At 42.8% G+C, this 132,366-nt stretch overlaps 9 protein-coding genes across 15 annotated transcripts; 4 read left to right on the plus strand and 5 right to left on the minus strand.

The window, feature by feature from the left end:
* Positions 1 to 3,889: 3,889 nt before the first annotated feature.
* Positions 3,890 to 8,348, minus strand: vmo1b (vitelline membrane outer layer 1 homolog b). The gene is made up of 4 exons (XM_038977476.1): positions 8,068 to 8,348; positions 7,664 to 7,776; positions 4,194 to 4,500; positions 3,890 to 4,040 (listed from the first exon to the last, which is right to left on the minus strand). The coding sequence occupies exons 1-4, from the start codon at positions 8,314 to 8,316 to the stop codon at positions 4,038 to 4,040; spliced, it is 672 nt and encodes a 223-aa protein (XP_038833404.1). The 5' UTR covers positions 8,317 to 8,348; the 3' UTR covers positions 3,890 to 4,037.
* Positions 8,349 to 23,173: 14,825 nt separating this feature from the next.
* Positions 23,174 to 32,560, minus strand: LOC120031017 (bromodomain-containing protein 2-like). 4 transcript variants are annotated; one of them, XM_038976535.1, is made up of 12 exons: positions 32,448 to 32,560; positions 29,939 to 30,227; positions 29,595 to 29,732; positions 29,279 to 29,429; positions 28,915 to 29,066; positions 28,249 to 28,758; positions 27,901 to 28,029; positions 27,401 to 27,631; positions 26,463 to 26,734; positions 25,602 to 25,927; positions 25,193 to 25,318; positions 23,174 to 25,087 (listed from the first exon to the last, which is right to left on the minus strand). In XM_038976535.1, exons 1-12 carry the CDS (start codon positions 32,477 to 32,479, stop codon positions 24,960 to 24,962), a joined length of 2,484 nt encoding a protein of 827 aa, XP_038832463.1. In that variant the 5' UTR covers positions 32,480 to 32,560; the 3' UTR covers positions 23,174 to 24,959. The 4 variants fall into 4 exon arrangements, with proteins under 4 accessions (XP_038832463.1, XP_038832461.1, XP_038832462.1 ...); XM_038976533.1 differs by having other exon boundaries at positions 27,389 to 27,631; XM_038976534.1 differs by having other exon boundaries at positions 29,939 to 30,230; positions 32,448 to 32,554.
* Positions 32,561 to 40,229: 7,669 nt separating this feature from the next.
* On the minus strand, positions 40,230 to 46,051 carry LOC120031373 (antigen peptide transporter 1-like). The gene is made up of 11 exons (XM_038977093.1): positions 45,734 to 46,051; positions 45,257 to 45,561; positions 44,937 to 45,067; positions 43,922 to 44,127; positions 43,417 to 43,614; positions 43,007 to 43,135; positions 42,572 to 42,760; positions 42,315 to 42,484; positions 41,057 to 41,224; positions 40,693 to 40,828; positions 40,230 to 40,457 (listed from the first exon to the last, which is right to left on the minus strand). Exons 1-11 carry the CDS (start codon positions 46,049 to 46,051, stop codon positions 40,230 to 40,232), a joined length of 2,178 nt encoding a protein of 725 aa, XP_038833021.1.
* Positions 46,052 to 47,793: 1,742 nt separating this feature from the next.
* Positions 47,794 to 54,609, plus strand: LOC120030858 (neurogenic locus notch homolog protein 1-like). 2 transcript variants are annotated; one of them, XM_038976341.1, is made up of 11 exons: positions 47,794 to 48,128; positions 48,982 to 49,135; positions 49,460 to 49,792; positions 49,891 to 50,117; positions 50,332 to 50,662; positions 50,930 to 51,078; positions 51,220 to 51,293; positions 51,407 to 51,536; positions 52,283 to 52,380; positions 52,569 to 52,900; positions 53,016 to 54,609. In XM_038976341.1, the coding sequence occupies exons 1-11, from the start codon at positions 48,074 to 48,076 to the stop codon at positions 53,536 to 53,538; spliced, it is 2,406 nt and encodes an 801-aa protein (XP_038832269.1). In that variant the 5' UTR covers positions 47,794 to 48,073; the 3' UTR covers positions 53,539 to 54,609. The 2 variants fall into 2 exon arrangements, with proteins under 2 accessions (XP_038832269.1, XP_038832271.1); XM_038976343.1 differs by having other exon boundaries at positions 48,985 to 49,135.
* LOC120030859 (pre-B-cell leukemia transcription factor 1-like) lies at positions 53,804 to 60,235 on the minus strand. The gene is made up of 8 exons (XM_038976344.1): positions 59,958 to 60,235; positions 59,100 to 59,173; positions 57,230 to 57,474; positions 56,620 to 56,810; positions 56,318 to 56,453; positions 56,055 to 56,196; positions 54,634 to 54,722; positions 53,804 to 54,454 (listed from the first exon to the last, which is right to left on the minus strand). Exons 1-8 carry the CDS (start codon positions 60,194 to 60,196, stop codon positions 54,374 to 54,376), a joined length of 1,197 nt encoding a protein of 398 aa, XP_038832272.1. The 5' UTR covers positions 60,197 to 60,235; the 3' UTR covers positions 53,804 to 54,373.
* Positions 60,236 to 61,588: 1,353 nt separating this feature from the next.
* On the plus strand, positions 61,589 to 64,833 carry LOC120031178 (G-protein-signaling modulator 1-like). The gene is made up of 5 exons (XM_038976798.1): positions 61,589 to 61,780; positions 62,121 to 62,652; positions 62,910 to 63,069; positions 63,413 to 63,639; positions 64,215 to 64,833. Exons 2-5 carry the CDS (start codon positions 62,143 to 62,145, stop codon positions 64,353 to 64,355), a joined length of 1,038 nt encoding a protein of 345 aa, XP_038832726.1. The 5' UTR covers positions 61,589 to 61,780; positions 62,121 to 62,142; the 3' UTR covers positions 64,356 to 64,833.
* Positions 64,834 to 66,329: 1,496 nt separating this feature from the next.
* Positions 66,330 to 71,709, plus strand: LOC120031287 (deoxyribonuclease-2-alpha-like). Its single transcript, XM_038976970.1, has 7 exons — positions 66,330 to 66,434; positions 66,989 to 67,086; positions 67,388 to 67,556; positions 68,173 to 68,272; positions 68,464 to 68,628; positions 70,385 to 70,609; positions 70,771 to 71,709. Exons 2-7 carry the CDS (start codon positions 66,989 to 66,991, stop codon positions 71,187 to 71,189), a joined length of 1,176 nt encoding a protein of 391 aa, XP_038832898.1. The 5' UTR covers positions 66,330 to 66,434; the 3' UTR covers positions 71,190 to 71,709.
* Positions 71,710 to 71,777: 68 nt separating this feature from the next.
* Positions 71,778 to 92,878, minus strand: LOC120031286 (ral guanine nucleotide dissociation stimulator-like 2). 3 transcript variants are annotated; one of them, XM_038976967.1, is made up of 20 exons: positions 92,638 to 92,878; positions 90,980 to 91,149; positions 82,496 to 82,543; positions 82,291 to 82,374; positions 81,857 to 82,020; positions 81,587 to 81,643; positions 81,193 to 81,386; positions 80,764 to 80,870; positions 79,841 to 80,056; positions 79,019 to 79,122; positions 78,183 to 78,267; positions 77,237 to 77,296; positions 76,834 to 76,920; positions 76,657 to 76,689; positions 76,233 to 76,354; positions 76,049 to 76,138; positions 74,843 to 74,936; positions 74,324 to 74,548; positions 73,991 to 74,105; positions 71,778 to 73,895 (listed from the first exon to the last, which is right to left on the minus strand). In XM_038976967.1, the coding sequence occupies exons 2-20, from the start codon at positions 91,136 to 91,138 to the stop codon at positions 73,723 to 73,725; spliced, it is 2,217 nt and encodes a 738-aa protein (XP_038832895.1). In that variant the 5' UTR covers positions 91,139 to 91,149; positions 92,638 to 92,878; the 3' UTR covers positions 71,778 to 73,722. The 3 variants fall into 3 exon arrangements, with proteins under 3 accessions (XP_038832895.1, XP_038832896.1, XP_038832897.1); XM_038976968.1 differs by lacking the exon at positions 82,496 to 82,543; XM_038976969.1 differs by lacking the exons at positions 82,496 to 82,543; positions 90,980 to 91,149; positions 92,638 to 92,878 and adding an exon at positions 83,952 to 84,174.
* A 4,374-nt stretch (positions 92,879 to 97,252) lies between these two features.
* LOC120031615 (PHD finger protein 1-like) lies at positions 97,253 to 110,623 on the plus strand. Its single transcript, XM_038977420.1, has 15 exons — positions 97,253 to 97,607; positions 98,172 to 98,250; positions 98,388 to 98,469; positions 99,143 to 99,229; positions 99,744 to 99,838; positions 100,365 to 100,513; positions 101,971 to 102,066; positions 102,558 to 102,626; positions 102,850 to 102,973; positions 103,358 to 103,425; positions 103,692 to 103,823; positions 105,452 to 105,530; positions 109,690 to 109,805; positions 110,088 to 110,171; positions 110,308 to 110,623. Exons 2-15 carry the CDS (start codon positions 98,173 to 98,175, stop codon positions 110,621 to 110,623), a joined length of 1,575 nt encoding a protein of 524 aa, XP_038833348.1. The 5' UTR covers positions 97,253 to 97,607; position 98,172.
* Positions 110,624 to 132,366: the final 21,743 nt, after the last annotated feature.

Genomic DNA, 132,366 nt, shown 5'->3' on the forward strand with positions numbered 1-132,366 from the left:
CACAGGGATGCTGGCCCATGACTCCAATTCTTCCCACAGTTGTGTCAAGTTGGCTGGATGTCTTTTTGGTGGTGGACCGTTCTTGATACACACGGGAAACATTTGAGCGTGAAAAACCCAGCAGTGTTGCAGTTCTTGACACACTCAAACCGATGCGCCTGGCACTTACTACCATACCGCGTTCAAAGGCACTTAAATCTTTTTTGTCTTGCCCATTCACCCTCTGAATGGCACACATACACAATCCATGTCTCGATGGTCTCAAGGCTTAAAAATCCTTCTTTAACCTGCCTCCTCCCCTTCATCAACACTGATTTTAGTGGATCTAACAAATGATATCAATAAGGGATCATAGCCTTCACCTGGTCAGTTTGTCATGGAAAGAGCAGGTGTTCCTAATGTTTTGTACATTCAGTGTATATTGAGAGGATTAGTTCAGAATGGGGATTAATGAAAGAACCCTCTTAATACACACATTTATCTCCTTTCCGCCACCAGTTGGTTGATTTTAAAATACTCTGATCTTGTATATTATTTAGGGTCATTTATATTTACAATCCCCTTATCCAAACGTCTTACTCATTTACCTAGCTCTTATCAATTTGTAAATGACAGTGCATGGAGAATGGTGTTATTTCTACCGGGGGAAAAGAAAGTAGATGTTGTTCCACTCGGAACAGACAGGTTGCTTGACCTTATTCATCGTTTCATCATGTGTAAAAGTGGTGTAATTATGAGGGAATTAAGTCAAGGTCAGAATAGGGCATTTCTGTAGACACACCTCCACCATACCTTAATTTCTGTAGACACACCTCCACTACACCTTCATTTCTGTAGACACACCTCCACCACACCTTCATTTCTGTAGACACACCTCCACCACACCTTCATTTCTTTCATCTTCACCCAAAACGAATAGCGGTTGAATAACATGCTATTCTCAAGTTCAAGGTCAGAATACCCGTAGAGCTAAAGGTGCATAAAAAGGGAATTACATTTTATTTACACACGCTTAACTCGGGTCGGAATCGGCCCCCAAGTGAAGGGCTCTTGTAGGTTGGCCTTGGAGTGCTGAAAGAATGTAAAGAGGTAAATACAGAAAACGGCAGTCCCTCAGTCTACAGTATAAGGACTCCATTGTTGGATCAGGCTGGACCTGAGTGCTGTAGCTATGTGCTTACGGAAAATGTCATTTTCTTAGGGGGCACAAGGGGTAAAAAACATAACTATTGTTTAAAATCTGTCGTATCTGCTTATTACATTTTCATTACAGTTGATCAAATGTATAGGCATTATGCTGGTGTATTGAAATACATTACGTGGGCCCCATGTGTTCACAAATCATGGTAATGGTGCTTGTGAAAGCAAGCGTATTTACGTAGAGTTTCATGGTCAGGGGTGATCTATACATCATGAGAGCTAGGAGCCCTGGGGAGGACAGGGTCATTATAATGAGGGCTATGAAACAACAACCACATCATTTCCATGTTGTCCACTACAGGAAACGTTAATAGATCTTAAATGACCAAGCGGACGAGGTGGACCACTAGAGCATGTCAAAAATGCTCATTTCCAGCCTGCAGATATAGTATTGAACAAATGTACTTTCGGCCTAAAGCGCTGTGGCCCATGGGGTTTACCACTAAGACCTGAACTGATGTTGGGGTTGGGATAAAACTGCTGAATGTGGCATACTGAATGTCTGGAGAATTTTGAGAATCTTGTATTAAGATGGGAATTTATCAGACTAAATCTTTATATTTGTAAAATGATACGCCAAGGTTAATTTAAGGACTATCATTCTGTGCCCAGAGGGCCATAAAGGTTAATTGATTTACTGCAAACTGTAAGAGGATACCCAAACTGTCTACGCAACCAGATCACTTAATCATTTCTGTTCATCTACATTGTGTATACTGTTATTTGTACTGGTTTTCATCTAGTTGGTTCTGTCATACCCCTCAAACTCAACTCTGGACCTCGCAGCCAGCACCATTGCTTTCCCCCCCCCCCATTATTCCCCTCTAACCAGGAACTGATTTAGACCTGGTACACCAGGTGGATGCAATTAATTATCCGGTAGAACAGAAAGCCAGCAGGCGCTGGACCTCATAGGGTAAGAGTTGAATACCCCTGTCATAATATCCATCCACTGAAACATGTCAATTCACCTCTAAGATAACACTGCCATCTAGTGGTCATGCCAGTCACCTGTTCATCTGGTTGGATGTACCTACCTCTGATGCTGCTCATGACTCAGCAAAGAAATGCATATTTTGTCTGCATTAAAACACTTCATCTTATAAGGACCCTTTCAAAGTATCAACATACATAAACTCAGCCCAAAAAAAAAAGTCCTCTCACTGTCAACTGTGTTTTATTTTCAGCAAACTTGTGTAAATATTTGTATGAACATTAGATTCAACAACTGAGACAAACTGAACAAGTTCCACAGACATGTGACTAACAGAATGGAATAATGTGTCTCTGAACAAAGGGGGGGTCGAAATCAAAAGTAACAGTCGATATCTGGTGTGGCCACCAGCTGCATTAAGTACTGGAGTGCATCTCCTTTTTATTTTACGGTGGGTTCGTGCCCATAGGCAACGTTGTTGCCGGTGATGTCTGGTGAGGACCTGCCTTACAACAGGCCTACAAGCCCTCAGTCCACCCTCTCTCAGCCTATTGCGAACAGTCTGTGCACTGATGGAGGGATTGTGCGTTCCTGGTGTAACTCGGGCAGTTGTTGTTGCGCAGGTGTGATGTTCGGATTTACTGATCCTGTGCAGGTGTTGTTACATGTAGTCTGCCACTGTGAGGATGATCAGCTGTCCGTCCTGTCTCCCTGTAGCGCTGTCTTAGGCGTCTCACAATGCGGACATTGCAATTTATTGCCCTGGCCACATCTTCAGTCCTCATGCCTCCTTGCAGCATGCCTACGGCACGTTCACGCAGATAAGCAGGGACCCTGGGCATCTTTCTTTTGGTGTTTATCAGAGTCAGTAGAAAGACCTCCTTAGTGTCCTAAGTTTTCATAACTGTGACCTTAATTGCCTATCGCCTGAAAGCTGTTAGTGTCTTGACGACCGTTCCACAGGTGCATGTTCATTAATTGTTTGTGGTTCATTTAACAAGCATGGGAAACTGTTTAAACCCTTTACAATGAAGATCTGTGAAGTTATTTGGATTTTTACAAATTATCTTTGAAAGACAGGGTCCTGAAAAAGGGACTTTTTTTTGCTGAGTTTATATAGATGACCTATGTCATCACTCTTTACTATCACTCCAATCTAACCCACACTAAATTAAAGTATTGCGTACCAAGAGGCGAATGAGTTTGAACTTAACTTGAGTTCACCAGAAGTTCACTCATTAGCATGAAAGAGAAACTCCAGAGCAGTGAATTATGGGTCATTATCAGTATGCCTCCATTGCCTCATGTTTGAGTAGCTGGTGATAACCATTGCTGCGCTGCTTGATAAAGTCACACGGTCCTTTTTCTCCACTTACACTGCGTTTGCAGATTACCCACTCACACATTAAACACAATTACCTCTGTGTATGCCAATCACCGTCTTATCGGACGCCGTCAGGCCTTTAAACTGTAAATTAATTAATAACCCTTGTCATTTCTTAATTAGCTCCCTTTCCAGGAGGAGAAATGCATGTGTCAGCACCTCCATTTTGTGCACACTTGTTATGACTTTGCTTTGAGTTTATTGGTTCATTAGAGACGCTCTATGAAAACATGCTGTTCTCATGCTGATGAGGATTTCAGTGCATATTGTGGAGTGATCTAGAGGGGTTCTTCAGCTCTGATGAGTGGGTTATGTTCAGTCGGAGCTAATGTAGTTTGTTTCAGCCTCACTGAACAAAGGAGCCATAAACAGACAGTTGAATGATTTATTAGGTTTTAACCAGTGGTAGATTCAGATATTGGGTGTAGATTGGATTGAATGGACCATGGGTCAGAGCCTGTGTGTTGACAGGTCTGGGCTGGTTGAGATTGGTCCAGAGGAGGTATCTCCCTCAGATGATTACTGTGAGGATAAGACAAAAAAAACACCAGAGGGTTAGAAAATTAGTGATATACTGTAGTGTTCCATAGATGCCATGATATCAATATCATACACAAGACCAACTCATTCAGCCCCTCTATGATAAATGATCCGGTGTCACAACCATCTTCTCACCTGCTGGAGTTTGGCGCAGCAGTGGAAGCGCACGTCATTGAGAGATGAGTCATCCAGACCGTACTGGTATTCCTCCATCTTGGTCTCGATGCCACAGATTCCTCCATCGCCACAATCCTGGCTCCAGAGGCTGTACTCGCCGTAGTCCAGGCCGGCGCCTGTGAGGGTGGGGTTGCTGCTGCAGCGGAACCTAATGTTGTTGGCGGCTGTGTCGTCACCGAACAGACCCTGGTGGGGCTCCACACGCAGCTGGAAGGAAGTCAGCACACCCCTGGGGCAATACTGAGGGTCCGACCAGTCACCAAAGCTGGGAGAGGAAGAGAGAGAGGCATACAGAGGGAAGACGTGACATGGAATATTATTTCACCATCACAGCAGTCTGGAATGAGGTTTGACCATAGCTGTGAGACAGAGAAAAGAGGCACATTATGTAGAGAGTAGAAACGGGACATGGAATAACATATCACTGCAGTTTGAAGATGCCAGGTTTAACTGATAAGTCCATTTGTGTCTACTTTGAGTCATGAAATAGGACTGTTTTATGTGCTGTTTGTTCTATACAAGACCAAGGTAATGTTACTTAGGCATCACTCGGTAGCATGCATACAGTGCAGAGTAAGTAATGGTTAACTTGCCTCGCTAGTACTATATAGTATCATACTCAGATACAAATAACAGCAGCGCCATCTATTGGCTTGGCAACATCTCGTAACAAGGACGATAAGAAGCATGTTGTTCAAGATGACATCAGGATGCATTACAGCTATGATTTTGTTCAACAGGTAAGCAACATTTCCTCCTTTATACTGATTAAGGACATAGATGGATAGATAGATATACACAACAAAAAAACAATATATATGGGAGGCAGGCAAATACCTTTCACTGAAATGTGTTAAGACAGATTGACAGGGCTGAGACAATTAATTGTAATTTATCTTAATGTTCTTTTGTTGTTTGCAGGTGCACTATCCTTCTGACTATGCAGCCAGGTCCCATCTACTTTTTAACTCCTCGCAAGAGTGGCTTGTTTGGTGTCTGCTGTGAAGGAATACCACAAGTCAACTACTTGATTGATGAAGGCATGTCATCCAGCAAAGGCAGCAGCGCAGTCATCAACTACAATCACCATTTCTTCACCAACTACGGAGTTGGGGAAACACATGTGGACCTGAATTGTGATAACTGCAGTGGCCAAAACAAGAACAAGTTTGTGCTCTGGTATTGTGCCAGGCACAAGCTCCACCTCAGTCTGGCCCCAGACTGGTGCTTTGGCCTCATTAAGCAACGCTTCAAAAAGACCAGAATGAACACTGTCTGAGATTGCTGGTGTTGTGAAGGACAGCACTGTGACGGGTCAACATCCCACAGCTGGTTGGACTGGAGGATGGTACGGTGCTGGTGGAAAGCTATGGCTGGCAACAACACCTGACTCAGATCAAGCAGTACCAGCACTTCAGGTGAATATAATTTTCATTGCATTGTATAAGGTTATTCTTATTATCTAAACTTGCGAGGGGAATTGATGTTGTGCAAGGTTGTAATGTATTTTTTGTGATTTCCTGTTTTACAGCTTTGATGCTCTGGAGCCTGGTGTTGTCGCCAAGGAGAGTTCAGACTGTCTGGACCAGGTTTCAGCTGCTGCGCAACGCTGACATCCTTCCTCCCATAGATGGTCTGCCTGTACAAGCAGCACCTGGACTGGACACAGCTAGACAAACGTATGTTTTTGAGAAGATCAGGGAGTTTTGCGATGAAGAGGCTATGGACATCACATGCCCTGCACTAAAGTCAAGGGCAGGACAGAAACAGACTCTCCGAATATAGATTCCCTTGTTCATGTGTGGTTCGCACGGACCAGTCATCAGCACTATCTGCAGTGCCTCTATTCAAATGACTCTCTCCTAACACACACGCCATACGTTGCTGCTACTATTTTTTTATTATCCTGCTGCTCAGCCACTTTACCCCATCTATCACTTTCGTTATTGATATGGTTCGTGTACATACTGTATATTTTATTTATATTGACACTATCCATTTCTGATATTGCTACTATGCAAGTAACCATTTGGCTGTACCGTTTACACCTTCTGTAGAGACCCATCCACTTAGCAAAATATTGATATATATGTCGTAACATGATTTTGTGACATACCACACCAATATCATGTGGCCGTATCATGTGTCCACCACACAAATATATGGAGCATGCATCTGTTTATGTACTGTACATGTGCAGCTCACTCAGGTTGCATGGCCTTAACTTATGTATGGAATACTATGTGATAAGTGCGTGTGTAACAGTATATAAAGTATGCTAATGTACTGGTGTTAAGGCATTTTGGCAGTGGTGTAAAGTACTTAAGTAGTATTTTTTGGGGGTATCTGTACATTACTTTTTCAGAAACTTTTACTTCACTACATTCCTAAAGAAAATAATGTACTTTTTACTCCATACATTTTTCCTCATTACAAGTACTCATTACATTTTGACAGGAAAATTGTCCAATTCACACACTTATCAAGAGAACATCCCTAGTCATCCCTACTGCATTTGATCTGGCAGACTCACTAAACACAAATGCTTCGTTTGTAAATTGTCTGAGTGTGCCCCTGGCTATCCGTCAAAAATAAATTACAAATTGGGCCATCTGGTTTAATATAAGGAATTTGATACTTAAGTACATTTTAGCATTTCATTTACTTTTGACACTTAAGTATTTTTAAAACCAAATACTTTTAGACTTTTGCTCAAGTAATATTTTACTGGGTGACTTACCTTAATAGAAAATGACTGAAGTAAAAGTATGTTTACATTTACTCAAGTATGACTATTTTGTACTTTTATCACCACTGGATGTGGCTGGGGGTTATAGAATTTATTTCACATGACCCATCAATTTAGACAAGTGTGATCTAACATTTATAAAATATTTTTATCTGGACACTTTGTTTACATGGAATTTTTCCTTCTTGTAGGCTACTACTTTTACCACTTTTAGTCTTAATCTTTACTACACTGCTCACTGTTTAGCACATGACCTCACATGTGAATCCTTAAAGAGATGGGTGGGGCTGGTTTAAGAGGGTGTGAACAATGCAGAATGGGTGTAGAGAAAGGAGAGCTCTCCAGTAGGCACCAAAACATTTATAGGCCCTTTTCTCAAAAGTGAGTTTATCAACTATCAAAGCAGAATTACTTTCCCATTGTTCCTCAAAAATGCAGTGTATGATATACCATTTTCTAGCTCTGAGTCTCTACTTTTTACCCATGTAAAAAAAAAAAATTCAAATGTTGCTACATAAGATCGAATCTAGGTGTTGAGTCACATGTCATCACTATAGTTTGAAATGCGCTTTTACAGTTAAACCTGTATCTTAAAAGGAAATATGATTATTTCCAATTGTGTCTACATTGAGCAATGTGATAGGCCGATATGAGGCATGTTGTTCTAGTCTGTACATACAATCCAGTGTGAGACTCAATGGTGTACAAGAAGCTCCTATCTTCGTCCTTAGCGCAGATCAAGCGAATGCCATTCAGGGCAGTGTCGTCCAGACCGTACTGTTCGGACTCCACCTGAGAGAAGGTTAATGGACATATGCTAGCATTAGCTCAAACAGAAGAATGGTCTCGTAATACACAAATGTGTTGATCATGTTTGGTAACGGATCAACACCACAAATACATTTTGATTACATCAAATTTAGGATTTGAATTGTGTAGAATAAAAAAATAAAAAATGGGCTATTTGAAAATAGGCTTTTTGACCACAGGGGACTGGAATTTAATCCCTGAATTGACTAATGGAAAGAAATGCTATCCAAACTGGTAGATGTGTTTGAAATGTATGAAGGAGGCCTTGCTTACCCGGAGCATGAACCCAACGGCGAAGAACTTGTCGGGACACATCTCGGGCCAGGTCCAGTTCCCAAACTGCTCTCCATTGGGCACGGTGAGGAGGGAGTTGTAAGGCCTAGCGCTATATTGGATACCAGCACGCTCCACATAGGGCTGCTCCTCTGGCAAGATAGCTAGACATGACCCAAGGGCCAGCATAGCCAGGAAGGACAGAGCAGTGAACAGAGGGGTAGTCATGTTGACAGAAGTCAGTCTCATCCACAGAAGGGATGGAACAAAGGCAGTGAACTCTTATAGCCTTCCTCACTCACACCTCCAAAATGGTGCCTATATGGTGTCTCCATACTGTTATCAGTATTAATCATTTACAACACTGTGGTCTGACCATGGGAAGAGACAGGTGGTACTAGGACTTAAAGTTAAAAATAACAATACTGTCTTTGACTTCAAAAGCAGCTGGTATAGTCTCAATGAACTGTCAATAATTTGTCATACCAAGTATGACCCATGTTGTATATTAGTAATTTGACTGTTTATATGGTATGACGTAAAGAAAACATTCTAATTGTCAGAAACCAGGGCCAAAGCTGATTTCTTTTTGGCCCAACAAGAGTGAACAAAAAATAGGAACATATGTTAATTGTGGTCTTTATTATCAAAATAGATCAGTTAATTTACATTGATTTCAAATGTTAATTTTCTTACACCTCACATAAAGAGCCTTTCTGTTATCGCTGTGCATGTGCAGTCCCAAGGCAACTGAAGTAATTGCTTTCATTCGACAGGACTTGCATAATGAGTAGCTTTTTCTCCTGTCTGGTATAACAGAAAGCTGTGATATTTTATGATTTTTCGCTATAGATGACGTTCAAACAATTCTATGCATGTTAATGAGTCTATATTTACAATTAAATAAAGACAGAAAAAATGACCTTGTTGTATAACCTCTTGTATCCCCTGTATCTAGCATTATCGTCTAAATGCACATCAATTACCTGCACATATGTTAACATTTCATACAGTCAGGTCCATAGTATTATTAGCAAAAAATCTATTATACAAAAACACAAATATTTAAAAAACGAATTATACTAATACAAGAGCATAAAGAAAGAGATTGTTTAACAAGTAATACAAATCTAAAAAATATACTTTTTGTACTCCTGTTTTCAGTACTCCAGCACCCTGTCCTTGCAAGGATAACAGTATTTTTCTCAAATATTCTATGAGTTGGAGAACACATTGGGAGGGATCTTAGACCATTCCTCCATACAGAATCCTTCCAGATCATTGATATCCTTTGTCTGCTCTTATAGACTGCCCTCTTCAATTCAAACCAATTGGGTTCAAGTCTGGAGACAGCCATTGCAAAATGTTGATTTTGTAGTCAATAAACCATTTCTTGGGGGATTTTGATGTGTGCTTGGGGTTATTGCCTTGCTGGAAGATCCACTTGTGGCCAAGTGTCAGCCTCCTGGCAGAGGCAACAAGGTTTTTGGGTCAAATGTCCTGGGACTGGTTATGAGGTTCATGATGCAGTTGACCTTAACAAGGATCAAGGATGCACCACCATATTTTACCATAGGTATGAGGTACTTTTCTGCATACTGTCAACGCCAAACCCACCACTGGTGTGCGTGGCCAAAAAGTTTAATTTTCATGTCATCGGCCCAACACTGCCTGGAGGTTGATAAACTGCATCAGGACTTGGAACCAGAGCTATGGACAGATGACATGAAAATAGATCTCTTTTATAGACTTTATTGCTCATCTTTATCAAGGGTGCCAATAATTATGGACCTGACTGTAGTGTTTGAAAATATAAGCTAGGAAAGTCCCACACAAGCAAATAACGAATGGTAAGCAAACTGATTCCATCACATGGACACAATTTGAATAGTATGGTAAAGAGCGAAAATATTACTTCTGCTTTGTTAACCAGTGGCATTTTGGGCAAAGAAAGAGTTCTCTCTTATGCCATGCACATGGAAGGAGACAATTGACCTGCTGAAAAGAAAAACAATTATGAAAATGTGATATTTGGGTGCACAAAGACTGTCTATGCAATTCTCTGTTTTGATGTATGGAATGTAAAGATTCCAGCAGTATATATCAGACATGTTAGACAATATTGTGCAGCCGTATTCATCGACCTGGCCAAGGCTTTCGAATCTGTCAATCACCACATTCTTATCGGCAGACTCAACAGCCTTGGTTTCTCAAATGGTTCACCAACTACTTCTTAGACAGAGTTCAGTGTGTCAAATCGGAGGGCCTGTTGTCCGGACCTCTGACAGTCTCTATGGGGGTGACACAGGGTTCAAATCTCAGGCCAACTCTTTTCTCTGTATACATCAATGATGTCGCTCTTGCTGCTGGTGATTCTCTGATCCACATCTACGCAGACGACACCATTCTGTATATTTCTGGCCCTTCTTTGGACTGTGTTAACTGACCTCCAGACGAGCTTCAATGCCATACAACTCTCCTTCCGTGGCCTCCAACTGCTCTTAAATCCAAGTAAAACTAAATGCATGCTCTTCAACCGATCGCTGCCCGCACCTGCCGCCCGTCCAGCATCACTACTCTGGACGGTTCCGATCTAGAATATGTGGACAACTATAAATACCTACGTGTCTGGTTAGACTGTAAACTCTCCTTCCAGACTCACATTAAGCATCTCCAATCCAAAATTAAATCTAGAATCGGCTTCCTATTTCGCAACAAAGCATCCTTCACTCATGCTGCCAAACATACCCTCGTAAAACTGACTATCCTACCGATCCTTGACTTCGGCGATGTCATTTACAAAATAGCCCCCAACACTCTACTCAGCAAATTGGATGCAGTCTATCACAATGCCATCCGTTTTGTCACCAAAGCCCCATATACTACCCACCACTGCGACCTGTATGCTCTCGCTGGCTGGCCCTCGCTTCATATTCGTCACCAAACCCACTGGCTCCAGGTCATCTATAAGTCTTTGCTAGGTAAAGCCCCGCCTTATCTCAGCTCACTGGTCACCATAGCAGCACCCACCCGTAGCACGCGCTCCAGCAGTTATATTTCACTGGTCACCCCCAAAGCCAATGCCTCCTTTGGCCGCCTTTCCTTCCAGTTCTCTGCTGCCAATGACTGGAACGAATTGCAAAAATCACTGAATCTGGAGACTCATATCTCCCTCACTAACTTTAAGCATCAGCTGTCAGAACAGCTCACAGATCATGGCACCTGTACATGCCCATCTGTAAATAGCCCATCCAACTACCTCATCCCCATATTGTTATTTATTTTTTTGCTCCTTTGCACCCAATATCTCTACTTGCACATTCATCTTCTGCACATCTATCACTCCAGTGTTCAATTGCTAAATTGTAATTACTTCGTCACTACGGCCTATTTATTGCCTTACCTCCCTAATCTTACCTCATTTGCACACACTGTATAAAAATGTTTATTTTTTTGCAAAATATGTCAAACACAATATAGAAAAATGCCTTACCTTATCTATGCACACGCCTAAAGCCTGACCTGAAACAGTAAAATATGTCTACATTATGAAACTTCTTGAAATCGAAAATACAATAGATTTCTAGTTTACATAAAATCTCTGTCCATTGTGTGATAATGTTGTGACTTACCTGTTCTTCCACCAGTAGTAAACTCCTCCTCCAATAGCCATGGCTACACCAATGAAAAGGGAACACACCCCTATTGCCATTTTAAACCATTTAGCATCCAGGCCTGAGGTATCTGGGAATGGAATTATGTAAAACAAGACATCACACTCTACCACATGGCTGCTACCAATCCAGTAACTTCAAATCTATTGACATTTTCATGAAAACACTGATATAAGCAGAATGTTCTTCCCTCTTTCTGTACCCCTCTCCCCTACATTTCCATTCCAACTGTCCTCCCCTCCCTCCTCTTTTCTCCAGCTCTCACTCCAGACCACAACAACACTCCCTCTCTTCCCCAGGTCTCTCACCCCAGACCACCTCCAGTGGTTCATCTAGGCTGGGGTGCTCAACCATGCAGCTTACACTCTCCCCTCTCTGAGGCCTGAACTCTAGGTAGGAGTGGAGCTGGTAGCTCCAGTCCCCGTTAGCCGGTGTGTCTGTGGAGGTCACGGCTGTGGTGGTCTCCAGCCCGTCTCTCAGCCAGCTCACCCTCACCTCCTGAGGGTAGAAGCCTAGAACGCTGCACTCCAGCATGGACAGCTCCCCGTAGCGAGAGGGCTTGGTCAGGCGGACTTTGACAGTGGGAGGCACTGGGACATAGGATGACATAGAAATTAAGTTGTCTGTCTGATGAAAGTCCCCGGCCCGAAACAATTTTTTTTATCAAACTTAACTTACATTTTTTTTTACAGTATGTGCAAATTACTAAGAAAGGAAAGAAACAAAAATGACTTACCTATTCTTTCCAAAGTGCTCAGTTTGAAGAATCTTGCACTGTATCGGCAAATAGTCTCCACTTCTGCTTTCCTTATAGCCATTTTCCAAGCTTGGCTGTTGTAGCGATCTGCATTGCGTATGCCAAACTCCCCAAAACCCACATACTTCTCAACCCTAGAGTCATAGATGGTGGTCAATTTTTGGTTGAATATGTTTTTCACAAAGTAGATCATATTGTCAGTGGTATCATCATATTCACAGTCAACTATCCCCTGGAACTGGTACCCACCTGAAACAAAAAAATATATATTAATTTGGACTGTTGTATCCCTTTCCATGTAATTGTGCAATGAGGTCGTTATACTGTATTGTTACAAAAGACCTGTCAACGTCATTTGATACATTCTTTATAATATACAGTATGTTAGACACATCATGCATTTCATCAGAAAATAGACTGACTCACCTGCTGGTGTTGCCCAGGTCTGAATGACAGAGAGTCCAGCCACCCAATAGACCCAGCAGAGAGCCATGGTGTATTTTTTATTTTACCTTTATTTAACTAGGCAAGTCAGTTAAGAACAAATTCTTATTTTCAATGACGGCCTAGGAACAGCGGGTTAACTGCCTGTTCAGGGGCAGAACGACAGATTTGTACCTTGTCAGCTCAGGGATTTGAACTTGCAACCTTTCAGTTACTAGTCCAACGCTCTAACCACTAGGCTACCCTGCCGCCCCGAGCTACCCTGCCGCTCCAGTCACCCAGACAGAGACAAATAACTACACTGAAGTCTACCAGTTGAAGCAGCTATCATTGACAGGTACATCCCACTGTGTGACCAACAAGATTAAGCTCCACCTTGCTGTACTGCTGTAAACTGTTTCTGATATTGAGTGAAAATAGTTGTTTTCCCTTGCCACACCTGACAAAACAAATGGCTTTTTTTTAATACGTTTTGTACGGTAAGTGATAATCTGTGGAATGAGTTGAAGTTAATAACAGCCCTCACATGGACAGAATGAGATATTTCTGGTTTGGGTGGTGTGTTGGCAAAATATCATTTTCCTCATATGGTTGCCCTGAGTCACTGCATTATCTTTGTGCAACAGTAACCAACCACTTCCTTTTATACAAAAGTATAATAGCCAGGGCTAACCATGTTGCAGGTTTACAAACTGAGAAGTACACCCAAGGGAAGAAAACACCCACAAAGAATACAGTAACAAGTATTTCTTATTTTCATGTAATACAGAAATGTGACATTGAATAAATGTGTAGTGCCTACATTACCAAAGCAAAAAAATAATATGTCCCAATCTGAAAAACAATTAAGGAGTATTTTATTAAGATTATGAATAAAATGTAGGAAATAGTGAACTGCATTATATAGGTTGCCAGCATAGTTGTAGGTTGCTGAATATGACAATTGTCCTTGGTATTGTTGCATGGAGCCCTTGCTGTATCGCTGATAGCTGATTGTTGCCTATGTTCTTAAGGCCCAACCAGACCTCTTGGCTTTTTTGATAAACCAGACTCCTGTTGCTACTCCCACCACTCCTAGAGTCACACCTCCAACACACACTGCTGTCTCTACAGTCTGGTGGTCCGTGTGCACTTCAACCTCTGTGGACACATATAGTGAAAAAACAATTAATTTGTTAGTGTCCCTAAAACAGTATCAATAACATCCCACCTTTCTCTGCGTCGTACCCTACAGTATAAGGTCACACCAGCAGTGACTCACCCCAGATCCTGGTGAGGGGTTCCTGCAGGCTGACATGACCCACACTACAGGAGTAGATGTCCCCCTCCTGAGGTGTGATGCTCAGGTAGGAGACAATCCTGAAGTCTTCATTGGAGTAGTACTGGGTCTGACTGATGGTCCTCTCTCCCACCGGCTGCTCGTTCCTGGTCCAAGTCACATCCACGGGTGTTGGGTGGAAATCACTGACCCGGCAGATCAGTGTGTTGGGGACCCCCAGCTCCACCTCTCTCTGGGAGTATATGTGGGAGGTGGGCACCTCTGTTGGGGGGGGGGGGGGGGATTCTAATTTGGGCACTCCTTCGTCCTCTCACCTCGGTGACCCGCAAACTGATGATCACTCTACCACTCGAGGAGAGTGTCAATTCGTTATTATGCTGCATGAATTTCAACAAATAACCAATAACCTGCACCCTTTTTTGTCTATTGTTTTGTGCGCTCCCGAGTGCGGATAGAATCAAATCAAAGTTTATTTGTCAGTGTGCCGAATACAACAGGCGTAGTGAAATGCTTACTTAAAAATTGCACTGTTGGTTAGGGCTTTTAAGTAAAAAAAAAAGAAAAGGTATTAGGTAAACAATAGATAAGGGAAAAAAACTGTAGCGAGGCTATATACAGGTGGTACCAGTACAGAGTCAATGTGCCGGGGCACCGGTTAGTCAGGCTAATTGAGGTAATATGTACATGTAGGGATAGTGTTCACACCAGTCCAAACGAACTGAACTAAGGGGCTAAATGCACCAGAGTTCGGAAAAAACGCACCAAACCAATTTGTTATATAAGACACCTTAGTCCACTGCGCCACCAGGATGGAGATAGCATTTTAAGATAGCATTTCAAAGAAAACAAGTACTCATTAAGATCAGGTGTGGCCAATTAATGGGCATGGCCATAACACCTGAACACACTTAACAAGATAGAGGATAGAGCGTTTTATTGACCCTGAGAACAGAATGTATATGTTTCTAAATAACATTATTAGAACGTTAAACATTTTCTTGTGGTTTTTATGGAATGTCTTTTTAACATTCTCTGTACAATGAGAACATCGCAAAATAGAACCATGAGGAAACGTTATGCTGAAGTACTGAAATTCCCACAGAAAAATGTTGTTTCTTAACCTTCTCTGAACTATTTGAGAACATTCCCAATATCAAACCACTTTGTCAAGTTCCTTAAATGTGCTGAGAATGTTCCAAAGCCAAGCAACTACCCTGCATCATTCCCAGAAAGTTGTGGTAAGGTTGTACGCAAAATAACCATAGGACAACCACGCTCTCACCAAGCTCTAAGAAACATTCTCAAAGATGGTTCTCAGATAATGATGTGCTAGCTGGGGTGTGACTTTGCAGAAACAGCACTCACCTATTGCCTCTGGCGGGCTATTTTCTCCCACAATGCAGCGGGGGATGTTGTACTGGCAGGTTCCGAGGGACACGTACACTTCGTGAGGCAGTCCTGGGTCAGGGGTCCACTGCTGGGCGAACTCTGACAGACGCCGCTCTACCCGGTAGGTCATGGGGTCAACGTAGAAGAGCTCATCTCCATCAAACTCCACGTCATACTCTTCGTCGCTAGGGATGGTTTTTTGCCAGAAGGTCAAAAACCGCAGCAAATGTTTGCCTGTGTTCAATAACAGAAGTTGAGACGGAAAATGACACATCTTGCTGTCTAGTAGCATGCTTTGCCAAAAAGTACGAGAGATGTTGAATGCAATATAATTAATTTGGTTACGCCTTTCAGTAAAATGTTGTTTTAATAACAATGGGAACTGATATAAAGCAGCTGTCTGCATCTATGGGTTTACGGAATAGAATACCGGAACACAGTATGGGTTAGCACTGCTTAAGTGATTCTTGCAAGGAAAATAATTCCCAGTCTGCTTCCTTTCTCTCTTCACATTCCTCTCTCTCTCTCATATGAAAAGAGTGAACGTGTACTTACTTTGGCAGTGTGACAGTAGACAAACACCCAGTATAAAAGCCAGGAACACTCTGCACCCCATCCTAAGTACACTTGTCCAGTGAGGGTTATCAGTAATGTTCCGATTCTTGTGTTGTACTCCAAACAGTGCTGCTGAAGGTGTCAGGTGACTTCCTCAATATCATCAGCCAATCGAATATTTTATCTGGATGACACTGATGTTATTACCATAGCTATGGTTATTACATAGAAAACATTAGGCATTCTGAGCATGCATGGCACACCTTACACACAACTAGGGTGTATCAAAGAGGTGAAACATGCAGAACTTTGCAGATAGAAACTCAATAAATAGCGCTGAGACATGACTCCCTATTCTGCATTCTACACAATACATTTCTATCTGAATGATCAGCATCGCCCTGACATAGCCCACGTCTGACTGCTGCCACCTACTGAGGAGTCATGATCATTACAGTGTCTGCCCTTTATTGTTAGTTAAACTGTACGTCCAACCGGCCTCACAACCGCAGACCACGGGTAACCACGCCAGCCCAGGACCTCCACATCCGGCTTCTTCACCTGCGGGATCGTCTTAGACCAGCTACCCGGACATTGATGGAACTGTGGGTTTGCACAACCAAAGTATTTCTGCACAAACTGTCAGAAACCTTCTCAGGTAAGCTCGTCTGCGTGCTCGTTGTCCTCACCAGGGTCTTGACCTGACTGCAGTTTGGCATCGTCACCGACTTCAGTGGGCAAATGTTCACCTTTGATGGCCACTGGCATGCTGGAGAAGTGTCCTCTTAACGGATTAATCCCAGTTTCAACTGTACCAGGCAGACAGCATGTATGGCGTTGTGTGGGTGAGCGGTTTGTTGTTGTGAAGAGTGCCCCGTGGTGGCAGTGGGGTTATGGTATGGGCAGTCATAAGCTACGGATAACGAACACAATTGCATTTTATCGATAGCAATTTGAATGCACAGCACAGGAGGTTGGTGGCATCTTAATTGGGGAGAACGTGCTCGTGGTAATGACTGGAGCGGAATCGGTGGAACAGTATCGAATACACCAAACACATGGTTTCCAGGTGTTTGATGCCATTTCATTTTTTAAGTTCCGCTAATTATTGTAACGACCATGGGTTTATAAGCGCGGAAATCGACTCTGCCGTTGGAGCATGCTTTTGCGGCACAGTCGATAGCGCGCCGGACCTCGGGCTAGAAGGTGGATGGTTCGAGACCTGCTCCCTGCTGTTTCATTACATTGGTGTCAGAAGTGATCGGACCTTGCATCCACGACAGTGCGTGGGCTTGGCCGGTGAGCGCGTTCCTGTAAGACGTAGAGTCGCAAGCTAGCGTGAGGACGCGCTCTTTGAAAGGAGGGAGTAGTGTAACGACCCTGGGTTTATTAGCGCGGATATCGATTCTGCTGTTCGCGCATGCTTTTGCGGCACAGTCGATAGCGTGCCGGACCTCGGGCTCGAAGGTCGAGGGTTTGAGACCTGCTCCCTGCTGTTTCATTACATTATTATGAGCTGTCTCCCCTCTGCAGCCTCCACTGATAGAGATACCGCGACAAGATCCCGAGGCCCTTTGTCCTTCCATTCATCCAACGCCATCACCTCATGTTTTCAGCATGATAATGCACAGCCCCATGTCGCAAGGTTCTGTACATAATTTCTGGAAGCTGAAAATGTCCTAGTTCTTCCATGGCCTGCATACTGACCAGATGTCACCCATTGAGCATGTTTGGGATGCTCTCAATCGACGTGTACAACAGCGTGTTCCAGTTCCCGCCAATATCCAGGAACTTTGCACAGCCATTGAAGAGGAGTGGGACAACATTCCACAGGCCAAAATCAGCCTGAAAACGCGCGGCATGAGGCAAATTGGTGGATGCACCAGATACGGACTGGTTTTCTGACCCATACCAACATATGCATATCTGTATTCTCAGTGAAATCCATAGGCTAGGGCCTAATTTATTTAAATTCAAATCAAATCAAATTGATTTATATAGCCCTTCGTACATCAGCTGATATCTCAAAGTGCTGTACAGAAACCCAGCCTAAAACCCCAAACAGCAAGCAATGCAGGTGTAGAAGCACGGTGGCTAGGAAAAACTCCCTAGAAAGGCCAAAACCTAGGAAGAAACCTAGAGAGGAACCAGGCTATGAGGGGTGGCCAGTCCTCTTCTGGCTGTGCCAGGTGGAGATTATAACAGAAAATGGCCAAGATGTTCAAATGTTCATAAATGACCAGCATGGTCAAATAATAATAATCACAGTAGTTGTCGAGGGTGCAGCAAAGTCAGCACCTCAGGAGTAAATGTCAGTTGGCTTTTCATAGCCGATCATTAAGAGTATCTCTACCGCTCCTGAGGTCTCTAGAGAGTTGAAAACAGCAGGTCTGGGACAGGTAGCACATCCGGTGAACAGGTCAGGGTTCCATAGCCGCAGGCAGAACAGTTGAAACTGGAGCAGCAGCACGGCCAGGTGGACTGGGGACAGCAAGGAGTCACCAGGCCAGGTAGTCCTGAGGCATGGTCCTAGGGCTCAGGTCCTCCGAGAGAGAGAAAGAAAGAGAGAATTAGAGAGAGCATACTTAAATTCACACAGGACACTGGATAAGACAGGAGAAGTACTCCAGATATAACAAACTGACCCTAGCCCCCCGACACATAAACTACTGCAGCATAAATACTGGAGGCTGAGACAGGAGGGGTCAGGAGACACTGTGGCCCCATCCGATGATACCCCCGGACAGGGCCAAACAGGAAGGATATAACCCCACCCACTTCGCCAAAGCACAGCCCCCACACCACTAGAGGGATATCTTCAACCACCAACTTACCATCCTGAGACAAGGCCGAGTATAGCCCACAAAGATCTCCGCCACGGCACAACCCAAGGGGGGGCGCCAACCCAGACAGGAAGATCACGTCAGTGACTCAACCCACTCAAGTGACGCACCCCTCCTAGGGACGGCATGAAAGAGCACCAGTAAGCCAGTGACTCAGCCCCTGTAATAGGGTTAGAGGCAGATAATCCCAGTGGAGAGAGGGGAACCGGCCAGGCAGAGACAGCAAGGGTGGTTCGTTGCTCCAGAGCCTTTCCATTCACCTTCACACTCCTGGGCCTGACTACACTCAATCATATGACCCACTGAAGAGATGAGTCTTCAGTAAAGACTTAAAAGTTGAGACCGAGTCTGCGTCTCTCACATGGGTAGGCATACCATTCCATAAAAATGGAGATCTATAGGAGAAAGCCCTGCCTCCAGCTGTTTGCTTAGAAATTCTAGGGGCAATTAGGAGGCCTGCGTCTTGTGACCGTAGCGTACGTGTAGGTATGTACGGCAGGACCAAATCGGAAAGATAGGTAGGAGCAATCCCATGTAATGCTTTGTAGGTTAGCAGTAAAACCTTGAAATCAGCCCTTGCCTTAACAGGAAGCCAGTGTAGGGAGGCTAGCACTGGAGTAATATGATCAAATGTTTGGGTTCTAGTCAAGATTCTAGCAGCCGTATTTAGCACTAACTGAAGTTTATTTAGTGCTTTATCCGGGTAGCCGGAAAGTAGAGCATTGCAGTAGTCTAACCTAGAAGTAACAAAAGCATGGATGAATTTTTCTGCATCATTTTTGGACAGAAAGTTTCTGATTTTTGCAATGTTACGTAGAATTGACTGATTTACAATTGACTGTCTCTCCTATATGAACTGTAACTCAGTAAAATCTTTGAATTTGTTGCGTTAAAATTTCTGTTCGGTGTGTATTATATATATATGAGGTCGACCAATTATGATTTTTCAATACCAATACCGATTATTGGAGGACCAAAAAAAGCTGATAACGATTAATCGGTCGATTTAAAAAAAAATGTATTTATTTATTTGTAATAATGACAATTACAACAATACTGAATGAACACTTTTACTTTAACTTAATATAATACATCAATACAATCAATTTAGCCTCAAATAAATAATGAAACATGTTCAATTTGGTTTAAATAATGCAAAAACAAAGTGTTGGAGAAGAAAGTAAAAGTGCAATATGTGCCATGTAAAAAAGCTAGTTAAGTTCCTTGCTCAGAACATATGAAAGCTGGTGGTTCCTTTTAACATGAGTCTTCAATATTCCCAGGTAAGAGGTTTTAGGTTGAGGTTATTATAGGAATTATAGGACTATTTCTCTCTATACCATTTGTATTTCATATACCTTTGACTATTGGATGTTCTTATAGGCACTTTAGTATTGCCAGTGTAACAGTATAGCTTCAGTCCCGCTCCTCGCCCCTACCTGGGCTCGAACCAGGAACACATTGACAACAGCCACCCTCGAAGCGTCGTTACCCATCGCTCCACAAAAGCCGCGGCCCTTGCAGAGCAAGGGGAACAACTACTCCAAGTCTCAGAGCGAGTGATGTTTGAAACGCTATTAGCGCACACCCCGCTAACTAGAAGAAAGGTGTTGATGTTTATGGTTAGGTACACATTGGTGCAATGACAGCAATGAATGCGCTTGTTAAATCACCCGTTTGGCGAATTAGGCTGTGATTCAATGATAAATTAACAGGCGCCGCATCGATTATATGCAACGCAGGACAAGCTAGTTAAACTAGTAATATCATCAACCAAGTGTAGTTAACTAGTGATAATGTTAAGATTGTTTTTTATAAGATACGTTTAATGCTAGCTAGCACCTTACCTTGGCTCCTTGCTGCACTCGCATAACAGGTAGCCTGCCACGCAGTCTCCTCGTGGAGTGCAATGTAATCGGCCATGATCGGTGTCCAAAAATGCAGATTACCGATTGTTATGAAAACTTGAAATCGGCCCTAATTAATCGTCCATTCCGATTAATTGGTCGACCTCCAATATATATATATATTGAATAAATACACACAGTGCCTTTGAAAAGTATTCAGACCCCTTGACTTTTTCCCAATTTTGTTAGGTTACAGCCTTATTCTAAAATATTTTTTTTATATAATCCTCAGCAACCTACACACAATACCTCATAATGACAAAGCGAAAACAGGTTTATACATTTATCAAATTTATTAAATTTTTTTTTTAAACAGAAATACCTTATTTACATAAGTATTCAGACCCTTTGCTATGAGACTCGAAATTGAGCTCAGGTGCATCCTGTTTCCATTGATCATCCTTGAGATGTTTCTACTCCTTGATTTGGAGTCCACCTGTGGTAAATTCAATTGATTGGACATGATTTAGAAAAGTCGAGGCACAGATCTGGGGAAGGGTACCAAAACATTTCTGCAGCATTGAAGGTCCCCAAGAACACAGTGGCTTCCCTCGTTGTTAAATGGAATTACTTTGGAACCACCATGACTCTTCTTAGAGCTGGCCGCCCGGCCAACTGAGCATTCAGGGAAGAAGGGCCTTGGTCAGAACCCGATGGTCACTCTGACAGAGCTCTAGAGTTTGTCTGTGGAGATGGGAGAACCTTCCAGAAGGACAACCATCTCTGCAGCACTCCACCAATCAGGCCTTTATGGTCGAGTGGCCAGACAGAAGCCACTCCTCAATAAAAGGCACATGACAGCCCGTTTGCCAAAAGGCCCTTAACGACTCTGACCATGAGAAACAGTAATACCTTATTTACGTAAGTATTCAGACCCTTTGCTTTGAGACTCGAAATTGAGCTCAGGTGCATCCTGTTTCCATTGATCATCCTTGATGTTTCTACAACTTGATTGGCGTCCACCGGTGGTTAATTCAATTAATTGGACATGATTTGGAAAGGCACACACCTGCCTATATAAGGTCCCACAGTTGACAGTGCATGTCAGAGCAAAAACCAAGCCATGAGGTCGAAGGAATTGTCCGTAGAGCTCAGACAGGATTGTCGAGGCACAGATATGGGGAAGGGTACCAAAAAAATGATGCAGCATTGAAGGTCCACAAGAACAGTGCCCTCCATTATTCTTACATGGAAGACGTTTGGAACCATCAAGGCTCTTCCTAGAGTTGGCCGCCCGGCCAAACTGAACAATCAAGGGGAGAAGAGCCTTGGTCAGGGATGTGACCAAGAACCCAAAGGTCACTCTGACAGAGCTCTAGAGTTCCTCTGTTGAGATGGGAGAACCTTCCAGAAGTATAACCATCTGTGCAGCACTCCCAACAATCAGGCCTTTGTGGTAGTGGCCAGATGGAAGCCACTCCTTAGTAAAAGGCACATGACAGCCCACTTGGAGTTTGCCAAAAGGCACCTAAAGACCCATAAGAAACCAGATTCTCTGGTCTGATGAAACCAATATTGAACTCTTTGGCCTGAATGCCAAGTGTCACATCTGGAGGAAACCTGGCGCCATCCATACGGTTAAGCATGGTGGTGGCAGCATTATGCTGTGGGGATGTTTTTCAGCGGCAGGGAATGGGACACTAGTCAGGATCAAGTCAAAGATGAACAGATCAAAGTACAGAGTTCCTGGATGAAAACCTGTTCCAGAGCACTCTGGACCTCAGACTGAGGCAAAGGTTCACCTTCCAACAGGACAACGACCCTAAGCACACAGCCAAGACAACGCAGGACTGGCTGCAGGACAAGTCTCAATGTCCTTGAGTGGCCCAGAAAGAGACTGGACTTGAGCCCTATCGAACATCTCTGGAGACCTGAAAATAGCTGTGCAGCAACGCTCACCATTCAACCTGACAGAACTTGAGAGGATCTGCAAAGAATAGGGAAAAACTCCAAATACAGGTGTGCTAAGCTTGTAGCGTCATACCCAATAAGACTCGAGGCTGTAGTCATTGCCAAAGGTTCTTCAACAAAGTACTGAGTAAAGGGTCTGAATACTAATCTAAATGTAATATTTTAAAATGACAAATATTTCTAAAAACCTGTTTTTGTAGATTGATTAAAACTGTTTGTTTTCCTCATCAATTTTAGAACAATGCTAACGTAACAAAATGTGCAAAAGGTCAAGGCGTCTGAATACTTTCAAAAGGCACTGTATAAATAGGGGTGTACTGTGTATACATATTACAAATAGAAAAGGCTTTATAGAAGGTCTCATTTTAATATATAGTTTTCAAATGACTGGCATGCTTCTGAGCAGCAATCCAGTCAACCAGGAGGCAAAACAATGTTCAGGACATGTTCTGGAATAATAAAGCATGACTAAGTGGAGGAGGATAAATATAGAGTATAAAAGAAAAGCAAGACAGGAAAATACTCACTGGTAGAAAGAAACATGATCATTTGACCATTGAAATACAGTACTATACATCTATCTATATATATATACACACACACAATTTCCTTAGAGATCTAACAGCCTAGCTTCTATACATCTCATCTGGTGTATCTCTTGGTCCAAACTTCAACGTAGGATGTCTGCTCCTGTATACATGGTGATTTAACAGCTAACCACTGGTTAGCTTACAAAGCGCATCATACTGTGACACTTTCTGTATTTTGAAAGTTCTATGTTGAAAACTTGATGGCTGACATGGAAAACATTGTGGATCTGTATCAACAGTGGACTAACGAAACAAATTACAAATGACTGTTTGAGTGGAATTTTCCTTTAAGCACAAACAGAATGAACGGAATTGCTTAGAACTGCAGACCGGTCAGTTTCTATGACTGCTGTGATTAAGACTGCAGTGTCACCATCAAGAAACCTACTCCGTTCCTGAGAAATGACAGCTGGGCTGTTTCTTAAATGGTAAGTGTCATACATGTATGACAAATCTCACTGTCAAGAAAAAGAGTTTCATTAATTAGATCTCTTAAGAGTAACATAACATAACATGGAAATAAAACTCTCCTGCCTCTGAACTTTATGTCCAGCTGAATGTTGGTCTGTTAGCAGTAAGAACAGATGTAAAATGAAACACAGAACGCAACAACAAAAAGTACTGACTCGTGACTGCAGCTATAAGACTTGACAGAAAAGACATAACTACCAGATCTGAAAATCAACCACTAGACAGCGACGGCCTCGTAGTGAGAGAACAGATAAGTGTAAGCATTACAACACTCACTCCACATAGCTTTCTGTGAGGGCAAGTAGGGTTTCTGCCATACTGCTTATACCCATTCAGTTCTTATCAATCTACGATTGCACATCAAGAAGTGTCCAACATGGGGCTGAGCACATCTCTCCACATCCTTTCACTACTCCTCAGTCTCCCTCTTTGGGGGATCGCCATAAAATTCTTCTTTATAAAAGAAACGTAGATAAATTGTACAAGTATTTACACAGGGAGGAGAGGGATAACAAGGCATTTGTGTTGGGGGTCTTGAGCAGTCAGAGTTGGTCCGATGCGGTTTCTGTCTGAACATTCCGAGAGCACCACTTTCTCCTCCATAGCTGTTGTAAGTTATGATTGACGCTTCTGCGCCGTTTATTTCTGATAGTTTCAAAAGCTATGAAGATGCCAAGTGAAAGCAGATATGCAATTTGTTGCCACCACAACACAGTAAAGACTTGGATATACATTATCCTGAATGGTCATTTCATAGGGAACTGTCAGAGGCGCTCTCGTATTGTTATATTACCAACATTTCGAGAATAAAGGCTCTAACATAGCAGCCGTTCTTAAACCTGGCTGAACTCTCAATAGGTTTCTGGTCTTCAGTATCCTTAGTGACCTTCACGCGTCCTCCACCCTGCACACAAATCCCACCATCATCATTCATCTTGGAGTGTTCGTGCTGGGGTGCCTTTCGAGGGAGGGGCACTCTTTCCCCTCCCTTGACTGTCCCAGGAGACTTCGTCCTGGGGCTGCCGCATGTCCCTGAGCTCGACGGGGGTTCCCTCCCTCTCCCACTGTCTCATCAACCCGAGTCTGATTCACTGGTGTCAGAGGAGGAGGATGACGAGGAGGAGGAAGAGTCTGAGCTGGAGCTGCTGCCGCTGAGGCGGGAGGGCTGGGCGTGAGGCTCCACACCACTGAGCTTCTCCGCTGCAAGAGAGAGACAAAGGGGGTAATAGGATTAGCATTTATCTCAATGCTAAATGCTACATGTGCAACAGCAGTTCCGTGTGTCTGTGTGCATGTGGCTCTCACCCTTGGGTTTCTGGGGTTTCTTGCCAGAGTTGAGCTGTCCGCTGACATCCTGCAGCCTCCTCTCGAGCTCACTCTTCTTCTCCAGGGCCAGTTCCTCTCTGGACTTGCCGGAGCCCCCTTTCTTCACTGTTACACACAGACAGGAAGACCGGTTCAAAGTTACATACTCAGCCCACACACACATATCCAAACATTCCATAGTGAAAGACTGGTACCTTTTGTATGGTATTAGTCAACCAGAGCGCTAGCATGTAGCATTTTATCACCACAGCACCAGCTTGTAGCATCAGTCCTTTGTAGCATAGCAAGGCATTAGCAAGTGTCTGCAGTGACAACATGATGCATTCCCATTCACACCATACTAGCTAACCACAGCTAGCATTAGCTATCGCTATTCGTTCCCCCTCACCATAGGGCTTACGGGGCTTCTTCCTCAGGCACATCATGACGTAGCGCTCCAGCTCGCGCAGCGTCGACGGCTTGAGCGTCTCAAAGTCTATCTCGATCTCCTCGGGGTTGGTGTCGCGCAGCGAGGGCTCACGGGACTGGATGATGTGGACGACGCGGCCCAGCTTTTCGCCGGGCAGCTTGTTGATGTCCAGGCTCAGCTGTCGCTTCTCGTCGTACGACATGGGAGACGTCTCCTCCTCCTCCTCGGAGTCATAGTGGGGCAGCATGGAGAAGGCAGGCGGGGCGTAGTAGGGCATGGTAGCAGCCTGGGACTTCTTGGTGTTTCTAGGGAGAGGGAAGCTGTTAGAGGCCGTGGAGTAGTACTAGAGAAATTGTATGCAAACTTTTCCAGCACGGAGTTTATTTTTTTTCACGCCCGAACTTGTGGGGACCCAATTATACATTTGTTGTAATCATTTCTCGTGACCCCCACCCCAAATAATGACAACCTACATTGACACATTTACATCAAAAAATCACCTTCAACTCATTACATTTTCATATCTTATCAAAATGAACTTGATATACTGCCCCATACAATAATCTGTACTCTGCAACCCCACTGCAGTTTCTAGAGATACAAATGCAGGTGAAGTTGGAAATTGGATTGTGATGAAAGAGAGGAAGTATAAAATGGTGTAAGAAACTTTAAAAAAGCGAAGTGAGGAAACAGAAAAGGTGGAAGAGGAAGCAATGTGAAAGTCTACAAAATGAGAGACGGAAACAAGCAAGGTAGGAGAAATAGAGGACATGGATGACCGATGGAAAAGTTGAGTAAAAGCAAAGAGAAAGGTCATGTTTGAGGTCAGTGTGTGCTTACTTGCTGCCCTTCTTGCCGGGGCCCCTCTTGCCCTGTAAGGAGGCGGGAGCTGAGCTCCTGCTACTGGATTTACTCTTCGGAGTCTTCCCCGGCTTGGCCGTCGGCATCTCCCAGTCCTCACCCCCTACCGCCGCGCTGGGCCGTCCTCGGCTTCGCTTCTCCGGCTTCTTCTTCTTCTTTTTCTCCTTCTTGTCTTTCCTCTCCCTCTTCTTCTTGTTCTTGACAATTGGGCCCTGTGAGAGGGCTGCCAGCTGCTCGTGTACGGCTCGGAGCTGTGACCGGGGGGCAGACCAGAGGTGGAGTGTTCAACTGGACAAATACACTTCACTTATATAGCTAGATCATGAAGGAATACTGTGATATTGTATTTAACTAGGCAAGTCAGTTAAGAACAAATTCTTATTTACAATGACGGCCTACCATAGAGTGTAACAGTGAGAAAATACATGTTTGAACACAGAGAGTACTTGTATAAACATGTACACCAAATGAGTGAAAGTATGCATACTAGCATGGATTTGTCTGAATATTAGAAAAACCTGTGTTGGAGAGAAGTCTAAAACTCTTGATGCAGTCTATGCTTGTGATGTGTAGATGAAAGCTGGCCTGTGTTAGGTGTGTGTGTGGTGCAGTGTGTTAGGTGTGTGTGTGGTGCAGTGTGTTAGGTGTGTGTGTGGTGCAGTGTGTTAGGTGTGTGTGTGGTGCAGTGTGTTAGGTGTGTGTGTGGTGCAGTGTGTTAGGTGTGTGTGTGGTGCAGTGTGTTAGGTGTGTGTGGTGCAGTGTGTTAGGTGTGTGTGGTGCAGTGTGTTAGGTGTGTGTGGTGCAGTGTGTTAGGTGTGTGTGGTGCAGTGTGTTAGGTGTGTGTGGTGCAGTGTGTTAGGTGTGTGTGGTGCAGTGTGTTAGGTGAACGAGGGGGTTGAGTCTACCTGTGTACACACCTGGTCCTGTAACTCGGCCAGGCGGTGTGCTCGCTCCTCCTCGCTGTCCGAGCTGCTCTCGCTCTCGCTGCTGGGCTCGCTCTCTGACGAGGAGGACGACGACGACGAGGACGACGACGAGTCGCCGCCGTGAACGTGAGTGCCCATGCCGCCGCCCATGCCACGGGACTTGGGAGGAGCCTGCTGGAGGGGCTCGTCTGGCATCTTGGCGAAGCGGAACTCAAACACGTCCTGGATGGACAGATGAACAAAACGGAGTGAGAGCTTGTTTTTTTACTCCATTGTGGATCATGTCCCTTTTGTTTTGTTACACAATAATAGCAGTTCTCACAAGAAACAAAGTTGTAGGGACAGAACAGAAATGGAGACCAAAACTATTTATAGATTAGTCATTAAGTAGACTTATCCAGTGACTTGCAGTCATTGCGTTCTGCCAAGGTAGACTACCACATATCAGTCATTGCAAGTAAAACCCCCTGAGCATGCAGAACCGAGCTCACCTGCAGCTTGCGGGCCATGCCCACTACGTCATGGTCAGGGGGGTTGTACTTGTAGCAGTTGGAGAACATGAGTCGGACGTCAGCGGAAAACTGCTGCGAATCCCTGTACTCCCGACTGTCCATCCTCCTCTGAGAGAAAGATAGGAGAGAAAAGACTGTTTTAAACTCCAACAGATAAAGGAGAGGACTCCAGATAGGGATAAGCCTCCTTAGTTTCATACTGTGACAGATATCCACGCAAAACAAATCTGAGAAGATAGGAGGTAATAATCCATGAACTGTGTATTTCAGCCACATTCAGTTATCATTGAGTCAAGGCAGTGTGACATCTCTATCTTGCAAGCTGACCTTGATGTTGCTGAGGTCCATGGGGCACTTGATGATGTCGTGGTAGTCGTGCAGGCCCAGGGCCGAGGCGTCCACGGGCTTGTAGAAGGGCCAGGCGTAGGCCGCGTGTTTCTTGGACAGCAGATCCTTCAGCACGCTGCTACAGTAACGCAGCTGTTGACTCAGCTTGGCCCGCCGTGGCGCCTTGGGCTGCACAGAGTCCGGCAGGTCTTTCTTGGGGGGCTTGATGGGGCGTCCACTGCCACCGCGCCGAGCCAGGGTCTTCCCGCCTCCGGCCATCATGGGCTGGAGCAGAACGGGGCCTCCTGGGCCCATGGGTCCTCTAACCAGGCTGGGAGGGGGGTCCATGTCCCCCAGGGAGGTGAGGGAGAGGGTGGAAGGGTCATGGCTCAGGCCTTGCCCATGGCCTCCTTTCCCCAGGCCCACCATTCGACCCCCTCCTACGGCCAGGGGCATGGTCATCATGGTGGAGGGAGTGGTGGTGTCCGCCTTCCGCTTCACTCCTTTCTTCTGCACAGGGAGAGTGAAGAGTTATAGTATGGTATTCTGTAGACAATATACAGTGTGAAGGCAGCAGCAACAAGTGTGTAGCATCAATACAATGTACAGTACTATAGCACGTTCCTATTCAGGTCTTAGCATCTTCAGTGAAGTGTGGTGAGGTACCTTGGCGGTGGGCAGTGTGGGGGGCAGGCTCAGCAGCTGTGTGGGGGGCAGACTCTTGGGCAGCATGGTCTGGGGGGGGGTGTCTGAGTCACCCGTGTCAGAGGAGGAGTATGCTGACTGGGACACCGCAGGGACCTGGTGAGCTTTCGACGCTGAAAGATGGGCATAGAAAAATCAGGCCCAAAAACACACCCATAGTGATAATACTACCAAGAATATTATGGCCAAAGATGTACAGCGCACTACACGTTAAACAGGTTGTTCCAACTCATCTTTAACCAAACATACACAGTACATACACCAACTCGTCGTTGAACATTGCTCTTGCCTGCTTTTCCCCACCACAATCTCCAGAGTGACTCACCGTTGGACTTGCGGCCTCCTTTGCCAGGCTTGCCCGGTTTGCCCCTGGGGGCAGGAGGGGGCAGCTCAATCTCCTCCTGGGGCATCTGGGCCACCTTCTGCAGGAACACCTTCTCCAGGGACTGGGCCATCAGCACGATGTCATCTGTGGGCTGGGAGAGAAGAGGCCACATGCACTTTATAATCAACATCCAGTTAACACAGATACATCTACAGTTGCTGTGAATATGGAAGGGCCTTGTGATAAATTAAATATATTAGGTCTGTTGTCATTGATGCATTAGCCTGACCTACACATGTAAATATTATGGCCATACCTTGTTGTAGATGTAGCAGTTGGTGAACATGGTGTTGAAGTCCTGCATGCACTCACTGGCGCTGCGGTAGTAGTTGTTCTCCAGCCGCTTCTTGATGGTTCCCATGTCCATGGGCTGCTTGATGATCTTGTGATAATCCTAGAACAAGAAAGAACGGAATAAAGAAAAAGAGTAATGACTGTTGAAAGGTGGTGTGACGAGGATGTAAACTATGTACAAACGCTCATAGGTGTAGGCCTACATGGTGGTGGGTTGTAAAAGCTTGCAACCCCTATGGCTCTCTAGTGCCACTGTTGGTGACCACTAATCTCTACACTTGTTTATAAACAAACAGTGTAACTCACTGGGAGGTTGAGTCTGAAGGCATCCACTGGCTCATGGAAGGGCCAGGCAAAATGGTGCCTCCACAGGGACTTGATCATAGCCTTCTGGAGGAACTGCAGCTGGTTGGTCATGCAGCCCTGCCGGCCGGGGTCCCTGACGGGGGGCTGGATCGGGGGAGGGGGCGGCGCGTGCGGCAGCTGGGGGCTCTCGAAGCCTTCATACAGCAGCGAGGGCTTCCGCATGCGCTTGCCTGGGCCCGAGGCATGGTGCTCCATCCCGCCGCCAGACAGCCCCACCACTCCCAGAGAGCTGCTGACCAGGAGAGAGGAACAGAGGGTGGGAGAGGTTGAAGTAGTGGGATAGACAGGACAGGCGGTGGGAAGACAGAAGGGGATGCATGAGGGGAGAAATACATTTGCAGAAAACAGAAAACTCATTCATATGCTAAAATTATCCCTCAGCTCTGGCATTTAAAAAGTAGTAAGCTACAATGTGCTTGATCTTTGCGATACTTCATCATTGCCCTACAGTCAGTGTCAATACAGTCAACTAATTGTGCATTGTAAGCCAACCTTCATGACGACAAACTTTTAGGTGCAGGCTACACAATTCAAGCAGCAAAGCATTAGGAAGGAACCCTTCGCCAACACAGGCCCTTTGCCATCTGCTCCCTCACCAATGCAATGAGGATTCTATCAATAGGCTGCCACTTTTGGCACAGCTCCGGCAACCCAGATCACTGGATGGGAAATCCCTCGGGCAGCATTGAGGGCAGTTAAACCTGCATTCAGTGATAGAATAGTGACAACATGCAGGTTTCTCCCTCTATTCGCTTCCATCTTTTGCACTGTGTGGACCAGATTGACAATTTTATCCCAGTCGCCTAGGGCTCACACAACACTCACATGCCATCCCACTGACACACAAAGGGAGGCAAAGCTCATGAGCTGATTTTCCATCTCAGGACTTACACACACCCCAACACGGCCTTGTTAAGTTAAACGTTTGAAGAAAAGAGAAAGAGCTACAAAGTATCTGGCAATGCATTAATAATATTATTCTTTAATAACCCGGGCAAAAGACTGATAGTATTGTAACGACCCTGGGTTTATAAGCGAGGATATCGACTCTGCCGCTTGAGCATGCTGTAATGAAACAGGCAGGGAGCAGGTCATGTAATGAAACAGGCAGGGAGCAGATCTTGAACCCTCGACCTTCTAGCGCGCTGGACTTTGGGCTATTGACTGTGCCGCAAAAGCATGCTCAAGCGGCACAGTCGATATCACACTGGACTTCGGGCTAGAAGGTCGAGACCTGCTCCCTGCCTGTTTCATTACATTGGTGTCAGAAGTGGGATCGGACCTTGTATCCACGACAGTGCGAATGCTTGGCAAGTAGAGTCGCAAGCTAGCGCGAGAACGCGCTCTTTGAAAGGAGGGAGTAGTGTAACGACCCTGGGCTTATAAGCAGTCGATAGCGCGCTGGACTTCGGGCTAGAAGGTCGAGGGTTCGAGGCAGGCTCCCTGCCATTTTCATTACAGTATGTTGACCAGTTTACTGCTCTCTCTATGAGTGTTTGTTATACTTAGCCTAATCTCCCAAGTATTTTCGTTGAATTCACTTTGATTTGTGAGTGTTAACCGGTAATAGGCAATAATCAAATGCATTAGCTAGTTAGATTGTGATATGCTTTCATTCTTAACTGTGGCAATCATTTCAGCCGGCAGAGGCGAGGCTTCCGCGCTTATTTATAGTCATTGCGTGGGGTCAGTGTCGCCGCCCCGCCTTTTTTGAGTGTGTGTAAACACACCGACGCCAAAACAGACCCTCAGGATCGTCAGTCAAAACCGTCGAACTCCTGTGACTTAAACCCTTACACAACTATCCAATTAGCTCCTCATGTTACTAGCTTGTTTATGTGAGACAGCATTTGTGGAAACGCTAACTTAGCTGGCTAGCTTGCAACCATCGCATCGTTTGTAAACAACTGAATCCAGCTAGCTACTAAGCTAGTTAGCCAGGACGCTAACGTTTGCTGGCGAACATCAGAAAGTAAACAACCGGGTTAGAGCAACTGAATAAGCTACAAATAAATTGCACATCTGCAGCCCTAGCTCGGTTTATTTCTCGGACATTAAGATTTATAGTAAGATTTATAGCAGGAAAATGGCGGTGGCGCAGTGCCGCTCAATGAAGCGTTTCATCACCACAGCCAATTTTAAACAATCCCCCAGCACTAAGTTATTGAGTAGGCTGACTCACACAAGTCAATATCCAACCTCACGGTATGGTTAACTATCTAAGGGGGTGTTAGGAACAAAAAACATCTCTATATTTACATCTTACTAGCCAACGGAATATTTTCATTGGTTCGTGTCAGAGTTGAGAAAAGAATAGTTAGCGAGCTGGTGCACCGACAGTGAATACTAGCTAACTAGGTTTAGCCATTCAGTCCCGATTCGTGTTAATTTTCAAGCCTGCAAAATCAGTTCCGACCCGAGCCTGAAGGTACAATGTTCCTAAAGGTACCTGTCAAGGGGCGGGTTAACGGCCGTTTCCATCAGGATGGATCCGGATTCTTTTAATGTTCCAATTTTTTTCCACTGTTATGTTTCCACTACATAAACGCCGAACAGTTCTACAATGAAATGGCGCCGAAAAGCTACCGCCTGCCGCTTTATAAACATATCACGTGGCGTTTCCGTGCAATTCCTGTCGGGTTTCTGTTAATACTTGCTTCCGATTGGCTACTCCGCATAGGTGCTAGATTATGTTTGGCTATCCACGCTGTCTGTAATTTAACATGCCACACCCTACAAGAAGAACATCCTGTCCCGTTAGCTTCAGGCGGCTAGTCTAGCTAGTTTGATAAAAACAACACCGATTATTTGTTTATATAACCGTTATCATCTTTACGTTTACGAAACCGAATGCTTATTACGAGCTACTCCGAATTATAAATACAAAACAATTATTACCGGTGGTAGATCTTCCTCATGTTATGACTGGGTAATATTTCCCAATGGTTAGCCCCAAGTAGCTAACGGTAGCTAGCTAAAATAGCCAGAAAATCACCAGCCTTTTAGGCACACTAGCACCTAACGTGAAAAGTTTAAAAGTTAAAGTGAAATTAAAATATTGACCAGTGAACCATCATATTTTTTAATAAAATATATAATAATGAAAGAGAAGGATGGCTGTTTTGAATTTGATCAAGTTAGTGTGGGAGAGGTGGGAAACTATTGTTATCCATCAATAATGATGTGGGGTGGCAGGTAGCCTTGTGGTTAGAGCGTTGGACTAGTAACCGAAAGGTTGCAAGATTGAATCCCTGAGCTGACAAGGTAAAAATCTGTTCTGCCCCTGAACAAGGCATTTAACCCGCTGTTAGTAGGCCGTCATTGAAAATAAGAATTTGTTCTTAACTGACTTGCCTGGTAAAATAAAAGAATAGTGATAAGTCACCCGGTAAAGAAACCCTTGATGGGAAACTATTGAGAATGGTAGCAGACTGTATTGCCACCCCTATTTTCTATATCTTTAGCCAAAGCCTAAAGTAGTGTATCCACAGGTGTAGAAGGAAGCTAAAGTAATTCCACTGCCTAAAAATAGTGGCTCTAAAAATAGCTCTAACAGCCACCCAATCAGTTTTACTGCCTGCTTTTAGTAAACTGATGGAGAGAATTTGACCAAATACAATGCTATTTTTCAGAGAACAAGTTAACTACTGACTTTCAGCATGCATATAGAGAAGGGAACTCAACTTGTACTGCACTGTCTCAGATGACAGATGATTGCTTAAAATAAATGGATAATAAGATAGTTGGAGCTGTATTGTTAGATTTCAGTGCAGCCTTTGATGTTATTGACCATAAATAGTTATTGACTAAACTAATTTGCTTTGGCTTTACATCACCTGCCAGCACATGGTTGGAGAGTTATTTATTCAATAGAACCCAGAGAGTGTTCTTCAATGGAAGCTTCTCTAGCATCAGATATGCACAGTACGGTGTCCCATAAGGCAGTTCCCTTGGGCCGTTACTCTTCTCTATATAAAAAAATTATTTGCCACTGGTCTTCCACATGTATGTCTGTTATAAAAGGATGTTCTGTGTTTTTGACACAAAAATCAACTGTACTAGTTGTTCAGACTCTGGTCTAGTCCCATCTTGATTAGTGTTTGGTAATATGGTCAAGTGCAGCAAAGAAAGACCTAACAAAGCCACAGCTGGCTCAGAACAGAGCAGCACGCCAATTCCAGATTGTCTGCATAGTCAAATAACATTCAGCTCAGACACCCATACATACCTCACAACACATTCCAACAACATGACACCAACAAATTCACGACAATACACAGTGTTATACAGAGCCAGGATTGCATGGAACTCCCTTCCATTCTCCAATTACTCAAGCTAACAGCAAAATTACCTTTAACCCTTCATGGTTTTGTTATTCACCCAATGTTCGCAGGTCTGATGGACCCACAACATTATTGGGTTTTTAAAACAATCCAGCCATAATAATTTACGTAAAAATACTTAATACTTAAAGGTTGACATTTCAATTACAAGCAATATAGACAGCATACATGGTTAATATTTGCCATTTACCTCTGCTAGATCACATTTATCAATAAAAGCATTATTCGTTTAAAAAGATTATGACCAGACATGGGTGGAATAAATCATGTTTATCTTGAACAAATATAAATGAAACAAGGTTTTCATCACTATTGATGTTTATTGCTTTGAACTGAACAAATTGGAAGGACAAATTTTACATACAGTATTTTATGGAAATGATAAATGAGCCCCATTGAACACAAATTATGGCCGGTCTACACACCATATGAGGGACAGAGTTTTACTGTGTGTGTGTTGCAAATGTATTTCTTGAACTTGATGCATGTGTACTGTGTCTTCCTGTCCTTGGGTCCACTCACATCACAGCGCTTCTTGTTGCTACCAGCTGCAATCTAGAATGAGGAAAACACTTAGTTCAGGAATGTTACTAACATCTCACTCACATATATAGTTACAGCAGGCCAAGGTAGGAGAGTCAGACACACACACATGCAACAACATCACTCACACTTCCGGTATTGGAGTTGTTGGTTCAGTGGGTCGGGCGGATGGGGCACCAGCATCCTCCTCCTGAATCCTCATCACGATGGCTGCAGAAGCTGGGGTCCTTGGGATATGTTGCCTTCTCTGGATTTGAGGTCTTACCAATGCCTTACCCAGCTCCTTGAGAAAGAGCCGTCTCCTCTGGAGCTTCCCTCTGTTCCAATCTGGGTTCAACGCCATCCAGATGACAAACGCGTTGTACGCCAAGATGTTGAAGAATATCGCAAGTTGTCAGCGTAGGGTTCTTTTTTTGCAGTTGTAGCCAGTCACTAGCTTGTATAAATTGTCCACCCCTTCTTTTGTGCCATTGTAATCCATTATGACTTCTGTTTTTGGATGTTTCTGGCCACAGATTCTCACATCCCTATGCAGAGTACTCATGTGGCATGAAGGACACTAGGGACGTGTTGGCCGTGAACACAAACTTAGGCTTGTTCCGTGTATTCAACAGCTGAGGTGGGAGCTCTAGCTTGTTTTTTTTTGTACTGTTCCTACCATCGTCAGCTTCCTCTTGAGGACCTCCTGTCCCAGCTTGTGCAAAGTAAAAAAGTTATCGCATGTGATGTTGTGGCTACGGAGTCCCTTTGTCATGTCCAGGACAACTCACATCCCTTGGTTCTTCTCAGGGGCTCCTCCATCTGGCTTCCCCGTATACCCTTGCAAGTTTGATGAAGCAGCATCACAAGCAGCCCAGATCTTTATTCCATATTTGCGGGTTTAGACGGTATGTATTGTCTGAAGGGCATAAGCTGCTCATCAACAGTAACGTTGGGCCCAGGGTTGTAAAACACGGGAAGGTGGTCCACCCACTTGTCCCACACTGACCTGATTGCAGCTAGCTTGTCTGTCTGCCGCTGAGCTGGTCTGGTGTCTCAGTTACACTAACTAGCCTCTCTCTACAAAAATAATTTCTAAGGCCCTCTGAGCAAAGATTTTTTTTGACATACTGATTGATTGTAGTAAGGAGCTACACACACAAAGCTATTTATTTGTTGTGTCCCTCCCCAATTTGCACCTGGCTGGTGTAGAGTGTGGGAAAATACAGAATATTTTACAATGTATTGAAATAATGTATCGTAATAACATTGTGCAGGTTCACACACTACAAAGGGTAAATTGTGTGAGAAAAGCGGGAGACAGGCAGACAGGCAGGGAGACAGACAGGTTCTTGGTGCTATGTTGAAACAGCAGGCCCAGGGAGGAGAAAGACAGAGTGAAGGCACACAGCAAACCTTTTTGTTTCATTTTTACTTGTTTTCACCAACACACTTTTCCACACTTACGCTCGGGTCCAGTGGACCTGAACACCACACAATGTAATATAAATGTGTAGAGGGGTGCACAGTGTGCACTCAATGAAAATGTGTTATTTTACATGTTCATCACAGAAAATGAGCCAAGGCCATTGAGTCTCAGGTTGAAAAAATAATGAATTGTATCATTTATTTTAGTAAACATTGAAAATAGGTCCCACAGACCCAAACACCACACAAGGGTTAAAAATAGATTAAACAACATGTCATGGATCAGCGGGGACTTTGAGGGGACAAGCACATGCAGACAAACATTATTTGTTTTACTTGTATTGTTTATATTATTATTATTTTATTGTTATACATCGTTGGGTTAAAAATGTGTGTGACTATCTATCAATGTACCAGTGTTTTGTACTTGTCATGTTTTGTGTTTTTTTGGACAAGAATAGATAGTTGCTGCCTCAGCAAAAGCTAATGGGGAAACAAATTAAACAAATACTGTTGCTATGGTGTTACGACAGTTGAGCTGTGGTGGACCCACTACCAAATATATTTATATCTAAACCAAGACAGTTCATCTGTGTCATTTACAGTGTGAGCAAATGAAACAAGCAATGTGGGTAAAGCCAAGCATGAGCTAGCGAGATCCTATTGGCGCGTTGTAACATGTATTTGCATATTTCCATGAAAAACGCCTATGTGAAGTGTGTGTGTGCACAAAGTCAATTCGACCGTGCACTCCTAAACAATGGCATATTTTAAACCTTTCGCAAAGCGTCAGGTCTATAAAACTTAGTGCACTGTGTTCGTAACATTCTAGTTTTGGGAACAGCAAAAATTATTGACATCAGATGTTTCATCAATGAGAAAATGTGCAGAATGTCAGCCCAATTTCACCTAGTTCCATCCTTACCTAGTTCCATCCTGAAAAACAGCTTCGATCTCAAGGCAATCAGACTGTTAAACAGCCATCACTAACACAGAGGCTGCTGCCTACATACAAACTTGAAATCATTGGCCACTTTAATAAATGGATCACAAGTCACTTAACACCCCGGCCGTCCTACAACTAATATACACAGGCAGTTAGGAAAGCAAAGGCTAGCTTTTTCAAACAGAAATTTGCATCCTGTAGCACAAACTCCAAAAAGTTCTGGGACACTGTAAAGTTCATTGAGAATAAGAGCACCTCCTCCCAGCTGCCCACTGCACTGAGGCTAGGAAACACCACCGATAAATCCACGATAATTGAGAATTTCAAAAAGCTTTTTTCTACGGCTGGCCATGCCTTCCACCTGGCTATCCCTACCCCGGTCAACAGCCCTGCACCCCCCACAGCAACTTGCCCAAGCCTCCCCCCATTTCTCCTTCACCCAAATCCAGATAGCTGATGTTTTGGAAGAGTTGCAAAGTCTGGACCTCTACAAATCAACTGGGCTAGACAATCTGAACCCTCTCTTTCTAAAATTATCCGCAGAAATTGTTGCAACCCCTATAACTAGCCTGTTCAACCTCTCTTTCGTATCGTCTGAGATACCCAAAGATTGGAGAGCTGCAGCGGTCATGCTCCTCTTCAAAGGGGGAGACACTCTAGACCCAAACTGTTACAGACCTATATCTATCCTACCCTGCCTTTCTAAGGTCTTCGAAAGCCAAGTTAACAAATTATAATAATAATAATGCCACTTTAATAATGTTTACATATCTTGCATTACTCATCTCATATGTATATGTAACAGTATAACTTTAGACCGTCCCCTCGCCCCGACACGGGCGCAAACCAGGGACCCTCTGCACACATCAACAACAGTCACCCACGAAGCGTCGTTACCCATCGCTCCACAAAAGCCACGGCCCTTGCAGAGCAAGGGGAACCACTACTTCAGGGTCTCAAAGCGAGTGACGTAACCGATTGAAACGCTATTAGCGCGGACCACCGCTAACTAGCTAGCCATTTCACATCCGTTACACTCACCCCCCTTTCGACCTCCTCCTTTTCCGCAGCAACCAGTGATCCGGGTCACGGCACCAATGTAACAGTATAACTTTAGACCGTCCCCTCGCCCCGACGCGAACCAGGGACCCTCTGCACACATCAACAACAGTCACCCACGAAGCATCGTTACCCATCGCTCCACAAAAGCCGCGGCCCTTGCAGAGCAAGGGGAAACCCTACTTCAAGGTCTCAGAGCAAGTGACGTAATCGATTGAAAGGCTATTAGCGCGCACCACCGCTAACTAACTAGCTAGCCATTTCACATCCGTTACACTCAACCCCCTTCAACCTCCTCCTTTTCCGCAGCAACCAGTGATCCGGGTCAACAGCATCAATGTAACAGTATAACTTTAGACCGTCCCCTCGCCCCGACACGGGCGCAAACCAGGGACCCTCTGTACACATCAACAACAGTCACTCACGAAGCATCGTTACCCATCGCTCCACAAAAGCCGCGGCCCTTGCAGAGCAAGGGGAACCACTACTTCAGGGTCTCAAAGCGAGTGACGTAACCGATTGAAACGCTATTAGCGCGGACCACCGCTAACTAGCTAGCCATTTCACATCCGTTACATATATACTGTATTTTATACCATCTAGTGCATCTTGCCTATGCTGCTCTGTCATTGCTCATCCATATATTTATATGTATATATTCTTATTCCATTCCTTTACTTAGATTTGTGTGTATTAGGTAGTTGTTGTGGAATTGTTAGATTACATGTTAGTTATTGCTGCATTGTCGGAAACTAGAAGCACAAGCATTTTGCTACACTCGCAATAACATCTGCTAACCATGTGTATGTGATTTTTCCCACGACCCACGACTGGACTTCCTCTCAACAACATATTTGGTGGTGAGAAAACGTTCTAAACGGATGCTTCAGCTTTACAGCCCCTGTGACGTGTGTGGTTACCCCTTGTCTGTGCTGGTTACCCCTTGTCTGTGCTGGTTACCCCTTGTCTGTGCTGGTTACCCCTTGTCTGTGCTGCTACTGCTGCAGTATCTGGCTGCTCCAGCAGTGTGTACGTTTGTGGACCTAAAACTATGCTATTGCAACTGTTATGAAACTGCCTGTGTTAAGCATCGTATTGCCGTCATTGGAAATACCCTCTAAACACTAACAGTATTGCTGGAGGTCAATGTATGCGATTCGGCTTGGCCTTTGGCATCATTATCTAGGCCTGTAGCAAAGGAAAGAATAAGTGAAAGCATGACATTAGGCGTTTCCCACAATAATACAGATCAACTGCAAAACGTACACATCATGCTGTTATTATGTAACCATTCCCCCACATTCAGATACTAAATGAAGAAATTATTTCAGAGAGCAGAATGTTTATTGTCATTAACACAGAACAGGAAAAGACTCCTGTATTGTACAGCCTTGAAGACAATGTACACAGAAAACAAAACATTCTTTGGGATCCCTATTTATATCTGTCGTTCTGCCCCTGAACAAGGCAGTTAACCCACTGTTCCTAGGCCGTCATTGAAAATAAGAATTTGTTCTCAACTGACTTGCCTCGTTAAATAAAGGTAAAATAAAAAATAAATAAATAAAATATAGGCAGAACACAAATGTGGGAGAACAATTTAACAAAAATAAATTTAAAAATAAATACAAAAAGGCATTTGGGGCATAAAGAATACTTAAGATACACTATAGTGCAAATAGAAAGATGAACACAGAAATGTGCTCTTTGTATGAAACCTCTTATATTACAGGACTATTCTTGTAATCAGTACCTCAAAATCAGGGGGGGAATATGATCATTTAACAAATGTTTGATGCTATGATCTCACGAGTATTGCTAAGCATATGCGATGCAGTAGAACTAGTAGGTAATAATGTTGAAAATGTGAGATGGTGGCAGAAGTGGGATTTCAGTTTACATTGAGGAGTGTCATGGGATTGGAGCCTCTGTTTTAGTTGTTTAGCTCCTCCCCTTCTTTACGCTGGAAGCCAGTGTTCTGCTTGTTCGCCAGGTCAGCATAGGTTCCACCTTTCTCCAGCAGCTCAACATGGCTCCCCTCCTCTAGCACCTTTCCCTCCTCGAGAACGACAATGTGATTGGCCTTCGCCACAGTGCTCAGCTTATGAGCAATCAGCAGCACTGAGCAGGGGATTGAATCGTTGAGCAGAGCTTGGTGGACCTAAAGACATGGAGAGAAACATGATGAGTATGTTTGAATTAAAGCCACTGAACTGTCAGAGATTAGCTGAGATTAAAATACACTGTAAATCAATATTTAATGTTAGGGAAGGAAACAGCCTCCATTGGGTTATATTGTGAGTAAATTATCAACAGCAACTGATTATCCCCCCCCCCAAAAAATAGATCTGTCAGTCTGTTGTAGTGAAAGATAACAAGATTCAGAGTTCTCCTACCAAATGCTCGCTCTCTGTGTCCAAGTTACTGGTGGCATCATCCAGCACTAGAATCCGAGGCTGTCTGATCAGAGCTCTGGCGATGGCAATGCGTTGCTTCTGCCCTCCTGAAACCTGGCCTCCCTTCTCCCGGCATCTGTGGAATAAAGAACAACAATTAAGTATGAACAGTAGAGCTGGATAACACACATCCACTACAATCATGTCATCAGTAGGTTAATGAAGGAAAAGCACTAACAGTTCAAAGTCAAAGCTATGCAGAGAAAAGTGTAACTTTCTATCAGTAAGGACTAAACAAAGCCCCAAAGAAACAATATTACCAATCCTATCTGGATGAAGTCACTATGAATGAAGCTTTTGGGACATACCTGTATCATAGCCATTGGGCAGGTCAGAGATGAACTTGTGGGCTTTGGCCAGCTCAGCAGCCCGGTACATCTCCTCATCAGTGGCATCATCTCTGCCATATTTGATGTTCTCCTTGACAGAACGAGCAAACAACACCGACTCCTGACTCACCACACTGATCTGGGAGAAATTATTAATTTAGATAATGCATTTAGTTGGTTAATAACTTCTCGGCAAACATTGTGATCATGTAATTTTCTTTAGAGGCTGGTAGCTAATTATGTTAGGCACTAATATAGCTTAGGGGAAGAGTAACATTGCTTCCATTGCTGTTCGTAATGACCTGGTCATTAGAAGGCGCAGCAGCGCCTCTTCAACCTCAGGAGGCTGAAGAAATTCGGCTTGTCACCAAAAGCACTCACAAACTTCTACAGATGCACAATCGAGAGCATCCTGTCGGGCTGTATCACCGCCTGGTACGGCAACTGCTCCGCCCACAACCGTAAGGCTCTCCAGAGGGTAGTGAGGTCTGCACAACGCATCACCGGGGGCAAACTACCTGCCCTCCAGGACACCTACACCACCCGATGTCACAGGAAGGCCATAAAGATCATCAAGGACAACAACCACCCAAGCCACTGCCTGTTCACCCCGCTATCATCCAGAAGGCGAGGTCAGTACAGGTGCATCAAAGCAGGGACCGAGAGACTGAAAAACAGCTTCTATCTCAAGGCCATCAGACTGTTAAACAGCCACCACTAACATTTAGCGGCCGCTGCCAACATACTGACTCAACTCCAGCCACTTTAATAATGGGAATTGATGTAAATTATGTAAAAATGTACCACTAGCCACTTTAAACAATGCCACTTAATATAATGCTTACATACCCTACATTTCTCATCTCATATGTATATGTATATACTGTACTCTATATCATCTACTGCATCTTGCCATCTCTATGTAATACATGTATCACTAGCCACTTTAAACTATGCCACTTTATGTTTACATACCCTACATTACTCATCTCATATGTATATACTGTACTCTATACCATCTACTGCATCTTGCCTATGCCGTTCTGTACCATCACTCATTCATATATCTTTATGTACATATTCTTTATCCCTTTACACTTGTGGAATTGTTAGGTTAGATTACTTGTTGGTTATTACTGCATTGTCGGAACTAGAAGCACAAGCATTTCGCTACACTCGCATTAACATCTGCTAACCATGTGTATGTGACAAATAAAATTTGATTTGATTTGGTCGTGGAGGTACTGGTTCTTGTAGCTGTGCAGTGGCTGTCCATCCAATAGGATCTCTCCTTCCTGGGGCAGGTAGAACCTCTCCAGCAGGCTCACACAGGTGCTTTTCCCTGCTCCAGAAGCCCCCACAAGGGCAGTGATCTGCCCAGGCCTCAGCTCCAGAGACAGGCCCTGAGAGAAATTGAGATTTAATGTATGTTATTTTAATTCATATCCAGTATATGTGTATACAGTATACTGTAAATATACTGTAGATACCTTGAGCACAGGTGTATCTTCCCTGGTAGGGTAGGTAAATATGACATTCTTGAACTGAACATGTCCCTCAAGTTTCTGTGGGGCAAGGGTGCCTTCTGGAGGAACATGGGGCTGTCGGTCCACATACTCGAATATCTTCTCAGAGCCACCGATTGCCCTCATCACACTTGGGTAACACAACATCACGACCTGTCAGACAGGAGGTGTAAAAGCGGCACCAGTAAGTGACTGTCAAAATGTTGTTACTCAAAACTCTAGTTATGATTAAAATGTTGTGATAATGATGAATCATTTTGACCCCTATTTTGCTGTAGAACAACTTGGCAGTGCCGTGTTAGGGCGTGTACATTTAGGTCTGTTTGGATTTGGCAGTAGGGATCAAGCATAAGATGGCTGCGGGTAGATTGGATGGAGATTGTTCATCTATGGCCTTACCTCCACAGCAGAGGACAACTGGAGATCATAGAGCACAAAGGCCACCAGGTTCCCACTGCTGACAGTCCCCCCTGTCACCAGACTACCGCCATAGTACAGGATACTGACCTTCAGGAACAGGCTTGACATCTGAGAGGGAGACAGATGGGGTGACTATTGATTATGACTAGGGAACAGAGTGTTCCAGATCATGTAACCAGGAAAAACTCTGGGACCTACAGTAGTTATAGTCTATAACAATGGCCCAGAGCTTTCCCTAGTCAGTTCACATGGCCAGGAAAAACTCAGGGCCCTTATTACAGACAAATTCATGCACCCTCGTGAGTCAATGTGCAATCCAAGCTCTTCGGAACTGAATTTGATAAATTGCTCTCACACTGTGGCCGTTTACAATTGAAGCTGAGACTCACGCTGTTGGTCCAGGTTGAGGCTGCGCAGGCTACTGCTTCCTCTTTATTCAGAGAGTAGGTCTTCTCCAGCCTCTTCCTGTAGCGCTCCGTCTCGCCCTCCTCGTTGGCGAAGCTGCGTACTGTCTTCATAGAGGAGAAGGTCTCTGTGGCAATGTCATTGGCCTGGGCTAGTGACTTTTGAACCTTCGCACCGAGCTCCTGGGACAAAAACAATATTCACAGTTACCTTCTGATTGGTCAGGTAACATTCTGTTCTGTCTGCTTTGTAGTGCTATTTTTGGTGACTGTAACTTGTAGAATCAAGATGTACGCAAACACGAAACATCACGGGAGTGTTCAGTAGTTCACAAAACTACCCCCACTATAGCCTGGTCCCAGATCTGTTTATGCTGTCTAGCCAACTCTTATTGACATTGTCACCCCATACATTTTGTCCAAAAGGCGCAAACAGATCTGGGACCAGGCTACTTCAACAATAGGTTAGAAAAGGTCTGATTTCCTGTACCTGGAACCACTTGCCGGATATCTTTGGTATGACCCAGATGATAGGAAGCCCCATAGCGGTGAAGAGTGACAGCTTCCAGGAGAGATTGAGCATGAAGATGAAGAGGAAAGTGACCCGCATGAAGTACCACATCAGCAGACTCAACTTCTTACTCAGAGACTCACTCATGTCGTTGATGTCCGTGGTGATGCGTGACACAAGGTCACCTAGAACAAAGGTCATAGGTTAAGTTAGCCCCTTGGAGGGGACGGCGTGCAAATATATATCACATATATATAGCATAAAGCATAAATATATATATATATACTTTGAAGAAATGAAAGATCTGCACAATACCCTTGACAGGATCACTCATGTTTATTAAGATACTCTCCTTTTCACGTCACTTTGGACATACAGTATGTGTTAATCAGTTAGCTTAATCAATTAGTAAACCAGCAACTGTATAAAAAAATATATTTAGGAAAGGTAAAGTACAGGTAACTGCCAAAATAAAGAAATCACTTTAGCAAATGAGGGATACATAGTATATTGAAAGCAGGTGCTTCCACCCAGGTGTGGTTCCTGAGTTAATTAAGCAATGAACATCCCACCACGCTTAGGGTCATGTATAAATATGTCCAGCTGCCCATTATTTTGGCTACCATGGCTAGAAGAAGAGATCTCAGTGACTTTGAAAGAGGGGTCTCAAAGCAGTATAGGGGGTTAATGGGTGTGTGTGTGTGTGTCTCAGTCACCAGATCTCAACCCAACTGAACAATTATGGGGGATTCTGGAGCGGTGCCTAAGACAGCGTTTTCCACCACCATCAACAAAACAAGAAATGATTCAATTTCTCGTGGAAGAATGGTGTCAATCCCTCCAATAAAGTTTCAGACACTTGTAGAATCTATGTCAGGGAACATTGAAGCTATTCTGGCGGCTAGTGGTGGCCCAACGCCCTATTAAGACACTTTATGTTGGTATTTAATTTATGTAGGCAGTTACCTGTAGATTGCAATGAGATGTGACTCACCTGTCTGAGCTTTGTCAAAGAAAGCGATCTCCTGCTTCAGCACCGACTGGAAGACTAGGCCCTGGATGGAGGTATGGATGCGACTCATGGTGATGTTGTAGATGAGATCACACACAAACTCACACACAGCACTGAATGGTAGAGATGGGAGAAGGAGAACAAATAAACACGTTACTACAGTATCATTACAATAAATGCCCGATGAAAGTGGTTAGGACACTTGAAACCTCAAAATTAAACAGGAATATCAAACACTGAGCATCAATTGGAAGGACTCAAGACTATCACATCACCAATTATTGATATATGCTGTACTATACCTCATGACTGTAATCAGAGACATGACCGTGATGGCGTAAGTGAAGGCTTCAGGCTCGTCTTCATTCATAATCCAGTCTGTCATTCGGCCGGTGTAGTGGGGAATAGCCATCTCACCAAGGGAAGAGATGACGACAAGACTCAGCACGGCTCCAAAGCGTATGATATAAGGCTTCATGTATCCCATCAGTTTCTCTAGAAAGGCCCCAGTCTTCTGTGGTTCCTTGGTGGGCTTGGTAAGAAGAGAAGGGACGTAGCGTGTCCAGTACAACCATGCTACGACTGTTACGCAGTAGCCCTGAAGTAGCTGAAAAACAAGTAATTTTAGTCTGTTTGGTTTATCAATTTTTAAAACAAAAAGGGTATATATATTAATATATAATAGGATATATATATATATATATATATATATATATATATATATATATATATATATATATATATTAACATAATTATAGCAATATAAACTTGTCACCCACCCCCTGCCAGGAGTGCCATCCCCATAGCTGCCCCAGGATGGACTGGCCACATGCCCAGAGAAGGCTGATGTAGATTGGGCAGTGGAAGCAGAGGACACCCATGCTCTGGAGCCCCTCGAAGCTGCTCATCCATAGGGGACTTCCAGGGAACGTGAAGGTGAGAAAGAGGTGGAGGCCGGCACGGAGCAGGCTTCCACCCCACAAGGTGATGAGGGGATGGGGGAGGAGGAGAGGGGAGAGTTGGGCCAAGCGGACTGTCTGCACCACACACACATCCATGCACAGGAAGAGCAGCAGAGAGAAGTTCATTTTCGGCATTCCGAACAGGCTCTAGAACAGGAGGTTGGGAGAGATAGATAATGAGGTTGAGGAACATCAGGGTTATATTGAGGAGGACTAAGTGGGATACCATATGGAAAATGAAATGTTCACATAGATCTGTTTATAGCCTATTATGGAAAAAGTGGACATTTGGGAATTAGTTCACACAAAATCCCAATTAAACCCATGGGACATAGATTATCTGAAAATATTGGAAGCTGTGACCATTTAATGAAAAATAGCTGGCTTCATTTAACTAGGTGAATTTCAGTCGTTTTAGGCTTCAGGATGGATAAGACGAATGGTATTAACACATTACAATGCATTATGTAATATATAATACAATATAACACGCAAATTACTTTTTGAAAAGATAGACTACTCACGTTTGCATGTGGGCTCTTACGAGTGAGGTTGCAATTTCTTCTGAATGTCAAGGAAACGATAGCCTATATCTATTAAGAATAGATCTAGCCTATATTCTATGTTACACCCTCATATCATACAAAGGGCCATCTTAGTATTAATTTAGTTATACTGCAGTCTGCGACTGGACTGGAGGACCCCACGTTCAAGTTGGTGATTGTGCTTCATACCAAAACCCGAAAGTACATAACTGGAAAGTCTCTCATGAACGACCAGCCCCCTCTTGCCATGCCATACTGAGTTTGGCAAATGCCGATTTTAGATTAATTATACTATGCTATGCTTTATGTGAAACGAGTAGGTGATTACTGTGTAAGGGCTTGATATATCTGAAAATGTTGTACAGTAAATTACTTACTGGCTGATTCACCTTTGAATTTGAAAGGAATCTCATGTAGAACAGCGACATCGTGTGGAAAGCTTGATGACCTACACGATGATAATCATAATCGTTATCACTACTCCATCATCGATACATTATTTTCATGATCATCTATTGCATATTCCCCCTTGACAATGCACAGCAGCCTAATGTTTTATATAGGTTTATATAAACTCATCATATAAAAAAATCAAAAAAACGATTCTAGGTTTTTGCTCAAATAACTCAAATGAAGGTAATGAGTAAGTAGTATGCCTTAGCCTGAAATAGACCCTCGCAAAAAAACTTGAAAAGGCACACAGTCGTTGTTGTACCACCTGCTGTGAGGCTGTTTCTTGGCACAATTGATGAGTCCTGAGGTTAAGGATGAAAGTAGAACCCCCTAGTTTCCTGTTCCTGGATCCATCCTTTCATTTGAGACAGGTGACATAAGGTGCTGCAGCTGTATCTGTCTATTTTAAGACCCACCACATTCCTGGAGGTTATTATCTCTTCTTTGAGATTTTGAAATAGTTTTATTTGTCGTTTTCAGTAGATAAGATGATATGTCTTTTTTTTAAATGCAGAGAGCATGCTCCTGCATGGGAGGTAAAAAAGTGACATATGCAGGCCTACTCCTGGGCCTGTATTCATAATGTGACTCAAAGAAGGAGTACTGATTTAGGATCTGTTTAGCCTTTTTTAACGTAATTAAAATGATTGCATGAACAGGGGGGGGGGGGGGGCTAGATCGCTACGCCTATTCTGAGATGCTTTATGAATACAGGGCCTGGTTCATTTGAAAGACTACATCCTGAGACATTGAAATCAGTAGAAAAACTGACTGCAGACTCACACAAAGACCACAAACACACACACACACACACATCCCGCTCCTATTCTTTTCCACACAGTGGCAGGAAGTTGTCCACATATCCGCAGTGCTTCTGAAGAAGAATTAGAGAGAGGGAGGTGGATTGTAGCAGCACTGGAGGATAGAGTGTACACTTTAGACATAAACTGTTCACACGGTCCAATTGCGAACGCGGTCTTCTCCAGAAGATACCCAGAGAGATACCTCACGACACTTTGGCGGAGTACAGACCTGCCGGACCTGCCATAGCCGGATCAAGGCATTGGACCTAGTAACTGCACTGGTAAAGCTCGGAGGATAGTGAGAGAGAGTAGACTACTGCCGTCTCCATCCTCCTCTCTGGGACCTGCTTGGCCCAATGATGCTGGTGCTGTGGACAGCTGTTCTGTTGGGTTTGAGCAGGTGGTGTCAAGGTGAGTCCATCTTCCAGCTATTATCTTGTTGATATGATGTTCGATACCTGTGAGAGTGAGGTAGAGTCTCTACTAGGTAATCGTCTAAAGAGAGGAAGTCCCACATGGTACGTCCCAGCAACGAAACATACTTCTTTTTTACATTGATGTTCTCACTTCTATGTTTTATAGATTTCTGAGGATATATCATTAGGAGAAAATCCTGTGACGTACTTGACATATACTGCTCTCACATTCATTCATCGTCACTTTATAAGATGCTGCATGAATGTGTCCCTGATTTAAAGATGTAACTAACCAAAAAGATTGTACTGGATTTCCTTGAATGTTCACTGCTATACAGTACACTATGTCTAATCCCAACTCTCCTGTGTTATGATTTAATTGTCCCTCACACACCTGCCAAGCCTCTCCATTGTCCCACTCCATTACATTCCTCATCGCCAGGGTGATGACCTCCGACCTTCATCCAGTCCCAGCCCACTCCATTTCCTGTTGCTATTCGCCTCTCCTGGAGACTTCCTGTTTGTGTCAGGCCTCCTATTTCCCGTTTCATGGTTCATGCCAAGGACACACCTTTCATAGCCTGCCTGGCCTGCACGGTACCAAGCATTGTTAACAATGAATGCTTGGTGGTGATAGGTACACATAGGCCTACACAATACACAGCTTGAAAATGTAGGTCAAAGCACAGGTTCTTGCGTGATACAGTAATACAGTAGTGTAATTAATGGATGCTTTTATCCAAAGTGATTCAGTTTAAGTTAGTATATTAGTGTCAAGTGGGAATCCAACCTTTGTGTGTGTGTATGTGTGTGTGTGTGTGTGTGTATGTGTGTGATTCCTCCCCAAGTAGCAGCAGCGTCTCCCGGTGGTGACCCCTGGGCCCAGTGTCCATCCAGACAGTGTAAGGCCAAGTTTGGAGATGGGTCATGTGATAAAGAGTGCACCGAGCCTGAGTGTCTGAGGGACGGGTTCGACTGTCTGAGGGACAAAGGACGCTGCAAGTAAGACACTGTAGCAGCAGGGAGATCTGGGCTGCATTTCATTCCAGGAAGATGTTCCATCAACCCTTCCCTTTGTTCACTCTCCTTCATGGATCAAACAGGACTGGATATGTGAAAGCAACATGGTGACTTACTCTTACCCAGTAGTCTCATATTCATGGTGAGGGGAGTGAATAAGAGCAGAGGGGAGAGAACATCTCACTGGAATGAAACGTACCCTGCTCTTTACTCTTTATCACTCTCACTTTCCTTTTTGTATACATCCAGATGTTTCAGCTGGGGTTCACGCTTTCTCTGCATCCCTCCAACTATCCCACCTCTCAGTTCAGGCCACATCCACTACTGCCGAGACCACTATGCCAACTCTTACTGTGACCAGGGCTGTGAAAGCGCCGCCTGTGGCTGGGACGGGAGTGACTGTCACAGGCACCACAGCCCTCTGTGGGCAAAGGGCACCCTGCTCCTGCAAACCCACGTCCCCCTGCAACACGGCACATTTTCCAACAGTTCCCTCCTCTGGGCCCTCAGCACCCTCCTGCAGACGCCCCTCAAATTGCGCGGCATGGTGCCCCTTGACCCCAGCAAGGACCTCTTCACCTTTAATCCCCAGCAGCTCGAAAACCTGCTGGCTCAAGCTTCCTCGGATGACTCAAATGGGTAACGAGAAAGAGATTATGATCCAAATGTTTTACCTTAACCTAGTCTCTTTTGTTAACATCTCATCAATGTTCTCACTCCCAATCTCTCTGAAACAGCTCTCTCCTATTCCTGCAAGTGGATAACAGGCCGTGCTCCCGTCTTCCTTCTACCTGTTTCCCATACGCCATCGAAGCAGCTAACTTCCTGCGGGCTGCTACGTCGTCGACTCGTGTGTCGGTCCCCTCTCACCCAGAATTAAAGGCCATTATTAGTGTAAGAGGGGTTGGGGAGGAAATAGGAGGGAGAGAGGAGGACCCAGTTGAGGAAAAAGAGGAAACTAATGGTATGTATCCTGTTACATAGTGTGTGTGTGTGTGTGTGTGTGTGTGTGTGTGTGTGTGTGTGTGTGTGTGTGTGTGTGTGTGTGTGTGTGTGTGTGTGTGTGTGTGTGTGTGTGTGTGTGTGTGTGTGTGTGTGTGTGTGTGTGTGTGTGTGTGTGTGTGTGTGTGTGTGTAAATGAGTACCACCTAATACCTCTGCACCCCTTCTCCGCACAGGAGCAACACCTCCATGGCTATGGGCTGTGATCGGCGTGGCAACGGGCCTGGTACTGGCTTTGGTCTTGATGGTTGTCTTGGCGATCAGAAGGGTGAGACGACGACGAGCGGAGAGGGAGGGAGGAGAGAGGGTTAGGCACAGATCCACTGTCACTGAGAATGACAGCGGAGCCAATGCGGCCAAGGCATGGGCACAGCACACACCCCACCGAGAGCAGAGGGGCAGGACAGGGAGAGAGAAAGACAGGAATGGGATAAAGAAGAAGAAAGCAAAGGAGGCTGAGAAGAAAAGACGCAGAGATCCACTGGGGGAGGATGCCCTTCGACTGCAGTGAGTGAAGATGAAGGAGAAGTTAGAGGATGTTCAGTCTAGTAAATCAACAGTGCTGTGATCAGATAACAGTATGCTTCGTTGTAATGGGTTGTTATGGCTTTCAGTTGTTTCCATTAGGGTCATTTTAACCTAACTGAACTTTTAATCTGTCTGTAAGATAAAACTGTTCTGTTGGACTACCTCTATTTTACACAATATTAGTAATACTGTAGTCATATCCCAAGCACAAGTACTGCTATTCAGGACATAAACGTATGATTTCAGTCCCTTGAAAAAGGACCTGGATATTGGAAGTGACACTGACTTTACCCAGAGTTCTATGGAGGACATCAACAGGTCCATCTGTGACCATCGAACGCAAGAGCAGAAGCACTACCGCAGCCCTCCGAGCCACCCACAATCACCCACACAAAGTAAAATCACCTCCTGATCATGGTTAACATACTGCATTAATAGGCTTGTAAAATGATTCATTATTCTCTTACATTAATTTGTCACAGAATAGTTTACGGTTTGCACAACATAACTAAGCATGTAACTAAATTGACTTTCAGCTCCACTTTTAGCCCCCCCAAGAGGATGGGAGAGAAATGCTGTCCCGTCGCCACATCACAGAACACCCAATCAAGTGAGTTCCATAAATATTCTACATAAATGTCAATATGTTTATTTACATTTTAGATAACGCTGGTTATTATTTACAGTATTCTATTTTGACAATACCAAACATTATTTTGACAGTCTGGTTCGGTTCAGTGGTGTGGTCCAGATGGGTCAGTTGTCCTGATTCGTGCGGTCCGGAGTGGGCTTGACCGCGTGGTTCTGGAGCTACTACGAGCTGGGGTGCCGGTCAACAACACCGACCACACTGGTATCACTTTACTCTCCCAATTTCCCAATTATATTATTAACCAAAATGTAGGCTAGACGATAAAATAGGTAAACTGAACTTCCCTGTGGAGTGTCATGGGAGGATTATTGTGCAAATATATTTTAAAAATCAATATTACGTGGAACAAATGTCCATAAATGTTATGTAGCTTCCGTAGGTGTAATAACTAGCTTATAAACACACTGCCTTGCATACATATTACTATATTGTATTACTTTGAGGGGTTGAGTAACCAGTGTAACTGACCCCATCTCTCTCTGGTCCTCCTCATGTCGCGTCCCTTTTTGTGTCCCTTCTCTTCTCTTCTGTTCTGGTAAAACCTCCATGGCTTCCCACTCTTCCTTTCCATTCCTCTCTACAGCACCCCTGCTGCCCCCCTCTCAAACCGATACAGAAGTTAATGTGCCCTAATGCCCAGGCAGTGTGGATGTACCATTCCTTGCTCTTCTCTCTCTCTCTCTCTCTCTCTCTCTCTCTCTCTCTCTCTCTCTCTCTCTCCCACCATCTCTCTCTCTCTTCCTCTCGGGCTGATTCCCTAGGCCCTCACCATCATTTGCATTCTCATTTCCTCCCTTTCAAAATCTCCCTCTTCCCCGTCTTTCACACTTTAGGCTTGACTCTGTTGTATGTTTGTTCACTGGCTGACTTACTCCCTCTCTTTCTGTACTGAACTCCTACCTTCCCTCCCTCACCTTCCTCCACTTGAAATGCACTCTCTCTCCCAGGGAGATCAGCCCTCCACTGGGCATCCTCAGTTAACCACCTTTCCTTGACAAGAACCCTCACTCGCTACGGTGCTGCGGTGGACCTACAGGACAACAAGGTACCAAGGCCAGCAGAAGCCTCTGCTTTTATGATTCTTCACGTACTAGTATGAAGATTTAGGAAGAGGAACTTCGAAGAAACTATATTCAGTTGAATCTGTGTAGAATGGTTCAACTTTAAGGTACTCCCATATTATTGCTTCGACACTCCCCTTCTCTGATATATACCACTCCCATTATCTGATAGGGTGAGACTGCTCTGTTCCTCTCCGCCCTCCACGGTTGCTACGACACCGCCCGGTTCCTGCTCCTGAACGGGGCCAATCAGGATCTGTCTGATCGTAGAGGACGCCGGGCACTGGATGTTGCCCAAGAGGGCATGCATCATCAAGTCCTGGAGCTCCTATTGGCTCACAGGGTTCAGAGAGGGCCTATTCCTATGGAGCAAGCCAATGATATGCTGTGGGATGAGCGTGCCTTGCTGTATAGCCAATGGGTGAATTCCCCTGGGCTCCCTGGGAGAAGTGCCTCCTTCTCTGGTGTCATAGGGCATCGGGATATGTCTTCGCCTCCACCAAGGTAAAGTCTTGTGGCATTTGGCACATCTACTCACAATAACATTTAGCAATTTACTATTCTTGGTAAGGCAAATTCATCACTGCTTACTCATATCATCGTCCTCTTCTTTTGACAGTGATTGGTCAATGGGCAGAATGCAATGCCCTTCCCCTCAGAACTGGCGGCCACAGCTCAACCAATCAGTGACCGCATTGGTCACCCCAAGAATCATGGGGCGTCCCCCACGGCCAATCAGCACTCTGCAGGAAGTTACCTCAGAGGACGAAGATCGTGAAAGGCCCCAGGAAGTCCCGAGAGCAGCGACACCGCATTTCCTGTTACCCCAGCCTGCTCCTCGACAGCGGTCCTTCTCTTGTACCCAGAATGCAATGCAGCGTCACTCCATTTCACAGCAGCCCGAACCGACTTATGTTGCCTTATCAGAGAAAATTGCCAATGAGCCCATAGAAAGAGTGATCGTAGTCCCTCCTACAGATGCTCCCACTAAATCAAATCGTAGATCAATAGTCGATAGTAGCGATAACCCCAACAGGGCGGCGCAAGAGATTGAGACAGCAAGTTTTAAAAAGGCAGACCAGAAAGCCCGAAGTGAGAAGCTAAATAACCACATGCCGGACTCTAAACAAACAGCTTTGTAAAGGAGAGGGCTCTGCTAAAATTACCCCAAATACCATGTCAATCATGTGCTTTTTACATTTTCTGTAACAGGCTCCTTGCCCCTAAATAACAGCAGATTGACAGACGGGATATAAACTCAGTCAATAAATGAGTAACTTCATTTACTCTAAATATCTAAATCAATAAACTATGAAATGATTCATGTGCAATTATTTTTTACATCTGCCATATTAGGCAGTGACCCGTCTCTCTTATGCTGATATCAACCAATCAAGACAGACCAACTGACTGTGAATACAGAGACTTTATTGTAAAAGAGGTAGAGAGAATACAGGTGTTTTTCACTCACTGTACAGAATGACAGCACTGTTGATATACTCATTCAAACCGTTAATATAACCAGCACACACACTTCATTCATGATATAGACACACAGACAAACAAGCCCAGTAGAAAAGAGAAAACAAACACACTAAATCTTTGGATTTTCTATATTGCCCCCACATCCTCTAAATGCAACTATATCTGAGCTTTAAACGAAAATCCTAAAATATTTGTAATAACAGCATTAATAATATAGCCTAATAAAACAATGGTAACGCAATTTCCCAAGCCTCCCTGCCTACATACCACAGTAACATATAAAGTAGTGGAAAACAAAAACCCATGATCCCAATACAAAACATCACACACACATACTCAGCTCATACAAACATAATGAACAGTATCATTGGACAGTAAGAAACTGAAAAGACATACAAAAACTGCAGCCAAGTAAGAGTGATATCATTCTTTCAGTCTTTTTCCGTTGTCAATCTTTCCATCTATGTCATCGACCCAAAGGGGGCGGGGCCATCAGTCAGAGTCCCCCGAGTGGTCCTTTCCCGGGGAAGTGGCAGAGGGGGGTGTGTTTTGCCCTTGCCAGTTCCCATTAGTCTGCAAAAGAGAAAAAGACGTGGTGACTTGTAGTGGCATTAACCTACATTAACCCCTCTCCACTCCAATACAACTCATCCCCAAGGTTGTTGTTGTGAATGAGAATGTGCTCTCAATTAGCTACGAGCTAAAATAAAGATGATATGTAACATGAAGTGAATGAGAGTGAAGTTCCATACTTGTGCTCCCATGTAGACAGGCTGCTCTCCATTCATTGGTGGAACACCCAGGAAAAGGTCTGGTCCAGTGAGTGAGAAGCCCCCCGATCCTGTGGAGGAACAAAAGGGGGGATGTCTTTAATAAGGGCTACTAGGCCTACAATATCAGCCTGGTCCCAGATCTGATCCTGTGGAGGAACAAAAGGGGGGGGGATGTCTTTAATAAGGGCTACTAGGCCTACAATATCAGCCTGGTCCCAGATCTGATCCTGTGGAGGAACAAAAGGGGGGATGTCTTTAATAAGGGCTACTAGGCCTACAATATCAGCCTGGTCCCAGATCTGATCCTGTGGAGGAACAAAAGGGGAGATGTCTTTAATAAGGGCTACTAGGCCTACAATATCAGCCTGGTCCCAGATCTGATTGTGCTGTAAAGCCGACTTCTATTGTTGGGCAAGGAGTTGGCACGACAGCACAAAAGGCCCAATTCCGAATTAGGAAATTACGCCTTTCTTACACAGACCTTTCCTACGCACATCTCAGTAGTTGGTGTTCAGACATATCTTATTCAGTTGCGTAACGGGCTTTGCAGACATTGTTCCCTTGCATGTGCTGATTAAGCGTAATTCAATCGCTCAAAACCCTCCCACTTGCTGGTCAATAGATTTTCTTGTGGAATTTTCATTCAATAGGGTTTTCAGCACATTTATTTTAAGCCATCCCTTTAAATATGGTGTACCTTTTAGTTAGAATTTTGTTCACAGACTCAACAGAATATATCAAGAGAATGGGTTCAGAATATTAGGGATCAATCAAAGAAAGCCATCTAAATATATGCATATTCGTCTCCGTTTCAGCACCAATTGTTAGAATTAGAAATAGAAAGCTGATAGATTGCAGATTATTTAGGGTTAGGAAAGTATTTAGGAAAAAACAGGTTTGGAGAGCCTTTATGCACGAAGGAAAACGGTTGTTTGATTCATTCTGAAAATCACCAAATTCAGTTTTTATCCAATGGTTATGTTGGAAGATCAGTGTACGTAGAATTATAATAGGGAGAATAGTGTACAATAGTAGACTATACCCTCGTCGATTGCCTGCACTAACCATGGAACTGTGTGATGACACAGCCAAGTATTGCGCCATGCGTTGGGTTCAAACTGTTACAGCTTGGTCTGCTCTCCGTTCCATAACGATTTAATTAGCCTAAATGTAGTCATAGGTCTTTGTAGAGGTAGGTTTGGGGAGGGTTAAGAGACCAGAGGTGGCAGAGCGGGTTGGAGTGTAAGGTTGGAGCATAGTCTGAAGGTACGGAGGGGCAGTTCCCCTTGCTGCTCCGTAACACAAAAACACTAACAACCCATCCATTTCTACTACCAATTGAACCATAAATTCAAAACAGTGTGTATCACTAGGCCTGGCTTCCTTTCCTTAGCTCTTACCTGTTGAGTTGGGCGTGTGTGGAGAGTCCTCGTTCTGTGTCGCCACGATGGCTGTCTTCATGGCATAGATGTTGGCCTCCTCTTGGAACTTCCCGATGTTCTTCTTGTAGCGGATTCTCTTGTTGCCAAACCAGTTGCACACCTGTTCAGTTAACGAGCCAGTAAGAGGCTGGTCAATGGAGTCAACTGTATATGGGCGTATCAATGGGTGAGCTAATAGTAAATATATGACGCATATACTTATACTTATGACACGAGGTTACCTGAGAGACAGTGATGCTACACTGTTTGGCTAGTTCTTCTTTGGCCTCTTCACTGGGGTAAGGGTTGGCGAGATGGGAGTAGAAATACTCGTTCAGGACTTCCGTCGCCTGCTTGCTGAAGTTACGTCTCTTACGCCTGACAACACAAAGGTGAGTGTGTTGAGAGTGGGCATACAACCCAGGCAGAAGTGTACATTTCTCAACTACAGTAACAACTGATACCTGTATATGAATTGTCATTCACTATCATGGCAAGTTTTGACAGGTGTTGTGTCACTACAATAACAGTGTTACACGCTGACCTGGCGTCGAGGAAGCGGGACCTCAGGATCATGACGGCCTCGCAGGTGCTCTGCTTGAGTTGTGTCTGGATGGAGCTGAACTTGCGGTGGATGATGGCCACCATGCGTTCGATCTCCCGCGGTGACACGGGTCGTGTACGCGACTGCTCCCTCAGCAGGTTCATCACGTGGGTAGTGAACTCACTACAGGCCTACAGGAGACACGGAGAGAGGGGGGAATGGAGACAGATATGACAGTCAGTTGGGCTCAAAGGATGGAAGTCAACAGCGGGCCGACACTGTTGACGTCGGTCATTTATGTTCACGTTCAACTATCTCACCTACATTATAACATCACCACATTTTAGTTTACTTCGCTAAAGGGTGTCATTTTCAGTGTGTGCAAAGTGTCAAGTCCCTCCACCTCAAATCAAGTACAGCCACTGACCCCAGCACACATATATGTCAGAGTCAATATGAGTTTGAATCCGGCCCACTGCATTTTGACTCACCCTCCCTCTATCTTCCCCGTCTTTCCAACACTTTACTATCTCTTTAATAAAGCAAAAAACAACACAAAAGGATTCGGACTTCCCCACTGCTTTCCCCCAAAAAAGAAGTAGAAAAGTACCTGGTCATATTTCTCCATCTCAGTGTGATAGATGTTGCGAATCTGGCTCAACTTGCTTTTGTAGTCTGAGTGTTCCAGTGAGCTGTCTGGCGACATCCCTCCAGAGCTGGTGGCTGCGGACACCGCTGCTGCCGCCCCGCCACCTTTCTCCGGCCCGGCCACACCCTCCGCCAGCAGCATGTTGTCCAATCGCACCAGCTGTGGGTCCTGTGAATCTTCCTCTTGAGCATTTCGCATTGATAGGCCTGCAACAAGAAAGTTCTGTCAATCTGATTCATGGTAAATAAGAGTTACAATGTCTCCTATTACACTGAACAAAAATATAAATACAGCATGCAACAATTTCAAAGATATTAATGAGTTACTGGACATATAAGGTAATCAGTCAATTGAAATAAATTATTTAGGCCCTAATCTATGGATTTCACATGACTGGGAATACAGATACGCATCTGTTGGTCACAGATACCTTCAAAAAAAAAGTAGGGGCTTGGATCGGAAAACTAGTCAGTATCTGGTGACCACCATTTGCCTCATGCAGAGCGACACATCTTCTCACATTGAGTTGATCAGGCTATTTATTGTGGCCTCTGGAATGTTGTTACACTCATCTTCAATGGCTGTGCGAAGTTGCTGGATATTGGCGGGAACTGGAACACAGTCGTACATGTAGATCCAGAGCATTCCAAACATGCTCAATGGGTGACATTGTGCAGGTCAAGGAAGAACTGGGACATTTTCAGCTTCCAGGAACTGTGTACAGATCCTTGCGACATGGGGCCTTGCATTATCATGCTGAAACATGAGATGATGGCGCGGGATGAATGGCACGACAATTCATTGCATTCAAATTTCCATAGATAAAATATAATTGTGTTCGTTGTCCGTAGCTTATGCCTGCCCATACCATAATCCCACCGCCACCATAGGGCGTGCAGTTCACAACGCTGACATCAGCAAACCACTCGCCCACACGACACCATACACACTGTCTGCCATCTGCCCGAAACCGGGATTCATCTGTGAAGAGCACACTTCTCCAGCGTGCCATATCCATCGAAGGTGAGCATTTGTGGAGAAATTATTCTGTTGTGCATTCCCACAGTTTCATCACCAGTCCGGCTGGCTGTTCTCAGTCGATCCTGCAGAATCCGGATGGTCTGCTTTGTGAGGCTGGTTGGATGTACAGCCTAATTCTCTAAAACAACATTTGAGGTGGCTTATGGTAGCAACAGCTCTGGTGGACATTCCTGCAGTCAGCATATCAATTGCATGCTACCTAAAAAAAGATATCTGTGGCATTGTGTTGTGTGACATAACTGCACATTTTAGAGTGGCCTTTTATTGTCCCCCGCACAAGGTGCACCTGTGTAATGATCATGCTGTTTAATCAGCTTCTTGATATGTCACACCTGTCAGGTGGATTGATTGTCTTGGTAAATGAGAAATGCTCATTAACAGGGATGTAAACAAATTTGTGCACAAAAAAGCATATGGAACATTTCTGGGATATTTTATTTCAGCTTATGAAACATGAGACCAACACTTTACATTTACTTTCAGTGTATATTAAAATATTTTCCCTCTGAGGTACAGACTTGGAGAAGCACTTTGTGGATGAAACAAGTAATGGAAGGCTCATCTTGCGGCAAAATTTGAAAAGTAATCATACACAATACATCTTTGCTGAAAATTGTAAATAGCTAGAGAATTTTCTAACTGTCATCTAACTGCGTGGATCATGCGCAACTCATTATTATTGTGATGGAGCCAACATCTGTTTTCATCACAGATGGTCAGAAACTTTTAAACGAATTAACAACAATTTTTAAATCAAACAATGGGTTTCAATTAGTGAAAATTAACTTACCTGTTTTCTCTTTGATCTCGCATAAGACGCTGAACAAAGCTGGTTTCATTCGATGGCAATTCAATGTGTGTTTTCTGATGGTTGAAAAAAAGATAATTGTTATTATTATTAGCTAGCTAATTACATACTGTAGCTGTCTATCTAGTTTATCTACCCAGCTATTTAGCAACGAGCCATTAGCACCAACAATATATTTGTTAAGTTAGCTAGCTCCCTGCTTTCACGCGCTTGATATAGCTAGCTAACGTTAACTAGATGACATTCATAACAACAAACATCGGCTCTGTTGTTCGTGACCTTTTGACGAGTTCACTGCAGCCTGCTATGCTAGCGTTAGCTACGCAATGCTATAGCTAGCTAGCAGCAGCTACAATATGTAGCTAATATGTTAACATTTTATTCGTCGAACAAATGTAACATGAAATGGATAATTTCAAGATTAACGCCACAGTGCGTTGATAATATATTGCTATTCATATACATGTAAATATAACCGTTAGTAGTAACACAAAGCAATAGAGCGTAGCTAACTGGCTAGTTTTAGCTTAGCAAGAATTCACCCTCTTCATCGAGTTAGCCACAAAAACTATTTCGGTTTTTATAAATTTCACAACAACAGGCGTGTAAATAGGCCAGGGGAAGAAGTGATAATGATTTAATGAGGCGTGCAAATGGCTTTATCATGAAACAAAGCCAGTTAGCTATCTAACAACGTTGTCTACCCGTTAGCTTATTAAAAAACTTCAAAGTTGAAAAAAAATGAAAACTTCTGAAAACTTTAGCTAACTCTTGGCCATTGAGCAACTTTGCAGTAAGGTGTAGCTAAATCTGAATAAGTTAGATACAATTATGACTAACTTTGCTTGTGCTTCGTCCAAACTTTGGTCGGTGATGGTCATGATTTGTTGCAATATGTCACCAATGTCTCTGCGGCTTTCATGTCCATTTTCTGCGCCTTCGTGGCCCGTGTCTCCGTCGGAGCGGTGGTGGGAAGATGGATGAACCGAGTTTAGAGGGTGCATACCGGGGTGAGTGCTCAGGCCAAGGCCCCGGCCGTTAGAGGGCCCGTTGCCAGTGAGAGGCTGCTGCTGCAACATCCTGAGCGGCACACAGTGGCGCGGACGAGTAATCACAGTCACACACCCTTCAAAACTCAAACACTAGAGCAGGCCTGCACTAGAGTCCCCTAGCGATTGACAAAGAAAAAGTATCGAACAAGAATGTTCATGAAATTCGAATTGTCCTCCGGACAGACCCCATAGGCTACTGTACTAGGGATATTCATAGCTATTACTTTTACACTGAGTAAGTCTTCTGAACAATCAGGTAGCTGGATATAACTATAAGGCAACTGTGTGTGTAGGTCAATGTGTATGTGTAAGAGAGAAACAGAAAACGTGAGAAGAGGGGGATCTTTCAATCTGCAAGTAGCCTAATACATTGAGCATTTGCATCCATGATGGGGGAGGGATCATCTTCTGATTTCATGTCAGCTAATTTAATAATGCATCAGCTTCATAATAAGGTCACAGGTCTTTACCAATCAAATCATCAAATATTTATTTTCATCACATTTTATTTGTCACATGCTTCGTGAACAACAGGTGTAGACTAGCAGTGAAATTCTTACTCTCTGGCCCTTCCCAACAATGTAGAGAGAAAAATAGAAAAATAATAAAACAATGAATAGATACACCATGAGTAACGATAACTTGGCTAAATACACTGGGTACCAGTACCGAGTTGACATGCAGGGGTACTAGGAGGTAATTGATGTAGATTTACATATAGGTAGGGGTAAAGGGACTAGGCAAGAGGATAGATAATAAGCAATAGCAGCTGTGTATGTGATGAGTCAAAAGAGTTTGAGGGTCAGCGTGGCGGATGTGTTGTGGCCTACTCTCACCACATGGGACAATACAGACAATACAAGCACTCCATAATATTAACAGATTTGACAAATTAATGCACAGTGAAAGTTTCATACATCAATGGGTGATACACAGCAGAACACTTTTTAGAACTACAGAATAGTTCAGACAAGTCATATATGAACATACACAAATTAACAATTACCCTCCCCTCTGTTCTCTCACTTCACCAAAAATAATCAACATCTCACATCTGACTATATCTCTCTCCCTCTCTCTCACACACTTTGTCTACTTCTCCTTTAGCTGCAAGTCAACAGGAAGTATGCCAAACCACAGTCCCTGTCAGAAAAACAGAGTGCCTGTTTCAACATGTTGCTGTTTCTGACTGTATGCTGTTCTGCTGAAAATGCAACATGAGCAGAGAAAAACTTCATAGTCATTTCCCCCTTTCTGATGTTCATCTCAAATTATGAGTTTTGTCTTTGTTAAAAACAAGGCTATTTGATAACATCGCACCACTTCACTTTTTACAGTAATATTTCATAATGCCATGACGCAGAGAGATAGGGGACAAATACATAGGGGTGGGTTGGGGTAAGAGGAACAGGAAGAGACTAGAGGGCTGACAGGCAGAGAGAGAGAGAGAGAGAGAGCGAGGAAGAGCTCGTCACGGTGATATGTGAACCATAACTGATAGCAATTAGTTGTCATGAAGAAAACTGCCATGTGAATCAGTGATGCCATACCTAATCAATGTGGACACAAGAAGATGATGTTTATCAGAAACTGAACTCCAGGAAAACACAGGTACGATAGACTTATTGAGAGCGTGGGAGGGTAAGGTAATGATTGGCAGGCGGGCAAGTACAATCCAAGATAGGAATTCAGTGCCTAAAGAAGTGAGCAGGAAACCAGTCCTGGTTTTTCATAAACACCCCTCTTGAGATTATACCATATTATGCTTACAGGTACAGTGGCCGTTCAGTCTGTGTCACACTAGAAGTCTTCTACATGTGTTGTTGGGAGTTAACATTTTGATGAACTCTATTAGATTACCTAATACATTTTCTTAGAACCAGTTCCACAATCCTCATAATGTACAATAGAACATCAGTTGATATATTTGTCTTATCTAATTTTTTGTCAGGTTTACACTGAGACAGACGTAAATGGATGTTGTCATGGAATACCCAGAGGTCAAAGTTGAAACAGCTGAAGAGGAGCACTTGGAGGATCTAATCATTATTAAGGAGGGAGATGTTGAGAGAGTTGTTGAGGGAGGGATAGAGCCAATAACAGGCAAGAGCAACGATAAAGACTCCAGTGCGGAAGAGGATGCCACTGCCAGACATGGACAGATTGGAAAAACCAACACTGAAAGTGGAGATGGCGACAAAAGAAAAAAGGATAACCATATAAATCAAGCAAAAGGAGAGACTGGGACAGAGGATGGGGTTGAGCACATTAAAGGGATGGATGAATTAGTAATGGATGGACCGAAAATACATGGCAAGAAAGAGGGGATGGCGATGGTGGATGAAACAGAAAAATACAAAACAGCAGAACAAGATTTGGAGACGGACAAACCATCACAAGGATTACAAGTTGGCACAAATAGACATCTTCCCTTTGACCAGTTGCCCAAAGATACGCTGAGCCCAGAGCATGCCACAAAACAGGTTTATAACATTTGCTTTCACAAAAAAAATACAGCAATTTCCCTTGTGCCCACAATTACAATAATTCCGTTATTGGGTTTTCTTTCACATATAGAAAAAGAACAAACAACATTCCAGGGGTGGAAGAATGAGGGGTTCATTTTGTGGTTACAGAATTTGTAGGTGTGGAAATGCCAGCTTGTTTGAAATGAGTAGTGATACCCCCCATTTTGAAGTCCTTGATAATGACTACTCTTTCTGCCACCTGTCTTTCACAGGCTCAACGGTTAACCCCTTACTTCCCAGACGCGCTGTATGACCTGGTCTTTACTCTGCAAGAAGGAAGACGACTCAATGACCAGCGGTGCTCGTTCAGAGGGAGGAGAAGGTGCCATTCTGAACCCAACACCTACATTCCGGCCCACAGAGCCCACAGAGGTGATAGAATGCGAAAACAACTCCCTGTAATGATAACTAACTAAGTGACTGTGGTAAACATAACAACTGTTGCAATTAGCTTCCCTTGTTTCAACATTGACATGCTGACTCACTTCAAATGACAGAAGGGGAAAAGCTGTAAATAACTGTACGGTACCAACATCCATTGAAGCGCTTCTATCATATAACTGTGGCAGGGACACATATTAGGATGTCTTCTGTACATTAGTAAAATATTGAAATAATATTGCTTGAATAATTAACTAGGACACTAAATGAACTAGGCCACTAAATGTAGCATGTCTCCACTCCATTTTCTTTTCTCCCCTTCCATTTCCAACAGTGCATTTCTCCTCAATGACCTCGCTGCAGAAAGATGAGTTCTTTGACTTGGTGGCTACTTCCCAAGGCCGTCGGCTTGACGACCAGCGGGTGGAACTACATGACACCCCACCCCTTAAGCCGAAAGCCAATAAGAAGAGGAGCAGCGTAAAAGATACAAAGCCTAAAAAGTCTGCTCCAATTGCAGTGCAGAACGAGGACTTGTACAATATGATTCTCATCTCGCAAGTAAGTAACTGTAATCACCCAAGCTGCCAATAGTCAATTTGACCAAAACATTATTTTGTTCTTGTCATAAGCAAAATATCATGTAGGCATCATGTCATATGGTGTTACGTTAATATCATGTTACAGTGCTACATTGGCATAACAGATGAAGGATCTTCATTTTCCTGCGCTCCAGGAAATGCAATGACTTTGTGCTTTACATAAATGAACGGAAAACCCGCACTAACACAGTTATATTAACAGTATTTCCCTTTTCAAGTAGCTTAATTTTGGCCAGTTTATAGCCTAACCACCGATCATGCAACATCATGGACTAAACATTCAAATGCTGTTGCTGCAGGATTATTTTACTGCAACAATACTGATCAAATGAATATCCTACATCTGTATGTCATGTGCTGTAACATGGGCATTGGGTATTATGTTGTAGGGTGTAACAACATATCATGTCATATGGTGTATAAGCATCATGTTATGTGATGTTACGTAGGTGTAATGTTTCGTCTCCGTACCTCAGGTCCAGTGTAAAATAGGCATCAAACCATGTGGTGTTTCTGACTGTCTCTGTACTTCAGTCCCAGGGTAGGCTGGAGGAGCAGCGCAGTGTGGCCCCAGGGCCTATGGATGACGATGACTTCTTTTCGTTACTGCTGAGTGTCCAGGGAGGACGCATGGAGGACCAGAGGACTGAGTTGCCTGGGATTCTGGGAACCTGAGAGATACACATGCTGTAGAGATGGGCTCAAATTGCTCAGAGCATGTGGTGTAGCCCTATAGAGCAATGGCTTTTGCTTCTTATTCACCTGGCCAGACCAGGCATGACCATTTTGTTCTGTTATGGTCTGAGTTAACAGTATCATCTGTATCGATGACTGCATCAGTAATTTAATAAAAAAATAGTATGTGAATAATAGAGGCTTCATTTCAGTTGCATAATGCTGTAGAGACTAATTCCAATGTTTGTTGTATGATATTAAGCTTACAGAGTGGGCAGATTTGGATGTGGACTGCACAATAATTTTGATGATATTCAAAATGCCCCTACGCTTTGGGGTGCTTTAAATGTGTTTATTGCAATTTGAGGAAATAAGTTTTGCTCACCACAGCAGTGAACGAGTATGAATGAGAGTGTTTGTGTTTCCATGTTATATTTGAATTCAGCTCCTCACGAGAATAAAATAAGCGTTAAATGTTTGACCTGCATCAAGAGTGTTTCTAGTTGTTCCCCGAGAAGGCTTACGATAAAGTCCCTCAGCCTTTGTCTACTGGACCCCACAGAGATATTGAGCCAATGCAAGGGCCAACACAGCATCAAAAGCCTTGGGGCCTCCAGGAAGCCTGCAGTCTTGTCAGACTCCAGTCCACTCCAACTGAGACGGCAACTTTCAGAGGAAGTCTTGAACTGTCTAGGCAGGGAAGGTGGTAAGTTATGAGGAAGAATACTTATTATGGCAGTTCCTCAAAGTGTGATTCAACATTCAAAAGGCACTCGCACATTTGAGCTCTCTTTATTGCAGGTTGAATACGATCAGAAAAAATAACAAACCTGCACACTGCTGACGAAGGCATTGAGGCCAATATGTAAAGCTTATTAAAGAGCAGTGATAATAGCAAGAGCAGTGAAAAGTTATCATATCATATGACAACTGGCTGCTCGAAGGTCAAAATGCTAAGTATGCTCTGTGCAACACAAGGAACTTGAAGTGGAATACTTTCTTTAACTTTCTTTAGCCTTCTAGTGTCACGCTCGTCGTAATGAATAGACCAAGGCGCAGCGTGAGTAGAGTTCCACATATTTTTAATAAACCGAAACTCACACACACACACACACACACACACACACACACACACACACACACACACACACACACACACACACACACACACACACACACACACACACACACACGAACGAACGAACGAACGAACGAACGAAACGCTACTGTTGTGCACTCTGGCAACTAAATGTAGACAAGATCCCACGAATAACCATGGGGAAATGGCTACCTAAATATGATCCCCAATCAGAGACAACGATAAACAGCTGCCTCTGATTGGGAACCATATCAGGCCACCATAGACATACAAATTCACCTAGATGACCCACCCAAGTCACTATCACGCCCCAACCAACACAGAGAATAACAGCTTACTATGGTCAGGGCATGACATCTAGACTTTCTTTACAATTGTTAAAAACAAAGTCCCAAAGACAGAGAAACTGTTTTGGTGGGATATGAGGTTGAGGTTCTCAATCCCAGGCAATTTGCCATAACCACTCAATATTCATTACTCAATTGTCAAACGAAAGATATCTGCCTTTACATTACAGTGTTGCAATGCACTAGTGCTGTTTACAGAAATCTGTTTTTCAGAGACAACTAGGCTGTTAGGCTAGCCTATATGTGCTGTGGATTAATTTTCCACAGCACAGTGGAAATGTATCAACTCCATCCCTTAACTGTTCAACCATTGTTGACAACAGCAAGGAAAACACACTTGTTCATTAAATATGTATCATACGTTTGCGGCTTGCTTTATGGTCATATATGCTCTGATTCCATTTAAATTAATAGATTTTCCCCATGTGTAAAAGGCAGAAGGGTCCATCTGGTCCAGGGCGTTAATGCTCCACTTCATTAACTCGTGACCAAAAGCCCGCCCTGTGACATCATACTTCAAAACAAGGATGCATCTCAAATATAGAAATGGAATAGTTCGCCACAATCAAAGATCACGTGGATACGGAAAAGCTGTAGAATCAGCGCCCTTGTCAAATTCTTATCTACTCAAAGGTAGGCTAAGTGTTGATGTAGAAATTAGACTTTTCAATCAACCTTACAGTGGGGCACATTGGGCATAGGCTATAGCAGGGGTATTCAACTCTTTCTTACCCTACGAGGTCCGGAGCCTGCTGGGTTTCTGTTCTAGCTGATCATTATGTGCGCAGACCTGGGTCTGAATCAGTCCCTCCTGATTATAGGGGAACAAAGAAAACGCAGTAGAACTGGCTTCGAGGTCTGATTTTGAGGAGGCTATACATTTCGTTTGCATGGGTTATGCTTCATCCTAATTGATTCTAAAGCAGTTGACAAATCAATTAGATATCAAATCAATGCAAAATCGGATACTTTTTGTTAGTTTAATTCTGATACATTGTTACAACATTGTAACATAATTTTAACATCGACTGTCGGCTATTGTTGCAATTTGTAATGCATCGCTGCGTTCTCTTCTTGTTCTAAAGCCACCCCTTTTCCATTTTAGTCAACACATGTTGAAGTTGTCATTTTGGCAATAGTTTTTCACAGTTCCTAAAAGTATTTTGACCTCGTTGCTTTCCCTTCAGATGTTGTCACTTGTTGTCCTGATGATCCTGTTTCAACCAGAAGAGGGAGGCTCCTCACCTATCTCCTGTTACAATGATCAAGGGGAAGCTGTTGACTGGTGAGAAAACGGTTCTGGGCAGACTGAAGATTGAGCTGATATGACCTCCTTCTTCCCTTAGGTCTGTTAGCTACTTAGTCACAGACAGTGTGCATAGCAAGGTATGGGGTGGCAGGTAGCCTAGTGGTTAGAGCATTGGGCCGCTAACCAAAAGGTTGCTAGATTGAATCCCTGAGCTGACACAGTAAAAATCTTTTGTTCTGCCCCATTGTCAATAAGATTTTGTTCTTAACTGACTTGCCTGGTTAAATAAAAAAAATATGCTAAAACAACACTAAAACAATCAAATACTTTCTCTCAGGTTCTATCTCTACAAACTCCCCCATGTTGATCGTGAATTTCCCAATGATGGACAGAGTTATCTACTGATGGACAAAGGCAGCGAGGGATGGAGGGATGGAAACGTGTTGGTGAATGACAGCACTGGAGCCCTGGGGAGGACAGTGGGCCAGCTGTATGAGCAGGGGAAGGTCTGGTTCCTTCTATTATTAATATCAGACCACATTTGAATGAACTGTGAAACTTAAACTATTTTTTTAAAATGACAAATTATGAGTTGTCTGTTGATACAGGCCCAAAATGTTTTTTCATGATGATGTGGCCGGTGACACTTTGTTTCTTGGAAGTTAAATATCTTGAAACTTGACTGCTGACATGCAAACCATTTTGGGACTGTATCAACAGTGGACTAATTCAAAAAATACCAAAAGATAGTTTTTGAGTGGATTTTCCCTTTAAGTTTCACTTGCAACACATAGCAGTATTTACCACTGCTGAGGATTTATTTTTGGAAGCTGGCCCCTCCCTTTTTTTGTGACAGTGGAATGAGACAGAATGACACAAAAAATCAAAATGTGGATCTATAATTTTTTGGTGGGTTGTTTCTTTCACTGTCTAATTTTCACTATGGTGGAATTGGAGCTTTCTTTTTACCCAGACAGCCATGATAAATAAATACAGCATATGACATGTTATCAAAGAACAAACACTATTGGCGCTATAAACCTTGTTTGTTTCTGAGTTTAGAGTGTGCAATATACATGAAAGTGTATATCTTCTGATAAGTGTGTGTACTTTCTTTTGCAGAATGATGACATTGCATACATCCTGTACAATGACCAGAGACCACCCGAGGAGGGAGAAAAAGGATTTGGTTTCCTTAGTAGCCGAGGTGGCCACACTAAAGGTCAGGACAATATAAACCTCAGCTTTATACTGTATACAGGCATCACATTATAATGTTAATCTCAGCACCCAGGCCTCTGGCCAGCTACTCCATTTGTAGCATGTTAATGTTTTTGTCTGACAAGAGAGTATGTACTGTTGTGAAATGACTCAGCTTTCAATGAGTGTGTTATCTCCCTCTCTCCATCTCAGGTGTTGTCTTATTGGACAAGACACAGGGCTATTGGTTGGTCCACAGCACCCCTCATTTCCCCCCTGTAAAGGAAATAGGGCAATATTCCTACCCAGGTAGTGGTGTACAGAACGGACAGAACTTCATCTGTGTGACCTACCCACTGGAACGCTTTCAGGCCATTGGTGAGACTGTAATCCTGTAAAAGTCATTTGGAATACTATAAGTTTACCTTAGAATTCTGAAAAAGTATCTTGGATTATCCACCCTGTTATAATGCATGAAACTGTGAATTGTTTCATGAAGACACAAATGTGTTCTATTTCATGCGACTGTTTTATGCTGAGACAGACTGTCTGTGCGTACAACCCGAGCCGACAAGGTGGAAAATCTGTTGACGTGCCCTTGAGCAAGGCACTTAACCGTAATTTTCTCCAGGGGTGCCGTACTACTATTGCTGACCCTACAAACTAAGTGCTATGTCATAGTCATTCTCCACAGTAATAGCGGGTCTCTAATGATAAAGTACTGCTGCCCCTATCACTGAAAAACCTGCATGCAATGAACTTAAAAATGACAATTAACTCATTATTACGCAACAGTTAATAAAGCCACATTAATGTTGACAAAACAATTGTGAACCAAAAATAACATTTGCAAAAACAATTTAGGTCATTAGCATTTTAGCATATTGTAGTAGCAAGTGCCACTACAACCTGGCTAGCAAATGGTGCTGTTACCATAGTGACAGATAGGGTTATCCTCTATGGCACTGTAACCATAGAGACCATACTCCTCCCGCTGTGCAATGTTTGCTCTGTAAGTTTCATGTCTCTCGTGGAGTTATACTGAACAAAAATATAAATACAACATGCAACATGTCTGGTGAGTATGCAGGCCATGGAAGAACTGGGACATTTTCAGCTTCCAGGAATTGTTTACAGATCCTTGTGACATGGGGCCGTGCATTATCATGCTGAAACATGAGGTGATGGCGGCGGATGAATGGCATGACAATGGGCCTCAGGATCTCATGGTAGCTCTGTGCATTCAAATTGCCATTGTTGAAATGCAATTGTGTTTGTTGTCCGTAGCTAATGCCTGCCTATACCATAACCCCACCGCCACCATGGGACACTATGTTCACAACGTTGACATCAGCAAACCGCTCGCACACACAACGCCATACATGTGGTTTGCAGTTGTCAGGCCGGTTGGACATACTGCCAAATTCTCTAAAATTACGTTGGATGCAGCTTATGGTAGAGAAATGAACATTCAGTTATCTGGCAACAGCTTTGGTGGACATTCCTGCAGTCAGCATGCCAATTGCACGCACCCTCAAAACTTGAGACATTTATGGCATTGTGTTGTATGACAAAAGAGAGGCATTTTATTGTCCCCAGCACAAGGTGCACCTGTGTAATGACCGTGCTGTTTAATCAGATTCTTAAAATGCCACACCTGTCAGGTGGATGGATTATCTTGGCAAAGGAGAAATGCTCACTAACAGGGATGTAAACAAATTTGTGCACAAAATTTGAGATTGAAAAAGCTTTTTGTGCGTATGGAACATTTCTGGGGTCTTTTATTTCAGCTCATGAAACATGGGACCAACACTTTATGTGTTGCGTATATATTTTTGTTCAGCTTAAGATGAGTGTCATTAATTAAGATAGTACTTGTCTTGGAACTTGGTGCCTATTTTATTTAACCTTTATTTAACTAGGAAAGTCAGTTAAGAACAAATTCTTATTTACAATGACGGCCTACCCCGGCCAAACCCGGACGACGCTATTGAATCACACAGACAGACAGACAGACAGATTGATCAGTCAATTCATCATTATTTGCTTTACTTTTGACAGAATTCATTGATTGAAATGTTTGAAGTGTTCAGTTGAAGTCTTCAGTTGACATGTATTATGTTTTAAATTGCAGGAGAGCAGTTGCAGATCAACCAGCCCAATGTGTATGACTGTGGTGTCCCTGCTTCCTTGGCCTCTCTGGTGCCCGCACTGGCTGATGTCTGTAACAACAGCCAAGGGCAGATGGCCTATAGCAGCTTACCGCACACCCAACCTGCATCCAATCGCAGTGTGCCTCTCACCTCATTGGGTGGAACCGAGTTCATCAGCTTTGCCAAGGGGAGATCATTCAATAATGGTAAGGAACAATTTTGAAACTATTCATTTGTCATTTTTTGTACTGTTGAAGTGTTGTTTCATGGTAAGAATGACTATTCATGTCATTACCGTTTTGTCATTGTGATTGACCCAACATTTAACCACAATATCCCCATTTCCCCTCCTCCTATCTCCCTTTAGATCTGTACCACTACTGGGTGGCTCCCTCCCTCCAGTCAGACCTCCTAGTCCAGTTCTGGATCCGCTCCACTGGCATCCTGCCCTCTGACTGCTCCCTGGGCTGGAAGGTCCTGGACATCCAGCTTATCTCCCCAGGCGGGAGGATCACCTTCAAGGCCTCCAATGACCACTCCAAGTGGGCCGTGAGTACCACCGGGGGTGGGTTGGATGGAGCTGCTGGCTGGGTGTGTGTGGGCGACATCAACCGCAACGAGGCTGAGGAGAAGAGAGGGGGCGGGACAGTGTGTCTGCAGGACGCCACGGTGTGGAAGGCCTATCGGACAGCGGCGCTGGAGTGTGAGATGTGCGGGGGAGGGACCAGCGGGTGTGATGTGGACGTAGAGGATGCAAGGCACTACCAGGGAGATATGAATCCGTAAGCATCAGTGTGGCAGCAGTGTAAAGTTACTAGTATGCACACAGTTCACTGAGCAGCTAGGTTTATTAGCATTATTGAGCTCCGTGAACAAGGTACACCATAGAATGTTGATTAATAAGCATCAAATTCATTTTTTTATGGCAGTTTTGGAGTGTTTCATAAATTGCCATGAATAGAAACATACTTGAAAGGGAAGTGGCACTCCTATAATCATTAAACAATGAGCATTTTGATACATTCTATGTAGTTCTATAAGTTGCTAATGACTGTAGGCAATGTTGATTGTGATCTCAGGTATGTTTTTTGACATTTTATATGAGTCTGTTTTCAATCTTTTTTATGTGACAAATGATTTAAAAAAAATGATTGTTAAAGTATGTGTAATGTTTTTTCTTTAATTCTCTTTTACTTTTTAGTCAAACGTTTGGTGACTTTTTCAGCTTTTAGCTTGAAACAGGCAAAGATACTGACTGTCTTCTGTCCAAATAAAGAAAGTACTGTTGTTGCGGGGTGCACAAATATTTTGCATAATGTTCTTCATTAAACTTCCTCATCCACCAACAAGCTAGATACTAAACCACAGTCTGAATCTTTTATATGTACATCTTTGTACATTTATTTGGTAAGAATAGACACAGCAGAATTACAGCACACATCCGGGGAGTTGCATAGAAATTGCTCATATTACCTTCGCATCAAAATGCATTCATAGAAGAAAAAAAATGTATCACACAAAAACAAATAGGGCATATGTAGTGCATAAACATGCCAGCTTATACAGCACTGTGAATGTACATCATATGTACTGTACATTCCAATGCATACATCACAGAGGCTTCATGTCAAATGGCACCCTATTAAGCGCACTACTTTTGACCAGGGCCCATGGGGCCCATGCTTCAGTCTTAGTAGAGACTTCAACAGCACTGGGTAGTATGGCCAGAGTTCATCAGTTAGGGCCTTCCACAATCCGCTCCCCATGCGCCCTTATGCATACAGGTTTTCCTTCCTACTGGTCTCATCCTCATGGGATAGAAGCAGAGCCTTCTGCAAAACCCTCTACATTCAGTTCCTGGACTAAAGCCATTGCATAATGAAACCTTATAGCTGTCAGATCTCTATCAAACGTCAGAGAAAATATAAATTAAACATCATTCAGTGATTGGTGAGAATACCTCACTAACCTGGCATGGGTCTTTGAGGACTGACTTTGGGAGCACTGGTTGAATTACACTTCAGGCAGACTTCCATTCCAACTACCAACTAAATTCAGAGACCATTGATAAAGATTAGTTTATTCTGTATTGAAAAGTTTAGCATTAAGGTGCAATGGTAGACATCTTTAAAATACGCACAACATAGTCTGGACTGTCATTAGTGTCTTCACATGAATTGTTTAGGTTAAGAGTTTGTGGGTTGATGTTGTTATGCCTAATGGTTAGTACTCAAAATATGACTTCTATATGGGAGTGGCAAGGCTGTATATGTAAATGTGTTGTATTTTACATAAGATACTACCGGAGCTATCATTCAATATGTATGCACAAAACCCAAGTGAAATTATCATGTTTATCTTTGTAACGTCTTGGCCCATTTGAAATGGTTGCAATTTGGGGCAATTTCATACATTTCCTGTTACTTCAAAATGAATAACATGTATTTCTGACACTTGTTGATTGCTCCTTGTGAATGTAAACACAATCCTGACATCATCAACACATAAAAAAACATATGCATACACAAAGTACATAGTTAAAACATTTTGATGAACCCCGTGCTTTGCTATAATGAGAGGTTTCAGTGACTCTGTCTGTCACTTATTCAGATGCATTATGTCATAATGTCAGCCCAGTGCTCTCCCCACCATTCATATTCTTGAAACGCCTTGCATACTTATATATGCGTCATGCTGCTTGTATCTACTCTCTATGGAGAAATGTTAAACTTTGTTGTGGTCATGGTCAATTCAAGGAGGTCATATCGCCCAAATACTTTGATTTAATGAAGTTCTCTACTATCAACTCATCTCTATGATGGAACCTGAGGCACATTCCTCAAATACTCAAGATGATTTGGATTCCTCAGTTGCTCTTGGTTACAAGGCTATTCCATTTGGTTAAATAGGAAATTAGATGCCAATGGTCAGAGAGACTTAAGGAACAGCACCATTCACCATCAGTTAAAGATTTGCATTGGTCTTGTTCTCGGTGTATATTTGCAGTAGTATGCATTGCCAACGAGAGACACATGCACCCTTCTACACTAATGGCCTTCCATTAGTGTACACAAACGGGCAGCATATTTATTGAAATGTCCCAGGTAAGAACACGTTCATCAAACAAGCTCAGACAGGTTTCGGGATACATTTTGCTTGAACAAGCTCGGTCAGAATGTGTTTCCACTTAGGAAAAAGATTAGGAAAGACAAGGCCACATCTCACTGAGATATCTGCCTGCATTCTTATTGTGACCTGTCCTTGAGAAGAACTAGCTACATTATGTCTCAGATGTAGCCTATTTGGGAAAGAGTCATTGTCAAAAAAACAGTCTCCGGCCCTTTGCTTTGATTCGAGGAAATGTGGCACTGGTTTCTGTGCTGATTGGTTGTGAGCGAAAAGGAGTGTTGCCTCCTTGTCTGCGCAGCAGGAAGTCCACACTAGAGGAAGTCATGGCATAGAAGACGTTTCCTGTGGCAGGGATGACCAACTCTACAGGGCAGAACAAGAAAAGTCATCACTACAATCAATATGAACAGAGAACTGTTAAAGTGACTTCGCATGGTTGGGTTGAGAAATGTCTTTACCCTTTCCCTCGGGCAATAGTTGGATGAGCTCATATCTGGATGCCTGTTTGGTGTCCTGACTGTGTTTTTCTAAGGCAGAACTGATCACAGTGGGCGTCTTGTCATTGTTTGTCACCTGAGGAAACAGAGAAGAAGAATGACAATGATACCAGACAGCTTGACTCCTAGTTGTAATATCCTGTGTACAACCTGAGGAAATATTTTGGATAACTATCATCAACAGATATTTGTGGATTAAAGTAAATAGTCATGAGTGCAGGGTGCAGTGCAGTGTATAATTTGATACCAAAAAAGGCAAATATCTCAAAATATGTCATTCTCTCGGCTCAGTACCAGTATGCTTCTGTACATATTCCCATCTTGTAAATCCATCCGTATCCTGACGATCCGCATATCAGGCCCAGACACTTTGTTGTTATTGGTGGGATTGTTGCCACAGGAGACTGATCGACGATGTGATTTGACGGGAGTGGATGGTGTCAATGCAGACGGGATGGGGTCATTGGTGGGATGGGAGGAGTCAACATCCAGACAGGAAACTGAGGGGGATTTCATATGCTGAAATAATAATAGTGAAGAAAATAATTTTTTAAAACACACTTACTGATATGACAAGATAAAAAGTGGCTGTTCCGTGAAGGCCAAAGCAAATAAAAAGACACAGAAGAGAATTAAAAGATCAAAGATCTTCCTCTTTTAAAAGTGTAAACAGCAATACTTACTTTGCAATAACTACGAGTATTTGTACCTGAATAGTAATTACATGCTCTGCAATTTTAGCTGGCAATGCAAATATATTTTTGGGAAAGTACGTAAAATAACTGTAAATATTAGGTCTTATTTTGCAATTACCTTAGTGAATTTGGAAAGAAAGTGACAGACGGGGGAGGGGAAGTCAAAAAGACTATCACTGTCAGCAACAAGGCTGGTCCTGGAGGAATTCAGGCTGTAAGGAGATGAGAGAATCATTTCATGTATGTTCATCATGCACCGTAATCTGCATGACAACAACCTACAAAACATCTTACTCAACCCCTGAGAAATACATAGTAAATGTCTAAGTTTGGCTTTCAGCTCTTTCCAATGTTGTATGTTAATTTACCAGCTCTTGCACTGTGTGAGGATATTTTTAATGGAAAAAAGTACGGAGGACTTACCACCAGACCCTCCCAAGTCAATTTTCCACAACTGATTACTTATGGCCACGTTACTACAAATTTGACAGTCAAATATGTGGACACCCCTTCAAATTAGTGGTTTCGGCTATTTCAGCCACACCCGTTGCTGACAGGTGTATGAAATCGAGCACACTGCCATGCAATCTCCATAGACAAACATTGGCAGTAGAAGGGCCTTACTGAAGAGCTTAGTGACTTTCAATGTGGCACCGTCATAGGATGTCACCTTTACAACAAGTCAGGTCACCAAATTTCTGTCCTGCTACAGCTATACGTACTGTTATTGTGAAGTGGAAACATCTAGGAGCAACAACGGCTCAGCCACGACGAGGTAGGCCACACAAGGTCACAGAACGGGACTGCCTAGTGCTGAAAAAAAGCGAGGTCCATACAGAAATGGTTTGTCGAGATCGGTGTGGAAGAACTTGACTGGCCTACACAGAGCCCTGACCTCAACCTCAACCCCATTCAACACCTTTGGGATGAATTAGAACGCCAACTGCGAGCCAGGCCTAATCGACCAACATCAGTGCCCGACCTTACTAATGCTCTTGTGGCTGAATGGAAGCAAGTCCCTGCAGCAATGTTTCAACATCTAGTGGAAAGCCTTCCCAGAAGAGTGGAGGACATTATAGCAGCAAAGGCGAGACCAACTCCATATTAATGCCTGTGATTTTGGACTGAGATGTTTGACGTGCAGGTGTCCACATACTTTTGGGTCATGTAGTGTAGTATAGTTCACAGAAAATGCTGACTGGCCATTCTTTTACAATAGTACTGAGCCCATATAACCAATGTATTTCACTATACATAGTGAAAGGTATCTGCAGTGAATACTACTGCCATGTTGTGTGTAGAGTGTAATAATAGGCCTCATTACTTTGGGCACCGTGTGATGATCACTGTAGGGTTCAGGGTACGACCAGAGCTCGGTTCGCACGGCACCTCGATTTCATTGGACAGTCTGTAACTGCAGACATCATGTAATGTGATTAGCGATCATCATAGTTGTAGTGTTCCGTTTGAAATAACATGTATAAAACCAAAAGATAATCACGGCTTACCTTTCTTCTTCATTTAACGAGGGTACACTTTGGTACCACTGTAGGAATTCCTCGTCAGTGATGAAAACACAGTTTTTACAGGAGGACTGCAGTAGTCGGATCTGAGCTAAAACCTCAAACTCCTGCAAAGAGAAAAACAAATAATTATGAACATCAAATGACTCTCCAGTACCAATGGGACATTATCAGTTGAAATGCTCGCAGTTAAACATTAATATGTGCATGGATGCACTGCTTCAGAGTTCAATACACTGCCACACGTTTAATGAGAGGCACAACAGAAAAGCAATTTATGAAGACCATCTGCTGTGTTGAGCCAGAGGCTAATGAATTGGTCTGGATCCTGGAATAACTCAACATGTGGACAATGGGTGATGAGGAATTTAAACAGCAGCAGTACAAAGGCCCTGACGGCATCACTTACTCGTCTCCTCTTGTCAAAGTTGACGTAGCCGTTCTGAAACGGAGGAACAGGATATTATGTCACTGTCAATTCAACGTTTTGGTAAACCAACTACAACTTCACCACCAGAGCTTATGACCAGCTTCCTGTTGATGGACACATTATGAGGGATAAATGACTGTATATGAAGGGACTCACCTCTAGTCTGTCTTTGACGGCCGTGTCCAGCATGGTGAGGTCTGTGAGGAAGATCCCCAGGTAGGGTACTGTGCCCTGGGCACTGGACTGTGTGAGAGAGGGGAGGGGTGGAGAATAATGAAAAACAGAGGCATGGGGCTTCAGGCTTCCCAGACACAGATGAAGCCTACTCAATGCATGCTCAGTGGAGAACCTTGGGTTAAGACCGGTGAATGTACTGTATATCAAGTTGTCCTTACTTAAACATCAACGATCTATTGAAGAAATACCAGCATTGCATTACGTTACATCAGCAAAGGGTTATTTGATGCCCTTCGTACAGTATATTCCATGCTTCTTCCTTCAAAGCAAAATGATAATGAGCTTTGTGAGTGACTTCAAACTCGCTTATAGGAGCACTTACCCCTATCTGTCTCCTGTTGTTCATCTTGCCGTCCAGGTTGGCGAACTTCGAAGTGCCCTCCTGAAAAACACAGACAAACATCTAAGCATGACAATCTGGAACACAATCTAGAATTTAGAACCATGGCTATGTGCTCTAAAACCCTGTGTAGTAACTGGGTAGTAGGCCCTCAATTCCAGACAAACTGAGAGGGTAAGGAAGCAGCTTGCTTGGTAAATTATCAAAGCACAGCTTTGTGATATCAGTGTGATATCTTTCCAACATCAAAGCCTGGAGTGAAGCTTTCAAATGAAAGCTCCGTCAAATGTTTAGATGAATTCCTGTGTGGATGCCTTGGTGAAATTGCAGCTAATGTAAGGTATTGATGCATGCACAACGTATAAACAGTGAATGAAAATGCTGCTAATCCTACCGATTTCCAGCCCCCCCTGTCAGAAACTCACAATGCATCCTAAACGCAATACATGTTTAGAAACGGGTGAATTTAGATTGACAGGACGTTGACATTGAGAGGCTGTACACCCCCAGATGAAGCCTTCCTCTGGGTTATAAGGCATGATTCATGATTCAGTCATTTTTAGCCCTGGAGAAGTGCTTACTCTGGATCTGTGTAGTGCAACCGCTCTTGAACGTATATATATATATATATATATGAATTTGAGATGAGTAAAACACGTTTGGTGTGATCTGTGACGACACTTCACATGAGACCTGTCCTTAGCTCATATTGCTTGTATTATGGGATGTCTGTCAGAGCACTGTGTGTGTCTGTGTCTCCGTGTGTGTGTGTGTGTGTGTGTGTGTGTGTGTGTGTGTGTGTGTGTGTGTGTGTGTGTGTGTGTGTGTGTGTGTGTGTGTGTGTGTGTGTATGTACATACAGTACGTGCGTGCGTGTTGTGTGTGTGTGTGTACGTGTGTGCAGTAACTCTCAATCACTGTGACTCACCTCTTTCAGCAGCTCCCTGCTCTGGGAGTAGTTGTTCTTCTCAGAGAAAATGTTGGACAGCTCCTCGTATCTCCTCACTGCTTCCCTGTCAGACAGAGTCACATGACAACAACAATGAGCCATGCACCCAAAAAGGGTATTAGGGGCCTGGACATTTCTCTGCTGTCTACTGGGCCTTACTATAATCCACATCCAAGCGAATCAGCGAGCCATGATTAGTTTAGCTACGATTGGGGAAATTATAACAAGATGAGATGATCAACTGCTGTAGTGTTTTGGAACGTTGAATATGTTTGACTGTGGGAAAGGATGGTGTTATATCAATGACCATGTGATTAAATTCCTGAGTTTTTGAAATGGCTGTGTTGTAAAAAAGAAAAGAAAAAAGAAGACAATGATAGTGTTACGAGAATGACAATGTTATAGAAATGACAATACTTTTAAAATATCTGCAATACAAGTACGTTTTGCTGTGGCCTAGGGTGGTCAAGTGGTCTAGGCTGCTGCCTCCAGTGCATATGTACCGCTGTAGCATGAGTTCAAATCAGGCCGCCCATTTCAACACGCTCTCCTTTACCTAGAACCAAAAAGGGTTCTTCAGCTTTCCGCATAGAAGAACCCCTTTTGGTTCCAGGTAGAACCCTTTTGGGTTCCATGTAGAACGGGTTCTACCAGGAACCAAAAAGGGTTCTCCTATGGGGACAGCCGCAGAACCCTTTTGGAACCCTTTTTTCTAAGAGTGTATCACTCTCTATCCAATAAACATACAAGGACATTTAAAATTAAAATAAAGTATGTTTTTCTGTTATACCAATCGAAATGCTTCCTCCACCAACCTGTCAGTTTCTAGCCACGTCCTCCTTAGTCTGTGTACAGGGTTACTCTGCAGGGCAGACACGATGGCGTAGAGAGACGAAAAGTTTTTCCTGGCTCTGCATTCCTGTTGAAACACACACAGGACAGCATTGTCTGAGAATACCTGCAGCCGGATCAATGGGGTTGTTTGGCACTCACTGTCTGACATGGTCAATTATGTACATTCATAAAGTGACTTCTCCCCCAAAAACCTGTTGATGAGGTGACGTGAGTGTTTTGGCAACAAATCGTGATATCTAGGCTGAGAGTGTGTGTGAGATTGTGTGTGTTTCCAAACAAGTTCCTTCACACACACAGGAGCTAGCTAGGCTTTTAGTCGTGAAGGAGAGAGAGGTCTGGCAGTGACTCAGCTTGCTCATGTGTCCATAACAACCTGCGGACGGTGTGTGTGGGGGGGGGGGGGGGGGGGGGGGGTCAGCAAGTAAGCAAGAAAGTGTATGTGATTGTGTGTGTGGAGTCAGCAGGAACAGCCCTGCTGCGAGCTGCTAATGTTCTCCTAAGTTACAGGATGGCAGTACTACATCTACTGTGAGCACCTTTACAGAGAGAGGAAAGTATTATGCGGAAAGTCAAGTACAGTGTAGTCTTGTTAATGTTTTGAGAAAGACAGCTTAGTATTCTGCTCCCCACTCTCTACTTCAACTCAAAATCCCAAACCCATTGCTGTTGTGTCCTTGAGCGAGGTATTTAACCTTGAAATTCCTCCAGAGGAATGCTGCTTCCAAACTCTACGGGTGTGTGTGGACAATAAAGTTATTCTATTGTAATGATGACCAGCTGACCTCTGCCACGCTGATCCATTTCTCCAGAAGGCAGGCTCTCTGCTGGCTGCGGAGCTGCGTGGGCCACAGGCACGAAGCCATCACGGCACTGGCCAGCCGGTTGAACTGGCGTACAGTGGCCCGGACGGACCAACATACACCCTCGCGGCCTTTCTTGTCCCTCTGAGACCACAGGGAGCCCAGGCAGTGGTACGGTACCAGACGCACAAACAGTTCCTGTTAGGAGAGAGTGGGGGAAGAGGTACGGAGTGAGTGAGTGAGTGAGTGAGTGAGTGAGTGAGTGAGTGAGTGAGTGAGTGAGTGAGTGAGTGAGTGAGTGAGTGAGTGAGTGAGTGAGTGAGTGAGTGAGTGAGTGAGTGAGTGAGTGAGTGAGTGAGTGAGTGAGTGAGTGAGTGAGTGAGTGAGTGAGTGAGTGAGTGAGTGAGTGAGTGAGTGAGTGAGTGAGTGAGTGAGTGAGTGAGTGAGTGAGTGAGGGACCAGGATTGAGGGAATAAGAGGTAGAGTGAGTAAAGATTGAGAGAGAGAGACAGAGAAAGAGAGACACAGAGAGACACCAAGAGAGACAGAGAGAGAGACAGAGAAAGAGAGACACAGAGACACCAAGAGAGACAGAGAGAGAGAGACACAGAGAGAGACACAGAGAGAGACAGTCAGACAGACAGAGAGAGAGAGAGAAAGAGAGACAGAGACAGAGACAGAGACACTGAGAGAGAAACCGAGAGGGACAGTCAGACAGAGAGAGCAAGGCATAGCCAGAGAGATTGCAAGTGGCAAACATGTCCAGTATGAGTAAGAAAGGGTCAGAGAGACGTAACAATAGAAAAAGAGGAACACAATTAAGACTGTAGTAAAGTGCATGTTCCCATTATCTATACAAGGTTAGGAGGAGTAATGATACTGTAGGGGTCAGAGGTTAAACCCACCGTTTCTATCTTGGTGAGCTGCTCAGCGATCAGCCCAGCGGGGAAGCCCAGGATTTTGGTGGGATCAAACTTAGTGGGGTCAGCAGGAGGGCTGGGGGTGGTCCTATCTAAACGACAGAGATGATTCAATACTAATCCCAATGAATGTAGGTCTATATTAACTGATACAAATGAAAGGCTTATTCAGTCGGGTTGGCAGTGGAAAGGCACATTAGGGTGGTTGTTACAGAAGCAGGTTCCACCATATTTGGATGGTAGACAGCAGACAATGGGAATAGAACACTAAAGATCATCACAGAAAACTACTGGAAACAATTTGGAGGAGAGTTCTGCCCATATAGATATCTACGGTTATGCCACCCACAAAATCCTCATATAACCTCAGGTTGGCAGTGCCATGACTGTCATAAACCCAGAGTGTATACTGACCTGAACTAGAGTCATGCAGTAGGGCCTGTTCACTGAGCTCCTCTGCCAGTCTGAGGAGGCGACCCCTGATCTCTGTTCCAGAGGGGTCGGAGGGCAGCAGGGGGGCCAGGCGCAGCAGAAGACCAGGCTCTCCCAGAGAGCGGAAGTCCTCAGGATACTCCAACAACCACATACTGAACACCATACACACCGCTCTGGGAGAGGGAGAGAGGAACGGGAGAAAATTTATACAAATGCATGAAGTTTGTGCACGCACGCACGCACGCACGCACGCACGCACACACACACACACACACACACACACACACACACACACACACACACACACACACACACACACACACACACACACACACACACACACAGGACAGGGGTGATATAGTATTAGACTCACCTGTTGAAGGGTTGCCTAATCTGACTCTTTGTACTTTCTCCTGGTGGATGTTGCAATCTGGAGAAAGAGGGAAGAAAATAGAAATAAATAGAGAGACAAAAGTTCCTTTGAGAGAAAAAAAAGCTGAATAAGAGATGGTTTCTTCAGGGCAAAGCAGAGGCATCACAACGTCTCCTTTCCTTCCCTTGGTCTTTCTACAGCACTTCAAAAACGTTTTGTAACACTATATACAACCGGTGTGCAATGCATTGTTTCCTCTGTCTTCCCTACCTGTCGATGAGGATATCCAGCACTCTCTTGGTGGAGGTAAAGGAGCGATAGGTGGAGAGGAAGATGGTGATGAAGGAGGAGTCTCCCATGGCGAAGGAGTGGAGGAGGTGCTGAACCAGCTTCTCCTCTGTTCCCGCCTTCACACACTGCGAACGAGAGCTGGACTGGAGGGAGGGAGAGACAGAGAGAGAGAGAGAGAGAGAGAGAGAGAGAGAGAGAGAGAGAGAGAGAGAGAGAGAGAGAGAGAGAGAGAGAGAGAGAGAGAGAGAGAGAGAGAGAGAAAGAGAGAGAGAGAAAGCGAGAGAGGGGGGACATAGAGCAAGAAATAGAGAGATTTATAACAATTTTACAATTCAGACAAAGATAACATGTAAGGATGTAAGGTGTAATTAAACTGTAATTTCTGTGCAGTGTATTATGGTATGTATTCTCACTGTTGCACTGGTGGGGGCGCCATGCTGTTGCTTCACCACTACATTGTATATCACTCCGTCCTCTTCCTCCTCCAACACAGTAGACTGAGGAAGAGAGAAAGAGTATGATTCAGTAAAACACGTGCATAACTCATACTCTCGCACAAACCTCCCACTGTCACCAAAATCTAGTTATTCATGCATATCTCAAGTTGCATTGACCTACCAAGTCCAGAGGACAGTACCAAGTTGTCTTCATGGGGGAAGTCTCCCCCTGTGGAATACAATAACATCCAATAAATATAAGTACTGTCACATGACCAGAACCAGAACCTTAGTTACCCATGAAGCATATTATGTTATTAGAATTGTACAATAATAAACAGGAATATTGAGGAGTTTCAGAGGGCAGTTTAACAGAAAATATCTGAATGGGTTGAAAAGAGAAAACAAACAAACATGGGTGAAATATTACCAGAATCTGATAAGGTCGTAAGTGAAGTACGTCTTAAAACAAAACAATACACAGTAAATTGTAAATGCAACTAAACCGATAGATCACAACATCTTTCATATGTTTTGGAACACAAACAATGCATCATTTCAACAGAAATTATAACATTACATGAAATACACTTGCCATCTGAATACTTGCAAAACAGCTGTGATACTGTACTGAAATGACCTGCTCACAGATTCACCGAACCATTCCATGACATAGGCCGACTATGAGTAAAATAGCAAAACATCCTAATGTACCTGGGGGGTAATATATTAATGGATATATCAGTTTACACTTCCCCTGACATTTACACCCATGAAAATGTGATTTTCCATGCCGAAAAATGCATGCATCACTAGTCTGACATCAACAATCCATACCAGTTTCACAAACAGAAGTCCGACTGGTCATATGTGAATCCTTCAACATGTAAACCATAACAACGTCAACACGTTTAAAAGCTATTTAGGGCATTGCACTGCCTCCTTTTGCAGTAACTTCCCCCTTCAGTTGAGATCCAACCACAATAGGATGATGAGCAATATCGAGGTCAACATATAAGTGCAAATGCATTAAGCTCAAAGCAGGTCATATAGAACACTGACCAGACATCACAGTTATGCAACAACTGCTGTATCCTATAACGTGTCTATCAATTTCCTTTTTTTACATGTGAAGGTGCCTTCTATAATCACCTTCAGTAACCACTTCCTCATTCAAATGAACTGGAGTACCAAAGGCCCATGCTCAGTTATGCATCATTTTCATTCAAAGTGCAAGTATCTTATTTTTGGGCTCCCGAGTGGCGCAGCGGTCTAAGGCACTGCATCTCAGTGCTAGAGGCGTCACTACAGACCCTGGTTAGATTCTAGGCTGTATCACAACCGGACGTGATTGGGAATCCCATAGGGCGGTGGAAAATTGGCCCAGCGTCGTCCGGGTTAGAGTTTGGCCGGAGTAGGCCGTCATTGTAAATAAGAATTTGTTCTTAACTGGCTTGCCTAGTTAAATAAAGGTTAATTCAAAATAAAATAAAAATCCATAGTCCCTCTATTACCATGACATGTTGCTCTACCTACTGCAGCATGTTTCTGTTGTTGATCTCATATCTGTCTGTTGCGCTTTCTCTTTCCCCCCTATCTGTATCTGATTGACATTGACCCAAAAAAACACAAGTTACCTTTGTCTCGACAAGTCCAGACAGGCTACAAGCCTTTAGCTTCTTTGAGAACTTCACAAGAAAGCCACAAACACCATCTTGTCCACTTTCTTTCATCTGCCTTTTTAGTTTCCTATTTCCTCCTTCACCGTCGTTTTTCGATGACCGAGGGATTGTTTGTCTTTGTCTTTCAGTTGATCTGGCTCTCGGACTTAACACACAAACACACCTGGAGCCGTCATTAGGTAGGGCCAACCCCTCTGTGTGCCTGCGTCACATGGACACACCCATAACACACACAGAGATAGACGTATACAAACGTATACACACACTCACTCACACACCCAGGCACAGACAGACAGACGGACGGACGGACGGACGGACGGACGGACGGACAGACAGACAGACAGACAGACAGACAGACAGACAGACAGACAGACAGACAGACAGACAGACAGACAGACAGACAGACAGACAGACAGACAGACAGACAGACAGACAGACAGACAGACAGACAGACAGACAGACAGACAGACAGACAGACAGACATAATACATACACACACAGGAGAGGGATGATATAATATTAGAATCAACTGGTGAACACACAGGGGACTCACATAGCCTACACACAATGAGAAGGCCTGCAGCGATTGGCTGAACAATACCTTCTCTCTTTCAATCCCTCCTTCCTTCTCTCCCACTCTCTTTCCCTGTGTGAATGACCTACGTGTGTAACTAAACCTGTTTGACTACCTCTCTTCCTACAATGAATAGAGTACATTTAGAGGCAGACCTAATTGACTAAACTCATCCTCCATCATCAACATTTCAACAAACCTGCTCTGAGGATCATTACATCCTCTGACACTTTTTTAAATGTTATTTATTTCACCTTTATTTAACCAGGTAGGCCAGTTGAGAACAATTTCTCATTTACAACTGCGACCTGGCCAAGATAAAGCAAAGCAGTGCGACACAAACAACAACACAGAGTTACACATGGGATAAACAGACGTACAGTCAATAACACAATAGAAAAATCTATATACCGTGTGTGCAAATGTAGTAAGATTAGGGAGGTAAGGCAATAAATTGGCCATAGTGGCGAAATAATTACAATTTAGCATTAACACTGGAGTGATACATGTGCAGATGATGATGTGCAAGTAGAGATACTGGGGTGCAAAAGAGCAAAAAAAATAACAATATGGGGATGAGGTAGTTGGGTGGGCTATTTACAGATGGGCTGTGTACAGGTGCTGTGATCGGTAGGCTGCTCTGACCTGTTAATATGTGACATATGCTAATGACAGTTCAGAAACGTTCCAAGTCAACTACTAAAGCAGAAAACACGCCCTGTTTACTCAACGGGTTAACGACACTAGCGGGCGAGCACATGTTGACACACAGGTGGAGACTTTCACAGCCTCACAATGATAGACTGGTTCAGGTTACAGCCTGTTAGCACTAGTAGAAGCTAGGTCTGGCTGTTAGCATAAGCAAATGTTAGCATGTTAACCAGGGAGGAGGTCAGAGACCTGGCAGTGTGGTGCCAGGACAACCACATCTCCCTCAATGTGAGCAAGACAAAGGAGCTGATCGTGGACTACAGGAAAAGGAGGGCTGAACAGGCCCCCATTAACATCCACGGGGCTGTAGTGGAGCGGGTCGAGAGTTTCAAGTTCCTTGGTGTCCACACCAACAAACTATCATGGTCCAAACACACCAAAACAGTAGTGAAGAGGGCACAACAACACCTTTTCCCCCTCACGAGACTGAAAAGTTTTGGCATGGGTCACCAGATCCTCAAAAAGTTCTACAGCTGCACCATCGAGAGCATACTGACCGATTGCATCACTGCCTGGTATGGCAACTGCTCGGCATCTGACTGTAAGGCGCTACAGAGGGTAGTGCGTACAGCCGAGTGCATCACTGGGGCCAAGCTTCCTGCCATCCAGGACCTATATACTAGGCGGTGTCAGAGGAAGGTCCAAAAAAATGGTCAAAGACTCCAGTCTCCCTAGTCATAGACTGTTCTCTCTGCTACCACACGGCAAGCGGTACTGGAGCCCCACGTCTAGGTCCAAAAGGCTCCTTAACAGCTTCTACCCCCAAGCCATAAGACTGATGAACAATTAATCAAATGGCCACCCAGACAATTTACATTGACACCCCCACCTTTGTTTTTACACTGCTGCTACTCACTGTTTATTATCTATGCATAGTCACTTTACCCCTACCTATATGTACAAATTACTGCGACTAACCTGTACATTGACTCGGTACCGGCACCCCCTGTATATAGCCTCGTTATTGTTATTTTATTGTGTTACTTTTTTTCATTTTTACTTGAGTTAATTTAGTAAATATTTTCTTAACTCTATTTCTTGAACTGTATTGTTGGTTAAGGGCTTGTAAGTAAGCATTTCATGGTAAGGTCTACCTACACCTGTTGTATTTGACAGTGGTGGAAAAAGTACCCAACTGTCATACTTGAGTAAAAGTAAAGATACCCTAATAGAAAATGGCTCCAGTAAAAGTAAAAGTCACCCAGTAAAATTTTACTTGAGTAAAAGTCTAAAAGTATTTGGTTTAAAATATACTTAAGTATCAAAAGTAAAAGAATACATAATTTCAAATTCCTTATATTAAGCAAACCAGATGGCAGCATTTTCTTGTTTCTTTTATTTACGGAAAGCCACGGGCACACTCCAACATTCAGACATCATTTACAAACAAAGTATGTGTGTTTGGTGACTCTGCCAGATCAGAGACAGAGGGATGACCAGGGATGTTCTCTGTTTAGTGAGTCCTCCAGATCAGAGGCAGTAGGGATGACCAGGGATGTTCTCTGTTTAGTGAGTCCTCCAGATCAGAGGCAGTAGGGATGACCAGGGATGTTCTCTGTTTAGTGAGTCCTCCAGATCAGAGGCAGTAGGGATGACCAGGGATGTTCTCTGTTTAGTGACTCTGGCAGATCAGAGACAGAGGGATGACCAGGGATGTTCTCTGTTTAGTGACTCTGCCAGATCAGAGACAGAGGGATGACCAGGGATGTTCTCTGTTTGGTGACTCTGCCAGATCAGAGACAGGGGGATGACCAGGGATGTTCTCTGTTTGGTGACTCTGCCAGATCAGAGACAGAGGGATGACCGGGGATGTTCTCTGTTTGGTGACTCTGCCAGATCAGAGACAGAGGGATGACCAGGGATGTTCAGTTGATAAGTGCGTGAATTGAACTATTTTCCTGTCCTGCTAAGCATTCAAAATGTAACGAGTACTTTCGGGTGTCAAGGAAAATATATGGAGTAAAAAGTACAATATTTTCTTAAGGAATGTAGTGAAGTAAAAGTAATCAAAAATATAAATAGTAAAGTAAAATACAGATACCCCCAAAAAACGACATAAGTAGTACTTTAAAGTATTTTTACTGAGGTACTTTACAACATTGGTATTCGGTGCATGTGACAAATAAAATTTTATTTGAACTCTAGCTAGCATAGACTACTAGCCTTTGTTAGCCTTTTGTAGCTCTGTTTACCGGCACCTATAAACACACTGTCTGCACACATATGACTATGCAACAGACAGAAGGAAGGTTGTGTAAATATATGGACTGCAAACCAGTTGAAGAGGATTTCTAGCCTTGGTTTATTCAGCTCAATGTACACAGAAAGAACATAGAACACAGGACTTTTGGAGATTATTATTTGTGTGTTGTCATTAATGCTAGCCTACACAGGTCACGAAAAACAGAGAAGCCTTTTTACTGTAGGCCTAAAGTAGCACTGTGCATTCAACTAATCAGGGTGTTATGAACTAGGCTAACAGCACAGTCGTTGTTTCTAAGGGACTGCAGTTGTAAAAGTGAGGTTAAATACAACTTGTTTACATTTTTAACATACAGTAGGTCTTCTGTAGGCCTCCTTTTCCATGGTATTGTGTTTTTGTCTCAAGCAGTAGGTCTAAGGTTAAGTTTACCCACAATTCTTCCTGGTACAGTTAGCTACAGTATAACCACTTACTTGGGACCATCCACATCAACCTCAACCAACCACAATAATCACATCTCAGTCTGTGAGTGGCGATGGAACAGAGGCATCAATGAGGATGTCTAATATTGTGGCATGTAACAACCCCTACAGTGTTTATGTTCTACCAAATGCGCAAAATCTTTGAATCTGTTCGAGTGCATTTTCCCCAACAATCAATACAAGCACTTGGCTGCTCCGCTGTAAGGAAAAGCTGGCTCAGGGAGCAGATGATAATAATTATGGAAGTAAGTGGCTGAGGTTCATTCCATGAGAAACATCTTGATAAGGAAATTTGCTTGACTCTCCTCAGATACCGCATCATTCAAATCTCCCATTTTGTCTGCTCATGTTTACAGATTTTGTCCAATGTTTTCTTTTGTTCGCCCACTTTTTCCATCGTTGCTAGTTTTAACTCAATGTTTATACTCTTTATGTGGAACCTCTCTCATGATTCAACATGCTCCTTGTCTCTATATTTCCATATTTTCTCTCCATAGAGGAAGTACATAATGAGCGGAGACAAACACAGGAAGCAGGATGTGCTGTCGTGACGAGCTGCTATTGTTTCTCTTTCTCTTTCCCTCACAACCCGGCCTTCTCTGACCACTACGATAGGCAATGGTGCAGGGGGGGAAAGAGCCTCACCATCTTCATCCCCTGTCTTTACACAGTGTCAAGTTCTACTTCCGTCACTTGTTTGTCAACATCAGACATTTTGGGATTTGTCCCTTTAAATAAGTATCTATGGTTGTTATACAGTATGAACAAATGGGTACGTGAGCAAATGGGAGGCTATTGTCATGTGAAAACGTAATCCCACCGCTGACACAAATATTGCTGACTACTTTACACAGCAATACAATTGGGGCTCGTAAATATATCATCTGAAGTTTTATTTAAAGATGCCTATTGTTTTTTTTTTTCAGCTCCTTTGCTCTCCCTCTCGGGCTCCCACCCCTTCCTCCCATCTTTCCCCGCTCTTCTTCTCACGCTTTCATCTGTGCATCCCATGGTACCCTCTCTACTCTTTAAAGTGAGCCCTGGTGCTATGCTAGAGCTGCTCTACTTCCTTATATCAAAGTCTTATCTGAAATCTCTTTTAAAGCTTTGGTTCATAAGGCTGTTTTAACTATCAGGGTCATATCGGCAAGACACTTTGTTTCTTGTTCAGAATGAATATTCAGTAGACTATATGGGTCACCACAGAACTATGTGACAAACTATAGGCCCCATTTTAAGATAAGCGGAAATACTAGTGAAATGATTCCACCAAGCTATACCTGCAAAACAAATGTAGCTCATATCTATGAAACCTGACCTAAAGAACATGCTTCCCTGTGTGGAAAAGTTTCATTGTCTGCAGGGGGATGGATTGTCATTGTGAGGCCTGAGCCCATTGTCTAAATCCATTCACATGCATCTAAGTTTCCCTCATTAAAGAGTGAGCAAGTGGCTTGATTCTATTCCACTTAATAGAATGTCCTCTGAAACCCGGCCTATGATATCTGAGTGGAGATGGGGATGTGGCAGGTGTACAACACACAACACATAGACCCACCGGCTGGTGGCCACCCGTAGATTATTTAACACGAGACACTTGGTACAGTGGTCATGTCATGTGGCACAAACAGAACAAGAGGGAAGTTACCACTGCAGCTGGTGTCTGAGTCAGTGTGACTTCTTTTTATAGCCCCGGGGAGTTTCTTGAGACTGCATGCTAAGTGAACTCAAAGCCAATGAGACGAGCATCATGTGCACTATGCACTAAAGCCAAGTAGCAAGTGTATGAGAGTTAGTCAATGGGAAATGATGGAGTTAATTGATATGTAATTAAGAGACAATCAACAAAATGGCAATCACGCTTTCATCTTAAATTGACCTGATACGGTCTGCAATTATTGGGTGAATATAATGATTTGTCAAATCAAAGTGATGAAATTACATAGGCCTAAGTGTCATAAATGAAGTAGTATAATATCTCACAATGGAAACAATTATCTGTGTACTTTAGGGTTGAAAAAGAGTAAAACCCAGACATCAGTGACAGAACAACAAGGCTGCTATGTGAGTAGAGTAGAATAACCCAGAAATGGACTGCCACAACTAGTCTGATAAAAGCTTTACAGCCTCTGTCTCGGCCAGTGGAACATAAACAAAGGTTAAACATGGTGAGAAAAACCTGCGTGCCGTCAACCTGTCCAGGTTTGCACACTTTCAAAACAACCAACACAACCCTTTTTGTTTCAGGGGAATTCAACTGGATATAAATAAATAGTGAATTATATTAGAAAATACATGTAATATGCTCATAAAAGTAATGCTCAAGAAAGCAACATCTTAGCAAAAATGTTACAGTAGTCTACTTGGAATCTCAAGACATGAGCATTTTATTCAATGTGTGGTGGTCAAACATCATATCATTCACTGGCATGTTTTGATGGAAAGTACCTCCTCTTTAGTGTCTGTCTTTGAAATCAAAATGACCAACCACATCTGCTGTTTACTCAAGGAACTGGTAGGAGAGCCCTGTTACCACGGTTTCACAGACCACTGCTCTAATACCCTAACCCCCTACACTGGTTGGTCTGAGGAATGGAGGGGGGGGGCAGGACCGAGTTTGGGAAACCCTGCTCTACACTATACTTGCTTGTTTTGTCACATAAACTGAAAATAGGCAAACTATTAGAATTTTAGCAACCAGGAAATGGCAGAGCGATTTCTGCACAGTACATCTTTAAATTATATGACACAGATGTGCTTCTGTATCACATCAGCCATTTATTGGATTCACCATATCAGGTAAATGTTTTTAATATGAGACCACTGGAGAAAGTTTGCTATATGAGAGAACAAGAAACAGTGCCCCCGATAACTTTACAGGTATTAAAGTGCAACTGCACCTTGATGTCTCTATCATCACAATGAAACTACTACTGCATTTTAATTGCTGTGAATGAGTTACTTACAGTACATGTTCCTAATCAAGTTAATCAAATATAAAATCACTTCCAACCTCAGAGGAGTCCAGTCCAGTACTGTCAGTCACTTGCCCTGATTGGCTGCTGAGGGGAACATCGTCAGGCGCTAAAGGCCGGTAGCCAATGAGGGGTACATCCCTTGACTCCACCCCTGGCAGGTCCATCCCACCTGTTCGCATACTACGAGGGATCATGGTGCCGACAGCTAGAGACACAAAATAAACAATAGGCACATATGAGGTTAATTGGTTATAATTTCAATTTTCAACTCAGAAAATGTCATAGTTTATGGACTTTAACCAACCCGGAAAGGCATAAAAAAAATAAACACAATAGTATATATACCCTACAATAAAAATAATTGTGTACCAAAGCTTTGGTGGTAGCAGTTGATTTGTTTACATGATGATTTACATTTCACTGTGCCCTGCTCCAGCATTGAATTTGAATGCCAGCTCTTCCTTCCTTTTCCCTTCTCCCTCCCTGAGATGTGGATTGCCATGATGATGGAAATCTAGAAAACACTGTTACACTGTAGGGCAGGAGGAAGATGTTGACATGTACCACTATATATATATTTAGAGACAGCAGATATTCATGCGATGATGCATTGCTGATTCACATTAATGAAACTGTGTCAGGACATTTTTTGCCAAGCAAGTGTGGTGTAGGCTACTGTGTAGGAATGTACAGCATATGGATATGTCAGAAGACTTGCTGTTCTTGTATGGTTAATGTCATTACTTCAGTAATGATGCTAAAGGTGTTTAAATAGGTGGAACAAACATTTTGTGTTTCATCTTTATCTGTATAATTAAGGGTTTGCTATTGTTATTTTATTTTACTGCTGCTCTTTAATTATTTGTTACTTTATTTCTTTTTTTGTTGTATTTTTCTTAAAACTGCATTGTTGGTTAAGGGCTTGTAAGTAAGTATTTCACTGTAAGGTCTACCTGTTGTATTCGGCGCATGTGACAAATACAATTTGATTCAATTTGTTTTGGGCTACCTGTTATAAATAGCTTTTTGTCTGTGAAATGAAACACACTTTTCTACCCTACATGCACTGTTATACAATAGGCTTATATGGGACACCAATCAACTCAATCACATCATCTTTGGAAACATGGTACTAAACTTTTAAATGTATGTCAGTCTTGAAGGCATGCATATAATTAGGCCTAGTGTTATTAAAAAATATATATTGGTAATAGGAAAACATATCTGTAAAATGTGTCTAAATAATGACTGTTAGTTTGTCATCAGAATCAACCAACGGTTATCCAAAGGTCTGAATAACTTCCATTCATGACATTGCTGCCTTTTTGAGGAAGGCAAACATTACATGTTGGTCTGCATGAGTGAGTCCACACTGTAACTAGGCTACAGATGGTCACACCCCAATTGCATATGTTCCCTTTCAATTCAACCAACCGATGGGTGGTGCTGTATTGACTTCTCAACCAAATTGTGTTCACCTTCAATCATAGGAAACAAGACACTATAGGTGTTAAGCGGAATATGATGATAAAGTTTGCGTGTAAAGCATTTGTTTCTTTAGTAACCAAATACATAAGGTTTAGGCCTATTTATAGAATGCCATGTGATATTCAATGTTATGAGGGCCCTGCAATTAAAGAGATGATGAAAATACAAAGGGTCATTCATGGCTGTATCATATGAACGAACTTACTGAATGTTGCGTGTCCAACTATGGTCAGCTAAATTCCGCCAGCATTGGATATCTGTAGTGTCTGCCGCAATGGAATATACGGTAACCGGTTAGTGGACGAATATCGCGCTCATCCGTTCCAGCACCGACGTCGGAAGAGAGTATCTCTCCCCCTCTATCAGTATCTGTGTCCCCCTCTGGTCGCCTGTCAAGCTTCTATCGGCTGATAGCAGCACTGAGCACATTCGTGTGCAGCACACTCCGTCACTGCTCTCTCTCTGTGCTCTGACGGCGCAGTCCCTGTAGACTTGTGCTCAGCGCGTTTAGCAACATAGCCTACACTTGTCTCGCTGGCTGAGAGAGGGGGAAAAAGTGGTCATCTCGGAAATATAGTCCATGTGGACTGTGTGTGGTGTACAATATAAAAACTGTCAAGTCATCTATGGGCTCCTAAAATTAGGGTTTAAGAACAAAACCAATAATTCCCTATGGAAATAGGCTATCTGTCACATTTTTTCCCCAATGCTGACAGTATGGGGAAACATTTCCAAAAGGAAATTGACCCAACACTGCTGGAAGGCATTACAGGGTGTCATGCCCACAGGGGCCATAAGGGTATGTGCCCCCTCAGTTTTTATTTTTTCATGTAAAAAAAAAAAGGTTCCTTCCAAGGTGCACCACAGAGTAAAGATATGCTAGACAGGAAGCTATATACTCTAGTTCAGGGATCATCAACTAGATTCAGCCTCGGGACAATTTTTTTTGAGCGGATGGTCAGGGAGCCGGAACACAATTCAAATTAAAGTCTAGACTGAAAATTGACCGCAAGAAGCCCAAACAGATATTATATTTCATAACACTTTACCGAATACATTTAGTGTGTTCTCTCAGGCCACTACTCTGCTATCACATATTTACAATTCAACATCCATGTGTATCTTATCATGTGTATGTGTGTCTGTGCCATAAGGTGTATTTTTATCAGTTTTTTTAAATCTAATTTTACTGCTTACATGAGTTACTTGATGTGGAATAGAGTTCCATGTAGTCATGGCTCTTTGTAGTACTGTGCGCCTCCCATAGTCTGTTCTGGATTTGGGGACTGTGAAGAGACCTCTGGTGATATGTCTTGTGGGGTATGCATGGGTAGCTACCAAGCCATTTCAGGCTATTAATCAAGTCAGAGAAGCTTGTCTAACTATCTTAGCTGGCATGCCTGCTGGGTAGGCTGCTAGACTTTAGAAAAGCAAGCAATTACTAATGACTCAAATTCCTTTCAATCTTTTACCCAGATTTTAATGGAGATGCAGAGAAGCATATTTAGGGCTATGATGATACCAGTGTGGTAGTTGTACTAAACTCCTAAGGTATAAAAGGTCTTGAAGAATCAATGATCATCATTCATTAAAATAACAATTGAACAGATAAAGAGGTATATTTAGATAACCTATGCAGAAAAATATATTTTTAACATAGTCATAATTATTATGGCTCTAGATTGCAGGAAAAAAATGTTTCAGGTGTTCGAACAACCCCCCTCTCTAATAATGGGTTCATGACCAAAGTTCCCTCTAAGCTGCGTGTGTGCAGGCTTGAAGCATCCCTGAGACTGCCACGCAGGCAGAAGATATATCATCCCATGGAGAGAAGCATGAGATTGAACTTCACTCAACTTTCTAGAGTTTTCCCTGTTAGTTAACACTATTAATGTTTCCCTTTACTGTGGCAATGGTGATTGAATCAACGCAATATTAGCCACTTTTAATGCAACATACCGAAACAAAACGAATCATGCAAGACTTAGTATGCAAAACTAAATATGCAAGAGATTTTGTTGTAGGCACGACCGCATCGGAGTAGGATTATATTGCATTGAAACGCATGACTCAGCCCGTACTCTAAACAAACCTGTGCGGCATAACCAATCAGAGCTGCAGTAGGCCTATATGCAAATAGACAATTCCAAAGATGGATCTGTGCCATTTACGTTGAACTGAACTGTGTTTACAGCATGAGCGATTGTGAGTAGATGCGCTTGTTTTGAGATCAAGGCGAGAGTTGCATGTAAGCCATGTGTGCACATTTTGTTAATATCCTTTGCTAGTTAATGAGTTAGCCCAGTTATAGATCATTTGTAGTCAGAAATAGGGGAGCGATTGTGTACAATTCTAAACGTCTTTGAATAGCTAGTCAGGCAAACAGCTATTTTTTTGTCTTAAAGGGGCAGTGTTTTATTTTGATGCTTTCTTGAATAAGCTAAGTAGCTAATAGGCAGAGGGTAGCATAATTTGTCTGATTCTCTGTAATAACGGTATGGGAATAATAATGCTTTTTATTTTGTAAAGTGGTTTCTTGCATCAAACAACACAACAACATTTTCAGTCACCTCCTTGTCTGAAGGACAAGTGGATAAACAGGTTAATGTCACGCCCTGTATGTTTTTTCTCTCAAAAGTCTCATGGAATGTAGGCCTACATTGAACAGCATACATTGGCTGCTACTGTAGACTGAATGATTAAACAGTTATTTCCATGTTAATATATTATGGGATGCTTTTTCTTCATTGTTTTTGATGGTAGGCCACTCTGGTAGGCCTACATTATAATCAAATAGCCACAGTAGCCTACTTGGCCACAGTTAAAACGGTAACTTAAAGCGGGTACAGCCTCAGGGTTCATCGTACATTTTAACAATGTTCAAGTTTGCGCTCAGCGGACCTGAAATTTGCTCAGTGCTCAATTAGAGGGAACATTGTCCATGACGCCCCTGGATGTAATAGCACAATATCCTATTAATGGTGCTTGTTTCCTTCTATCTCTGAAAGTTTACTCTAATATTCTTAATTAAACGCTTCTATGGACACTAGCCACATTGAGTGTTGCCTAGTTTTTATCAGAAGCTCATGACTGTCTGCTTCCCCTCCGCCCTGTCTCATGACAGAACTGCTCACAAAGCCCCGGCTGTGTGTGTGAGAGGCATCTTTATTCCAAAAGGGAGAGCACATGAAATGCGTCAAGTTGTCAACCTTATGACCCCTGCACAAGCCCCGTATTAACATGACTAGGGGTCATTTTTCTCTTCTGTGATGATACTAAAGTTGGGCTAATGGGCTCACTATCCTTTCTTGGTAAATAGTGAATCTTGCTGTGAGACTGCTAGAAGCATAATTCCGTTTTGCCATTATTCAAAGCGACCCTCATCCAAATGCTAATGATACATTCCAAACATCTCTTTCATCACACAGTTATGTGAACTGAACTGTAGTTCAGCTAAATGCCACCACTGCATTTTTATTAGCCTCCCACTACACTACTGACAGAGCAGTGCATTAGAAGGTGTAGTGTGCTCGCCATCTAGTGTTGCCAATGAGGAACTCATTGTCATCCTTCAGAAATGCCAGTGGCCATTTTGAGCACAATATTACCATATGCTTGATATATTCATATGACAAAAACAAGCAAATGAACAAATACATATAATCTCATGATACAAATAACATATAAGAAACACCTCATCACTTGTTGTTTTGACTATTCAATTATAGGCTATGTTGCCTACTCATAGAATTGCTAAATTATGGTATGACACTTTAAAATGCCCTTTAATCTGCCGTTCATAAATTATATACATGAACATGTGTCCAATTTCTAGGGCTCATAATTAACCAATGGTAAATAAGTCAAATTGTTACTCATTCTGACATTGGTTATTACCATGTTATGTTATCACCCAGTTGTTGTGAGAAATGAAAGCTTGTGTGACCAGTGATATTCATGTTGATAGTGAGCAGTGACAAGTGGTGATGACATTATTGAGCATATGCATAGATTATTGAGCAGTAAAGAATAGATGATTGATCATAGATAATCAATATTTCACACACAATATGTGTATTAAGAGGAAATGTATAGGACAACTATAGACTATTGTAAATCACATTCAACAATTCCCTTTGATGACAGTGACAAGTTCTAATCCAAGCCTTAATTATCCTTAATTACTTAGGCTAACTTTGTATAGTGTCCAAAACCTGAAAATAGGCTTATCTGGCAAGAGGACCACAAAGACTGCACAAATAACTTTATATAAACAATCACAATGTTTATTATACATATTGTATATTGCAGCCTAGGCTATATAATACAAATGTGTAGTAATATTAAGAAATTAGATAATTTATGATTACACTATGATTATAGTTTATTTTAGCTGGAAGAAAAGAAAAATGCTGACTATAGCAAGGAAACTATTTATGGTGAAATTTACTGAATGGTAAAAAAAGGTGAATAACACGTGTGAGCGCAGCTTCCACTGGCCCTTTTAAAACTTTCTCCAGGACTCCAAACTTGCAGCACACTTCTTTGGGAGGTACCAATTAATGAGGTATGTAAAACTTCCACTAATTGGCCACATAAACTCCAGCGACTAACGTCGTTGGCTGATTTTTAATTGGCTTTTAGCACAATTTAGCTAATTCTTCAGAAAACACAGCTTTCCTTGTCATAACGGTTTAGAGGTAATTTCTTCGGATGTTAAGGTGTTCCCGCCGCCGTTGCCCCGGTCCCCCCTATCTCCCTCCCACTCTATCTCTCGGTGTTTTATGTCTGCGTCACAACAAGTCGGTCGAGAAAGAGGCAGGGATGATGGCGTCTCTCGCGGGTTGATTCTCGTGCTGCTCTGACAAACACGCTTAATAGCATCAATAGGTGGAGAAAAGAGAGCAAAGGCAAGGGAACATGACGAAACGACGTCGCGGAGGACAGACAGACAGAGAGAAAGACGGACGTACCGACGGTGTCTCACTGACGACTTGACTGACATACGCGCTTGGCACAGACACATACATGCACATCCACTTTGGCACACACGTAGGCTTCACATCCAACCGGGCAGTAATTGAGACGAGAGGAAAACAGAAGAGATAAAATATTTCATGTCAAGCCGGCACAGGAATCGCTGTGACCCCAACGGAGAGGAGTTCGACTTGACAGGTAGCAATGGCTCTCTGTTCCTCCAGCAACACTGTCTATGTTAATTTTTATTGATCTGAAAATGCTATTGTGTATCATGTGTCTCTTTGACTTGAGTGCCTGCACTGGAACAACCGCTGGATGTGCAGAGATTATGTCCATAGGCTACAGCGATTCCTTTCTATTCAAGTTTGTCGTTTTAGATTTTCAAAGAGGATACAACACAGAAGTGCATGAGAAAGCAAAGTATAGAGGCGTACAGTGTTACAATCAAACTACAGTGCAGTCATCATGCAGTGGTGAATGCATTTTCTCACATGTGTTGTGTCATAATGGTTTGTCCTGCTCCATGCATGGGCACTTACACTCATCATTAAATCTGCTGGATTCTGACTGTGGCTATGCTGGGTTTGTGAGAATGTAACCCCTTATCCACTCCAGCCAAGTGCCTATGGAATGATAAGGCCATAAACCTCTGTCAGCAATGGCAGCAAAGTATTCAGTGAATAAATCGGATTTCCATTTCACATGAGCCCCCTCCTCTCCCTCACTCCTTCTTTATCTCTCTCTCTCACTTCTCTTCAGGATGGGGGGAGTAAGTGAAGGGGATGATGTGTTAGCTCGATGGAGTGATGGACTACTGTACCTCGGTAATGTGAAAAGAGTAAGTGTGTGTGTGTGTGTGTGTGTGTGTGTGTGTGTGTGTGTGTGTGTGTGTGTGTGCGTGCGTGCGTGCGGTTGGAAAGTATTCTATTTAGGTTTGAGTGAACAATTCCACTCTCTTTCCATCCCTCTCCTCAGGTAGATGGAGTCAAGCAGTGTTGTCTGGTGAGATTTGAGGACAACTCGGAATTCTGGGTTCTAAGAAAAGACATTCATTCTTGTAAGACTTACAACTTACTCTTGTTTTCCTCAGTTAACTCAAAACATTTAACGGAGGTTTTTTGGGCACTGTGGACTTACTTTTGAATCAAAGTATTATCCCCTAAAATGTGGATAAAACTATTTCATTCATATCTACCCTTTCTATAGCTAGGGGGCTAATTGAGGATTCTCCATTATCATATTTTAATGATCTTTACGTTTACCTTACCTTGATTCACCTCAGGGAGTTTAAAGAAATTCATAAAATGTTTTTTGATGTTTCTCTCAGCTTTGAAAAGTTTGTTCTTAATTTGATGCTCTCTCTTCATTCCGATGCATTGTAGTTCAAAAGAATGTTGTGCAATTAAAGTCTTTAGTCAAGGTTGAAATACAACATTCCCTGGAAATGTTGGCAATTCTGATGGGGTACTTTTAGGTGTAATTGGTGTATTTATGAATTTATTAGTGTAATGACTCCATAGGGAAATGGCGCCCCCACGTAGTTAGTGTAAAGTGAAGGGAAGCACAGCCAAATATCCGCATGTCAAAAGGAGTGAAATCTGAAAGGGTGCAGGAGACATTGAAATCAATGAAGTGGCAAGGAAATGAATCAATATACATAAATTAACACTGTTGAGTGATCTCTCTCTTTCTCCCCCTCTCTCTGATACTCCTTTTCTCTCTCGCTTAAGTCTCAGTTGGAGTGGAAGAGGTTTGCTGTGTCTGTGATGCCCCGCCTCTTAAAGAACCTCTCATCAATTGTCTTAAATGTCGTCACGGTAAGAAAACACAGCATGTTATGTACTATTCATAGAGGTATTTTCAAATAATAACTTATGACGGATAGGCACAACTAATTGAAATAAAGAAAAAAAACAATGCCATCTATTTTTTTTCTTCAGGTTTTCTACCAGATAATATACACTGAGTGTACAAAACATTAGGAACACCTTCCTAATACTGAGTTGCACCCCTTTTGCCCTCAGAACAGCCTCAGTTGTCAGGGGAAATGGACTCTACAAGGTGTCGAAAGCGTCCCACATAGATGCTGGCCTATGTTGACTCCAATACTTCCCAGAGTTGTGTCAAGTTGGCTGGATGTCCTTTGGGTGGTGGACCATTCTTGATACACACGGGAAACTGTTGAGCGTTTAAAACCCAGCAGCGTTGCAGTTCCTAATGTTTTGTATACTCAGTGTATAATATTTCATGAAAAGAGACAAGGAAAGGTTCTCCGTCAGTAACATATACTCAGCATGTGAATTACAATAAACACTCTCCATTCCATAACAGGTTATCATCCTGAGTGCCACACTCCGTCCATTGAGCCGGAAGCTGACAGCAATTCTTGGATATGTCGGCAATGTGTCTTTGCAGTGGCGACCAAGGTTAGACTGCTAATCTTTCTGTTTCATACACTGCCTCTTGGCTCAGGGAAAATATCCATTTCAGACTTGTAACATTTTTTTGATCTATCCTGAGAAAGCAATTTCAATACCAGTGTTGTGTTAAACAGTGTTGTCAATGGATATATCTGAAGGATACCACAGAAATGTTACAACTCTGTATTATTGTGCCTGGACATCTGACCAGTTCGTCAATGCAGATTCTTTTCAAGATTATACTGTATTATCGTGATTATGGTCAGTAATTCATGTATGCTCCAATTCTGTACTGTAGGTGTTAGATGAGGGAGCACTGTGGTTAAGGGCTAATTGTCCATCGGTCAATGTCCATATCTCATTGACCTGACTTTTCTCAAGATATTATCTCACTTAGCTGACCTACAATAAAATGAGATGAATTGATTTTTCTGGATAGTTCCCATCCAATGTCATCTATCTTGAATGTACTGACATGACCGTGAGTGGAGAGGTCGCTGTAGTGAATCGATTTGTCAAAATTGTCTTTCAGAGAGGGGGAGCCATCAAACGAGGACGGTTTGCCCGGCTCATGCAAATCATGAAACTTCGGCTGCCCTATCAGCTGTCATCTTTAGACTGGGACCCACAGCATCTGACCAACCAGCAGCAGTGTTACTGCTACTGTGCCGGACCTGGAGAGTGAGTGACAATTTATAGCTTCTAACAGATGCCCTCAGTAGATATATTATGTTATACAACGGGTGGGTCTAATCATGAATGCTGATTGGTTAAAACCGCATTCCAGATGGTGTCTATTCCACAAGTTACCACCAGCTAAATCTATGACGTTAAAATGCCTATTTACTCTGTTCCATCTGACTGCGCAATCCACTGATCTCCACTATAAAAAGCATCTAGACATTATCTCACATTTCTTTCAGACTAACATTTAGTTTTTAACAGCGGAGATGTAAAAACATTGGTGTCTGTCTCCGACATTTGCAACATTGTTTCAATATTCAAATTGGATCTCCAGCTGTCCCATATTAATGAACGTGTAGGGAGTCGGGATGAGACAGACAGGAAGGCAGCTTTTCTCAGCCAGTTGAAATCATGAATCAGCATAATTTGTATGGATATATACAAATAACTATCAATCGAAAACAGGTCAAATGAAACAAAGTGCAGCTAGTTTGCTGTTTTTCCATCTTCAGTTTGAAGTGATTGTGTTAGCTGTGTTGTTGGCTAGCTCCTCTGAACAACAGTGTCCTAAAGAGAGAGCACATTTTCTGTCAGGCAAAATCGCGCCTCATTAGCTCATTGTTATGTATGTATCCAAATAAATGTCACTAGAAAACAGCTTAAACAAACGCAAATGCAGCTACTTTGCTGTTATTCCTGCTGTACTGTTTGACATGACTGTAAGTTAGCCGTAGTTAGCTAGCCAGCAAGCAAGGGATAACAACGTTGCAAGTCAGTATTTCAATGGAACATTTAGAACAAACAACTGGGTCGCATCCATAGATACAGAACAAAAAGACTGAGCGACTGGGTCGCGTCTTTGGCAACCGAACGAATTACCAGCCGGCTTGGGTAGCAACCCTAGATTTGTGTCGGGACTATATCTTGTGGAAGGAAGAAATGGTATGAATACATTAATCCAAATAACGTTTATAATGAAAATATGTCAATCATTATTTGAGTATGTTGTTAACCCGTTGTATAATAATAATAATATAATAATAATGTCCTCAAAGTCGGTGTTCGGAGAATATATTGACACGGTTTGCCGGCCCTCGACTTTGACTCGGTTCTAACAACACCCATACCAATATATCCTCCTAACACCGGCTTCTCGGGCATTATCACTTAATAATAACATTTTATAATTAGTGTTTAGCACATGTATTGGTCAATAAGCTTTACTATTCATTTTCCTTACCAACAAAAACAAATAGAATATTCATGTTTGAACCCTGTATGTCCTTTTCACCATTATATAGCTCTACTGTCAAGACATAATGTGTTTTTCAGTAGAGTATTGCAGCCTCTTGAAAAATACATAATATACTGTACTCTTGTCAGGTGGCCACCAGATGTTAGCTATGTTTAAGCCATTGGGGAGTGTGGTTAATGTTTTTATTTATCAACTGCAGGTGGAACTTGAAAATGTTGCAGTGTGGAAGTTGTGGTCAGTGGTTTCATGAAGCTTGCACACAGTGTCTGACCAAGCCGTTGTTATATGGAGACAGGTGAGACAGAGTATTGTTATCTATAACCTTGTACTGCTTTTTTGCATTGCCATTGTCAAACCATAACAGAGAGGTTATAAAACTGGCAGTGGTAGGGCTAATGCTGTTAGTGTTAATTGCTAATAGCAGTGTAGTGTTGTTATTCTGCCTCTCTGGTGTCCAATGTAATGTGGTAGTAGTTTAAAATGAATTCAAATTAGTCCAGTCCATTACACCATTATTGTCACATTAACCATTTGTATTATCCTACTGGTTTAATGCCCATGATATATTTATTATATTAGTCTTTGTTTCTGCATAGGAAAGTAATGTTTGAGATTGATGGTGAGGTAGAATGTGCTGGGTTGTTACATCTGCTAAACAGGTGATGGAAACTGGGAAGAATTTGCTGACACTAGCAACCATGTGCTATGTTATGTTTCCACTGACTTTTATTTCTGGTCAATCACAGACAAAAATAGAATCATCTGTGTTCTATTTCTTTCTGAAAGGTTTTATGAGTTCCAGTGCTCAGTCTGTGCAAGCGGACCAGAGACAATTCAACGGCTACCCATGAGCTGGTAAAGCTATACAGTATCTGCTAAGAGAAGAATACATCATTTAAACTGCAGGGATTATCACACTGAAACACTCTTGAAAACCAGTTTCTTCTGACAGGTTTATTGAGTCGTGTGGGTTACAATATGTTAATTCCTCTTACTCAATAATGTAATGAAAAGCTTTGTGATGTGATAAATTCTGAACTAACTGCGTCTTTTCCTGGTGTGTTTGTTGTAAATACAGGGTAGATTTGGCCCATTTGGTGCTCTACCACCTCTCCTTGTGCTGCAAGAGAAAATACTTTGATTTCGACCATGAAATCATGTCGTTTGCCAATGAGAATTGGGACTCTTTGCTTCTAGGCTCGGTATAAACATTTCCTCACTTACGTGCTATGATGAAACGATGTGAAAGTGTTAGCTAGCGTCATTGGTTAGCAGTCATGTGGTAATTATGTGCTTTGATTTCATTAGCTACTTGCCATTGTTATTTAGCACATTTTAAATGGTAAATATCATTTGTATTTTATGTGGCTCCCAGGTACTGCAGTTGCATTTAAATCAGTCATACCCTTTTTTAATGAACTGTTCACAAATCACATTAGTAACTAACTACGTTATCCATGGAAATGTTTACCTTTCGCCAATGAATGTCAATGTGTCTCTAAATGTGTTTCAGGCTACCATTTGTTTCAGGCTACCATCCACAGCGTTAATCAAACTCCTGATTTTCATTCCTCCCTGTCCCCCAGCTCTCTGACACACCAAGGCAAGATCGCTGCCACAATCTGCTCAACGCTTTGAACTCCAACAAAGACAGGTGAGAGTCTGCATATGATGCGAAGAATAAACAGAAGCCACAGCTATGCGTGACCAGATTTATGATAGCGTTGCTTCTGGAATTGTACATTTGGTTAAAGAAAATACAGTTAGTTAATTGTTTCTTAACTTTTTGATATTATCAATAGAGAACGAGAAGAAAACATGGACAATAATGCAAACTTGTTTTAAAAAGAACGATGACCGGACTTTACAAAGTTGTTGTCTACAAGTTTTGAAAGTCTTTTTCTCTGTGATGTCATCCAGGTTTGTCTCTGGTAAAGAGATCAAGAAGAAGAAGTGTCTTTTTGGGCTCCAGGTCCGAGCTCCGCCTCCCCTGACCTCTGATTCGTCTCCCCTCATCACTGACCCGCCCATCAACATCACCCAAAGGAGAAGGTCAGAGTAAGGACAACTTCTGTGATTTATTATTCTCTCATCACAAACACAAGCCTCAGGACTCAACTCCTTATATGGATACATTCATTCTAGTAATTAATTACACATTTACAATAGTGAAAAAGAGCGGCACCTTGTAGACGGTGGTCCTTCCAGCTGGATAGGAACAACTGTTCCTAACTAAACAGGCGCCTGTGTGCCTCATTAAATCATGACGGGAAGGACTCACTTATTTTACTCTGGTGAATATGTTTATAACTAATATTTGTATCAATAAATACATCATCTATAGTGTGTGTGTGTGTGTGTGTGGGCATACATGCTTGTGCGCATTCGCATGTGGATATTGATCATCTTGCTAAATGTTCTCAACACCATCTTCTCTTTCATTCTCTATAGGCTTAAAATAAAAAAGACCACATTTATACCAAAAGTTCAGGCACACCTACTCATTCAAGGGTATTTCTTTATTTGTACTATTTTCTACATTGTAAAATAATAGTGAAGACATTAAAACTATGAAATAACACATGGAATCAGGCAGTAACCAAAAAAGTGTTACATTTTTTAAATATTTGAGATTCTTTAAAGTAGCCACCCTTTGCCTTGATGACAGCTTTGCACACTCTTGGCATTCTCTCAACCAGCTTCACCTGGAATGCTTTTCCAACAGCCTTGAAGGTGTTCCCACATATGCTGAGCACTTGTTGGCTGCTTTTCCTTCACTCCACGGTCCAACTCATCCCACACCATCTCAATTGGGTTGAGGTCGGGTGATTGTGGAGTCCAGGTCATCTGATGCAGCACTCCATCACTCTCCTTCTTGGTCAAAAGCCCTTACACAATCTGGAAGTGTGTTGGGTCATTGTCCTGTTGAAAAACAAATAATAGTCCCACTAAGCACAAACCAGATGGGATAGCATATTGCTGTAGTAGCCATGCTGGTTAAGTGTGCCTTGAATTCTAAATAAATCACACAGTGTCACCAGCAAAGCATCATCACACCTCCTCCATGCTTCACACTGGGAACCACACATGCGAAGATCATCCGTTCACCTACTCTGCGTCTCACAAAGACACGGCGGTTGGAACCAAAAATCTCAAATTTGGACTCATCAGACCAAAGGACAGATTTCCACCGGTCTAATGTCCATTGCTCTTGTTTCTTAGCCCAACAAATTCTCATATTCTTATTGATGTCCTTAAGTAGTGGTTTCTTTGCAGCAATTTGACCATGAAGGCTTGATTCATGCAGTCTCCTCTGAACAGTTGATGTTGAGATGGCTGTTACACCTGCATTGCTTGCTGTTTGGGGTTTTAGGCTGGGTTTCTGTACAGCACTTTGAGATATCAGCTGATGTACGAAGGGCTATATAAATAAATTAGATTTGATTTTGATTTGTTACTTGAACTCTGTGAAGCATTTATTTGGGCTGCAATCTGAGGTGCAGTTAAATCGAATTAACTTATCCTCTGCAGCAGAGGATTGTAAAATTGTAAAAATAAAGAAAAACCCTGGAATGAGTAGGTGTGTCCAAACTTTTGACTCGTACTGTAGTTTTCTAAGTGAAAACATTGCACCACTCCTCAAGTTATTGACTGTGTCTCTGTGTTGTTGTGTGGAGCAGCCCATTGTCACTGCCCTGCCAGAGGAGAGCGGTGGGGCCAGAGTCACGCAAATCAAAGCGGCGCATCATGGAGACACAGGTCAGTGCTTCTGTCTCGAACCAGGCGTCAAGGGAGAGATCAGCCACCAGCCGCCCCCTCACTGCATAGCAAAGAGCTGCCTGGCATTGGAATGACATGTCAGTCAGTGTGTGGAGAAAAGATTATCCTTATAGCCAGTGTTGTCTGTTTACATATTCTTCAAAGCCCAGCCTACCCCTCATACACTATTGAAGCTGGTTCACGACTCGATCGAGTATGACGACATGTTATGGTCACGGGTTTAGAAATATATTTTTTAATATGAATAGAAAATACACATCCTTTTATACTACTGCTCAGGCTGGCTCCCTAATCCTGAGACAATAAATGTTATGGATTGTTCGTATTTCAGCGGGCAGTACTTCCAGCAGACTTGTATCCTGAGCGGACATGAATCATCTGCCATCTTAGGGCAGGTTGGTTATCCCAGAGAAAGTGAGAGGGGAAGGTACGCTGATATGCGGCATCTGGGAGCGCTTCCAAGTGCACTTTGCAGTCGATTACAGTTTGGCCAGGTGGCGCTGGCACTTTGACAGTGCAGCATTGACAGAGCACCTCGATTTAAAGGGACAGCACGCTAGTAAGGGGATAATGCTAGTATACCACTGCTGTATTTACTGTACATGTTGTGGGTCACAGTCCAGCATTGGAGGTTGATAGAGCTGAGGGTGTGCTGAGAACTGAGGAAGCAAATGATAGATGGGATAGAGTACTGATGCTTTTGTTGTTATGGTAGCGAGCTCACACTGTAAGAAATTCTACCTCAGTCTCCACAATATGAATCTACTTATCATAGGAAATGGAGGTGACAGATATACACTATATATACATAAGTATGTGGACATGGCTATTTCAGCCACACCTGTTGCTGAACATCACACAGCCATGCAATCTCCATAGACAAACATTGGCAGTAGAATGGCCTTACTTAAGAGCTCAGTGACTTTCAAGTAGAGCAGCCCCGATCAACTGTAAGTGCTGTTATTGTGAAGTGGAAACGTCTAGGAGCAACAACGGCTCAGCCGCGAAGTGGTAGGCCACAAGCTCACAGAACGGGACCTCCACGTGCTGGAGCGTGTAGCGCGTAAAATCGTCTGTCCTCAGTTGCAACACTCACTATCAAGTTCCAAAATGCCTCTGGAAGCAGCGTTGGCACAAGAACTGTTCGACGGGGGCTTCATGAAATGGGTTTCCATGGCTGAGAAAATCACCATTCGCAATGCCAAGCGTCCGATGGAGTGTTACAAAGCTTGCCGTCATTTGATTCTGGAGTAGTGGAAACGCGTTCTCTGGAGTGATGAATCACACTTCACCATCTGGCTGTCTGATGGACTCATCTGGGTTTGGCAGATTCCAGGAGAACGCTACCTGCCTCAATGCATAGTGCCAACTGTAAAGTTTGGTGGAGGAGGAATAATGGTCTGGGGCTGTTTTTCATGGTTCGGGTTAGGCCCGAATGACATTCTAGACTACTCCGATGCTGGCCTTCTAGGCAGAGTTCCTCTGTCCAGTGTCTGTGTTCTTTTTCCCATCTTAATCTTTTCTTTTATTGGCCAGTCTGAGATATGGCTTTTTCCTTGCAACTCTGCCTAGAAGACCAGCATCCCAGGGTTGCCTCTTCCCTGTTGACGTTGAGACTGGTGTTTTGCGGGTACTATTTAATGAAGCTGCCAGTTGAGGACTTGTGAGGCATCTGTTTCTCAAACTAGACACTCTAATGTACTTGTCCTCTTGCTCAGTTGTGCACCGGGGCCTCCCACTCCTCTTTCTATTCTGGTTACAGCCAGTTTGCGCTGTTCTGTGATGGGAGTAGTACACAGCGTTGTATGAGATCTTCCGTTTCTTGGCAATTTCTCACATGGAATTGCCTTAATTTCTCAGAACAAGAATAGACTGACGAGTTTCAGAAGAAAGTTCTTTGTTTCTGGCCATTTTGAACCTGTAATCGAACCCACAAATGCTGATGCTCCAGATACTCAACTAGTCTAAAGAAGGCCAGTTTTATTGCTTCTTTAATCAGACAAACAGTTTTCAGGTGTGATAACATAATTGCAAAAGGGTTTTCTAATGATCAATTAGCCTTTTAAAATGATACATTTGGATTAGCTAACACAACGTGCCATTGGAACACAGGAGTGATGGTTGTTGATAATGGGCCTCTGTACGCCTATGTACAGTTGAAGTTGGAAGTTTACATACATTTAGGTTGGAGTCATTAAAACTAGTTTTTCAACCACTCCATACATTTCTTGTTAACAAACTATTGTTTTGGCAAGTCGGTTAGGACCTCTACGTTGTACATGACACAAGTACTTTTTCCAACAAATGTTTACAGACAGATTATTTAACTTATAATTCACTCTATCACAATTCCAGTGGGTCAGAAGTTTACATACACTAAGTTGACTGTGCCTTTAAACAGCTTGGAAAATTCCAGAAAATAATGTCATGGCTTTAGAAGCTTCTGATAGGCTAATTGACATAATTTGAGTCAATTGGAGGTGTACCTGTGGATGTATTTCAAGGCCTACCCTAAACCCAGAGACTCTTCGCTCGATATCATAGGAAAATCAAAAGAAATCAGCCAAGACGTCAGAAAAAAATTGGAGACCTCCACAAGTCTGGTTCATCCTTGGGAGCAATTTCCAAATGCCTGAAGGTACCACGTTCATCTGTACAAACAATAATACACAAGTATAAACACCATGGGACCACGCAGCCGTCATACCGCTCAGGAAGGAGACGCGTTCTGTCTCCTAGAGATGAACGTACTTTGGTGCGATCCCAGAACAACAGTAAAGGACCTTGTGAAGATGCTGGAGGAAACAGGTACACAAGTATCTATATCCACAGTAAAACGAGTCCTATATCGACATAACCTGAAAGGCCGCTCAGCAAGAAAGAAGCCACTGCTCCAAAACCGCCATAAAAAAGACAGACTACGGTTTTCAACTGCACATGGGGACAAAGATCGTACTTTTTTTCTGATGAAACAAAAATAGAACTGTTTGGCCGTAAGGACCATCGTTATGTTTGGAGGGAAAAGGGAGAGGCTTGCAAGCCGAAGAACACCATCCCAACCGTGAAGAACGGGGGTGGCAGCATCATGTTGTGGGGGTGCTTTTCTGCAGGAGGGACTGGTGTACTTCACAAAATAGATGGCATCATGAGGAAGGGAAATTATGTGGATATATTGAAGCAATATCTGAAGACGTCAGGAAGTTAAAGCTTGGTCGCAAATGTGTCTTCCAAATGGACAATGACCCCAAGCATACTTCCAAAGTTGTGGCAAAATGGCCTAAGGACAACAAAGTCAAGGTATTGGAGTGGCAATTTGTGGGCATAACTGAAAAAGCGTGTGCGAGCAAGGAGGCCTACAAACCTCACTCAGTTACACCAGCTCTGTCAGGAGAAATGGGCCAAAATTCACCCAACTTATTGTGGAAAGCTTATGGAAGGCTACCCAAAACGTTTGACCCAAGTTAAACAATATAAAGGCAATGCTACCAAATACTAATTGAGTGTATGTAAACCTCTGACCCACTGGGAATGTGATGAAAGAAATAAAAGCTGAAATAAATAATTCTCTCTACTATTATTCTGACTTTTCACATTCTAAAAATAGTGGTGATCCTAACTGACCTAAGGCAGGGAATTTTTACTAGGATTAAGTGTCAGGAATTGTGAAGTTTAAATGTATTTGGCTAAGGTGTATGTAAACTTCTGACTTCAACTGTAGATATTCCATTAGAAATCAGCCGTTTCCAGCTACAATAGTCATTTACAATATTAACAATGTCTACACTGTATTTCTGATCAATTTGATGTTATTTTAATGGACAAAAACAAGGACATTTCTAAGTGCCCCCCAAACTTTTGAATGGTAGTGTATATTTCCTTGTTGAAAGGCTAGCCTTTTGTACTGACAAAGTTCCAGCGTCCGGCCTTTTTAAAAGTGAAATGCAATTAAATTTTTTAAATGATATGTATCATTTGATACAGTATGTTAATAGACCTTGGTTTTTATTTAGATGTATTCACAAGCAGTATGAATTCTTCTGTAAAGATAACGACATGAACTGAAGTATCATGTCTGTGTGATTGGATTCACTGATTTGGCGTCAAAACACTAGCTAATCAGTGTTTCTCCTGTGTCCAGCCTTGTCCGCCCCCGGTCCCAGCCACCCCAATAGATCTTGTGCCATGTTGCCATGGCTACGTAGGTGGAACTAACCTCTACAACTCCAGGAAGTCGGAGGAGGAGCTGAATTTGGGGTTGGTGCTATTATTGTGTTGGTTACACTTTACATACTGTATAACAAGTAATAATGCATTGTACTGTATTTACAGACTGTTACCGTTTTTTTACATTACATCCTCATTGATTTAGGCTACCCTTATCAAATCAAATTAAATTATATTGGTCACATACACGTATTTAGCAGATGTTATTGCGGGTGTAGGAAATGCTTGTATTAGGCAGTATGTCAGTGGAAATCCATGCATTGTTGCTTTTTGTCAGTTTTTTTTTGTTTTATGTCCCTGCTTTTCCCACAGCTCTCCACCTAAGCGGATGTTTGCCCTGTATCACCCCACCTATAACGGAGCCCCAGCCATCTCCAGAACCCTGCATCACTATAGGTCAGTGTTAACCACAGCTCCTCCTGCTCTCTGGGGACTACCCTCAATCTAGACATCTAGAGAGGAAACCATAGCTGTGCCTGGATGACAATGGAAAAAAGTATGAATCGTGAAATATAAATCTCTCTCTCTTCAGTGCGGAAGATCCTTGTAGAGTGCCGCCCCCCTGCCTCCCCTTTTCCCTGTCATCCTCCCACCATCACAACCACCACCACCACAACAACCACCACCACCAGCAGCACCAGCCTGGCCAGAAGTTGGATCCCTGCCCCTCCCTCTTGCTGCGTGATGTCCCTTCCTATCCGGGCGGCGTGGGGGGAGGGGGCGGGGGGGATGGGTCAGCTGTCAGGGGCTGGGGGGGCGGGGACGGGGTGAGGATTTTGGCGAGGCGAGTAACGCCAGACGGGAAGGTCCAGTACCTCGTGGAGTGGGGGAACGTGAGTGTGTACTGAGAGAAAGTGAGAGATAGAAGGGGGGGTGGAGGGAGGCAGAGAGGATCAACACACCAGAGTGCTTGGCAGGAAAGAGGGGATATTGGAGAGAGAGAGGAAGAATGACTGTCGTGCAGGTGCCACATCAGAAATGTGTGGAAACATCAAGTACAAGCAAAGCAAAAACCCCACACAAGGCAAATCCAGGTTGCTCAAACGATATCGCCTCCATTCTATATCATCACACTACGTGTTACTATATCTCCCTCTTTGCTAGTGTTTCTCCTATATTTGTACTGTATACCTTTGGAATATGCCTTTGCATTTATCATGTTTACGTTTGAAGATTGTATATACAGTATTTGATTATAGGCAATTTGTTACGTTACCTTTTGTCATACTTGATTTACATGATAGTATGTAATAGAAATATATTAGGAGCCACAACAGGGCTTTTGTTTTATAGTTAGATTTATATATTCACAATATAGAATGATTTGATGTGGTTGCATAGTGCCTATCTGGGTTGTGCATCTGCAGATTGAGAAGTTGACCTGAATCAAGTGATCAGGTGATTGAAATGTATGGCATGTATGATTACTATTCTATAAGGTTTTCTTCCTCATCCACCAATTGCAATTGTAGAGTCACGACAATGTTGTGTAGGCTTTCACACACAGAATTAGTGTAAAATACATTCCAAACAAATATTAAAACATCTCTTCGAGATTACTGATCAAAATCTTTGATCAGATAGCCATGGAAAATGGTCGCTCGTTGAGCCAGATTTGACTGTCAATTTGTTGAGGGGTGTTTTTGCATTGTTTTAGGGAAGAGAAGTCAACAAATGATGGTATTATGTGCAGGTGAAACTATTTGTACTGTTTTCCATTTTCAGGCCATAGACAGAGGAGTCAGCTCCTATCTTCCAGGTTACACTGAGGATGAGAGATAGCGTTAACTCTGGCCCACTTCCAAGCTGATACCTAAGCACTAGTCTGGACAATGTAGATCTGACAAGATTGGATAGATCTGAGCAATATGGCTTAAGTTTCATCCGGTCTATCAGAGGGAAAGGTGGAGCTTTCATCATATTTTTCATATATCCGATCCTTTCAGATGTACCCAAGAGTCTAAGGGGTTAGGGCTATGGGTTTGTGTTTGATTTGGAACTGGGCCCCAGAGATCATAGTGGAACAGGAGGTTGTGTATAGAACTCTAGAATATCATAGTGCAAGGTTCAGAGTTTATATTTATACAGATATTTATTCCTGCCTTTTGTGGGATAAAACACAGATAAGAGTAAATGTGTGCGTTGTATCCCCCAGAAGACAGATTGTGTTACAGGTGTAGTTACAGTAAATACGTAAATAACACAATAGGCAGTTATACTGTTATAATCATGTCATCAGAAAACATTTTCAGTCATTTAAAAAAAAAACACAGCAAGATGTTGCCCGTTCCCCAGATTGAATGATGTGAAATATGCCATCTCTTACTTAAACAATAAGGCCTGAGCGGGTGTGGTATTTGGCAAATATACCACGGCCAAGGGCTGTTCTTAAGCACAACCAAACGCGGAGTGCCTGGATACAGCCCATAGCCATTGTATATTGGCCATATACCACAAAGTATATAATATTTATAATATTGCTATTATTATAAACTGGTTAACAACGTAATTAGAACAGCAAACAAGTAATTTTGTGTCATACCCATGGTATAGAGTCTGATATACCACATCTTTCAGCCAATCAGCATTCAGCATTCAGGGCTCGAATGACCCGGTTTATAATAGTGAATAGATGATTGCTTAGCCTGGTCTCATAGACTAGACGTAACATAGTAAATGTAAATACGGAACACTCAAATTAGTATAATATGTTACGTTTGGTATGGTTAGATAAGGTTAAGACAGAAGGTTACTTAAGGCAAAAGGAAAGTAATGTGGATGGGTAGGAATATAACGCGAATGACTACCAACTCAAAGGTTGCATGTTCGAATCTCATCACGGACTTTAGCATTTTAGTGCATTAGCATCTTTGCAACTACTTGCTACTTTGCAGCTACTTAGCATGTTAGCTAACCCGTCCCCTAACCTTAACCCTTTAACTTAACTCCTCACCCTAACCTTAACCCCTAACCCCTAGTGTAGTTAACGTTAGCCACAACAAGTTGGAATTCGTAAAACATCATACATTTTGCAAATTCGTAACATATTGTACAAATTGCAATTCCTATCATATAATACAACATCCACAAATTAATACATATCATACAAAATGTAACATATCATACTAATTGGAGTGTCACAGATTTACATTTACTATGTTACGTCTACCCCTGAGTCTAGGTTGGATTGCAAAGGGTTTGGCACGTTTCTAAACAGCAGTGCAGGTCAAATGAACCTCCCAACTCAGTCCTTCCCATCCCAGTTTAGGATTTAGATAATTCTCAGTGAATTTGGCTGTAGTTGAATAGGAAGAGGTCTGTGGAACCATCAATTAGATGGTAATGAATGTATCTGTATGTTTTCTATGGTAAAGTATGTCTATAGACCCGTCAAGTGTTTGTTACTGTAGGTTATAGATGGAACTATACAAAATTACTTAAAAGGACTGGGGTAAATCTGATTTTGAGTTGAGGAACAAGAAGCTAAGTCTTCTCTTTTTTTATTATTTGTAGTCAAGTCCAAGTTTGGTTTGATGTATTTTTGGACTTTTGGTCAAATTACGTTTATACATGTATAACCTAGGCTGATACAGCCAATGTAAAATGTAAAAAATTTAAAGTTGCCCTTCACATCTTACTAATGTGCTTTGAGTGTTTTCTGTCAATTTCTTGTTTAACTTACAATATGTATAGGCCTATTTGTATTTACAGTAGGCTAGCCAATAATAATATATGATGAATTGCACTTCAGAGAGTTCTATTCTATTCCATTTTATTCTATTGGTATAGCAATAGACCACACATCCCATTCACATGCAGGTATTATGTGAAGAATCAATAGCCCTGCTGCCAGGCAAACCGACTGGCTAGTCCTTATGGCTCTGTTGCCAAGAATCTCTTTGCCATGGCATGTCAAGAGCCGTTGATTCATTGCAGTGACATTTCAGATAGCCTTGTGTATCTTAGAGGGCTATGATGATGCATACTGCATTAACTGTATGTTATCCTGTATAGATGGTGTCATTCTAATTAGCAGATCACTATTGGCCTTTACATAGGTCGGTTAGGCCGAAATGTATATTCAGCATGAAAGCTTTGGATGTAATTCTGTATAATGCATGTACTTACTTACGTTTCCCACTAGGAGGAGGTGTAAAGGAAAGATTAAAGTGCATTACCGTTCAGTCTCCAACTGCAGCTGCAAGAGCCAACCGCCAGGTGGTAGACATAATCCAAGTTTGACACCGTACTGTGCAGGCAGGTGAAGCAACTGAACCGAGCAGGATTCCATGTTGGCTCTATGGACCACTATTGGATCCAAGAGGAAATCATCAGCTTCCAACTGCACACGTGATGCCATTACTGAGCCTGATAATGTGTAGGTAGGCTCCATATATGTATAACTACTTTTAGCTTTGTTCATTTTAGGACACCAGCAACTTCAGATGTGTCGCTAAAAATGACCAATAGCCTTATCAATAATTTTGCCCATAATCTTTGTAATGGAACATAAAAGTGCAGGAATAAAGATGAAACCATTTTGCTCTAAATTTAGATCCTACAGGCAAATACAAAAATGTGGTTCGTTTTGACATTTGAGACGAGTTGGTGGAAGTCCTTCTCGAAGACCATTCATTTAGCTTACCCCCTTGAGACTATTTCCATTGACCATGTCACCAGATATAGGCCTACAGCCTAAACTAAGTTTCAGACTTCCTAATAGCCTTGCTTATAGCCTACCACCTAAACGAGAGAGCTATAGCGAACTGTAATGTAGTCTACCGCGTTATTGGCAGCAGCACCGATCTGTGTAGCGAGTTTGTGTGTGACTGCGTGCGGTGGCGTGCGCGTTTGATAGTCGTAGAAGGGGCCGTATTCAATAAGGCGATTTAGCCATCATTGCTTCTTGAACTTCAAGGAGCAAACATGGAATATACAATGCATAGATAGGCTATAGATATAATGGAAAGCGCACACACGCGCGCACTCACTAATCCGCCCCCTTTCTCTCCCTCTCTCTCTCTCTCTCTCGTGTTTTCCCCACACACCTCAATAACGGTGCGTGCGATATATTTGTGCATATATTTTTATGCACGGGGATACATTTTCAATGGCTTTCGGCGATCGTGGATTATACATTATATTTCTGAACAGCAGTGGAATATTGGCTACCATCGACTCCAATTGTGAATAGCCTATTCCTTCTTTTCTGACTGGTGTGTGGTATTTTTGTTGCATGCCGAGAGACTGTCAAGACTCGAAGACCACGTTCAATGCCGTTGGAACATGTCCTATGTTCCCTTTCAAGGTAAGAGAACTGATATATTCCACTATTGCATATCCCTCCCCCCCCTCCCCCTCCCCCTCCCCCTCATCTCTCTCTCTCTCTCTCTCTCTCCATCATACAATACAGAATTTAGAAAAGGGAAGCGTTAGTGGAAACACAGGCAGGTACAGCAAGAGGTAATGTTCTTCCAGATAACCTACCTGGTTTTATCACTGTGTGCCAGTCAATATGTCACTGTGCCGGTGTATGCTGAGTAGGGTAGTCCATAGTGTTGCAATGTGCTGAGGTGTGCATGCCTGCTGGTATCACAGTCTTGCAAGTCCTTTTCCCTGTGTGCAACATCCTTAGATCACGGTCACAGGTAGCCTACTGTATCTCCATGACACTGTAACTTTGCCCCTCTAGTATTGAGTCATATCTATTCAATGTGTGCAGTAAGGAGCCTGAAGGGGTACTTATTTGCTTGTTTTGGAGACTCAATATTTCATGAGTTTGTAGTGGAGGAAAATGGTCCCTGGAAGTGTATGTTCAAATCAGTTCCCTTGGTATTGTGACACCGCAACCATGACTAATGCTGTGTGAAACGGAGTGCAACATGAGCTACTTCAATCATGCAGCCTTCAAATGCTTTGTTTGTGGTAATATATCTTATTGATTGAGCGATTGACTGTATGTGTGAAATGTTATGGCCACTTGAAAGTTTGATGGGACTTTGAGGGATCCAAGGGTTGTATGGTACACGGAGTCCAGTCCCTATTACCAAGGTATCTCTGTACAGCAACTGCAAATCTTGTGTGAGGAGAATGTGTGTGTGTGACAGAGAAAGAGAGGGGAAAGAGAGAGAGAGTGAAAGAGGTAAAGGGAGAGAGAGAGATAGAAGGGGGAGGGGGGTGGGGGTAGAGAGACTTGAGGCTGCTGAGGTGTGATGTCTTGTAACACTGGGTACAGTAAGGACACTGCTGTGCTGGTGGTGTATTGACAAAGCTCAAACCAAAATCATGTTCAGCATCCAATACATGAATGTCTTAAAGTTATCAGTCATTCAAAGAGAATGACCGGTTCAAACTCTGTAATATGATGCTTTGGTCATCTTCTAACACATCACAAGCGGATATAGCCAAATGGCCTCTTTGGTGAGCACAGCAATAGAAGTTGGTTGCATAATATTTGTGAGATGTTAAGCTACTGTACGCGAGCCCACTCTTGAGAGATCACTGCCAGAAAAATGTGTGCACAGTAGTATAATACCTTCAAAACCCATGTCAATAGGAATGTACAGGCTATACTCTTTCCACTACAATAGATGGCACCATTAACCTTTTAGATGTAACAGGTTTTCTGGGTAGAGGAGTCTGTGGTTGAATTTCAAGGTAATGTTATCAAAATGAAATCGGCCACATCTTTTTAACTTATGGCTGACTGAACACTAGTTCCCTATAAAAACACTTGTTTTATCTCTCCTTGACGAACATCATGCCGAAATGCATCGGTTTTAAAGTTGTTCGACTGAAAATGTCATAGAAATAATATGCAGAGTGCTGCCTTGGTCCTCCTGCGTTTTGTATTTTACACCAATGTTAAAATGTTTTCATCCCAATTCCATGGTTACTCAAAAGTCATTAGGCCTATGTGAGTAAGATAAGATACTGTAGGTCTCTCTCTCTCTCTCTCTCTCTCTCTCTCTGTCTGTCTCTCTCTCTCTCTCTCTCTCTGTGCAGATGGACAGCATGGAGCACCAGCCAGCCACTGAGCCAACCCAGTCATGTCAATTTTACAGTAGTTTGATACAGCAGCTACTGTCAAGCATGGGCATTCAATTTAAAGAGACAGTGCACCGCCAAAGCGCTGACTGCAGCACTCCTCTCATGTGACATAAGGGGCTGTCTTACACCCTCCGCCAATCGAGCTGTGCCAGGAACCATCATCTGTTAGGCTATTACTGTACTGTATGCTCGAGATCTACCGTGTTCGATGATCTGTCAGGGGAAAAGCTCATTCATTTTCTGTTTGCGGCGGATTGCGGCGGATTGAAGTGTTATATTGAATTAATGCTATAATTAGTAAATGATGCAACTCATTAGATACCATCTTGTCTGATGTCAATTCATTGTAGGGATTCTGGCATTTTGTGAGTTAAAGTGCCTGCTGTCCAAGTTTCGTGAAGTTGGGAATTCAAAAAACGGCAACTTCCCTCAAGACGTGAAAAGTCAACATTCATGAACGTCAAGCGTGACTATGCCTCAGCCTTTTTCAGTGACGCTAACAGCTAGCGTATACATGAAAGCAAAGACAATGTCGGTCGGTATGCTCAAGGAAATATCGTATTCATAATTTCGGCCCACAGACATAAAGTCAATCAAAGTTAAACTGCCCATCATTTGTGTGTATCTGCATACTGTTCAGCATATTCATGGCACAGTGCAGCGAACGTACTGTACGAATAAGCACAGGAGGTGGCGTAGAGCAATTTGATGGCAAGATTATTTATGCATATTAACATTTACTGGCTGATGCTTTAAGGTCTTTGGTTTTGCCCTAGGTCAACCAATGACTTGTCTCTATCATAAAAAGTGTTCATATTGCACCATGGACCATGACGCTATACGGCACAGCGAGATAGGGTCCAGATTGAAACATGTTCCAGGCCATAAAGTATCATGCCTTATGTTAGATAACCATACTTAAGTTAAAGTGTCCACTGCAGCATGTGTCATTCTACCAAAGCACAGTTTAAAATGTACATGGTTTATTACAAAGTACCACCGTGCTCCAATGTCCTTGATGGTTTCTGAGTGTGACATGATAAAGTGTCCTCTGGGTAGTGTCAGCAAAAATGTTATTTTGAGGGCTGCCCCCCATAAGCCATGTTGTCTGGGGGGAAGGACATGCTTGTTATGCTGGAAAGACCTTAAATTATATTGTAATAATGCTAATAGCAGTAGTCCAAAAATTAAATCAGACAAACGGAATGTTTTTGCTACTGTAGTTTGCTGGCGTACTGGCTGAGCTCATTAATTACAATACACATAATAATTCACATTTCTGGCTCAAATTAAGATCCTACATCTGTAGTCTATGGATATAGGGCCATGTCAGGGAACTCTCTCCCCCTTGAACAGTTCTGGTACAGTGAGTTCAGGCATGCCGCTAAGCCTCTGTCCACGGCTCCACTCCCTCACTATCTCTCTGTTCTACAGCAGTACTGACTGAACCTGGTGGTGAAAAGGCCCAGATCCACTAAGAGCCTTACTGCTGATTCTGAGGAAATCTACATAAGGATCCCATCAGAAATGAGTAGCTGGGAGAAATGGTTGCATAATGCAGACCACACCATGGGAAGGGGCCCCACTTATTCAATTCCACCGCAAAGCCTGGAGCCCAATGACTCAATGAGTTTGTGTTTAAAGGATGCTCGTCTTTTGATTGATCCTGTCAGGATTCACTCATGGCAAAAGGTCAGGATGAGCTATCTCCTCTCCTAAGCCAATCGGAGGGCTGCCAATCCGGGATAATGATGTCCCTGCGGAGGGTTGGCTCACAGGCCTTCCAGACATTATGTCATTTGATCCAACAGATTCTCATGATGCACGGACAAGTTGTGCATTCAGACCTGGAGATATTCAACAGCTTACTGTACATATGTCACTATATTAGTAATAGAAACAATAATATGAGTCATGGAGTCAAAATGGCGCAGTTATTGGAGGTTTGTAGGCACGATTGAATGGCATAAAAAAGGCTGATTATGCCTAAAAACAGCAGGTTTCACTTGCATATGTATCACTAAAAAATAACATTTAGTTGTTAAAGGTGTGATGTTAGGTTATAATGTACAGGTAGGATCTTAATTTGAGCAGGAGAATTCTCCTGCCCACATTTCGGTTGAAGGCATTCAGTTGTACAACTGACTAGGTATCCCCCTTTCCCTTTCCCAATGCAGGAAATGTAAAGCTTGTAGTGTATTTGAGGTTTAAAAAGGCTTTTGTAATTTCCACTTAGAAAATTTCCCTTACAAAAAATACATCAACCCCAAAACCGGTTGCTGCAGGATTATATTCCTGCTGTAGCAAACTGGCTCAAATTAAGATCCTACATCTGTAAAATGAAACATGACTTTTATGTTTTTGATTTATACACATACTGTACATTAATATTATTTATGTGCAATTAAAGTATCTAAAATAAATGCCCTGTGATAACTTTTGGGAGAGTCTGAGTTCCACACCGTGTCAATTGAGATGCTGATAGTACAGCCTGTGATAAGTTCCCCCTAAAAGAACAGATTATTAAATCACTACTGTGGTGCCTCAAGCAGGATTACAAATTGGAGAGTTGGGCTCACAAAGATAGTGCTCACTGAAGCCTTGTACCTGGGACCCAGAGTTACCATGAGAACTAGGAGATATTGCACTGTTGGGTAGATAATCAGTCACATGTTGAGATGTTCAGTCCCAGACATTTGAAGTCTATTTTCAGTGTTATGTGTACATTTCACACTTTCTTGTAAGTCAAGGGGGTAACACAATGTAGGATGTCATAATGTATAGACTGCATACATATTATCCCTAGTTGTAAGAAAGACGCGGTGGTCAAATCAGGCCATGACAGTAGCAGATAACCTCACATTCCTCATTGATGTACTATAGAACTTGACATTTGAATGTTAGTTTGTTTTCTGATATGGCGTAAGGTTTAGGAGAGTTACAGGAGCCAGCCATGACGTCATAATGTGCTGACAGGACTTTACAGCCATCTTATTACAGTGTTATATAGGCAGACGGCTAAATCAAATGTGGTCTCAAACCTTCAATATCATGCTAGCGATGGGCTAATTTGTCCCCCCCCTCTCTTGTGATGCTAATAGATGGCTGACATATGCAGTGTCAGTGTGCACTTTTACTGAAGGTGGTGAGAAAAGATGAAAGCATTTTTATGGGATGTACCTCTCATTCACATCAGATGCACAGATACTGCAAAGAAGAATGGTGCATTTTAATTAGCTGTAATCAAATACACTGATATGCTGATATTCAAAAACAGGGCCATTGGACCCTGACATTTCAGAGTAGTCTATTACCATTTTAAAGTGTCTCACTATTACACATTTAGGCTAGTGTCTCTACTTCAGAAAAAATAAATCATTTTACAAGGCTCACAAGAATGTGTGTGTGTGCCGTGCATGCTTTTGTGTGTGTGTGTGTGCATGCGTGTTTGTGAGCGTGCTTGTGTACAGATGTAGGATATTAATTTGATCACCCTGTTGCAGGAGCACTTGTAGTGTATTTGAGGTTTTAAAAGGCTTCTGAAGTTTGTAATTTCAGAGTTCATTTTCCCTTAAGGAGATGTATCAACCCACATAATAATACACATTTCCTGTCGCTGCAGGATTATTTTCCTGCTGTAGCAAACTGGTTCAAATTAAGATCCTACACGTGTGTGTGTGTGTGTGTGTGTGTGTGTGTGTGTGTGTGTGTGTGTGTGTGTGTGTGTGTGTGTGTGTGTGTGTGTGTGTGTGTGTGTGTGTGTGTGTGTGTGTGTGTGTGTGTGTGTGTGTGTGTGTGTGTGTGAGAAAGAGAGTCAGTGTGTTTTTATTTGAGTGATTAACTTCTACTCTGAAGACCTCATGAAGGTTAGCAGGCTCACTCTGCATGCCTGGCGCTATATTTAGCATCTCATCTCCACCACATTTGAATCTTCACCACACAAAATATGAGTGCATTTCAACTGTGTTTGCTTCCAAAGAAAATTCTGGCATTCATGCAATGTTTATGTGATATGCCCTTTTGTTATTTCAAATAATGATTCATCTAAACTGGAGTGGATTGTTGAGAGAGACTGGAAATGCAATCCAATTTCTAGTTTTTTTTAATGTAAGTTTTCTTTTCAGGAGGAAAGCTCCTGTCCTACTGGTTTTCAGAGAGCCTATCTTGCAGTTGTTGCTCTGTTTGGCATTTCAATGTGGAGTTGAGTTGTTCTGTATGAGAGTGGCGATAATGGCAGAACATCCTGATCTCTTTGATCAGAGGCAGAGTCTAGCTGGTAGAAATGGACTGCTGGGAGAGGAAGGTGTGAGACACCTATGAAACACTTTTAATTGTAGCTTCTCGCTTCAATGCCATGTTTGAAATCTCCTTTCCTCCATGAAGATACTACACTGGAATTCACATTCACTTTAAACACAGAACTGGCTTCAAAGTGTCTCAGTCTGTTTGACCTAGCGAGTGGTGAGTGTTCATATTAGCTAGGGGTGAAAAGTTGACTGAGATTGTGTTGACCAAGCAAGCGGGATGTCAAAACTGGATAACCCCTGGTTTGAGATGAAGAACATGCCACACAGGGTTATATGGACTGAACAAAAATATAAACGCAACATGTAAACTGTTTGTCCCATGTTTCATGAGCTGAAATAAAATATCCCAGACATTTTCCATATGCACAAAAGCTAATTGTGTGCACAAATTTGTTTACATCGCTGTTAGTGAGCATTTCTCTTTTGCCAGATAATCCATCCACCTGACAGGTGTGGCATATCAAGAATTTGATTAAACAGCATGATCATTACACAAGTGCACCTTGTGCTGGGGACAATAAAAGGCCACTCTAAAATGTGCAGTTTTGTCACCCAACACAATGCCACAGATATCTCAAGTTTTGAGAGAGCCTGCAATTGGTATGCTGACTGCAGGAATGTCCACCAGAGCTGCTGCCAGAGAATTGAATGTTAATTTCTCTAACATAAGCCGCCTCCAACGTCATTTTAGAGATTTTGGCAGTACGTCTGCATGAGGCAAACGGCTGCATGAGGCAAATGGTGGTCACACCAGATACTGACTGGTTTTCTTATCCACTCCACTTCCTTTAGTTTAAGGTATCTGTGACAAGAGATGCATATCTCTGTTCCCAGTCATGTGAATTCCATAGATTAGGGAATTGATTGTTTCATGTTTTGTTCAGTATAGTTTCCTTTCTAGGTTAAAGTATAATGGCCTTACCATCATTCCACACTGACATAGACTATACACAGTCACTTTCCACTGACATGTGGGGCTAAACTTCAGAATACCGATTCAGTCGCTGTCCACGTCAGTGGTGCTGAATGCAGAGGTAGAGTATCAGTGCTCTGCAACAGCTTATCTGTTCAAACAAGTTTGGTTTATTTGGTTCTACAGTTGACCTTTTTCACATGAGAGAGTAAAAAAGAGCGAAAGCACACACAACTATATATTTGTGCAACTTGATCAAAGGGGAGATAAAGTTAAATTACTCATATTTTGTAGACCTTGGGCATAAGGGACTTTAACAACGCTAAAAAATAGCTCATTTACCTGTTTTAAGTCGCAGTCATGGTGACCAGATACATATCTGAATGAGTCACTAAAGTTTTTTGAATAGAAAAAAAGGTTTGTTCTTGAATGAAACAGAGGGAGACTACTTTATGGAGCAAAACGTTCTGTATTTGGCATGCATTTGATTGGTACAGAAGTTAATATTGTACAGAAGTTAATCTGGTCTGCTCAAGTCCCTTTTCTTGTCCTTTCAGATCAGTAGCTTCTGTACGGCTACTGTCACCCAGACAGAAAATGTGTCACGACATGACCACTGATACCATGATGACACAGGAAGTTGTATAACTATTTGTGTCGATTGAGTGATCTGATTGGTTCAGTCAGCAGAAGGGGTTGTGTAAGGTAATTGGGGTGATGTAGATCTCTGAATGTAGGAACATTTGAACATGCGGAGAAAGACGAGGCGAACACACAAAAATAAGAAAAGCTGACTTACATAATGAATGAAGGTATTGCAGTATTTATAACTGAAACAGACAATTCACACACATAGAGTGGTCTTGGATGCCCAAGTACAATTTTACTGTATTTGTTTTAGTGCAAAAAGGGATGAGATAACATGTGGTAAGATGCACAGACAAGTCTAAGAGTGTCTGGGACTCAGTTAGGGTTTGTCTTGCTATCTCACCTTACACTTCTCATTTAAAACCTAATTCAAAGTAATTATATTAGTAAATAGCATCTGGTAGTAGGGGCTGCTCTGTTCTGGTAGCCTGCTGCTAGTAGATTCTGCTAAGATTAGGACGTTTTTTTGCCATGGAAGGCATATGTCCATTCGTGTTAATGTGTTAGCGTGGGCACTGTAGAAAACCCTGAGGTGAGCTCTGTGCTGTTTCTTAATTCAGGGGGTTTCAAACTAGGGTTCGCAGAGGTGCTGCAGGGGGTCGGCAATTTTTTTAAATATATATTTTTGGGGAAAATACTTTTGGGGATTTTTTTATGTGAAAAATAATTATTTTGTGAATTTCCACTAGCTGCAGCAGAATACCATTGTGCATACCATTTTTATGTTTCTGTGTCCAGCATGAAAAAAGTGCAATGACTGGAAGTCTACAGGAACAGTTAGCCTGCTAGCTGTTCCTGTTCATCCGACTCTGGGAAAGTATATAAAAGGCTTCAATGCAAAAATCTCAAACTATCCCTTTATTATAGAGGAAATTACAGTCATTGGAGCAAATTACAGACGTTTTTTGTATAGAAAATTCTTAGGTGGGCCGTCTAAGTGGTAATTTATTGGATAGAAAAGCAGTTTCAGTGTCAACTTAAATGACCCAAACCAGATAGAAAGCATGGAGAAAAGATATTGAACTATATACACTGAGTGTACAAACATTAGGAGCACTTTCCTAATATTGAGTTGCACCCCCTTTGCCCTCAGAACAGTCTTAATTCGTCGGGGCATGGACTATATTAGGTGTCGAAAGCGTTCCACAGGGCAACCATGTTGACTCCAATGCTTCCTACAGTTGTGCAAAGTTGACTGGATGTCCTTTGGGTGGTTGGCCATTCTTGATACAAACAGGAAAACCGGTGCACCAGGCATCTACTACCATACCCCGTCCAAAGGCACTTAAATCTTTTGTCTTGCCCATTCAACCTCTGAATGGCACACTTACACAATCCATTTCTCAATTGTCTCAAGTCTTAAGGCATCATGAACTTCACTCAGTACCAGGACATTTCAGCCAAAAACCTGATTGCTTCTGCCACGAGGCTGAAACTTGGCCGCAATTTGATATTCCAGCAAGTGGATCTTACAGCAAGACAATAACCCCAAGCACACATCAAAATCCACAAAGAAATGGTTCATTGATCACAAAATCGAAATAAAAAAAATCAGTCTCCGGACATGAACCCCATTGAAAACCTGTGGTTTGAATTGAAGAGGGCAGTCCATAAACACAGAGGAAGGATATCAAGGATCTGGAAAGATTCTGAATGGAGGAATGGTCTAAAATCCCTCCCATTGTGTTTGCCAATCTCATAAATCATTTTTGAAAAAGGCAGTGCCGTTTTCCTCGCAAGGTGAGGTATTGAAAGGTATTGAAAACAGGGGTGTCGATAATTTGACCCCTACCTTATTGAGATAGTTTTTTATTACTTGTTAAACAAAATATATTTCTCTGAACAATTGTATTAGTATAAAACAATCTAATTTCCCTTTTCTGTATTTGAGTTATTTATTTTGTACAGTAATTTTTGCTCATCTTTATCAAGGGTGTGAATCATTTCAGACACCCACTGAACATGACAGACATCTTGGTGATGAAGTGAAAGCAGAAAACCCATAACTAAAATCCATTTAGATGGTCTCTGTTGATTCCTACTCAGACATCATTGCGTTGATCTGTCAAAATCAAGGAGGCAAAACGGTGCCATGAAATACCCCAGATACCTCTGATCCAAGACACCTCTGGCTTTTTCTCAATCAGGAGGTTCTTTCATAATTCCACCCAGGGCAACAGAGGGCCTCCCAGTCAGACTCCCCGTCACTCCTCTATCTGTCAGACGAGGTGAGTTAAGCTGTGTAGGAGTTTGAGAGATTGCCATTTGGGTAATATAACAATGACACAGTTCTTAGTCTATCTCTGGATTGAGGACAGATCACTATAATTATTATTTATCTCTGAGGACCAAAGGCTTGACCTGCTTTCTCTCAATGGAGCACCCCCCCCCCCCCCCCCCCCCCCCACATGGTGACATGAGACAGGATATACAAACAGAGAGAGAGAGAGAGACGGGAGAACACATCATAATAGATGATAGACGTGTGCAAATAAATACAGCAGCATTGTTACCTGTGAATGTGGATCACTGTGGTTTTGCATTCACAGTAATTCACACACACACACACACACACACACACACACACACACACACACACACACACACACACACACACACACACACACACACACACACACACACACACACACTATTCATTTATATTTTCTCTATACTCAGCACATTGAATATCACCTTCACACAGGTTGACAGGGAGGAACAGCACATCACCATGAAGGGTTAGCAGACAAAGCAATCCTGCATCTCATTTCCTATAGATGTTATTCAAGCCCTAAGTAAAGAGAGTTTTGCAGCACAACTTGGGGGATTGCTGTGTAGCCCCGTGGAATAGTCAAGTGAAGGGAAAGGAGAGAGAGAGAGTGATACTGTACACTCTAATAAGCCAACCCAACTCTGTTACTGGCAGTGCAGTCATTCCACCCTACTGCTCTAGCATCCTGGAGGAGGGATGGGAATGGAGAGAGAGAGAGAGAGAGCGAGAGAGAGAGAGACAGAGAGAGAGAGAGAGAGATGTGTGGCAGTGAGAGAGACGATGGTAACGAGAGGGAGGGAGGAGAGCATGAGAGAAGTGAAAGGGAGACGGGTAGAATGAGAGAAGGGGGACAGTAGGAGATAAATGTGTGAGAGAGAGTGAGGAAGAGAGAGAGCGAGAGAGAGAAATGGGCTGTTGAAGTGGGGGACTGAGACAGATGGGTGGAAGGGAGAGGGGAGCAATAGATGGTGGGGAGATGGAGGGAGGCTGCCAGGGAGTTTGTGGGAAAGTTTAATTGAATTTTGATTCATAATAGGATGATCGGAACATTGATTTCACCTTTAAATATTATAATTCGATTTTTATTACCGCCATATATTCAAGCAGACGGCTTGCTTATGAATATATAGATCTTGTTTCCTCATCTTATGTTGTCTTACAGTAACAGTATTGAACGTATTGGACTGCGATATCCGTTGATGTATTTTAGCCGTATAAGGATACGTTTACCCATATACAGTATTGCTCACCACCAACTTATGTCTATAGTGTGTAGATAGATAGATGGAAAGAAAAAATGTGCGCGTGCGCATCAGAGAGAGAGAGCGAGAGGGAGGGAGGAACAAGTCCGTTTTTCATGGATGGCTGGGTTGCTATGGGAACAAGATGTGGGCTACCTTTTCCCAAAAAAGTATCCTCCTTCCCTTTTTCCCTCTCTCATCACTTCATTTATCTCTCTCCTTCTTCTCAGCATCCCCAGTTCTTCACCTCTCCTCTGTTCCTATCCCCAGCTCATCGCATCGCTTCCCTCCTCTTCCCCTTCTTTCTATCTCTCCTATCATCCATCCTTCCCTCCTCCCACTCATTTCTCCCTGTCTACTCCTCTTTCCCCCTGTCCATCTCGTTCCCTGCGGTCTCCCCTCTTCTACTATTCTCCCTCTCAATCTTTCCCTTTCCCTCCATCTCTTCCACACTTTCTCCTTGTCTCTGATCATCTGTCTCTTTAACACTCACTTATATTCTATTCTTTTCTCGGTTGTCATGGCAATAGGCTGGGGGCGTGAGGGAGAGAGCGCGAGCGAGCAAGAGTGGGTGTTTCGGAAGTGACATCTCTTGGGCAGTAACCTTGTTTCCTGTGTGTGGAGTTGGGGGCGGATTCACGCGTAAAGTGCAGCAACAGTGACGCCGTGTGGACAAATGCGCGGTAGTGGGGAGCCCTGCTGTGCCAGACAAGGGCTGAGTGAATGATCGGATAGGTGAGAATACACACAGACAGACACACACACACACAGACAGACACACACGCACGCACACACACAGGACTGTGTCAGTGTAGTGCGGACCTCTGTGTTCACCTCTTCATTGAGGCCCATTGTGACACATCCCTGACATTTGACATCTCTCATGACACTGATGGCCATGTACTAAATGCCCTGAATCAGCATATTAAAGAACACCATTGCAGACCAGTGTATATTTTCATAAATACACCAAATCTGGGAAATAAATCCAAAAGCATTCATAGAATATGGAATGGTAGGATACCCCTATTGATTCCGAATGATGTGATATAAATGCTACGTGGGCACCAAGTAATGTATAAAATGTGTACATACTGTACATTGTGCTTCTTTGCCTTGAAAGTAACCAACAAGGCCACGCTGGCGTTGGTACGTTGCCCGACCCGGGCGACCTGAGGATATTGCATGTATATTTTTAGCTCTGTTTTAGAGCTTAGTGATGTGTATAAATTAACATTACCCCTGTCGGGTTCAGAAATGACAACGTTGAATAAAGCTGACCAGTCATCTGATGGCTGCTCGGCTCCTTGGCAAACTGCAAAGGAAGGCAGAAAATGATGGCGTTACGTGCCCACAGAGACAGACCTCAGCACATTCTGAGAGCGTTAACAAGAGAATGTGAATACGGTGTTTTTTAATATTTAGAACACAGAACTAGCCCACCTAGATTGGACCGCACAAACCGCACACACCATACCCTACACGCATTTTAGCTTCTACTCATTGAAATTCCCTCCAAGGTTTTTCAGATGATGAGGAATGAAGGTGGAGGTACAGATTGTAGCTGGAGCACATATGGGAATGAGTCACCGATATCCCCAGTGGATCCACAACATTGTGACTTTCATTAGGTATGCTGCTGTAGGTCTATAAGGTTTATCGTCAAAGGCTTTCTCTCTCCTTGTCCAATGTGTCTCTGAAAGAGGGGAACTAGTGTCACACTCCTGGGCCTTGGGATTTCTGGGCCTTGGGATTCCTGGGCCTTGGAATTTAGGCGATATGTCGTCTGCAGTAAAGATGATGGTGATTGACATGCTCATAATGATGATTGAATTGATATACTGTATTAGTCTCAATACACAAACATTTTCCGACACCAGCTCTTTCTACTTTCCACATGAAAACGTTGATATTGTGAACGTAAAAAGTAACACTTCAACTGCTAAACAAGTGAACATCCATGTACAAGGAGGTACATCATTCTAGCTGCAGGACAGGATAATATGGTCTGTACATTTTCTCCATGCCATTCTCAGAGATGATAAAGATTTAAATATATATACATGTGTATATATACAGTGGGGAGAACAAGTATTTGATACACTGCCGATTTTGCAGGTTTTCCTACTTACAAAGCATGTAGAGGTCTGTAATTTTTATCATAGGTACACTTCAACTGTGAGAGACAAAATCCAGAAAATCACATTGTATGATTTTTAAGTAATTAATTTGCATTTTATTGCATGACATAAGTATTTGATACATCAGAAAAGCAGAACTTAATATTTGATACAGAAACCTTTGTTTGCAATTACAGAGATCATACGTTTCCTGTAGTTCTTGACCAGGTTTGCACACACTGCAGCAGGGATTTTGGCCCACTCCTCCATACAGACCTTCTCCAGATCCTTCAGGTTTCGGGGCTGTCGCTGGGCAATACGGACTTTCAGCTCCCTCCAAAGATTTTCTATTGGGTTCAGGTCTGGAGACTGGCTAGGCCACTCCAGGACCTTGAGATGCTTCTTACGGAGCCACTCCTTAGTTGCCCTGGCTGTGTGTTTCGGGTCGTTGTCATGCTGGAAGACCCAGCCACGACCCATCTTCAATGCTCTTACTGAGGGAAGGAGGTTGTTGGCCAAGATCTCGCGATACATGGCCCCATCCATCCTCCCCTCAATACGGTGCAGTTGTCCTGTCCCCTTTGCAGAAAAGCATCCCCAAAGAATGATGTTTCCACCTCCATGCTTCACGGTTGGGATTGTGTTCTTAGGGTTGTACTCATCCTTCTTCTTCCTCCAAACACGACGAGTGGAGTTTAGACCAAAAAGCTCTATTTTTGTCTCATCAGACCACATGACCTTCTCCCTTTCCTCCTCTGGATCATCCAGATGGTCATTGGCAAACTTCAGACGGGCCTGGACATGCGCTGGCTTGAGCAGGGGGACCTTGCGTGCGCTGCAGGATTTTAATCCATGACGGCGTAGTGTGTTACTAATGGTTTTCTTTGAGACTGTGGTCCCAGCTCTCTTCAGGTCATTGACCAGGTCCTGCCATGTAGTTCTGGGCTGATCCCTCACCTTCCTCATGATCATTGATGCCCCACGAGGTGAGATCTTGCATGGAGCCCCAGACCGAGGGTGATTGACCGTCATCTTCAACTTCTTCCATTTTCTAATAATTGCGCCAACAGTTGTTGCCTTCTCACCAAGCTGCTTGCCTATTGTCCTGTAGCCCATCCCAGCCTTGTGCAGGTCTACAATTTTATCCCTGATGTCCTTACACAGCTCTCTGGTCTTGGCCATTGTGGAGAGGTTGGAGTCTGTTTGATTGAGTGTGTGGACAGGTGTCTTTTATGCAGGTAACGAGTTCAAACAGGTGCAGTTAATACAGGTAATGAGTGGAGAACAGGAGGGCTTCTTAAAGAAAAACTAACAGGTCTGTGAGAGCCGGAATTCTTACTGGTTGGTAGGTGATGAAATACTTATGTCATGCAATAAAATGCAAATTAATTACTTAAAAATCATACAATGTGATTTTCTGGATTTTTGTTTTAGATTCCGTCTCTCACAGTTGAAGTGTACCTATGATAAAAATTACAGACCTCTACATGCTTTGTAAGTAGGAAAACCTGCAAAATCGGCAGTGTATCAAATACTTGTTCTCCCCACTGTATATATTTTATATATATATATATATATATATTTATATATATATATATACACACAGCTGAAGTCGGAAGTTTGCATGCACTCAGGTTGGAGTCATTAAAACTCATTTTTCAACCACTCCACAAATTTCTTGTTAACAAACTATGGTTTTGGCAAGTCAGTTAGGACAACTACTAATTTTTCCAACAATTGTTTACAGACAGATTATTTCACTTATAATTCACTGTATCACAATTCCAGTGGGTCAGAAGTTTACATACACTAAGTTGACTGTGCCTTTAAACAGCTTGGAAAATTCCATAAAATTATGTCATGGCTTTAGAAGCTTCTGATAGGCTAATTGACATAATTTGAGTCAAGTGGAGGTGTACCAGTGGATGTATTTCAAGGCCTACCCTAAACCCAGTGCCTCTTTGCTTGACATCATGGGAAAATCTAAAGAAATCAGCCAAGACTTCAGAAAAAAAATTGTAGACCTCCACATGTCTGGTTCATCCTTGGGAGCAATTTCCAAATGCCTGAAGGTACCACATTCATCTGTACAAACAATAGTACGCAAGCATAAACACCATGGGACCACGCAGCCGTCATACCGCTCAGGAAGGAGACGCCTTCTGTCTCCTAGAGATGAACGTACTTTGGTGCGAAAAGTGCAAATCAATCCGAGAACAACAGCAAAGGACCTTGTGAAGATGCTGGAGGAAATAGGTACAAAAGTATCTATATCCACAGTAAAACGAGTCCTATATCGACATAACCTGAAAGGCCGCTCAGCAAGGAAGAAGCCACTGCTCCAAAACCGCCATAAAAATGCCAGACTACAGTTTGCAACTGCAGATGGGGACAAAGATTGTACTTTTTGGAGAAATGTCCTCTGGTCTGATGAAACAAAAATAGAACTGTTTGGCCATAATGACCATCGTTATGTTTGAAGGAAAAAGGGGGAGGCTTGCAAGCCGAAGAACACCATCCCAACCGTGAAGCACGGGGGTGGCAGCATCATGTTGTGGAGGTGCTTTGCTGCCGGAGGGACTGGTGCGCTTCACAAAATAGATGGATCTCAAGACATCAATCTGGAAGTTAAAGCTTGGTCGCAAATGGGTCTTCCAAATGGACAATGACCCCAAGCATACTTCCAAAGTTGTGGCAAAATGGCTTAAGGACAACAAAGTCAAGGTATTGGAGTGGCCATCACAAAGCGCTGACCTCAATCCAATAGAACATTTGTGGGCAGAACTGAAAAAGTGTGTGCGAGCAAGGAGGCCTACAAACCTGACTCAGTTACACCAGCTCTGTCAGGAAGAATGGGCCAAAATTCATCCAATTTATTGTGGGAAGCTTGTGGAAGGCTACCCAAAACATTTGACCCAAGTTAAACAATTTAAAGGCAATGCTGCCAAATACTAATTGATTGTAAACTTCTGACCCACTGAGAATGTGAGGAAAGAAATAAAAGCTGAAATAAATCATTCTCTCTACTATTATTCTGACATTTCACATTCTTAAAATAAAGTGGTGATCCTAACTGACCTAAGACAGGGAATTTTTACTAGGATTAAATGTCAGGAATTGTGAAAAACTGAGTTTAAATGTATTTGGCAAGGTGTATGTAAACTTCTGACTTCAACTATATATATACAGTACCAGTCAAAAGTTTGGGCACACCTATTCATTCATGGGTTTTTCTTTATTTTTTACATTGTAGAATAATAGTGAAGACATCTTAACTATGAAATAACACATATGGAATCATGTAGTAACCAAAAAAGTGTTAAACAAATCAAAAATAGCCACAGTCTGGAGGTGTGTTGGGTTATTGTCCTGTTGAAAAATAAATTATAGTCCCACTAAGCGCAAACCAGATGGGATGGTATATCGCTGCAGAATGCTGTGGTAGCCATGCTGGTTAAGTGTGCCTTGAATTCTAAATATATCACTGACAGTGTCACAAGCAAAGCACCCCCACACTATCACACCTCCTCCTCCATGCTTCACAGTGCGAAACACACATGCAGAGATCATCTGTTCACCTACTCTGCGTCTCACAAAGACACGGCGGTTGGAACCAAAAATCTAAAATTTGGACTCATCAGACCAAAGGACAGATTTCCACCGATCTCCCACCCATTGCTCTTGTTTCTTGGCCCAAGCAAGTCTCTTTTTCTCATTGGTGTCCTTTAGTAGTAATTTCTTTGCAGCAATTCGACCATGAAGGCCTGATTCACGCAGTCTCCTCTGAACAGTTGATGTTGAGATGTGTCTGTTACTTGAACTCTGTGAAGCATTTATTGGGCTGCAATCTGAGGTGCAGTTAACTCTAATGAACTTATCCTCTGCAACAGAGGTAACTCTGGGTCTTCCTTTCCTGTGGCGGTCCTCATGAGAGCCAGTTTCATCATAACGCTTGATGGTTGAAGTTCTTGAAATTTTCCAGATTGACTGACCTTCATGTCTTAAAGTAATGATGGACTGTCGTTTCTCTTTGCTTATTT

Source organism: Salvelinus namaycush, chromosome 37 (genome assembly GCF_016432855.1).
Source record: "Salvelinus namaycush isolate Seneca chromosome 37, SaNama_1.0, whole genome shotgun sequence".
NCBI lineage: Eukaryota > Metazoa > Chordata > Actinopteri > Salmoniformes > Salmonidae > Salvelinus > Salvelinus namaycush.

Coding starts and splice junctions, on each gene's coding strand:
- LOC120031286 (XM_038976967.1), bottom strand. CDS start 91,138: ATGATCCCTCGTAGTATGCGAACAGGTGGGATGGACCTGCCAGGGGTG. Junction 82,021..82,290: donor GCGCCCCCACCAGTGCAACA/GTGAGAATACAT, acceptor CCCTCCCTCCAG/TCCAGCTCTCGTTCGCAGTG. Junction 79,123..79,840: donor AATGGATCAGCGTGGCAGAG/GTCAGCTGGTCA, acceptor GTGTTTCAACAG/GAATGCAGAGCCAGGAAAAA.
- LOC120031615 (XM_038977420.1), top strand. CDS start 98,173: ATGGGGGGAGTAAGTGAAGGGGATGATGTGTTAGCTCGATGGAGTGAT. Junction 103,426..103,691: donor TTGAACTCCAACAAAGACAG/GTGAGAGTCTGC, acceptor GATGTCATCCAG/GTTTGTCTCTGGTAAAGAGA. Junction 105,531..109,689: donor GGCGCATCATGGAGACACAG/GTCAGTGCTTCT, acceptor TCCTGTGTCCAG/CCTTGTCCGCCCCCGGTCCC.
- LOC120030858 (XM_038976341.1), top strand. CDS start 48,074: ATGATGCTGGTGCTGTGGACAGCTGTTCTGTTGGGTTTGAGCAGGTGG. Junction 50,663..50,929: donor GAGGATGCCCTTCGACTGCA/GTGAGTGAAGAT, acceptor GTATGATTTCAG/TCCCTTGAAAAAGGACCTGG. Junction 52,381..52,568: donor TGGACCTACAGGACAACAAG/GTACCAAGGCCA, acceptor ATTATCTGATAG/GGTGAGACTGCTCTGTTCCT.
- LOC120030859 (XM_038976344.1), bottom strand. CDS start 60,196: ATGTTGCAGCAGCAGCCTCTCACTGGCAACGGGCCCTCTAACGGCCGG. Junction 56,454..56,619: donor TCCCGCTTCCTCGACGCCAG/GTCAGCGTGTAA, acceptor TTGTGTTGTCAG/GCGTAAGAGACGTAACTTCA. Junction 54,723..56,054: donor ACACACGCCCAACTCAACAG/GTAAGAGCTAAG, acceptor GTTCCTCCACAG/GATCGGGGGGCTTCTCACTC.
- LOC120031373 (XM_038977093.1), bottom strand. CDS start 46,051: ATGCCGAAAATGAACTTCTCTCTGCTGCTCTTCCTGTGCATGGATGTG. Junction 43,136..43,416: donor CCTCAACCTGGACCAACAGC/GTGAGTCTCAGC, acceptor TCTCCCTCTCAG/ATGTCAAGCCTGTTCCTGAA. Junction 41,225..42,314: donor AAGAACCAGTACCTCCACGA/CCAAATCAAATC, acceptor TAATAATTTCTC/CCAGATCAGTGTGGTGAGTC.
- LOC120031178 (XM_038976798.1), top strand. CDS start 62,143: ATGGATGTTGTCATGGAATACCCAGAGGTCAAAGTTGAAACAGCTGAA. Junction 62,653..62,909: donor CAGAGCATGCCACAAAACAG/GTTTATAACATT, acceptor TGTCTTTCACAG/GCTCAACGGTTAACCCCTTA. Junction 63,640..64,214: donor ATATGATTCTCATCTCGCAA/GTAAGTAACTGT, acceptor TCTGTACTTCAG/TCCCAGGGTAGGCTGGAGGA.
- LOC120031017 (XM_038976532.1), bottom strand. CDS start 32,479: ATGGAAACGGCCGTTAACCCGCCCCTTGACAG. Junction 28,030..28,248: donor TGGACCTCAGCAACATCAAG/GTCAGCTTGCAA, acceptor TCTTTCTCTCAG/AGGAGGATGGACAGTCGGGA. Junction 27,632..27,900: donor GCATGGCCCGCAAGCTGCAG/GTGAGCTCGGTT, acceptor CTGTCCATCCAG/GACGTGTTTGAGTTCCGCTT.
- vmo1b (XM_038977476.1), bottom strand. CDS start 8,316: ATGAGACTGACTTCTGTCAACATGACTACCCCTCTGTTCACTGCTCTG. Junction 7,777..8,067: donor CCGTTGGGTTCATGCTCCGG/GTAAGCAAGGCC, acceptor ACCTTCTCTCAG/GTGGAGTCCGAACAGTACGG. Junction 4,501..7,663: donor ATTGAGTCTCACACTGGATT/GTATGTACAGAC, acceptor TTCCTCTCCCAG/CTTTGGTGACTGGTCGGACC.
- LOC120031287 (XM_038976970.1), top strand. CDS start 66,989: ATGTTGTCACTTGTTGTCCTGATGATCCTGTTTCAACCAGAAGAGGGA. Junction 68,273..68,463: donor CCGAGGTGGCCACACTAAAG/GTCAGGACAATA, acceptor TCTCCATCTCAG/GTGTTGTCTTATTGGACAAG. Junction 70,610..70,770: donor GGGGAGATCATTCAATAATG/GTAAGGAACAAT, acceptor ATCTCCCTTTAG/ATCTGTACCACTACTGGGTG.